The sequence below is a fragment of the Cololabis saira genome, chromosome 17 (assembly GCF_033807715.1).
Source record: "Cololabis saira isolate AMF1-May2022 chromosome 17, fColSai1.1, whole genome shotgun sequence".
Taxonomy (NCBI): Eukaryota; Metazoa; Chordata; class Actinopteri; order Beloniformes; family Belonidae; genus Cololabis; species Cololabis saira.
The window spans coordinates 4070160-4214338 of NC_084603.1; the positions used below are offsets into that span (position 1 = coordinate 4070160).

The window sequence follows — 144179 nt, forward strand, 5'->3', positions numbered from 1 at the left end:
GTCGAAGCTAAGGTATGGCAAGGTTACAAGTAGGGTTGCCACCGTTTTATAATAGATCCATGGTTGCCACCCGTCCCGTAAAATACAGAATTGTCCTTTATTTGAGAAAAAAATGTTGCGTCCCGTATTGAACTAATACGGGACACGATTTGTACCGTATTTTCATGAACTTTTACACCATATTCTAGTTGAATTATTGAAATAAATTAACCTTTACACCATATTCTAGTTGAATTATTGAAATAAATTAACTTTTACACCATATTCTAGTTGAATTATTGAAATAAATTAACTTTTACACCATATTCTAGTTGAATTATTGAAATAAATTAACTTTTACACCATATTCTAGTTGAATTATTGAAATAAATTAACTTTTACACCATATTCTAGTTGAATTATTGAAATAAGTTAACTTTTACACTATATTCTAGTTGAATTATTGAAATAAATTAACTTTTACACCATATTCTAGTTGAATTATTGAAATAAATTAACTTTTACACCATATTCTAGTTGAATTATTGAAATAAATTAACTTTTACACCATATTCTTCACCTGTAGGCTATATTACATCTGGGCTGATATGGACATACGTAGCATAGGAGGATATTTCAGCTGCTATATGGTTGGCTGTCTGTACAGTTATGAAAGTTCAATGCTATTAAAGCACTTTAAACTTTAAATCAAAGCATTTTGTTTTTTATATAAAATAAACACATTTTTATTCAGTTTAGAAGTTTTGGGGCTTTTTTTTGGCTCCTGCGCTGCTGAAATCAGGGCATCCCTTATTTCTATTTCTGAAAGGTGGCAACTCTAGTTACAAGTCACAGAACTTAACTAGAGTATCAATCAACACGTCCAGCAAATACTCATCACACAAGTCTGCTATGTAGCTTATCTGTGTGGTCAAGAAAATTTCAACTTTTTCAAATGCAGTCTCGCTCACTGCAAAAACTCAAAATCTTACCAGGAATATTTGTCTTATTTCTAGTTAAAATGTCTCATTTTTAGTCAAAAAATCTCATTACACTTAAAACAAAAGTCATCCCCAGAAAAATAACTTGTTATTTGACAATTTTCAGCTGTTTCAAGTAAATTTTCACTTGAAATAAGTAGAAAAATCTGCCAGTGGAACAAGATTTATCTTCTCATTACAAGCAAAACAATCTTGTTCCACTGGCAGATTTTTCCACTTATTTTAAGTGAAAATCTACTTGAAACAGGTGAAAATGTTTTTTTTTTAGTCTTGTCTTAAATGTAATGAGATTTTTTTTTACTAAAAATTAGACATTTTAACTAGAAATAAGACAAATATTCTTGTTAAGATTTTCAGTTTTTGAAGTGTATAATAACTAGTGAAATCGATCATGTTGTTCTGATTTGCATTTGTAGTTATTCTATATGTATTAAGTAATAGAATAATCAATACAAATAGACACAGAGTAATTCCATAAATGTATTTAAAAAACAAACATTTACATTTCCCTTGAAGCCAAGGTGTGGCGGTTGCCATACCTTGCCATACCCAATTGACACCCCTGTGAAACATCAACATGAACTGTAGCCCAAGAACTTAACAAGGCTTCATTATTGCTTAAAACCAAGATTTGAATCGCCCCAAATCAAAGTGGTGTAGCCCATTAAATTTTTAACCAACAGGCGCCATACTTTGTAGATGAGCGTGTGTGTAAATTGTGGTGTAAATTAAGAGCTGCGAGAGTTTAACCTACGGAAATTTCACGTCTTGTTGTGGACACTTTATTATCTTCTTCCCAAATTTGCAGGTTTCAAAAGTCGGCAAAGACTGAAAACCTGAGTAAACCCAGAAGGTGATTCAAGACACAGTGATGCACGTGAAACCAGCAAGTGTAACTTCTAGTTCCTCACTCTCTTTCACGTTTAATGGTTTTAAACTAAGATTATAATCTATATCATTAATAATTTATATTGTGAGTTTGTTTATATTTGTTATATATTTGTTTATTATTTAAATCAGCTGTTTTTCAACCAGAGGTAGAGGAAGCCCAAGGTGAAAGGGGGACCGACTGTATGGATTTTTGCATCATATTCATATCAAACATCAATGGTAAAAATGTGTTTTTTACCAATTCTTTTTTTCCCAATACACCGTCTGCTTATTAGGCCATTTTCAGATTTAGATGTGTATTATCAAACGCCACAAGATGGCATTGTTTACCCACATGAGCTCCTTTTCTTTATTAGGCCTTCACCATTATCACAACACTCTGTCGCTATGTCAACACTCTTCTTAAATTAGATGGTCTTCTCCTACAAGTTCCAACTTGTTTTTATTCTGGTGATGCTGCAGAGCTGCTATTTGTTTTAATTTACTGCTGTGAAATGTATAATGATCTAAAAATCATAAGTAGTCCTAAGGTTTTATGGATTTGCCATTGATTTCTCTCTCCCAGGTCACCTGATCAAGTATGCCGATCGATTTTTCAGGTTTGCGGTGACAAATTTGAGGTTGAAAATGCTGTGAAAGTTTTACTTAATGTAATTATTCACTGTTACACACACTAAAACTACTGTTTCTTCTTATCAGTGGGCTAAAGTGATTCCATGAAGATAGTTCACCCACATCCATCAACCTGAGGCAGTGTTTTGGGTTTTTTCAGCAAATCATGAGATGCTGTCATTATCGTTACAATCAAACAGCTGCACAGAGACAAGGCAGAGGAACAACACTTCTTTGAGCTGTACTAAGAGGGCTCCATCCAACCAGTTAAACAACAGTTTTTCACTTCTGCTTCTCTGAGGAAGTGAGAAGGCACATGACCTGAACCAGCTGACATGAGTTATTCTGCTTGTTCAAAGTTCAGGCTTCTTGGGTAGATTAGTAAGAGGAGGGTGGTTTTACAGAAAGGTCTGCACAGTACGCAACAGTCATGCCTTAGCAGGTCCCTGCTTGTCTTTTCCTCCTGTCATGGGAACAGGGACAGACCGCTCACTCAGTTTGAATAACGCAGTACAGATGACAACATCCTCTTAGCTGAGAAACTCCCTGATGGCTCTCACGCAAGTGCAGGTAAGGATTTAACTTTCTAACACAAGCGATTTTTCCTTTGAAACCCACCTTACATGCAGGAGAAGTATTGCAGCTGCAGTTGTCATTCAAGCATTTTGCTTTTTGATGTGCATTTTTCTCTTTGAGGTGCTATATGTGAGTAAAAAACGAATGGCATGGTTGTTGCTGTCACAACAGTGAAGCAACGGGGGTGCTTGTGTGCTCGCTGTTAGTCTTCCATTCTTCACATCAAAGTGGAGCAACTTCAGAGAATTATTACATTTCTCTGGAATGTGAGCCGCCTTGCCCTTTACATAGCTGCGAAGCTGAATTTAGTGGCTCGAGCTTACGAATTAAGCAGTTATGTCTAACTTTTTCCCACATTGAAGATCAGGAGTTTGTTTCCCAAAATAGAACGTGTGAGAAATAATATGTGTGCAATGAGGAAGCAATGCTTTAGTTACTGTAAACCAGTATTATACCTGTTGGGCAGCAATACTCTTCACATTCTCGCCATGAAACAAACAGAAGTGTAACACAGACTTAAATAAATTATTGCACAGTAATCCCATTGTGGAAAATGTTAAAAGGGCTTGGCATCCCAGGATTTTATGAGAGGGTGCGTCATTTGATATTGTCAGTAGAAATGTCCTGATACTCCTTGTTTTGCTAGTTATCTTTCCATTTGACTCGTTTTTATAAGAAATATTTACACACAGTTATAGTAGTGACTAAACAGGATGTTTTATGGCCATTTATATAAAGGTCTGCGTTCAAATTGCCTAGAAAGTGGATTAAAAAGAGCTACTATTTGTGATGTTTAATGGTGTTTTATGATCTGTAAATACTATAAGTTAAACATTGAATACAGCATGCTGAATCATCACAGTGGCTCATATCCAGTGAATCAGACTGGCACATGACTGCCGGTGGTCATTTGTGTTGCTCTTTCTCAATGCAGGCAGTGTGCTCAGATGCAGAGGAGGGTAGAGGGACTAGTTTAGGTCAAATTTAACTGAGGAAATGACACAGACCAAGGAAATGTGATTAAACAACATCATGAAGATTATGAAACATTCGGGTTTCTAAAAAAGGAAAGGAGTCTGGTGATTTCTTTCTTGTTTCCTCTGCAGAACCAGACAGTAAAAGCAGAGAGGATCAATAAAGAAACAGGGGAGCTGAGTGCTTCTGGGGAGTTATCTGTCTCACTGGAGTTGAAGACTGAGAAAGTGGAGGGCTCTTGTGGGAACCCTGAACTCCTAGAGGTGCTCAGAGAACAGCTGCGGGAGCTGGGGATTCACACGTGGTCGAGCCATGACGCCAGGCCCGACAGCGTTCCTCTGGAGCAGCGAGAGGAGCTCCTGGTTAAAGTCTTGCCTCTCTACATACAGGTATGCACCAGTTCATATGTCACTTAATCTTTTTCCCTTCTGGATCACTTTACATTTTCAAGTGCAGAACCACAGCTAGATTGTGCCAGAATAAAGTAAAGCAGCACCACAATCTCAACCGATAATACATTTTAAAATTTAAAGGTGAATGTCGCCCGCAGAACCACACGAATGAACCGTTTGAACCGCATCAGGCAGCAGTCAGATGTTTGGCCTTCAGCTGATCCCTGTGCTGAACCTGTACATTGTCTTGCAGTAAATGTACGACTTTGTGCAACTGTCACATGCAATAGGAAAGTGTGTCAGATCCATATCTTCAGGTCTCTCTCGGATTCATTGGAAAATAAGGGATCTCTCATTGTCCATGCCTAAATTGTTAAATTTTTGAGGAAACCTCATATCTCATGTGTAACATCGCTGACCAGACGTAAAGTTGCATACCTAATCGTGGTTTTGTCTCTGTGCAAATCTGTGACTCTGGGTCACATGACCAGATATTTGACAGTAACCTTTTTATGGAACTATAGAGAGTGTATACCATGTATTGACCACTGTTATTTAAAATCCATCCGTCCATCTCTACCCACATATTCCGATTCAGTCATTGGGATCTGCTAGAGCCTATTCCAGCTCTCTGCAGAGAGAGGTTGCTACTGTAGGGCTGCATGTAAAAAATAATTTATTTTAAACCTAACATACATGTTTTTGGAAGAAGCCTGAGTACCCGGAGAAAACCCACCCAACCAGGTGGAGATGCTGACTCCACACAGAAGGACTGCTGCCTAAATTTGAACATCAAGAAATGTGCAGATGAGCATAGTTTTGGACTTATTAAAACAAACAAATTAATATTTTTTTGTTATTAATTTTATAATAGTTTTACTTTATACTCACATACCAGATTAGTATTTATGCTTATTGAAAGCTGTTAGTAATTTCTTTCTCCAAAGTTTTCCCACGTTTTCATTATGCGTTTCCTGCTGTGCAACGGGTGCAGCTGTAAAAATTGTGTGCAGTTCATGTCAAATAAAAAAAAGGAATACAATGTGTGTGTGTGTGTATATATATATATATATATATATATATATATATATATATATATATATATATATATATATATGTATATGTGTGTATATGTAAAACAGTAGCATTACACATTTCATAACCAGAGCTTTTTGCATGTTTCTCAACATGATATCCTCTGTCTTCCTGATGGCAGGTCTGTGAGGACGGCGGTGGACTTGAAGGTGTGGATATAAAGGGGCTTGCAGCTCTCACTGCTGACACTGTCATCCACAGTATCCACAGCAGACTGGCGGAGAGGCCCGCAGGTATTAACTACTGCTCACGTCAGCATATGGGGCACTTTTAAATCAAGGCAGATGGTCTAATTTTTACCTCCTCTGTCCACATTTGCTTTTTCTTTGTCTGGTTCTTACTGTCGGGATTTTATTTCTCCAAGTGTGAATATTTACCGTGTTGTTGAAAATGTAAAGTACGAACTGTGGAAACGTGGAAATGATTAGTTTCTGTTGCTTCTGTTTTACAATTTATATGGTCCATGTTATTATTTTTTTTTCAAGTTTTCTTTCCTTTGTAAGAAAGAAAAAAAAACTATTTAGGGAAGTAGATACTTCTGTTTTTGTTGGAATTTTAATAAGCTACATGTGCTATATACTGGAGATTATAACACGTGTAGGCCACTGTGTTAGATGATATGATGTATTGTAGCATCTTCTACAGACAGTATGTGTTTACTTTAATTTATAAGTATTTGAAACCACAAAAGTGTAGCTTATTAAGCCTGATTTTCAGCCAAATCTTAGCTTGTCTTTTCAAATACGCACTTCTGTCATACTTGAATAACTCACTAAAAACTATTTTGGATCAGCTCGTGAATACATTTTCCATTTGCTGTCTAAACATTGAAAATTGGAAATTTTCCCCTTGGAAATTCCTTTTTGCGAAACAGTTATGCTTCTTAGATTCAGACTGTAGTTATTTTTTCAGTGACAGTGAGAAACAGTGGCCCTTTGTAGAGCTGCTTACAAGCCGTTCCTCAATTTTGTTGCTTCTTCTTTACGGCCCTTTTACTTTACTGGGGTCATGCATCACTACAAAACATTTACATTTTCAGAAAAGGCTCGTGAAGAGGTCGTGTGTTTCCTGAAGAGGCCAGATGAGAATGTCAGGTGTGAAAAAGACGCAGGTCACGGGTGGCTGCTGCTGAAGGCCCTTTTGCTGCTCACATCTGACAAATCAGTGAGTGTAATATAAATTACTACTCATAATAATAATAAGACATTTTAATAAATCATAACATTGCTTTTTGTGAATTTTTAGGATGTATTATCCTGTATAAGCCCAGGATTACCCGCTGCTTTGGTAAAATGCCTGTACCTGCTAGTGTGCCTTCCAGCCAAGAAGGAAAACAGCGCAATAGAAAATCGCTTTCAGGAACTTCTGACGCAGGTCACAACTATATCCTTCCTTTTAGACTATGGCTTTTATTTCATTGATGATTTGCTTACTCCTGATTCCTCTGCTCTTTCTTTTTCAGATTTTTCTTCAACTCTGTGGGCAGCCAAGCAATGTGGAGCGGCTGGTTGAGACTCAGGAACTGCAGTGTCTTATCATTGGACTCACGTCGCTGTGGGATCAAACCAGTGCAAACTGGAGGCACCAGGCCTCCCGCATCCTCAAAGCCGTCTCCGCTGTGCCGACGAGAAGCATTGTCTCAAGCTTGTTAGGTGAGGAAATGCAGAACTAAGCAGTATTCATCTCATCATTTTCTTGTGATTTAGCTGTATTAAGCAGTTGTTAAGTAATGCATAAAAAAGAGCATCTGAGAAGCTGACCTTTGTAAAAGTTAAGATGGGGAGAAGTTCCTCTGACCTATATACTGTAAGAGAGCAAAAGTTCAACAATTATGAAATTATATTTTTGATTTTATTTACAAACAATTATTTTTCCCACGGTACATAATGATTTTAAGGGTCCAGACAATCTGAGTAATTCCTTGCATGCAACTGACGAGGCTGAAAAACATACTAAATTACTTTATTTTGTCAAGCTGCACTGAAAATAACAAAAAACAGGATGCTATGCATAAAGTTCTTGCATGGGCTTTCAAAAACCCTGGTGAATAAATGTTGTTATATAAACTATAAAAAACTTGTAAAAGGAAAAACACATACCACTGCAAGATTCAGTTTAATACCTCCTTCCAAGCTCATCAAAGACAAACCCAAGCGAAATGGCAAACAGTCCTACAGTATGAGGAATCAAAATGTGTGATTATTTTTTGGAAATAGAACAGAAAGTGAGAACAAACTGATGGTTAAAGGGTGTATTACTGCACACGGATGGATAACTCTAGAGGGACCATTCGTGCTGAACTGCACAGAATCTATAATGTACATACATAATGTCTCTAGTCTAAATATAAAATTTTTCTTGACATTTGTTTCAAAATCAATGTTTTTTTTTAAGAGATATTTAACCATAGGGTTCACAGTTTAACTTAATTTTCATCAAAATTGGTGGATGTCATATATTGTATAGAGCTCCCAAACTGTTTTGGGAAGCTTAGTCTTGTTCCATCTATGAGAATGAAACGCAACGTCAATCAATTGATAAATCGGATAACAGAATGATAAGAACGTGAATAATTGGATGCAATGAGGAATATTAGAGTTGTAAGTTGATTATTAAGGAATGCGTGACGGACATTCCACACTGACATACTGTAAGTTCCTTACATTTCACAGTGTCTCGTCAGCAGTTAATTCACTGAACTGTTTCAGTGCCCACAAGTTCACCAGAAAAACACTGTTTCAGCTTTTTTGCTAAATGATGTTTCATTAACTTAAAAGAGCAGCCTTTTTCTAGGGAATGTTCATATTGCAGCTATTTGTTTGGAAATGTTGAAGACAAATATATGGTGAAATATCGTGGACCTGGAAGCTTTGAGGACCCTATCTTACCGATATTACTTAAGTCAGTTCCTTTTTCTCCTTATCAGACAAGAACTGTATAAGAATCTGCATCCAGAATTTGCAGCACATCAGCGCTGATGTGTCAGGACCGTTGCTTGCTGAGGTGGCTGTGGCCGTGTTCGGCTTCATCAGAGACACCTATCATCTCAGCCCGGCCCTCTTCATCAAGTTTGACACCAACAACGGCTATGAGGCCCTTGAGGGTATCCTGAAACGGTAAGTTTAAACTCAACAAAGAGTATGTTTTAGAGAACACGGGTTTGTTTACAAAAATAAGATTTTCATTCTGTTGTTTTTATTTATTTTAATACTCTTGGAAAATAAGTGTATATTTGTGTTATACAGCCTCTACATCTGCTTTCTGTAAACTTATTTTTTTCCTTTTTTTATTTCACAATAATTTTCACAATTCACATTTTCACATGCATGATTTCTATTATACCCACATTCCTACCCTCCCCATAATTACCCTAGGGGAAAAAAAACAAAAAAAACATACATTAAGGGAGAACAAAATTAAATAAATATTTAAAAAAAAAAAAAAAAAAATATATATATATATATAATGGCAGCAACAGCGATATCAAACTATATATATATATCCATATATACATACAAACATACATACCTATAAGGCACAAGTTCGAAAAAAAAAATAAAGATACTCATTGGTCCCCTTTGGAAAAATTATCCAGTTTTGAGAGTAATGGGAACCAAAATTCTTGAAAAATATGAGCACGGTTGTATTTTTCTAAAGTTAATTTTTCCAATGGTAAAAAAACTGAAATTTGATCCAAAAAAAACTTGAAAGTTGGAGGGGAGTCATCTTTCCAAAGTAAAAGTATGCATTTCTTAGCGAAGTATGTGATCATAATTAATATCCTGCTTTTTTTCCGGTCTAACTGAAGATCCAGTGTGTCATTTAATATATATATTTAATACAAATTGGAGCTTAAATCAAAATTAATTTCTAATACTGATTGTGTGTTTTCCTTTTTTTTTTTTTTTTATTTCTTCTGGTATCATCTTTTATACGATTACAAGTTGTGAGGAGGGCGTGTCCTTGGACCAGTTTCAACCAGTGCAGGAGTTGCTGGCTCTCATTGCATCCTTCACTCTTCTCGGAAAAAACGAGCTAAAAATGGCTCTGTGTGTCTCCAACCCTCAGCCTCCAGGCTTTCAGTTTGACCCACCGCTCACCAAAGGTAGGTCAAGTCTTCACAAGACCTTCTGCACTGCTATTCTCTTGCTACCGCTCTCTTATTATCTCTGTTTGTACCATGAGGATAAACTATGAACAGCCCCTTGCAAATGCCCACTCCAAACCGTCTAATTAGTATCACTTGCATGGCTCAGCAAAGATGGACTCTGGGAGGAGAATGCCCACTCAAAAGGACCACACACTACATCCCTACTTTGCACTTTTGTCCTGGTATTACTACCTGAAAGTACACCACCCCCTTCCCCTGATTTCCCACAGACCCTGACTCTCTATTCCCTGTATTGCTGCCTTGCTGCAGTGCACAACACCCCTCAAGTTAACAGGAAACTGAAGTGATTATGTCTGGAATGATGAAGTGGAGGCTCTCCCTCTAACTCTGTTAAGATGCCCCACATCCATTCACCACTGGCCTACAGTAACCAGTCATCTATCATAGATGCAGACACACCTCTATCCGGCGCTCATGAATACACGTACATACACGGACACACGCAACACCTACACCCATCTATCACATCAAGAAGCAGATCTGTTTCCAGCCCAGAGACCGGGCACTGTTTTATTCTGACTTACCACCACCGGGATGCAATTTTAAGCGTGAAAATAAAACTTATTACTAACCACCTTTATGTGTGTTTACAGTAAACACAAGTTTGTTTTGGCACCCAAATATAAGACTTCCTCGAAACATTTTGACAATGCAGCGAGCGAACTCTATCAAGTCAAATTATACTCTTGCCCTTTGTTTTTATGCAAGTAAATCTGTTTGTTTTCATTCCATTTCTGAGCGGTTAACTCAATTGGCATTAGATATTCGGCACGGGCTGTATTGTAAAGGCTGTAATTTGTTTATTTTTTATGAGAACCACTGTTTGACCTTGTCAGACCTCCATCTGATAAATTATGTTTCAAATTAAAAATAACTTTTGTCTAAATTGATCTGAAGTTGATTCTGTTCGGCGTTTTTTTTTTTTTTGTCCGACTACCACAACAATGTAATATCTTCCACCACATCTTGACAACTATCCATTCAGAATGATCAGTTTAAAGGGCTGAAACTTGTTTCTGGGAAAGTTAAGTCTAGTGACTTCTTCTGCCGTCTGCAGGCTTAGCGGTGAAGAACCTGCCGGCGTTCCATCTGCTGCAGGCCTCTTTGCTGCGTTCCCATGATTCCCTCTTGTGCTGCCAGCTTCTTCAAACCCTAAAGACAATATGGGAGAAGGACCCGGCCAATTTCTTCCTGTTGGAGTGGACGGTCCAGTCGATGGCCCAGCTGGCTGCCTGCGTATGGCGTAAACCGCCGTCGGTTCAAACGCTCTTCTTTTCAATGCTGCATATGGTATGATCTCCACTGCTGAACAGAAAGTCATTGTGCACAACCTTTTCTTTGACAAAATCTCTTTTACATTCCAGCTCTTTGTTTTTTTCTCAAAAAGGTTTTTTTTAAATTTAACTACATCCCCCATGAGACCTTGCAAGCACTAACGGGTGTGCTGAAGAAGAGCTGGGCCGGAGCATTGGCCGGTGGAGTTGCTGGGATAGAATTTGGTGTGATGGCTCTCAAATGTTTTCACGAGTAAGATACTGACCGTATTTCTGCAACCTTTTGAGAAAATCCCTGCTTAAAATATTTGATAGAGATATATCCAGTACTGGAGTTGAGGGGGTATGAGGGGGGATGGCATCCCCCCTGAAATAAAAACGGTCCAAATCATCCCCCCTGTAAAACTTCCATCCCCCCTTTCCATCCCTTATGTAATTTCATCAATGAATGTGGTTTTACTGCTATTTCAACATTTAGAGTCATCACCAGAAAAATAACACCAGAAAAATAACTTATTTGACAATTTTCACCTGTTTCAAGTACATTTTCACTTGAAATAAGTAGAAAAATCTGCCAGTGGGACAAGATTTATCTTCTCATTACAAGCAAAAAATCTTGTTCCACTGGCAGATTTTTCTACTTATTTCAAGTGAAAATCTACTTGAAACAGGTGAAAATTGTTGTTTTTTCCAGTGATGAGTCTTGTTTTAAGTGTAATGAGATTTATTTTACTAAAATGAGACATTTTAACTAGAAATAAGACAAATATTCTTGTTAAGATTGTGAGTTTTTGCAGTGATCCATGTTACTTATCCTGTGAAGGACAGAGTCATATTGATAAGTTCAGAAAAGTGTTTTTTATTGTTGTGTTTTGATGTATTTGATGTAAGCCCAGTGGATATTTCAAGCTTACAGAAGGCTGCATTTAACTGCTGCTATGTCATTCCTGCAGTATTTCTGCAGGTGTTTTGGTCAGTGCTATTATTTGTAATATATTATATTATTTGTAATCAGCACAAATTATCTGTCCCCATATGATAAAATCCACCATCCCCCCCTGATTCTTTTTTACAACTCGAGTACTGGATATATCCACCAATTTATTCAGGATTTTCATGCTCTGACTCAACAGGATTACTTGTAAAACTTGTTTCATCTCCAGATGAAATGGCAATCTTTATTTCCTCTCACAAATTATAAAGTTGGTGGTTACTGTAGGAAAAGATATGCTTTGTTTTTCCCCTATTGTAGCCTTGCTATAAGCTTGGTAAAGGCTATCTCGTTGTTCTGCAGGATGACCGTGCACAGTGCAATGCTGGTAGAAGTACTAAGTGACTTGGGTTTGCTAGAGCTGCTGCTTGGAGAACTTCGTAGGAGAGCTAAGATCCTCAGGAAGGCTGGTGTCACATCTTCCTCTGAAAAAAGTAAGAAACAACATATTTTCTGTTTCTCCTCCTCTTTTCTTGAAATCCTCATTGTGTAATTACTATGTCGAGACAACAAGCGGTTGGTGGTCATAACATCATTGCACCCAGTTTGGGATTAGGCAACACACTTGCTCATTATTCACTCCTTTATATTTATAATAGTCATTGAGAAATAAAATGTATGTCAAACGTTGCACCTGCATATTGTTCGTGTGCCAGTGTAGCAGAATTGAACACACCCAAGATTTAATCACTGGCCCGTTAACTAACATTTTAAGTTCTGTTTTTTAGATTCTCAGGAGGCGCTACATGTTGAAGACAGCGAGAAATTGCTCACTACCTGCATGCTTCAAGTGGTTTCAACCTTTACTTTACGTTCCATCAAAAACACTGGTACATGCAGTTACTTCTCTTCAACAAAACTCCCTTTGTACATTTTTCATCTTGAGTTATTTTAAGTTTATTTCACTTTTCTTTCAATTTTTATCTGCATGTCTGTTTCAGTTTCGGTACGAGACCTGGGTATGGTTCCCTACATAAAGATCTTCTTGGATGAAGATCAGTATCGAGGTCCCACTCTGAGTATTTTGGAGCAGCTAGCTGAAATCAACCCGGATGAATACATGAGCACAGCTATCGGAGCCCTCTGCTCCTCCACGCAGCACGAACTCCGGCTGAAGCAGGACCTTTTGCAGGTACTTGGATTAGGCGTGTAGCTGCAGTCACAGACAGCTTACGACACTGAATCCTAACAAATTGTAATGCACTTAAAGCATAATAAGCTGGTGAATTTATTTTCTTAGCATGTGGGACTCTGATTTCATTATGGACAAATGCAGATTGATTCGCTAAAACTAGTTTAGCCGTTAACGGTGGGGCCTATTTGATTAGGCCGGGAGCCCTGTGCGATGGCGCTGCGAAGATTACCACCTCTATCAGATCACTGAATGGGACAGAGATCTGATTAAAGTCCTAAATAAGTTATACACCTACTGTATGTGTCCATTTTTATAGATGGCAGCAAGAAGAGCACTTACTTGCTGTTATTGTAAGCGCTCAGTGTGCAAGTGTCTACACTTGTGCTTGCATGCTTGCATGTAGGAGCGTGTGTGTGTGTGTGTGTGTGTGTGTGTGTGTGTGTGTGTGTGTGTGTGTGTGCGCATGCGCGTGTCTGCTCTTTGTACTAACATGGTTATAGCAGGTGGCAATCAGATTGGGTCCGACCTGAGTTGGCTAGTGTTGAGAGCCATTGTGATTACTCCAGTTTCAGCTAATCACATTTCCCTCTGCGTTCTGTCTCGCACATTACCTACCTGATGGATTAGCCCTCTAAATTTAATAAAGCTAATGTGATTTTTTTTCACAGACGAAAACTAGTTACCAGAAATGATTTATGATTAATCTATATATTTCATCTATTTTTCATGATAGTCTTTTAATTGAATATGAAGATTTTTTTTTTTAAGTCAAGGCTTTGAGCAGAGCTTAGTGTCTATCAAGATATGTTTCCTCTCATGAGTCTGCATGGTACCATGGCCTTGGGTCCATATGCTAACTGTCCCAACTCCGTCTGTCACCAGTCTGTGCTGCGGGTGCTGGAGAGCCCCAGCAGTTGGGACGCCTTCAGGAGAGCAGGAGGCTTCCCTGGACTGCTGTCTCTGGTGATCGACATGGAAGGAGCGCTGTCCGATCCTCCGGAGGGAGAAGTGTGGAGGACTCTGGGGCACCAACAGCTGCTGGAGCTCCTCCTCCTCACACTGCACATCCTGGCCCTGGCTGTGCATCTTCACACAGTGAACGCACACCATTGTGAAACCGGTGGCTTTTATGAAAGGCTGGCAGAGGCTCTGCTCCAGCTGGGCTGCTTCCACACGGAGGGCCCAGAGAAAGACACCTGGGATGCAGAGAAATGCTCCTGTCCCAAGACTGCAGAAGAGGACCAGTCTCCTGGAAAGAGCTTCTTGGAGTTTGTTGAGTCAGCACATGCTTCAGTAACTACATCTTCTTCTTCCACATCGCCCCAGGCCAGTCTGCCGCTCAGTCTTAGCACAAGTATAAGACTGCTCTCCTACCTCGACCAGTTTTCCACAGGGACCTTCTCTCCTCAGGAGTTAAAATTGGGGCAAGATCCTGATAATGGATGTGATGGAGATAAAAGGACACTGCTTGAACCAACGGGGTATGAAGGTGGGCTTTCAGAACCTTCCCTTTCCCTCTCAGAATCCGGCCCACAGTCCACGGAGGACAAACAGGGAAGTTCCAGAAGCACCAACTCCACCAGTTCCTCCATCTGTACCGAGACGCAGTACAGGTAATAGAGGACTGCATATTCCTAAAATATGAATACATCTCATATTTACAGCTTAATTGTTATGCTGAATGGTGACTTTTTTGATGTCATAAGTATTGACATTTATGTATCTTTGTGTTCTGTCACTTGGTTGTCTTATAGTAGGTTCACTTGTGATCAGACAATCCTTCATCCAGGAGCGATCAGAGTTATTATGACTCTCCTTCCAAATGTGTTTGCTCCCAAGGATCCGCAGGTACCTTGTTACACGGAAACAGATTGTTGGTTTGGTTCAGCAGCGCTTCATATTTAAAGGAGCATGAGGCAAGAATAAAAAAAACTAGAAAATTTCAGGAAATTTTGATATGGGCATGCCCTACCGCCCATTCGTCCCCTCTCGCTGCTTTGGTTTGGGGCTTTAGTGGTTGTGTTCGGGGTGGTTCTATGTCAGTTTGAGGTGTTTACGGTTGTATTGCATTCATTCCTGTGCTCCCAATAGTTATTAAATCACAGCTTCATGAAATTTGAATATGTTAAAGTCCACAGCGTGCCGAGTTGGGGAACATTTGTACCATGTCTCTACGATAACCTGTTGCCTAGCGACAAGCGTCCAAAGTCGATCGGGGAAAAAAAAAAAGAAAGAAAGGTCAATATCGCAAAAACTGTAATAATTGGCATAATGACGTTGTACGGTCTGTTAGTGCCAAATGGGCCGAGTGTTTGAAAGTTTGAACAATGTCTCTACGATAAAGTTCGGCCGAGCAATAAGCGTCCGAATTTTCGCCTTTTTTTTTGCTTTTTGGCAACTAGCGTTGCCACGGTAACCCCTATTACTGAGAAAAGTAATGCCCATCGAGGCACGATGGAGACGCATCCAACGATGTATGCCATGCCCGGGTGCACGTTGCGGTTTGGGCCGTATTAACGGACGAAAAAAAGTGCGGAATAATAAGAAAAGGGAAACCTTTTCTAGATACTATTTTATCGCCTTCATTTTCATGTTTTTTTCTCGTTTTTTCAGGCGTGTTTCATTTTTTGGAGATTTTTTGTTTCCACATCAGAGCAGGGTCATGCTGTACACCCGCTGGTGTGACGTGGGACTTTTGCGACTTTAGCTTGTTAGCGAAATGCTAGCAACATTGCTCTTTGGGCCATTCTGGACGATTGCAATATGGTCATGCCATTACTTGGCATGCCCATAATGAGACTCATTAGCGCCACGACGACCGTCGGGGTTACTGCAGCCAACAGCGAAGCCGTCACGGGAGCGCGTGTGTAATCTTATGTGATTTTCAAATCAAGCTCTAAATATGACTTACAATGTTATCTTACCTGGTCAGTAGGAAATGAGCCATGTCAGCATCTGTTTTCAGTCCCAATTCAATTTGAAGCTGCCTCCATGACTCAAACACGTATCCAATGTTTACTCGTGCGCCGCCGAGAACGCGCATGCAGGGTCATTTGACGTCACATCCGCAGGACAGCGCGGGAAATTCCGGCCCGGAATTGCAGCACATTTTGCAGCACACAGCCTGTTCAAGGCAACGGAGAGATACACTAGAGGGCTCATTCTTTTTGATTTGGAACGCTTCATCTGACATTATTACTAGAAAACTTAAAACGTATACGAATTTTTTTCATAAATCCTGCCTCATGCTCCTTTAAGTTTTAAAGAAGTGAACCTAACCTACTGCTTCATTTCCTGGCCTGCAGTCCAGTGGTGAAAAGCGTCCACCATAACATATATTTCTCCTACTCGCTCCCAGCTTTCTATGGAGGTGCAGTTCTCACTGGCACACCACATCCAGGCGATGGTCAAATCTGAGCGAAACCGGCAGATCATGTGCGAGGGCGGACTGGTTTCCACTCTCCTGGCACACTGCCGGAGCGTATTCCTGGCTCCCCACCACCCGCTACATCTACCTGTGACGCGCATTTTGGAGAAGCTCTCCTCTCAGGCCATAACACATTCTGACTTCAGGTCACACATACTCAACATTCCACATTTATGTTCAATGTTTGTTCTTCTGTTGTCTGCCTTTGACATGCACTTATCACTTTTTTCCATGTAGAAAGTTCCTGTGTTTAGGGGACCCGCTCATGTGCTTCAGGGATAAAACAACCAGGCCGGGGCAGAAAGGCTTTAACCCACCAGTTACAACTTCTTGCTCAAATGGTAGAGACTTTTTTTTTCTAGTTAATGTTTTTGTTGTATAATTTTCTTCTTCAACACAGACCTGACGCAGCTTGTTCATTAGATGTCGTTTGTTTCTTTTAAATCAGATCAGAACCCAAAGGAAGATGCGGAATCTGCAGTAAAGAAGCTGAGGCGAACTTTCAGCTTGTTACAGCCCACGACCGCGTGCGGGTCAGCGATCCCGATACACCAGATCGTTAGCTTGGTGTCAATAACAGCACCACGCACATTTAGACCACACAAAGTCTCCTCATCACCAGCCTTTGTAGAGTTTGACATGAGTGAGAGTGGATATGGGTGAGTGCTTGAGTGTAGTTTGTTGTTTTTTTTTATTCCTGCAGTAGGAATTGAATGATAAATAGATCATATAATTGCAGCATCAAGTGCCATCGAATGATAGGAAAGCTTGAAACAGCTTACTATTTTGAAAATAAGAGGCCGAAAACATTCTAGTTTAGTTTAGTTTATTTTCAGTCATGACACAAAAAAAAACAAGAGTAAAACTGACAACAAGAAAACGTTCAATTGTTCAAAGATAACATAACAAAAAAGTTTCCAGTATACAAATAAACAAATAACATCTAGACCGAAAAAGGGGTAGGCTGAAGCAAAGCTTATTATTTGCCTACCCTCAAAAATATTAATTAAATTAATAAAATAAAAGCAAAAAGTAAGAGAAAGACTGCCCGTAAAACAAATTGCCTCTGTAGGGATAACAAACATTCCTCAAAAAATGAAAGATTTTTAAAATAAAGGTGTAGTCTACATGTTACCTTCATCCTTAAAAAATCAAAGCAAATCACCAATTAAATAAATAAATACCCAAATCAACATCAAGCCACTCATTAATTTAATATAAGGAAATCATCCTTCTTTTCAATGTTTTTTTAAATAAAGTTAAAGTTCTACATAATTTAAAATCTATATCTAATTTATTCCATACATCCACCGCTGCCACTGTAGCATCTTAGTTTGGTGTTGGTTCTGATTGTTGATTTTCTGTATATACTTTCCCCTCTGAGGTTGTAATGGCTTTGTCTTAAATTGAACATATTTTGGATACAGTCTGGCAGCATGTTATTGTTGATTTTGAACATGAGCTGTGCAGTTTTGAAGTCCACCAGTTCATTGAATTTAAGCTCATTTGAATCTATAAATAATTGATTGGTTGGGTGCTTGTATCCAACTTTGTTTATGAGTCGCATTGCTTTTTTTTGAAGTAAGAATATTGGTTTCGTGATTGTCTTGAATGTGTATCCCCATACTTCTATACAGTATGTTATATATGGTTTTATCAAAGATTGATACAGGAGTTTTAATGCGTTTAATGTTAGAATTCTACATGTGCATGATGATCTGTCCTTGAAAAAAGATTGTACAAGCGTCACATGATTACATTACAAAGTTGCACAATTATTATGCCAAAAAGTGCAATTCTTTACTTATTTCTTGAATGCGTGCCTGCAGCTGTCTTCTCCTGCCTTCTCTGGCCACAGTGAAAGGTGTAACTGCCGATTCGACCTCGACTGGTGGAATTGGACGAGGTAAGTTATAGGTCCAACCATTTAATGTTCCTGCCGTATTTCTGAATGAAATGTCCTAACGCCTCACTCGTGTTTTAGACTGCCGAAGTTTCCCACCTACGGCCGGCCTGACGTTTTCCTGCTGGTTCCAGATCAACAGGTTCAGTTCGGCCTGCGATTCCCACCCGATCCGTCTACTGACGGTGGTCCGCCACATGTCCCGAACTGAACAGCAGTACATCTGTTTATCCATCTCTTTCTCAGCCTGTGACGGCTGTCTGGTCATCTCCACTGAGGAGGAAGCATTCACGTACCTTGGTAGGCGTGGTGATAGCTGGTCACTTGAGAGCTTAATGTGACATACAATATATTTATTGAAAAGAAGGTAAAAACCTTTGGTAAGCTCTGTTGTCAGAAGTGTCTACATTTTATTTATTGTACTGAAGTGGAGCTATGCTAAGCCATACACTGTATGGTCATTTCATATCACAGTGCGCCATGTGGTTGCAGTTAAACGTTTGTGGTCTGCAGACGGGGAAAGAGCAGATTTAGAAGGAAGGATGTTTTTTAATAGAACTTAGAAAACAAAAGTGCTGCAGAGAAGGAAAGCCACAGTAATCTCAAATTAGTATTCATTGTGAATCCAAACTGAGAGCTGATGAGTAGAAAATAAATAGTAAGGACGACAGAGATCTGATAAGGAACAAAGAAATATGAAAAGTACATAGACACAGGTAGAAATTAAAAAAAATTAAAAATAAAATAAATTAAAACTTTGTGCATCTGAACAAGTTATGGCTGATTAAATATTTCAGTTTATCTGTTCTGTGAAATGAAGAAATAGTAAAAACAGAACATTAGAAGGGGTAGGACTAGAAAAGTTTTTTGAAACTTCATCCTACACCCTTTCAAACAGGAAATATTTATTTACATATAGATTTGTCTCTTTAATTTCCTTTGTTTTGCTTATGTTTTTTTTTTCTTTTTTTTTTTCGGTATATACATTTTATGTATTCTGATAATTTTTTTTTGTTTCCGTTTTAACCTGTTTGAATAAATAATTCAACGAAACGAAACAAAATGACAACTAAATAAGTGCAGGTGTAAAGTAATCATTTAAGAGAAACCAAGTGTGAAGTAAGGACATTAAGCAAAATCCTGCTGCAGAGAACAAAAGGAAGTAAAGCCTTTAAAAAAGGCAGAAGTTGAAAGCGTAAATCCCCCATTAAAGCATGAAGAAAACAACCTAAACCACAAACCGTGATACACAGGCTGTCTTTCTCCTCATCTATGTGACAGATATGATGGAGCCAGAAGTTTCCACCCCAACTTCTTTGCGTACATCACTCAGGTTCCGCTGCTCCAGCATGCTGGTTCCAGGCCAGTGGCACCATCTGGCTGTCGTCATGGCCAAAGACGTCAAGAAGAGCTGTCTGTCTTCAGCCTACTTCAACGGAAAGGCGGTGGGGGCAGGAAAGGTATATAGATACCGGGAGAGAAATTTGAAGCCCTTAATTGGAAAAAATTTGAACTTATTCATGCATCGTAGCGTCTCGTTTTCTCTTAGATGAAGTACATTCAGCCGTTTCCCGGCCAGCACGTCTCCATGGACCCCACCGCTGTGACGGATGTGTATGGACTGATAGGGACACCGGCTCCCTGGAAGGATCATGCAGCTCTAGTTTGGCGAGCTGGCCCTTCATACCTCTTTGAAGAGCCTCTGAGCTCTGAGGCTGTCGGCGTTTTACACTCACAAGGCACTGCATACCTGGGCAACTTTCTGGCTCTGCGTAACCATGGTGAGTCACCAGATCTTGTGAGACAGTTGTCTGAAAATATGCCCTTGGTTTATTAAATTAATCTTTTTGGTTGTTCAGATGCATTCTGAATATCATGTGATATCAGGAAAGATAACTTTCTCCCCATTTTTTCTGGTAGATATATATTTAACCCTTTAAAGCCTGACATGAAATAATAAAAAATAATAATAAAACATGTAAAAATCATTATCATAATGAATACATTGGGTCAATTTATGAAAATCTACGTTTTCTTTTTGGTAGAAGATGCTACAAAGCTCTCAGAAACTCATGTATCAAATATGATGCATCTGGCATTATAGGGTTAATTACTTACCTTCTTCGTTATCTGTTCAGTGAGATGATCCATCACTGTAGGAGCACTTTATACTGAAAAGAACAATTACAGCCATGGAATGCCTAATCTTCATTATTTTATAACATATGTATCATCTGGAACCATATTGACATTATATTTTCTAATTATATGCAATTGCACACCTCATTGGTTGTACCCCGGCTGTGATCCAAATACAGAGTCTCCCCCTATTAGACTGGTTCCTGAGGAGAGGATCTCATTTGGCATCAACCCAGCAGTCTGCACCCTAACAACTGTGGTGCAGATCAGAGAGGAATACAATGAGGTGGATTGCAGACTTATTGCCAAAGAGGTAAGAGTAAGATATGTCCTTTCTGAATGGATCTTGCTGTTGTTTCTGACACAAAGTACCACTAATCATGTATAATTGCAGATGGGGATCACATCTCGGGATCACTCCACACCTGTTTTCCTTGCTCAAAACATCAGCCAACACCTGAGTGGTACAGCTCGCACCATTGGAGCTGCCTTGATTGGACATTTTGGTGAATTTTGGTTATTATTGAACCTTTGAAAAGCTTATTTTATTTATTTATTTTATTTTAATGTTTATTTAACAGGGACGATACATACAACATTGTCACAAAGAATGAAAAATGTGATGCATACAAGACGTCTAGCTTCAGCTAATTTGCAGTCTTTGTCCCTGGTCAGGCAAAAGAAGGATAATAGATACTGAATACAAAATACAATAATACAAATACAGTGAATAATGCAGTGAACAGATATAAACAAATAAACACAGCTCCAAAATTTAGATTAAAAATTGCACAAGTTAAATAAATTAAACATTAGTAAAATACTGTACTGACAGTGACTTGAGAGAAGTTAATGTTCGCATTTCTGCTGCTGCTTAAGCCAATGTTTAGCTTTGGCACTAAACATCCTTAATTCTGTTTGGGATTTTATTTCTGGTGGTAAAGAATTCCATAGGTATGTACCCAGCACTGAAAGGGATGACTGACCAAATGTTGTCCTGCATCTTCTAATTTTACAATTTTGGTTGCTCATGCTCCTTGTCATTGTCCCACAGTTGTCTGCTTTAATAAAGATCTGTGACATTGCTTGTGTTTGCTTGTGCTTGTGTTTGCTTCATAATTGGCTCTTACATGCACATTTGATAAGCACCAGTGCCTCTCTCTCGTAGGTGTTCGAACTTTCAAGCCCAGCTCTGCTTCCAATGGTTTTCTGTATGTCGGTGGGCCTGCGGTGGCTCTCAGCCTCGTTGCCATGGCGCCAGATGATAGCTCTTTGTATGCGGCTGTTAAAGTTCTTCTGAATGTGTTGGAGACCAACTCCGCCATGCAGGAGGAAATGACCCGCATCAATGGATATAAGGTGCGTTGAGTATTCTTTCCTAAAAAAGTTTGTGTAAATGCAGAAATCAGAAGCCGAATTTTCTCTGCTCGTAGCTGCTAGCTTTCCTGTTGAAAACGAAGAGCAGTCTGGTCAGCCACCGGACCTTTCAGCTGGCTCTGTGCCTCTCCAGCTCAGTGGAGCTGAGCTATGGCTCTGGTTTCCTGCAAAACACACCTGCTTTCCAGGCTCTGCTGTCTGACTTGGAGGTAAGAATCCAATTTTAAACTTAAACATGAACGGATGAGGGAACAAAATAGAGTTTTCACTCTCAGTATGTTGGAAATGTAGCTGTAAGATAAATGAGAAACATCTGTTGCTCTCTTTTTGTGCCATATGTTCAGGTGTGGCAGAACACTTCAGATAACCTGGACCTCTCAGTTCTGAACTACTTTTCTAAGATCCTGAAATCAGCAAGGTAATTTTCACTCATCAATTCATCATAAACTCCCTTTACCAGCAGGTTACGCAGCAAAATAAAAGAGGCTCTTGTTCTGGATTGACGACAACCTCTATTGGCTGGTCTGTCAACATCCACGGCAGCCTGTCATCAATATTACAGACTGCAAGCACAGAAATAGTCAAGGGAATGTTCAACAGAATCAGTTAGAGACACTGAAGAGCAAGCTAAATTAGATTTTCTGTCTGTGGGAACAGATTGTGATTGATATCAATGCCGTTTCTGTTTCTTCCATCGTGTCCTCAGCGACGACGGCAGGAATGCTGCGGTCATGCACAGTGTGGGCCTGATACCAAAACTGTTGTTTGAGTTGTCTGATCCCACCGTGACCGTTCAGAAGGTTACGATTATTTCTTGCATCTTCACATCCCTCCTGACGGCACACTTGACCCCTCTCGACATAAGCAGGTAAAGTTCTAGAGAATATCAGCTGTAGCAGTGTTTTCATACTTTTAAAATACTTTTTCATTTATTTATACATCTTATTATCTGATCAGACTTGGGCTTTTCCTGGTCTACACGCTCCCTCCTTCCAGTAATGAGACAGAAAGCAGTATGATCTCTGATAAGGACCTTTACCAGGAAATGCCAGGTACACAGTATACGCCACACTCATGTCACACATTACATGTCGCACATTTGTCACAGGTTGTTACTAACCCTGGCTTATTATTTTCACTGTAGCTCAGAGTTCTGGTCCAGCTAGTCTCATCTGGATCCGCAACCAGATGTTACTTGTGCTTTGTGAAGTCCTCAGCTCGGACAGCTCTCTGATCAAAGAGTGAGGCTCCTCTTGCTTTTTAGTTACACCAAAACACCAACCTGAGAGCAAAACTATATTTTATCAGCATCTCACATGTCATAATCCCATTGGAGAAACATTTAACTGATTCTTTTTTTTTGTCTTCTGTTTTTTAATCGTCTCTCTACTAGTCAACAGAAAGCAGTGTTTGAATGCCTTGGCTGTGATTGGTTCCTGCTCTTCCTTCATGCCCATCTTCACCCGTCCACATCCAAACTGGGTCTCGTTCTACTCACGCAGTTCTTGTCGAGTCCCAGCCAGCAGAGGAGCTTCAGAGAGGGCGTGCTCCCAGGAACGCTCATAGAAGGCACAGAGGAGCCGTTTGCTTTCATGGGTGCATACAGTTTATTTCCCACAGTGATGCAAGGAAATATGCAATAGTTAACTCATGCAGATTTTGATTAAAAACATTCGGGTGAGAGTAGATGAAATATGTTCTACTCATGTTGCACCTCGAGCACCATGCAGTATAAATTTTTATTTTTTTTATTTTTATTTAACCTTTATTTAACCAGGAGAAAGTCTCGTTGAGATTAATAATCTCTTTTACAAGAGAGTCCTGGCCAAGACAGGCAGCAACATGGTTACAAAAACAAATAACAGAAGAACAATTTATAACAATTAAAACAGTTTTAACAAAACAGTAAACAGATCGCAAAAAATAGTCAAAATCAACAACAATCAAAGCACCTACAGCTAAATGTACTTGCTTCCAAGTCTTTCAGGAGAACTTTAAAAGCATCAAGTGAGACCAGATCTCTTAATTTTAAAATTTTCTGCAACTCATTCCATGCATAAGGAGCAGCATAGCTGAAGGCTATGCTGAATGCTAATTATCATGATTTTTTTGTTAAAAATAAACTTTGTGACTTGAAGGAAAATCCAGACTTAGATGATATGATATTGTTTTTAAATTTAGCATCTAATCCAAAATCAATATCTGGCATTGATGTCTTGATATCCTTGTTCCCAGACAATCTTCGAGCCCATCCTTGGTCTCATGAGTGCCAGAGCGCCACATGTCCAGGCTTTGATGTTCTCCGGGAGTTATTGATCAAGCAGCATCACGTGCCTCAGGTGTATGCTGCTGTGGCTGCTGTGCTGCTGGGGAAGCACATGAGTCAAACTGCAGAGGGAACGGTGGGTGACGTTCCTGTCGTGAATCTTCCTCTTCCTCGGCTTTGTCAACATGCTTTTATTGTTTATCGCATGCAGGTTCAGTTAGATGACGTCCTACAGTCGCTGATTGACAACAAATCTCCTGCTCAGCAGCTCTGTGTGGAGGCTGCTACAATACTACTGGAATTAGTCAAAGTCAACATCACTCAGGTTGGAAAAATATAATAAGCTCTGATCTTCTCAGTTATTTCCACCAGAAATTGATCAGGAATGTGTTTTTTGTTTTCCAAAGACTGTTTTTCCAGCTAAGCACTTCTCTGGCACTGATGCATCATGGGAGCTACGGTTTCCAGCAAGTGTGATGCAGTTCCTCTGTCTTCTCCACAACCTCCGGCCTAGAGACCCACTGTGGGCGTCGCCTACCTTCCTGCATGGACTTGCAGCTGTTGTGTACCCCATGCAGGTTTCAGACCTTTCTTGGATTTTACAAATCAGTCTTTCGTGTTTTCATCTATATGATCTTATTTACTCTATCTTTTCACTTCCCTCAGACTGAGCCTAGTCTGATGAATGAAACTGAGGACACGGTCAGCAGTCATGCGACCAGGAAGCCGGTGCTTGACTTCATGCGTATCCTGCTGATGGACAGTCTTCTAAACGTGCCGGCCAGCGCCACCACACATCCTATGATTTTGCTGCTGGAGGTGAATTAACAGCAGCCGTTTTTTTTTTTTTTTACAGCAATCTTAAAAGGGTTGCTATAGTAGGAATATCCACATACACAGACAATACATATTACAATTTTCAAACTGTATTTTCACAGAAAAAGCATGATCAGCATGATCTCAGTCTGCAAAACTGTTGTTTCTCCAGAAGGTGCCACTCTATGCTCAGTTACAACACACAGCAGCATAAAAGTACTGTTGGTAAAATGATTCACCACTAGGAGGGAGGAAGCACTAAGAGGCTAAGGATAGCATGTTTCCATACATGTACAAGCAGACATGCTTGCACACCCATGCACGTGGGTCAACAGTAGACAATGAGTCATATGGGAAGAAAGAGCTGTCAAATGTCTAAGAGTTCAATCATGTTTCCTATTAGCTGGTGGAGTCTTTTTTTTTTTTTTTTTAATTGCTGACCGGTTTAAATGTTTCAGTTTTCCCCTGATGGCACCACGCTGCAACAAAGACAGAGTTTTCAGTCTGAACTGGTGGAGCTGATCATGAACATCATCCACATGCTCAGCCATGAAGAAGACAACAACACTCACCTGAGCTCACAAGGTAGTTGCTGTGTACTTTCCTTGTAGTTTCATCTGAGTGACACATCCATGTAAGAAACAGAGGAAGAAACATAAAAACTATCTGAAATCATTGGTTTCTGTTTCATTGATCAGATTGCAAAAATCAAATGCCTGATGGACAGATGGGCACACTGATGGAGAATGTGGTGCTTTTCAGTAAGACATTGCTGCAAAAGCTCTGTGATGGAACCCTCATCGGAAACGCTCAGATTGTGCTCGACTTCCTTGCCGATCAGATTGTGGCGGTGAGACAAAAGAAAAGGGAAGCTCGCATTTCAAACTGAAAGATGCATCAAACATAAATATGGTTTCACAGCCAGATGTAAAGTCCTTACTCCCAGTTTAGAACAAAACATTGAGAGATGTGAATTGTTGAAGTAAAGAATATGGCCCAATGACTCATTTGACTTTTCTACATACTGATGCCACTCGTCTTTATTTTTCTAGGCTCTGGAGAAAGGTCAGCCTCAGAAAGAGAAGGTTGTTTCGGCCCTCTACTCATGCACCAACAGAGTCCTGCTTCATTTCTTGTCTCAACCCCGGCATTCCCAAGAAGAAAAGGAATCCATCATCAGGGCATTGCAGACTTTCATGGAACGCTGGGATGTTGTCATGGCAACCTACAATGCAAATGTGAACTTCATTACTTGCCTTCTTCATTGTCTATTGCTGATTTGCTCTGGCAGGTAATGATAACATTAAATTTACATGCATTTAAGGGCTATTATGCGTAGCTGGAACTAGGATTTACTGGCGATTCACATAATTGAATTCTCATGCAGCTACCCTGAAGGTTTTGGGAGTGTGACACAAAAAATGCGCAAGAGGAAAACTTCATCCTGTCCTTCCAAAACCAGTCATCCTGAAAGCATCGACAGTGAAGCAGTCATCATGACAGGTGTGAGACCCACTATGAGGGGGTTCACTTATGTTCATGCACTAAATTCAGAACAATGTGTGTTTTGTTTTGTTTTTTTGTTCCAGATGACAAACAACTCGTGTCCTTAGCAGAGACCTGCTGGTCAAAGGTCATTTCAGAGCGGCAACACATGCTAGAAGAAAGCTATAAGATTGAGATCTCAGCGAGGCCCACAGCAGAGACGAGGCCCGTCAGCATGAGTGATGTCAGCCCTCTGTGGGAGGAGATGGCACATAAAGCCTGGCTGCTACACACAGGTTAGCCCTTACTAATGTAATAAAAGCAGAGTCTGACACTGCCCTGTTAGTGTCGTGGTGCTGACATCTTTTATGCCTTCTTAGAGTCTCAGAAGAAGACGACGGCTAGCAGCTCTCAGAAGACGTTTGATATGATCGGCAATGCTTTTCGCTCCATTCTGAATAAAGACCCCAAGTGTATGAAGACAGGGGTATGTTCCTACTCAAGTTTCCTCAAAGTGTTTGTTTTTTCTTTGCATATGGGAAAGAGTTGTATCTACTTGAATCTCCCTGTCACCTTTGAGGAATGTGTTTTGAAATTCTCCCAGGCACCTCTGCATCCCACAACACTGCACTAAACACTCAAACCAAAGTCACAACTGTGCTTGTGCTGTGGGCTGTCCCGCCCTGCGGGGGGGGGTTGATCATTTCTTTAAATAGATTTGGATTATCACAGCTGATTGCCCCTGAGTGGGCTTTGTAATTGATATCTTTTAGGCCTATCCATGGGAACACTCGCCACAACACACTGTTTGCTGCTGAAGGTTAAAGACACGTTTATTGTTGTTTTTCCCCCCGAAACACGTGGCCCACATCATTAGTTCCCCCACAACGCTTAAGACGTCGAGCCATCTGGAGCAGGGTGCAGGGACATATTACTCAGGCACACAGGCATGAAATTACCGCGTCTGTGTGTCTGTTTCAGAGCCTCAAAAGTGTATGTGTGTTCTTGTTTGTGCATGTCCCTTGCCCACAGAAATCATGTTGGCAATTACAGTGGTACCAATCTGATGAAAACATTATTCATTTGATGTTATTCTTTATCATATCAGTCTTTGACAGGCTATCAGAGAGGGTGATGAATTGTTTTTCCATCTGAGATGCAGGGAAGAGGAGAGAGGGATGTTTTCTTTTTTCCCGTCTGCAGTGTGTTGCTGTGAAAGGTTGCAGCCTGCAGGGAGTGTTGGAAAAAAGATATTCAAATAATCATCAGTTATGGTCAGCCAAGTCTGCTCCTTTTTTCATCCATCCTCATGAAGAACCTACTGAGTCATTAATTAATATTCTGGATCATCAACCTTTATATGGGATGTTTTGTGCTTATAGGGACTCTCTTTTCAGTAACTAGATTCATAGTCTCTTGGTCTCATACGTATATATTGTGTCAAACAAAAAAACATAGTTCTGCCGTAGTTAATGCGACTGATAGGCAGACTGTGTCCTCAGTTAAGCTTCAGTGCAGTCCTTCCAGAGATTTATTTCATCAGCGAATGCAGTTTTCATAATCATATCTGTGTCCTCATATTAGAAAGATAATTAACAGCACTAATGATCATGTTAAGTTCATTACACATTCACTGCCAGCTCAGAATGAAGTTGACATTATGTTGCCTTATCATCAAAGGTGGCGTATTGTTGGGAAGTCATTAAAATGGAAATGAGTGTGATGTTCTGATGTTAATTGCAGTGGGAAGAGATGAGTTATGTATTTAATGCAGCATTTAAAAAGCCAATGAGGTTCCTATCTGCTAAATGGGGTAATTAATGCTATATATTACTTAGGTTTTAGCAAATGAAGGAATAAAATTAGAGATGATGACGCTGACTTGCTGTTTATCCGTCAAAATGCGGCTCTAGCTTGCAAACTTCATTATTACTCTCTTTTCTCTCTGTGATATTTCTATAATCTCCCCTCAAATTACTCTTTCAGTTTTTTTTCTCCGCACAATTTCTCATTTGGATAGACAGTCAGTCATTCAGTCAGTCATTTTTATTCTCCCGAGGGCTGTAAAAGTTTGTTTTCAACTTTTATGCATGGATTTTCTCAGTAAATAATCTAGATTTTTTTGCATCTCTCATCATGAATACCCGTTCGTTTTATTGTACTGGAAATCCATGATGCTTGTTGATATTGGACAATTAGCATCTGTGAATAAAATGTGATATTAAGAGTTACAGCATGTTCACCAAGTCAATTAAAAGCCTTTCCTGGGTCAGCTTTTGAAGATGGGCACATGTTGTTTCACTAGTCTCTCAGCGAGCACTGCTGTGATGATAGGCTTAATGAAACAGTTAACAGTCAGAATATGATCCCTGGGAGTCTGCTGAACATCAGCATCCTGCAGTGTCGACGCGACACTGTTTTGTTTTTCATTACTTCTCTTTTTTAATCCACAAAACACAGACTAACAGACAATAAAGGTGCACGCACACAGGTAGCCTGCCCTTGACTGTGGTGGGGCTCGGTGATATTAATGTTTATGTTAATTACATCACACCGACAAATTATTACATTTGCAGAAGGTTATTGTTGGACTGTAGCCTTTAGCTTGTTTTGCCCACTGAATGCAATTTAGAACAGATGTAATTTTATGAATGCACTGTAATTGCATGAGCAAACAGCAGTAACATCATACATATACAATTTTTTTGTCCAATGTGTGCATGTGTGTAGGTGTGTTTACAACACGAGTTGGAAAAGAGCGATTGTGCTGTCTTTCATTCCATTATTGGCTATATTCACTCTTTTTTTTGTTGTTTATTTTATTTATTTGCAGGAGTTTCTGTTAAACATGGAGTCCCATCGGCAGAGAGGCCAAAGCATGTTTGAGAATATTAGGAAAAACCACCTACAGGTTTGACTACGAAAATAAATTTAATTCATTAGTGAAAATGAGATTTTCTTTAATATCTGCGTCCGTCTTATCTGCTCCATCTGTCTCGGTCTCTGTCCACATCCCAGTTACGAGCCACCGAGTGGGATCGTGTGAGCTCTCAGTGGCTCTGCGTGGAGGCCGAGCTGCTGAGGGAGAGAGCTGTATTTGGACCAGGACCTGGGGTGCTGTTGGGCCAAAACTGGGTGCAAGACTCTGCAGAAGGACCCAACAGGACCAGATTACGCATCCGCAGAAAAGCCCTGAGACGATCCAAACCGGTAAAGAATGTTTCACTGCAACATGTAAAAAAAAATAGCCCAGTCTCAAAAGGAATCTTGGATTCTGAACATTTATCCCCATATCCAAAATATAGTAGTGTTAAAATGAAGGCAAAGAAACTGTGAGATGCCTTTTGTTTTGTATAGGACACTTTTCATGCACAGTGTTCCATCCTGTAACCATGAACAGGAACTATTATAAGCCAACCAACCATACTCATAGCAAAGTTGAATGTGAAAAGTACTTGGACAATATTTGGTCATATGGGGTTTAACAATACTATCCTGTATGAACCGTCTACATTGTTTTATTTAAGACTCCCTTCTACACTGCAAAAAAACTGCCCCTTTAGAAATAAGCCTAACATTCTGAAACTGCTCAAATTTTCTCATATTAAGCAAAAATATGTTCTTGACTTGAATCCCTAAAGCTAGAGAAATAGTTCAGCCACTAGACAAAAAGTAAGTCTAATTTTCTTAAAACAAAGCTTTTGTTTACTTTCTTAGGAATACGTTTTTGCAGTGTACCTGCTTCGAAGCATTTTTGAACTAATTACAGTATAAAAAACCTGGTAATTTTTTGTTTTCCAGGAAAGTTTCATGTAAGTGGTTAGAGAAAAAGCAGAAAAACTTTGTATTTTCTGACCTTAAATTGTGAAGATGCTATATTTTCTGCTTCGGGTATACTGTCTGTATAGGTGCCTTGCTGAAAAAAGACTGTACAAAGACACCTTGACATCGCCTGTTAGTTTCTGCAACTTCTGTTTTGACCCCTACCAAAGTAAAAAGAGAGTACCTTTTGTTTCTCATACACATCTAGAAAGTTGGACTCAGTCCAGTGAATCACCTCCTGGTGGCAATAAAGCAGAATGCAGGCTTAGTGATGCGCTTCCCTTGTTTTTGAAACCCACAATGTTTGAGTTTAAATGTATATATTTTTAGTTAGTTTCTGTGAAGTACTTATGAGCAGTTAGTGTCTACCTGTGCTAGACAAAAGTCAGGAAGGGGCTCTGAGGAGGAGGCTTGGCTATTGGCTACTTTGACTTCAGGCCTTAAAGTAGCCAATTTCAACATTTAATCAACTCAAAGCTTAAATTTTATTATGATTCAAGAAATTCCCTTCCACTGTCTGATGCTAAAGTGGCTCTCAGCCTGTCAGGCTAGCTCCCCATCGGGAATCTGCCTTGGTTTTTCAAACTGAGAGCACCATGACTGATGTCTTCTGTAGGTAAGACACTAACTACTTCTAAGTACTATACGCAGCAATGATAATTAATCTCAATTGTAAATGTAATTAATATAAAATGTACACGATCCAATACAGTCTAAGCCCTTTTAAATACAGAGCTTGTGTCATATGAATGCAATTCCCTTTGGTATTTCACGCAGACTGCCACATCAGTGTGTGATTACGGATGGCACGCCGGCAACGCATATTTATCTCAGTGAGCGGAGTACTGTTGGTAAAAACAGCGTGTTCTGCGATGCTGGCTTGCCCTCGCACACAGAGCTCATCTCCCCTTCCCTTTCTCTACCTCCCAAAGTGTAACGGGGGTGCAACATAATGTTTTACTGCTATGCCTAAGGCTCGTTCACCCTAGAAATCTGGATTATCTTACCCTGCACATGGACTATCACTTATGCAGAGCTTTTGTAACCTCATCCAGGTTCTACAAAGCACTAAACCATGTGTTTCTCATTTTCCCCATTAACACAAACACACACTACCACTTCTTAGAATAGGAGTGAATATTGGCACAGTAGTCCCACCTTATCAGTGCTGTGTATAAAGGGCTAATCAGTCTGTTAGCACACAGTCTAACGGTTCCTTATGTGTTTTTACAACAGGTGCTAGGAACGTTGTGTCTGGGTTTAAGGTCCGAGGGTAACAGAGGTAGAGTGGAGGCTGACACAGGTAAACAAAATATGTTGTCTGCTGAATAGGGATGGGTGGTATGGACAAAAAAATGTATCACGATAATTTCTGGCATTTAACCCAATAACGATAAAAAAAATACCAATACAAAAAGTGTCATCAACGGGAATATTTCTTTCTTTCAGGCTCATTTCTTTCTTTCTTTCTTTCTTTCTTTCTTTCTTTCTTTCTTTCTTTCTTTCTTTCAGGCTCATTTCTTTCTTCTTTCTTTCTTTCAGACTCATTTCTTTCTTCTTTCTTTCTTTCATGCTCATTTCTTTCTTCTTTCTTTCTTTCAGACTCATTTCTTTCTTCTTTCTTTCTTTCATGCTCATTTCTTTCTTCTTTCTTTCTTTCAGACTCATTTCTTTCTTCTTTCTTTCTTTCAGGCTAATTTCTTTCTTTCTTTCTTTCATGCTCATTTCTTTCTTCTTTCTTTCATGCTCATTTCTTTCTTCTTTCTTTCTTTCAGACTCATTTCTTTCTTCTTTCTTTCTTTCAGGCTCATTTCTTTCTTCTTTCTTTCAGGCTCATTTCTTTCTTTCTTTCTTTCATGCTCATTTCTTTCTTCTTTCTTTCTTTCAGACTCATTTCTTTCTTCTTTCTTTCTTTCATGCTCATTTCTTTCTTCTTTCTTTCTTTCAGACTCATTTCTTTCTTCTTTCTTTCTTTCAGGCTAATTTCTTTCTTTCTTTCTTTCATGCTCATTTCTTTCTTCTTTCTTTCAGGTTCATTTCTTTCTTTCTTTCATGCTCATTTCTTTCTTCTTTCTTTCTTTCTTTCTTTCATGCTCATTTCTTTCTTCTTTCTTTCTTTCTTTCAGGCTCATTTCTTTCTTTCTTTTTCTTTCTTTCTTTCTTTCTTTCTTTCTTTCTTTCTTTCTTTCTTTCTTTCTTTCTTTCTTCTTTCTTTCTTTCTTTCTTTCAGGCTCATTTCTTTCTTTCTTTCTTTCTTTCAAGCTCATTTCTTTCTTTCTTTCTTTCTTTCTTTCTTTCTTTCTTTCTTTCTTTCAGGCTCATTTCCTCAATTTATCGTTTTTACCGTGAGATACAAATTCTTACCGTGGGGAATTTTTCTGACGGGTTATCGTGAATGGCAAAATATCGCCCATTCCTACTGCTGAATTTAGAATCACTTGAAAGTTTAAAATGTGGCTTATGGGTCATCAAATTCAATTGTCTTAACAGAACCCAAAATCTTGTGTGAAGTTGGCACAGAGGCAAAAGACGAGGAATCAGAGGGAGGAGACTGTTGTGAACGTTTGACATTCTTCCCTGCTCTGAATGAGACAGCTTTAGCCACTGAGGGCGTACCTGACCCCTCCACCCCTGAGCCGTGCTCCCACACTGAAGACTGCCCAGATATACGCACCATCCTGCTGGAGCTCCAACCCGGGGAGAAGGTACGAGATGATGCGTTTAAATGCTGAGCTTAAAGCATCATCCTAGAACACAAGTGGATCTCTATCCTGCCGTGCTAATATTCACATTCATAATTATCTTGTGCCGACTAAGGGATTTCAGTAGCCCAGCGCTGCTATCAGAATTGCATCTTTTCTCATTAGTTTAATATTTTAATGTTGAGGCCCAGCACAGCTCCGCTCATTCTTCCAGTGAGATAAAAACCGGTGAACGCTGCATGTTGACGAGGACTCTCACCGCCCCGGCAACCAGCGGCGGCATTTAATGTTTCTGACAGAAGTATTAATAAAAGCAGTAGGAGGTGATGCAAGCTGTCTTACATCCTCTTAGTAAGTGTGGGATGTGTGCAAGTGTGTCCTGTTGTCTTGCCGTGGTTCAGTGCATGACTCCTGCTGAGCTTCCTGTCAAATGAACACAGTCATTAACTCTGAAAAATGCACACACACTTACACACTACCACTCACACAAAGGGAGAAGCGCTCATAATTAGCTTGCCAGTGCCAATAGTGTGATTATGACAGTAATGTGTGTGGGGAGAAATCAATGGTCTGACATTGGCTCTCAGTCAATAAAAGTCCCCCTTTTCGCTCCTCCTTGCTACCATCAGCTAAATCACCCACGGACCGATAAGACAGATCTGTCTGGACCACATTAAGGAGATCAAAAAACACATTTGTTGTTACGTATTTAATTTTTTGAACAATAATTCAGCTAGTTAAATTTAGGTATTGATGGCAGCAGTTTGGACTTGCTGACCAGCACTTCAAACCATCATCAGCTTTATAGCTGATGTAATCCAGACTCACTCACCTTGACTTTTCTCAAACACTTCCACATGACGTGCTTATATCCATCATCACGAATCTCTGTGCATGCACTGAGACAAGAGGTTCTGATCACTTATCAGGTTTCCTATTGTGCGTGTGGCAGTGATTAATTCTCCTAATAACGGCCAGGCAGGGCCCCCTTCTCATCCACCAAGTGCGTGACTGCATGTCTGGGAGTAGAGAGCTTGATTTGATTAGTATAAATTGTGAGGGGCCTGCGGGTACGTTCTGACCCCATATGGTTTTTGTGTGCTGTGTCCCGGAGGGCCTGCAGAGGGGCCAGCACAGGGAGACGGCCAGGTGCGTGCACTCGTTGTGAAATGAGGGGAGACAATGGAATTATCCACGCATTATCGCAATGCAGTTAACATTAGCTAAAACCAACGCTGAAAGCAGCATGTGGATTGGCTTGGGTGCGGGATGAAACGCCGTAGCGCGGCTTGAAAGGGGGCCTGGCCTTCTCCTCCCCATCAATCACCTCTGATAATGAAGTGTTCAGATGTGTCTTTTTAATAATGATTAAAATACTTGATTAAAATGATCAATCAAGTTAAGCCTGAAGTGCTTGTGTATCTGCCATGTCATGTACTGAGACAGAAATGTGCTGACGTGCATTGCGCCTCTCACTTGGGGTTCGATGTATCTCTCTTTCTCTATAGGTGAAGGCAAGGATGTGTGTAGTGATGGTGAGTGGCTTGAGAGTCACAGAGGGCTTGCTGCTGTTTGGGGACGAGAGCCTGCTCTTGTGTGAGGGATTCACTCTCAGCTCGACTGGAGACGTTTGTTGCAGGAGACACTACCCCAGCAGGTAAAGCTGCGGGCGCAGGACAGGTGTTTCCTATCAATACAAAGCATGTAATTTGGATTAATGCTCACTAAACAATCCTCATCTTGGTCCCTTTCCTTTCTGTTAGTGTGAGAGATTCCTTTATTTCCACCATGCTGAGTAAAGAGCTGCCAACAGCCAACTGCAGACGCTGGCTCTACGGGGATATCAAAGAGGCCCGCTTCATGCGGTTCCTTCTAGAGGTCAGACATCCGAATGATCGCACAGATGACATAAGTTAAAGTTGATGTTATTTTCAGACCGTGCCCACAGTCCAGCTAGCTGGAATGCGGTTGGATTTGAAAAAGCTTTACTCTGGAGCAGAGGCTAAAATCTATTTTCCTTATACTCTAGGCAAGAATTTAACAATACATTTATGTTTCCTGTTGGAAATTTAGAAATGTTTAATATATAAAATAAATATATGTCAATAATCAATTTTGGATTAATTGTCAAAGCTATTAGTTTCAAATGTATGTATCTCATTACATTACAAAAATGCTCCATGCTTTATTGTTTTCCCATAGTTTCAACCAGAAATTATTAATCAATCTTTCCAGTAGTTTGTTACCCACATTCAGAGAGATTTAGAGTTTTTAAACATTTTATTCCTGAAAACATGACAAAAAACAAATTGTTTTTTCTGGGTTATTTTTTTGCTGTTTTTTTTCTTGGCTCTTATTTATCAGATTTGTATTTATTTATTTATTTTTGGATGGTTAAAAAGAGATCCATAACCTCCATATAGTTTCAAATGTTGAAGCTATAAAATAAATTAGATATTTATTTGATTATTTTTTTACCTTGAAACACAAAAACTGTATATACAAAACAATATCTTCCAGAAAATAATCACCTGAAGAAGTTTTATAGTATCACGTGTTTATTTGTGAGTACATTTACTGGACATGCTCCATTAAACACTAGGAGCCTCTACATGTGGGTTAAAAAATCAGTAAAACTATACATTAAAAGTTTGTTTAAACAGAATCTATAAGCAAAAAAAAGAAAAAAAACAACATATGGAGACAATTACTTTAACTGTGTAAAAAGCCACTGTGTCTCCCCACTGCAACAGGACAATGCTATTGAAATCTTCATGAAAAACGGACACTCTGCTTTCCTGGTTTTCCTAAATAAAGACCACGTCTCTGCATACAAAAGGTACTTTATTTGATATAGCTATAAAAACTAAAAATTGTTGTGGTTTCCACTCTGATCTTTATCTGTTTCTCTCCCTTCAGATTGAGTACAGTCGTGCCAGCGTTAAAAGGCAGAGCAGTTGCTGATGTCATTGCTAATGCCAAGTAAGTACCTTCTATGACATGTGTATGTCATCTAACTGTAATATGTCATTTACAGCTTTACTTTGAGAGTTACTCAATTTTGAAATACACGAGTACATGTACATGCTGTACTGTTTGCATGGCTACCTTAAACTTGCATCCATTCAATTCGTTTTTGGTATGATATTAAATATCACATATCCGTAAGTGATATGATATCAGCATGTGGTCAGTCATTGGTTAAGTTGCTTATTTTCCACCTTTTCTTTTAATTCTCCACATATCCTGATTGACTATGGCCACTGAGTTTGGTGTCATCAGTCCAGAATATGTCCTACTCTTCCTCTCCTCTAACATATCACCGCCACCTTCTCGTCCTCCTCCTCCTCTCATAAGCCTTTCCCCCTGAGTTTTACATTTATGAAAGCATGAGCTACACAGACTGATCTCATGGACCACGTACACATCTCCTTTTTGCAGTGACACTTTCTTCTTCGTCACTTCACCACATCCCTGAGCATATGTCAGAGGATTTCGTAGCCAATTCACCTTGAGATCAGGACGATCGAATTCCAAAAAACTTGGTAGCTTGGTGAAGCGGTTATCGAACAGGCCTAACTCCTGGAGGCTGTCTAAGCGCCCCAGGGTGGAAGGCAGGTCGTCCAGCCAGTTCAATCCCAGATTGAGACTCTTCAGGTTGGTGAGGGAACCAAGTGAGGAGGGTAAACTGGCCGAAGTTAGTCTGTTGTTAGCCAGGTTGAGGTGAGTCAGTCCCACCAGGTTGCCTATGGACTCTGGCACAGATTCCAGCTTGTTACCGTGAAGATCCAGCCGTCTGAGTGACGTCAGCTTCCCGAGGTTATCTGGGAGTGTCTGTAGGAAGTTGCGGCTGAGGTCCAACTCATCTATATTACTGAGCTTGAAGACACTCTTTGGGAAGTCTCTTATTCCCATGTTGTTGAGGACGAGCCGGCGTTTTCCCTCTGGGGTGATCCGTATGGCCTTTTTGGCGATCTTGAGTGTCACGTTTGCTCCTTTGCCTCCCTTTTTTTTGGGCATTGTACTGCAAGGCACAGAGAATTACAGAACATTTCAGTTGAAGATTTTAGCATCGCCTTAGTGAGAATTGCACCAAAACACATACCATATTTTCTGGACTATAAGCCGCACCTGTATATAAGCCGCATCCGCTCTATTTAAAAAAAAGATATGCAAGCCGCAAATATTTATGTTGTTAGATTAGATATTTACTACATGTACAGAACCATTTTGAAGTGTAAATGATGTACATGTTTGTACCTAAATAGATCCTTTCCTAACAGTGTCTTTTAACACGGCAGCAACTTTGCTGATTAAAACGGGACAGAACCAAGAGAAAATAACCGGTATTTATTCATCTATTTATCTGTTTGAAATCTGCTTCTACCTACTTCTATCTGCTAAAGAAGAAGTAGTGTATTCTTCTTTGCATTTATTTTGTCTTAGGGTGCTTTCACACCTGTACCGTTTCAAGCAGTTGTTCCGGTACAGGGAACGCTTCCCCCTCAAGATCGGAACGTTTTGGTATATGTGAACACAGCAATCGCGCTCTGAAACGGTACAAAACAAGCGTTCCGAGATCGCCTAGAAGAGGTGGTCTCGGAACGATTCCAATCGAGACCTAAAACGGTTCATTTTTTTTATTTGGAGTGAGAACATGATCCACACAGCAACCGAGACAACTCCATTCATTGTGTGTGTGCTGCCGCGGCGCAAGGAGAGCAGTCGGTCCTCCACCAACTCCTCTCCTATTGGACGTGCGAGATGTCTTCCCAGCACGGCACAAATTAAACTTTGTTTGAAATTAAACAATGTTCAATTCGGGCAGGGTTTGCGCAGCCCAAACCCGGCTGCAGCAGGCGCCCTCTCGTCCGCTGCCGGGCTCCACTCTGCGCCGAGCGCACATAAATGAATGGGTAAAGCCTGATTTATGGTTCCGCGTTAAATCGACGCAGAGCCTACGCCGTACTCTACGCCGTAGGCTCTGCGTTGGTGTAACGCGGTACCATAAATCAGCCAAAGCCGCGGCTGCGGTCTGCGCTGCGCTGAAAGGGGCGTGTCGTTTATCCCGGGGTGCGGAAGGTGAAACTCCTTCCGCGTTCATTTGACCAATCAGAGAGCAGCTGTTTCGCGCATGGAATTTGTTAACAGCTTTGAAACGGTACAGACGTTTGCCTTGTGAACACAAACCCCACGAACGAGAAACGGAACAACTGTATCGGTTCAGCCCCTGAATCGGAACAAAACAAACGGGCCACAGGTGTGAAAGCACCCTTAGTTTTGATTCTAATTCCGGTTAGAGCGCCCGAGCGGTGGAAGAAAAATCCACAGAATAGCTGCACCTTTGTATAAGCCGCACGGTTCAAAACCTATGAAAAAAGTAGCGGCTTATAGTCCAGAAAATACGGTACTTTTAAGAATGTATCTAATATCTACCATAATACAGTACTCTGGGGGATACATTCTTCTGTGTATGTTTATGTGCAAGTATGTGTGTAAGGTTGATGAGATCCATTCAGAGGGCTTATGTATGGCCTCGGGCAGCGGGGAGAGCATGCACTCTGAGGGATGAGAACTTGAGCGGTGCGTGTGTGTGTGTGTATGTGTGTGTGTGTGTGTGTGTGTGTGTGTGTGTGTGTGTGTGTGTGTGTGTGTGTGTGTATATGCTGCAGCATTGTGTCTGCATTAGTGTGTGCTCATCCCTTGTTGCCCATGGGTGTATTTAAGAGCACAAGTCTCTAATTAAGGCTAATGCAGGGGAACAATGGAAAAGAGGCGACATTGGGTAATACTGCAAAAACAAATGAGTGCTGATGCTCCCTCGCCATTCAATGGATTGACTTGTTTGGCTTTTTTCCGGCAAGAAAAGGTGTGTGCTTCTAAGACGTCTATATGCAACTGTGCTGACCAACGTAGATGCACTTCTGTATATTACTGTTATGTGTTTACGTGTGCGCACAAAGAGTCAAATAAGGACTTTGATAAATGATAGTTGGGGAGTGCTGGGAGTGTAATGAGAGCTTTGCTTTTCTTCCCTCCCTGTCTAAAACAGTGAGGTGTGTGTCTGTTTGTGTCTGTGTTACACCCCAAGGCCCTCTCTCGCCTCATTCATCATCCTCAGGATGAGAGAGGTTATCCACTGGTGCTTGTTCCCATTATAACCTGCTATTGGAAACTATTGCAAGAAATTATTGCCTGCAATTAGATAACATATACTGAGCCAAATGCAATGATTGATTTAGTGCAGTTTTACAAAATAATTCGGTCGGTACTGTATTGACGTTAGAAAGTGGACACACCTAAGGTGGGCTCTTATTGTTTAAACCTTTTCATTAAAAACATGCTTATTTCATCTTTTGCCTTGAATAGTTAAAAGCTTTGATCTACATTTGCAAGATGAATTAAAATTAATACTCACCCTATTTTATGTACGTTTTTTCCCCATAGACCAGTGTTGATCAAATTGTCTTCAGTTTGGAAACACGCCGACGGCTGTTAATCCTTGTGTACTATTTAAAAAAAACACACACAGTCATTACTTCGTTAATATAGAAAACTACAATTAAAATTTGGTCAGCATGTAGACATTGATAGAATAATAATTGTAATTCTGTACAGAAGGAGAGATGATCAGAGATCCTGTGCTTTTTAAGTCTCCCGTCCCTGAACAGAGCAAATCCAGGTTGCTCTTGTTTATTACTGTTACTTAGCAACTGGGCGCTTGGCGGCAGGACTTTATGGCCATATTACTGGCCCTCAGAGGGAGAGGAGATTTCAGGAGGAGCTGATCACTTTTCCAATTTAGATTATACATGTTTGGATCAGTGCTTCTCAAGTAATGAAATGTCCTCAAGTGTTGTAATTTTGCATGTTTTGTATAAACAGAAAAAAAGAAGCTTCTTTTTTCCCTTGTTTTTTTTTGATTGAGCAGTTTTTGCAACCACTAGTTTGAGGAGCAACTTTCATTTTTGTTATCCTCTTTTTTTTTTTTTCTTATCCAAAGGTCTTTTTATTGTTTTTTTTTTCAAATTTCACAGAATAATTACATACATACAAGATAATTAAAATTAACATAGTAAATATGATAAGCACCTATAACCCCCACATGTCTTGCTCCAACGGAGCCCCATCCCTACAACTAAATTATTGTACCATTCAGAGATAAAAATAAAGACAATAAAGTTAAAAAAATAAGTAAATAAAAACATACAAATAAATAAAAAAATAAAATAAATAAATAAAAATAAAAATAAACATTAGAAATAACAAGTAAGTAAATTATAGTTATCCTCTTTTTGACTGAATTTTTATTAAAACATTTCTGTTTAAGAGTCTTTGAAAATGTGATCCCAAAAATATGAAAAAAAAGAAGAAAAACAGGTAATGCTGGATTTGATGGTAAATTATTCTTTAGTCTGCTGTGAAGGAGGAACTGTTTACAGAAAGGTGTTTTTCCTGTTACATGTGTAATCTTTAACCACTGTTTGGCCTTTCAGGACATCACCAGAGGAAAAAAAAATGTGTTCTCTCTTTCATTACACCAACTGTACATTTGTTTATATAGACCATTCAAATATCTTACATTCTTTAGCAACTTAAAGACAAGTAACTCACAGCTCTGAGAGCTCCAGTCCTCCACATCCTTACTTCCTATTTTTTCTACATATTATCGCTCACCTCAGTCCCGTAACTGCTCCTACAGCTGCGTACACACAGTTTCCCGGCTCTCACGTCCAATCTGCTGCTTGGGATCTTTGGGCTGTGTTACTTTTAAACTCTGGTTGCCAGGCAACAGCACAAGCAAAGAAACTTTGTGTTGGTGGGCAGTGTTCAGCCTCGGTTGCTAATTCAAAGGAATTTGCTGTTTTTCTGCTTCAGAAAGACTCCTGTGATTGAAAAGACAGCGCTTATTAAATGGCAGGTAATGCTATAAACACATTTTATCAAACGTTTTTTGTTTTTATTCAGTTGAATCCTTCCTTAAACATCAGTTATGGTGAATTGAAATGATTATAATCTAATATTCTAAATATTACTGTGTTTTGAGTTTTACACTTTTCTTTTCTGTCCTCTAGAAAGGGGAGATGAGTAACTTTGAGTATTTGATGCATCTGAACACCATCGCTGGAAGGACATACAATGACTTGATGCAGTATCCAGTTTTCCCCTGGGTTCTTGCTGACTATCACTCAGAGGTAGACGCTCACACACGACATATTCGTCTTGAAATGCATATTTTCTTAAGTGTTAGAAAGGTCTGATCTACTACAATGTACTACATTGAAAAAGATGTGCATTTCAGTGTATGGTATAACACTCTGGAACAATCTTGAAAATGAAAGTGTGAAGGTCTGCAAGAACATCAGGCTATTCAAACGCTGCTATAAGCAGAATCTCATACTGAACTACCAACATTTGATGTTATAATGACCATGATTTTTTATTTTATTTTTTTTTCATTGTTTTTTTTTCTTCTGTGCATGATGCTTTTCTTTCTTTTTAGCTACTTTTATTATGGTGATTGTTTTTTTCATTGACTTTTTTTTCTTCTCTACTGTGCTTGATGCCTTTTGTTTTAGCTACTTTTATTATTGACTCACTTGTCTTTTAATTACTTTTATATTGATATACTTTTATATGTCAAGAAGAAGGGTATATACTGTATATACGTATTATTGTTGTTATTAGTATTATTATTGTTATTGCTACTATTATTCTTTTATCTATCGGATATTCTTATATTGCAAGAAGGGGCCGGACTAGATAAGCATTTGCTTCTTCCTGTCCCTTCTTGAACAAAACTGGTTGTGCTTTATTATTGTTGTTGATGCATGGTGTGTTTTTTTTTATTGTTTTGTTCAAGATGAATAAAGATCAAATCAAATCAAAAGATGTGTTCCTGTCCTTGACAGATGCTTGATCTGACAAATGTTGCAACGTTCCGCGATTTGTCAAAGCCAATGGGAGCTCAAACGGAGAGAAGGAAACAGATGTTTATTCAGAGATATGACGAGCTGGAGAACAACGAGGGTGAAGGTATCTCCTTTTAGTTTCTGTTCTTCTCATCTTTTCAATTCACAAAATCACTTCATTGTTTGTCCTAACATAGTTTTTCCCCTCTGTAACAGACTTGTCAGCACGATGCCACTACTGTACCCACTACTCCTCTGCCATCATTGTGGCTTCCTACCTTGTCAGGATGGAGCCGTTTTCACACACTTTCCAGACGCTGCAGGTGAGACCACTGACACAAGGGAACATGAAGAAAAAACACTAGTATATAACATTTGTAAACTGGCATAAGATAACAGAGTAGCTTCCCAGTCATGTTAACTTGCCACTAGGAATGGGCGATATTTTACCATCCGCGATAAACCGTCAAAAAAAATCCCCACGGTAAGAATTTGTCATCTCATGATAAAAACGATAAATTGAGGAAATGAGCCTGAAAGAAAGAAAGAAAGAAAGAAAGAAAGAAAGAAAGAAAGAAAGAAAGAAAGAAAGAAAGAAAGAAAGAAAGAAAGAAAGAAAGAAAGAAAGAAAGAAAGAAAGAAAGAAAGAAAGAAAGAAAGAAAGAAAGAAAGAAAGAAAGAAAGAAAGAAAGAAAGAAAGAAATGAGCATGAAAGAAAGAAAGAAAGAAAGAAAGAAAGAAAGAAAGAAAGAAAGAAATGAGCATGAAAGAAAGAAAGAAAGAAAGAAATGAGCCTGAAAGAAAGAAGAAAGAAATGAACAAGAAAGAAAGAAAGAAAGAAATGAGCCTGAAAGAAAAAAATGAGCCTGAAAGAAAGAAAGAAAGAAAGAAAGAAAGAAAGAAAGAAAGAAAGAAAGAAAGAAAGAAAGAAAGAAATGAGCATGAAAGAAAGAAAGAAAGAAAGAAAGGAGCATGAAAGAAATGAGCATGAAAGAAAGAAAGAAAGAAAGAAATGAGCATGAAAGAAATGAGCATGAAAGAAAGAAAGAAAGAAAGAAAGAAAGAAAGAAAGAAAGAAAGAAAGAAAGAAAGAAAGAAAGAAAGAAAGAAAGGAGCATGAAAGAAAGAAAGAAAGGAGCATGAAAGAAAGAAAGAAAGAAATGAGCATGAAAGAAAGAAAGAAAGAAATGAGCATGAAAGAAAGAAAGAAGAAAGAAAGAAAGAAAGAAAGAAAGAAAGAAAGAAAGAAAGAAAGAAAGAAAGAAAGAAATGAGCATGAAAGAAAGAGGGAAGAAAGAAAGAAAGAAAGAAAGAAAGAAAGAAAGAAAGAAAGAAAGAAAGAAAGAAAGAAAGAAAGAAAGAAAGAAAGAAAGAAAGAAAGAAAGAAAGAAATGAGCATGAAAGAAAGAGGGAAGAAAGAAATGAGTCTGAAAGAAAGAAAGAAAGAAAGAAAGAAAGAAAGAAAGAAAGAAAGAAAGAAAGAAAGAAAGAAAGAAATGAGCCTGAAAGAAAGAAAGAAAGAAAGAAAGAAAGAAAGAAAGAAAGAAAGAAAGAAAGAAAGAAAGAAAGAAAGAAAGAAATATTCCCGTTGATGACACTTTTTGTATTGGTATTTGTTTTATCTTTATTGGGTTAAATGCCAGAAATTATCGTGATACATTTTTTTGTCCATACCGCCCATCCCTACTTCCCAGTCATGTTAACTTGCCACTGACTTATATCTGCATGGATAGAGTGATGAATGAATGTGTCAGTGTGACCCCACCTGATGTCTAAGTGATCTACTACCAAGCAGACATGTTCCATTAAACAGACATGCACCTGCCAATTAGGCTGCGTAACTTGACATCATAATGAAACAAAACATTTCGTACTTGGGCGTCAACAACTTTAGAGCCAGGAAGATGAATGCGTCAAGTTTCTTGATGACATAAGGAAACTGAATAAACTGCCTCTAACAGAAGTTAAGTAAACCGATATAAATTAAGATTGAATGAAAAGATATAAAGAACAATAGATCATGTACTGCATTTTTTTTTTTACGTTATTTTATCTCAAGATGTAAAGAAAGTTTGTTTTGTAGTCCGTATTCACTAACTCGCACACCCTCCTGCAGAACCAGCCCCTGTTTCTCATTGGCATTCATCTTTTTTTTTCCTATTATTATTTTCAGACATAATCTCACTAATAATATGAATCTAATATGAACTATTTTCAAGGCTTCCACATGCTGTTTTTGGTATGAAAGTAGATTGTAGGGAGGTTTTAATATATATGCAAATAATTACAGAAAGTATCTGAAAGAAGCCAATACAAATAGCCTCAGCTGTTATAATTTACAATACAGCAACCAGCTGATTATAATGAAAAGGCATGCATATTTGATAGTCAGAATAAAGTAATAAAGATGTTCATCTGGTGAATTGGGAGGGCTTTTTGTCTTCTGAAACACATAACGTGTGTGTAGTAATATCTGTAACTGAATTTACATCTCTAACCAAGTTTACCACTGTATATGCTATTTTCATTCATTGAGGTAATTGTTTTACTCTAAATTACATTCTCTCTCATGAGATTTCCATCAAAATTATGTTTTTTTTAGAAGAGCTCCTTTCTAATAGCTGCACATATTCCATGCTTACATAACTGAACAATGTAAAATATGGCTCATTGCACCGAATCAAGCAGATACTCTATTAACATGGCCGATGCAAAGTTTGGTATGCTGCAGGTCTGATAGTGTTGTTTCTGGTGTGTCCACAGGGAGGGCTTGATATCGCAGAACGGATGTTTTACAGCATAAAGAAAGAGTGGGAGTCAGCCTCCAGGGACAACATGGGAGACGTCAGGGAGCTGACCCCGGAGTTCTTCTACCTGCCCGACTTCCTGCTCAACTCCAACAACATCCATCTGGGTCAGCCACAAAACCCTGCTGTGTATCTAGATTATTTACTGAAAGTAAAACTATAGTAGTAGTAGTACTCTATATTTTCATTGTTGCCTATAAATCACACAAAAAGTACTCAGAGTCAGAAATCAATATTTAGCACAGGGAGGTGGAACCACCTGCTTGGCATCTGTGCCTGGCGCACCCGTCTGCCAGCTACAGGGTAGCCACCTTTCACCAGTGTTTCACTCCTTTGACCGCAGAACAACTCAAATCACAAATTCAAGATCAATGCAATCTCAAAAGGCTTTACAAAGAAAGTAAGGACGTTCAGTTAGTTACTACGACGGAGTATTAGGGCCAAACTAAGACAAAAGAAAATTGGAAATTAAGTCATAATATAATGAGAATAAAGTCGTAAAATTACGAGAATAAAGTCATAATAGAATAAAGTCGTAATATTATGAGAATAAAGTCGTAAAATTACGAGAATAAAGTCATAATAGAATAAAGTCGTAATATTATGAGAATAAATACGTAATTTTACAAGAATAAAGTCGTAATATTACGAGAAAAAAGTCGTAACATTACGAGAATAAAGTCGTAACACAAGAATAAAGTGGTAATTTATGAGAATAAAGTGTTAATTTATGAGAATAAAGTCGTAATATTACGAGAATAAAGTGGTAATTTATGAGAACTCTAACAGGAAGAGCATCTTCTCCCTGTGTTAAAATGAGGAATATTGAGCATCTTGTGAAGTTATATTTATATATTTATAATATATTTAATATTACGACTTTATTCTCGTAATATTACGACTTTATTCTCGTAATATTACGACTTTATTCTCGTAATATTACGACTTTATTCTCGTAATATTACGACTTTAATCTCACAACATTATGACTTTATTCTGGTAATTTTACGACTTTATTCTCATATTATTATGACTTTATTTTCGTAATTTTTTTTTTTTTTTTGTCTTAGTTTGGCCCTAATACTCCGTCATATGTTACAGATGAATTGAATGCATTTGTTTAGTCATTCATTCATGCTTTATACCTACTAACCCTTTCTGTCTTTAGTTAGTTATAAAAACCACAATCAAGCAGCTTATTGAAGTCCACAACTAATAAGTGTATCCACTGGATGTTTTTTTAGAAAGACTGGAATGTAAGAAATAGGGAGTATGATCTTTCTGGCTGATCCAGTCTTGCACTGAATTTCTGATAAACAGAAACAAATGTTTACATTTGTTTTTTCTTTTGATGATGATTGTGTGTGTGTGTTGCGTGCGTGTGTGCGCACGTGTCCTCCCATTTTTGTCTGTCTGGGAAGCTGGAATCAAAGAGCGCCCCGCACAGACTCACCACTTCAGGAAACTCCTGACAAAACTAACAATAGTTGATTTAAATGAAGAGACGTCCACCCACTGCACGGCTTATTTCTCGCCTGAGATGTTTCCCGAAAGCCTGAAGTATTTCAGTTATATGAGAAAATGTTTCCAAACAATAGGAGCCAAACACACTCGGGTGGGAATGAACCATGAAAAGACACTGTTGATCTGTGTGCCCTTAAAAACATGTTTAATTCATTTTCCTCCTCATAAAAGACTTGCAAAGCCACTTGCATTTCCTCCATCCGCTAACATCTCTTTTTAGTTATATTATTTATTGCTTTTTCATGAACATGTATTCTTGTGCGTATGTTTTTGAAACATACAAATGGCAAGAGAAGGAGCCTCTCATCAAAGACATTCCTGCAAAGTTGCACGTTAATTTTTGCCATGTGGTTGCTCAGCTGTAAATCTGAATCAACAATACGCTTCCTCAAACACAATAATTTTCCTTTTTTTTCTTTTCAGTCCACGGCATATCTTTTGCGCAGTTTGCTATCAAGTTTACGCAGAGTAATGTAATATATCCATATCTCTTTAGGTCTTATGGAGGACGGTACTGCTCTGGGAGACGTGGAGCTGCCTCCGTGGGCTAAAGGAGACCCCCAGGAGTTCATTAGGATCCATCGCGAGGTCAGTGATGACGGACCTCAGTGGGCCTTTCAAGCCTTTACTAGACAAAGTTTCCCCATAAAACCTTATAGTGTTTGTCAATACTCTGATATATGTAGATAGAAGATGCCCTGTTTGCAGCCTCTAAATGTCCCCAGTATGTAGGGCATGGAGACAGCGCTGCAGTGTTGGTTGCTTTGCCCTCATTCTTCCTCCTATAGAGTACAAGACAGATGTCATTGATAGCAGGACGCTGACATTCGTTCAGTCTTTTTTTTGTTTTCAAATATAATTCTTTTTCTTATCAAGAAAGTCCATGAACTGTACAAATCTGCGGTTTAGATGACAGACACTGAAGGACAACAAGTCTATTTAGCATGGTTCTTGCAGGCATAAGACTTTCTCTTTTTTACAATGCTATTATTTCTGCCAGTATTTAATGGGTTGAATATGCTCTCTGTGCTTTTGTCAGCTCCTTCTTCTCTTCCTTGTGTGGTTATTGTGGGTCTATGTTGGTCTGATTTCTTTAGCATGACCTCTCTTTTTCCTTTCCTAAGGCATCTATGATGGTTATCACTCTGTAATCTACTGAACTGCTCATATTCCTGCCATTCTCATAAAATTTGTGATTTTAGAAGATTGTTTTTTTTCCCCTTCCACCGACAAATTAACTCAGGACAATATATCCTTGTTATAAGGTTTTATTATTGTTGTTGTTGTGGTTTTAGCATCCTCTTCTTTCAGGATGGGTTCATTATAGTGAGGATATACCTGGTCATAATGCCCACTTTCTCATATTAACTCTTCAAAACCAATCTCTGGCTAATTCTACACAAATCATTCTTTAATTTCAGGATGAGGATATGCTCATAACAGCTGTTCAGCCTCCTCCTGGCCGGGATTTCTAAATTGACTTTAGGAAGAAATCATTCTGTGCCTGAATAATTTCATTGGCTGTACAATCGTAGATTATTATTTTGTGTGTGTGTGTGTGTGTGTGTGTGTGTGTGTGTGTGTGTGTGTGTGTGTGTGTGTGTGTGTGTGTGTGTGTGTGTGTGTGTGTGTGTGTGTGTGTGTGTGTGTGTGTGTGTGTGTGTGTGTGTGTGTGTGTGCGTCTTACTCTCTTATTAACAATAAGAGTGATGGTCTTGGCACACAATAATAATAGTAATGAGTGCATCCCACCGCTGCGTTTTAAGACTGTACGATGCATATTTAGTGGTTTTGTAATGTTACCAGACGAGTTTGTGCAACAACTCCTGCTCTTGTTTCGTTAGGCCTTAGAAAGCGACTATGTCAATTCCCACCTCCACCTTTGGATCGACCTAATCTTTGGATACCGGCAGCAAGGTCCGGCTGCTGTAGAAACTGTCAACACATTCCATCCTTATTTCTATGCACAAAGAGGCCGACAAGATGCCAAGGATCCCCTCATCAAGAGCACCATCTTGGGATATGTCAGCAACTTTGGACAGGTTCCCAAACAGGTAAAACTCATTAACTTCTTGCACGCAATTTACAAGCATCATATTGTATTTGAAAATAAGCCTCCACTATTAATGTGTTTCTTTCCGATAGCTGTTCATCAAGCCCCATCCACCTCGCAGCGGCTCCAAGAAAGAGGGGTCGTCACCAGCCGGTCCAACTCCATTTTTTTTCAAACTGGATAAATTGAAGACTTCTGAACAACCATTCAGAGGTACAGATCACTAATATGTAGGCTGTTCCTAGAGATGCTTCCGTTTTCTCTTTTTGCATAGAAAGTGTACGAACAAGGCCATCTTTACCTTTAAGGCTTTTGAGGATCAGTTCATATTCCACCATATTCCAAACTTATGCACACCTTGCACCCTAAATCTCTATCTTAATCATAAAAGAAAACATTCGGTTGATGAACAATTTAGTTTCATTGCATGAAGTTAAATTAAAGATCATTAGAATTAAATACAGCAAAAGGCCTTCTTCTTCCCCTCAGAAAACTTTCTGGTCTGATTGAAGGAAAAAAACTAAACCCAAATACCTCCAATGTTTGTTTTTACACCTTGATTTTTTTCAATCAGCATAATGTGAATGCTCGTTTTTTTCCTACATTTGACAGAGTGAGGTGAACTGTTTCTCGTTTCAGATGTAAGCCAAGCTTTTTTACAGAAGGCCATTCCATCATCTTTATTGCCCTCACAAACAAAATGTTTCTTTTCTTTTTCCCTTCCTTCCAAACCGATGCATAAACATTACCGTTTTCTGCTGAGTATACTGGAGTTCATGTGTGTTTGGCGCTATTTTATGTTGTTCCCCTTTTAATTTACTTCATACCATTCGATGTCTGTTATTATACACAAGATGTGCTCTGGACTCAAGGGAATCATTGCAACACAGTGAGAATGTCCATAGATTAATTTATCCTACAGAAAGGTAGAAGAAGCTATCTACAGCTTTACAATATGGAGATGACTCTTCGGCTGAGCCCTACTTAATAATCTGAATATCCCTACAGGCCCACTGAGGGAGAGGAGATGAATCTGTGAATGCTCAGGGAGAAATTCCTGCATATTACATTTCATATTAAATCTTATAGTGTGTGATCTGATCAATAAGCAGATAGAGATGAATAGGAGGAGGAACATTAAGTCTGGTGTAGACAGAGTTTCTTTCTGGGGATTTTAGAAGCAGAACTGGCAGCAGGATGTAATGATTTCTGCCTGTTCCTGCACAAATAGGTCAATAACAGCCACAATTATGGCCTTGCTCACATTTTCTCACCCACATATGCTCAGATTTATACCGTCTAGGATACAGGTGTCCCCACAGGACCCAGCCTCGTTTCTCGCAACCAGGGAATAGCTGTTTTAATTGCCAATTTTTTCTCTGGTCAGTTTAATGAAATTCTTTACAAGTTTACTGAGATACCAAACTCTTTAATGTGATGCTTTTGAAGTGCCATTATCTTTATTTGGCCTGGTAAGTTTATTGAGGCACACAAAATGGAAAGTTAGGTCACTTTTTTTTTATATATATATATATATATATATATATATATATATATATATATATATATATATATATATATAAAGAAATAAAATAAGAGCATTTGAAAAATAAAATAAAATCTATTTTATTTTTAAGAGAAAAAAATATGTGTAATTCAAGTTACACATGTTAAGTGGCAAATATGTACTTTTTAAATATAACAGTCAGATGCAGATGTTGATACAACTATGAGGCTACTTGAACTTCTAAGTCACTTTTGTACAGACTCACCCGGCACTTTAAAACCTCATTTTGTACATTTCTGGTCTACATTTTATTTTACTGTTTATACTTTTTATTGTTTATACATTTCATTCTATTTTATTTTATCTCTTATATATTTGTTTTTATATTTGTATTGTGTTGCACCAATCCCCATAACAAATTCCTCGTGTGAAAACTTGGCAATAAACCCCTTTCTGATTCTGATTCTGAATATATATATATATATATATATATATTTATATATTTATTTCTTTTTTTCTTTTTTTACTGTACAGCATACCTTTATGTGTGTGTATATATACTGTATGGTATAAGTTTGTTATACCACCCTGTTCTTTCTTACTACAGAGCTGCCAAGAGGCCCAGTGGGTCAGATAATGTGTCTGGAAAAAGAAGTGTTGGTCCTGGAGAGGAACCGGCTCCTCTTGTCACCTCTGCTGGGCTGCTACTTCAGCTGGGGTTTCCCAGACAACAGCTGTGTCTTTGGAAACTGTGCCACAGATAAGGTATCTATACGAGGATATATTGTACAGTAGAAGAGTTTTTTATGTCAGCGAAGATTATCATCCCATTCCTATGTAGTTGTGTAAATCAGTTTTAGACAACGCAAACCCATATCAGTACAGTCCCTGTTTGTAAAATGCATAAAAAGAACGAAAAATGAATTAATCGTCTATGGTAATTTTTCATAGTGGAAGCTCAAATTAATTACTGAGAATTTGCGAATGCTGTGCAGTTCAATTAAGATTGCAACCAAATCATTATGGTCAGCTAATCACACATTTTTCAGTTAGTTCAACAGCTTTCTTGGTTATTTCAGTCAGACAACTCACGCAGTAAGTTTGAAACACTTTGATTGTAACACATATTTGGCTTTGGCGTTTAGGCTCCATTCAGGCGTAGTTTATCAGGCTTCCACATACAGTAAATACAGGGGTGGAGGACTGACACGCCTGCAGAGATTGCCTGCCTGAAATAACTCCCAGGGTCGTATCATTTGTTTAGAATTTTCTGTAAGCTGCCAATACCACCTTTTGCTTCACACACTTTGGGCCTGATTTACTAAGATCCTAAATAAAGTGTACTAAATTGCGTGTGCACTGAAAAAGTTTGCACGTGCTGTTGTTGTGTGTTTTGCGCGTGATCAACTAAGATTGCGTGCGCAATTGATAACAGGTGCAAACAGCAGTATTTAAATGAGGTGTTGCGTGTCTTACGGTTTGCGGCGCAAACTTTGCGCCATGGAGTCTGGATGGAAAGCAGGATATAGTCGCAAGCGCAAAATGAAATTTGACGAGTTGGAGTTAGAGATATTAGTGGAAGAGGCAAATAAACACATTCATGAACTACAGCAAAGAAATTTAAACATTACCAAAAGAAACGCAATATGGGAGAAAATCTGCGATAGAATAAATGCAGTTGGTAAGACAAAAAGAACGGCAGATGAGGTTAAAAGAAGGTGGCAAGATATAAGGCGAAGAACTAAAGAAAAAGTGGCCTTTAATAAAACTTCGGCAAACAAGACAGGTGGAGGGCCTGCGGAAGAGATGCCTCTAACCAGCATTGAGCAGCAGGTGCAGCTCACCTTCTGCGAGGAGCAGATAACTGGGATACCGGGCTATGACACGCTAGAGCCAAATGCAGAACAAGGTATAGGCGCACAATAAGAAACACTTTTTTCTCCATGAAAACACGTGGTTTATTCATTATCACAAATAAAAAAATGAATGTGACTCCGGTGGCAACCTTTTGCTGAATAATACTCGATTTAACATTCAAATAAAACCCAGCAACTGCATAAAATCTGTGTTTGACATCATTCAGTGCGTCCCGAGTGGATGGGAACCGTATGTGCCTGTCCATCCTGCGTAACAGAGCGTTGAGGACAGTGGACAGCACACCTGAAAAACTGCTTTGGGAGAGCCCAGCAGAAATGGCTACAGTGCGCTGGAATGACCCTGATGCGAGGAGTTGAGAGTTGAGAGCAGTTTCGGCAAGGCAGATATGGCGTTAGTCCTGCTTGTGATCGGCTCCAAATTAGCCCTTAACTCATTCAACAGCTCCAAGATGGAAGCGCTAGATAGTCGATATGTTTCAACTATCTGGTTTTCATTCATTCCAAACAAATTTACACGAGTCCGAAAGACTCTCTCTCTCTGCGTATTCTTTGATTTTGGATGTCGCCTCCTTGCCACAATAACAGCAGCCATCGGTGCGTAATGCTGGGCAGATTAGCAACTTCCTTTCGAACGTATTAAATACAGACGCAATCACAATCCCCGAAATAACTTTCAGGCTTGGTAAATCTCATTGCGTTTGGTAAATGAACATATTTGCATTTTCCCCTCCCAGTATTTAGCGCGTTCTGGCGGGTACGCCCCATATTGATTATTCATCAGGGCAAAAGTACTAAATGAACAGCGTGTGCTATTTTGCGCATTTGAGAGGCGCAGTCCTCTTTGCACGCTGTTAGTAGATCAGCTTGCACATTGGTTTGCGGGTGATGTCAAGTTTGCACACGTTTTTACGCACGCAAACCTTTAGTAAATCAGGCCCTTTGTGTATATTTTATTTCTTTTTAATCCAATTTCAAATATTCTGCCATAATTATATGGTAACTGCAACCAGCTCATGAATGATTGCTATTACACAACGAATCGTTTAGATGCTGTTTAGTTCTGTTAATTAATTAATCAAGTCATTAGTTTTTGTTTTTGCATGAAAAGCACCTGATAAGTGGACGATCACAAAAGGAACACAACATAAAATGATTGGTCTACTCTGTGTTCATCACCAGAACTTTGCAGTGAGCGAGAGTCCCTGTGACTGGGGCGAGACATTGTGCGCCACTTGCCCCAACCTGACAACGGTCATCACTGCAGGAACCAGCTCCGTAGTGTGTGTGTGGGATGTGGCTGTCAGCAAGGACAAACTCTCTCACATGAGGCTCAGAGAGGTCGGTTTGTGTGCACGTTTGTAAGAGGAAATACTTCTGATGCACATGCACGCATATAGACCCACTCTGACACCAGCTCTGCTGTTCTTCACAGCCGTTGTACGGTCACACAGATGCAGTGACGTGCCTGGCTTCGTCTGAAATCCACAGTTTGATAGTTAGTGGCTCCCGTGACCTCACGTGCATCCTGTGGGACTTGGAGGAGCTAAGCTACATCACCCAGTTAGCAGGACACACAACCAGCATCTCAGCTTTGGCTATCAATGAACTCACGGTGAGTCCTCCGTCATGTTGTTTCCCTGCTGCTCAGTTCAGTGTCAGGAAGGGAGGACTCCCTCTTTTGCTGGCACACATTTCCTCTCTACGTGTGTTTTGTTCGTTATCTAACCATACGTTTGAGCGTCAACACCTTGCTACTCTGTCCAAGGGGGAGATTGTGTCGTGCGCAGGACTGTCGCTCTACCTGTGGACCATGAAGGGCCAGTTGTTGACCTGCACTGATACTTCCTGCGGGCCTCAGGCAGACATCCTGTGTGTCAGCTTCACACAGCGACACGAGTGGGATGCCAGGAATGTCATTGTCACAGGCTGTGCAGATGGCATCGTACGGGTGAGTTCCTTGTACACAGGTATCCAGTAATTTGATGGCAGCTCTTTGCACAGATAAGTTGGGGAGTTTTGCATAGTTTTTATACAGTGAACTGTACAGTATTCTACTATGGTAGTCATTACTTCGATATTAGCCTCACAGGTACCAGCCTGAACGTCCATTGAAGGTATTAATAAAAGCATATGAGTTGTGTGTGTGTGTGTTGTCTGTTTTTGCGCAAGGTTAATATAAGCATATACAGCCTCTCTGCAATCAAAGCTGCAAACTCTAAATTGTGCTTCCGTTGGGAGTGGGTGCCCACATGAACAACACGCTCGCACAATCGCTATCATTACTTTATCATTGCAACGATTGTGTGCAGCGTGTGCGCGCCTGTGCGTGTGTGAGTGTGCTTGTTATTATGTTGAATTATGTCGGTGATTTTGCTACTCGTTATGTGTCTTTCATACAGATATGGAGGACAGAGTACACCAGAACACAATTACCTGGCCCTCCAGAAGAACCTGTGTCCCCAGGGCTCGACCAAACGGAGAGAGACGGTAATGTTGCTGGCACTAGGATAAGATATGTATGTGGGTGATATATTTGTAACACAGAAAACGAGCGACTGACAGTAAGAAAACGTTGAAACGAACTGAAAGGTAACTCCGCAAAAAGACACTTTCCTTGTTTATATTGTTAAAACAATGCTGCTATCTAATTAGATAAATCCTTAAGTGTGAGATTATGTTTAACCGCTCATCTCAGAGCTAGACAGCTTTGTTTCCAGAAGAGGGCTTGTAATGCCCACCCTATCCCTCACAAGCATTAGAGCTAGCAGGAATTATGTTGTTATAAAGTTATTAAACATAGAGGCAGTAAACACTGATGAGGAGTTTTGCTGATGTGTGTGTGTGTGTGTGTGCTTGTGTATGTTTTTATGTGTGTGTGTGTATAATTTAGAAAGCAATAATACCCAGATCCAATTTGGCATACATTGGTTACAGCCTCGCGTCACCTCATAGGAGTATTATGCTTTCCAATTACATCGAGACAAGTCTTTACGTAACCCTGAAGCGTTTATATTTGAGGGATTTTTCTGCCTTTTACAGCCTGCTGACTGCAGATGGACACTGCAGTAATGTATAAGTTCATTACTTTTTTAGGACCGTTGCGTCAGGGCTTCACACCTGACGCCGCGGTTACGGACTTCCGTGTTATTTAATGGTAAACAGATGTATTGTCATGGTATATCCACAGTGGGCAGCTCATGCCAGGTTAAAGGCTGGAAGAGGCGTCTGATGTTGTGTCAAGAGCTGAACAGAGGTCAGGCTGCGTCGCAGCGCCGCTACAAAAACAGTCCAGCCATCACAGCGTTGGCAATGTCCAGGTAAACCAAATATCATGCACCCACTTGAAGCAAAGAGAAATGGAGGTTAATTTATATTTAATTGCTTTAGACCAGGGGTCGGCAACCCAAAATGTTGAAAGAGCCATATTGGACCAAAAACACAAAAAACAAATACGTCTGGAGCCGCAAAACATGAAAAGTCTTGTATAAGCCTTAGAATGAAGGCAACAAATGCTGCATGTTTCTATATTAGTTATAACTGGGGGAAGATTTTTTTTTCATTATGCACTTCGAGAAAAAGTCGAAATTTTGAGAAAAAAAAGTTGAAATGTCGAGATTAATGTTGAAGTACAATTTCGAGAAAAAAGTCAAAATGTCGAGGAAATAGTCAAAATTTCATGAAAAAAGTCAAAATGTCGAGAAAAAAGTCGAAGTGTTGAGATTTAAAAGGAAAGGAAAAGGGAAGAAAAAAAGAGAAAAGAAGGAAAAAAAGAAGAAAAAGAGAAAAAATAAATAAAAAAAGAGAAAAAAGTTTAAAAAAAAGAGGAAAAAAAATAAGAAAAAAAGGAAAAAAAAGGTCAAACATTTTTGAAAAAGCTCCAGGGAGCCACTAGGGCGGCGCTAAAGAGCCGCATGCGGCTCTGGAGCCGCGGGTTGCCGACCCCTGCTTTAGACTTTATCAAATATGATAATTTACTTATTTATCCTTTTTTTCAAGTATTATCATACGAATATATTACACTTCATTTCAACTAAATCTCAACTGAATTTGACATCTTTTCAAACTTTTCTTAAGGCTACATGCATGATGTGTAGATTACTGCATCATTAACAACAAAATTGCTCTTTTCTTGTGCAGGACTCATGCCACTCTGTTGACAGGCGATGCCTGGGGCAGAGTTTTCACCTGGACCTGTGAGTGAGAGCTGCCAGCGTTTACTGTCTTACCAAAATAACAAACAGTGTACAGGTCTAACACCAACGGAAGCGCAAGGGATGCGTTATGCCAACGGTATTGTGTGTGCATTCAAAGACAATGAAATCACAATGGATTTCATCGTTCCGATGGAAGAATAATACCTCCAATGTGAATATTTGATTCTGTAATTATCTGTGTAAATAGAGATTTTTAGTGAATTTGAATACAATTAATGCCAGGCATTTTTCCAGGTCCTTTTGTGTCTTTGGTAGACATGAAGGAATATAGGCATTTTATTTTATTTACAGGGGCTCCTTAAAGAGAAACTGGAAGGGCTCTGGCTCTTGCAGACCTGTTGAAACAATCAGAATAGATTGTTAAAAGAAAAGAAAGAAATTAACTGTTGCCTCTTCAGCCGAGCTCACTCGCAGCAACAATGGAAGCCCACGTTTGAAGTCGCCCACTTTAAATTGAAGGAGAGAGAAATTAATCAAATACTAAACAAATGCACATGTACGTCATTGTTCAAGTGAAGGACAACGTTTTAGTAGTGTTGGCACTTGAGCAGTTAATTTCTCGGGAACCACATGTTGAACAAGCACAAAAGTACGGCATGCACAAAGTCAGCGATTTACACTACCAGAGTTTGACTGTTTTGCGACGGTAAAAGCTTTGTGGCATGAATAATTCAGGATGTTTGCATGTGAATACTTTACTGGCCTTTGTTTTTCACAATGTGTTTGTAATTTATGAGCATTTAACTGCTTCTTTTGAACCATAATTCTCTATGGTTATGTATGTGTGATGTGGGTGATTTGAAGTGTCGCCGGCTGTTGTTGAGATATGCTTGATGAATGTCACAGCTTTGTGAGTGATTATAGTTACTCAAGGACAGATGCCTCTTTTTACACCCAGCTCTGTGGGGCTTCACTGACATCCTGCTTAAATTTGAGTATTTTAAGGAGAGAGCGTGTGAAACCTAACGCTGTCTTAACTACGCAGCTCCGATTATCAGTCCATATGCTGTATATGTGAATAAACAAGCAATTATGTTGAACTGTTGAGACCGTGCAGGCTTGTTTGTGCTCTGCTTCCTGCTGACACTCGTGCACACGCATCGCTCCTCTGTATCATAAAGGAAGGGGTCTCTCTCTTTAACCTTTGTGTGTGTGGCTAATTGTGCTAAGTGGAGTAGCTTAATAGAGTGGAAAATAGTCCTCATAATTTTCCCAAAGAGCGAACAATGACCTTCTCAAAAGACAACAGCCATCTCCATTCTCTCTAGATGGCTGGTTTTATGATATGAGATGTCAAAGCACTTGGTTCCTCAGAATAATTAAATCAAATAAATTATTGCACCTAGGCAGAACCATCTTGTAGTCTAACCCAATTATAATGCACTGTAAAGCTAATTATTAACCATGATTACAATTAGTCTAATTTGAATAAATGTAGTCATTAGTGGGTTCATCCCAGTCAGTGAATATGAACTGTGGGGGATGATGGTCTTTCAGACTGCCCCACTCACTAAGGGAAGAGCGTGGATGTGCATCACTCTCTTTCTCCTTGCACCTCCGTCTTCATCCATCTATCACTCTGACCTTCACGAAATGGCCTACACTCTTCACCTTGTGTGTTGCAGCGTCTGCTGCTTCCAGGATTTATACTTGATGTTAACTGCCGGGTCACAGTGATCAGACGTTGCAATCAGAAACTCATCTCTGGCCAAGGTTTCTGTCCCTTCAGGTATTTTTAATAGAGACTTTTACTAGAAACTACTTTATTGGCAGATGATGGACATGCTTCATTTGTCATTTTGTGCTGTTTTGTATCGTTTGGACCAAAAATATTTCATTTCTGAAGCAGAGACATGTCTTACACTTTGAGGAGAAAAATAAAAATTGCACTTACATAAATCAAAGACTGCGGACTCCTGTGTATTTATTAACATTATGTATTAATACATTAAGGATAAAAGCACTCAAAGAGCTGAGTGTTTCAGTGTCTAATGGTGCTGTAGTAAGAGAGTCAGGACAACAGTTTCTTCTCACACAGTTTCCTGAGTTTATGCAGAAAAGTTAATGGTAAGAGTGAAATTGTAAACATGTGGCTCACAGGCCAGTGATGCCAACAAACAACAGAATTATAAGCCCCGAAAGCTGTTGTGCTGGACAGGAACTGCACAAGCAAAAGCCCTCCCTTACTAATAGATTTGGCGTACATACTTACGTAAAACAAAGCAAAACATCATACTCATAGTTCATAAATATAGTCCTTTGGATGCCACTGGATTCAGTTCAGCCTGGAAAAGCTGTGTATCTGTGCCCTCACCAGGAGGTGCCGAGCTGCCACGTCTACAACTGTTTCTCCTGGAAGAGGATCTGAGCGTACACGACGTCGGGGCTGGAGGGTGTGGGGTCAGGACTGGAGGAGGCTGGCGGCTCCTGCCTGGGTCTGACTAACTCCAACTCTGCATATGTCAGGCTATCTTCTTGAGAGACTCGGGGCTAGAGGAGGGAGGCAGCTGGTTAGAAGAACTTAAAGGAATTTCACTTTCAGATGAAGGGAAAAGTTGTTTAGTGAACGTACAGAAAGTATCCAGACTTCAAAAATGATGCATTGTGTATTTGTCAACGCATAGTTTTGTTCCTCTTTTCCAAGTAAACATCTCCTTAGTGTTTCTTAGCATGAAACTATGTGTTTACTGGGGTTGCAGGAGCTCTTGGAACATTCAGTTTACTTGGAAAACATTTGGTACAATAGGAGTCCTATCCAACATCCTCAGATCTGCCTAATTGCGCTAATCCAATCCATATGTGCATGCAAATAAAACGCTCGCATCTCCAGAGCTTCATTTCACTACATAATCTCAAGAACAGGAAAAAGTACTGATGCTCTTCAGTTTGAGTAGTTTTCCTCTGCATATACTTGATACTTTTATTATAGATATAAAACCAATGAAGCTCTCTAAATAAATAATTGTATTTCAGAAGCAATAAAACTAAATAGAATTATCAAGCTCATAACGGAATGAAGGGATGGCAATAAACTCCACTAGACAATCATGCAGTCGTACAACAAATTCCCCTCTGTATGTATCTCAATAACAACTGTACAATTGAATAAATGAAATACCTTCTCAAAACATAAATAAATGCATTATGAAACATGGTTTGATAAATGTCAATGATTTTCCCTGTTGTCATGGACAAAAAGCTTGTCATGTGTTTGAGGGAGGAGACTCACGTTGAGATTTCTCCTTTGCTGAGCCTTCAGCCTCCTGGGTTTCTGAGGTCTCTTTGCAGCAACAGGCACTGGAAAGCAGAGATTTTTTTAATTTACTCGACAGCAGCAGGGGGAATGAAACAACTAAGGTGGCTACGTTAGTCGGGGCTGATTTTGCCTCTGATAATACATCAAAGAATCAATTACAATTCTTTAGCCACTAACTGCCTTTGGAAAATGTTGTTTTCTTATCCCCCTGTAACTCTACTACACTGGTGTTTGAGACTTTGACTTAAAACTTCACAAGGAGACAAAAGAAAGTGAACCAGACTGCTTTGCGCTGTGACGTGGCAGTCGTCACTGCTGAGTGACTGTGGCGCCTCAGGCTAAAGGGATAATACTGTAAACATCTTTTGGAAATTCACAGTCAGTTTTTCTAGAAGGATTCTACACAGGTTATGAATCATGTCCGCATTCGGGTCATAACCTTTCACAAGGAGCTGCAAACAAGAGAGACTGATTGCAAGACGCCAGGTTGTCCTTTGGGAAATAGAAAGCACAATACCCAGTTCTCAGGATTTACCTTTGGCTGGTATGTGAAGTGGTCGTTGTCTGGGTGGTTTTGGGGGTGACACCGTCACTTCTCTGTCAGTTTTGTGTCCCATTTCTTTCTTCGGTGTCCTTGGAGAGGAACTGGAGCAGCTGCTTGAGCTGGTTACAGTCTCTCCTGAGCTGCATGGGGTGCAGGAGATTGCATTTATGTTAGAGATGTTGTAAAGAAAACAACTGTAAACAACTGTCACATGTGTGTGTGTGATTACATGGCCCATATTTAAAAAAGTATTCCCTTGAAACAAACTGTATTCTTGCATTAATTTACCTTACAATGTGGCCTGATCTGCAATTAAGTCACAATGACAAAGTGCTCAATCTATAATATGCAAACAATAACAATTCGTCATGTCTCCATTGAACACATCTATTAAAAACTTACAGTCCTTTAGGAAAAAGTGTTCAATTAAGACACAGGAAATATAAGCTTGAGCACGTTGTTTGTCAGTTTGATGAAGATCACATTTTATGGCAAATTAGTGCAGAAAATTGGGCACTTCCAAGAGCTTACTCTTATTTTCTTGCTATTGTAAATGCAGCTTTTTTGGTGACATGTATAAACTGGCTTCACAGATCCGCCCCGTTATCCGACAGTATTTTCAAGGCAACATACCTGCTTTCTGGACATTTGACTAGAAGGTAACTGGCTGTGGAGAAGGCAGAAGAAAACAAAAAAGGAAACATGAAATACACGGTATGTGTTATGTTATTTAAATGCTCACACAAACAATAAACCAACAAAAACCGGGGTTTAACCTTTAAGCCTGCGTCTTCTTTGGAAGTACTGGCAGGTTAGAACGAGGGTGAAGAGGAAGATGGACAGTAGGCCCAGAGAGCAGATCAGCACAACGAACAGGTACACGTCTGAAAATAGAAACAGAAAAAAAATCTTCTGAAAAGTGAAACCAATGTAAACCGATGTAGAAAAAGAGCAAGAGAGGAAGCATTACCTGCAAATAAATTGAACAGCCCTTCACTCCTCTCATCCTCATGGGTAAAGTGCACTATAGAAACAATTGTTACAAAAAGTCAGCAAAAACAGCCCATAAAGAATAGAAAACTGTGGGCAGACTAAGTGTCTTTGTAAAATGCTGATGTCTGTGGGCACCAACTCAATGCAGCAGACAACCTCAGTGGTTTCCAGAAATATCCAAACCCATGTGACAAGCAGAGTCTGCTGAAGCACCAGCCAAAGCCGCCACAGACACACGCACACAGAAGCTCGGAGGACGGGGGTTCTCTGAGAGTTTCAGGAGGGGGGTCCTCAGTGCAACTTCCTTTTTGTTTGTCACTGAAAAGTTGTTTTTAATTTGCAGAAAAGGAAAGCATGCACGATGTTGTGGCTTGGGAGCGGGTCAGGGGTATTTAACAGGAGGCTGAGGAGAGATTACAGAGGCTAAATTATTTTGTCTTTGCTCCTGGTAATGAAATACTAATAAGCCTCTTACACACACAGGTTATCATAGATATTAATAAGAAATGATAACATATTAACTCTAATTGACTTCTAGCTTGCCTCCACACATAATTAATGTGATGACAGTAACAAAATTACTTTACAATCATGTCAAAAAATAAAAAATCAATGTGACTGTATCAGTTTAAATAGCTCAGTATGATCAAATATTCAAAAATCAAAGAAACAAGCAATAATGACACATAATTTATGACACACATAATGTGTTTAAATTATCATCCTGTTGATAATGAAGCCACTGACAGGGTGATCTATCATGTTTTAGGACTGTATTGACTGTTTTGCTTTTTTCCATCCTTTGTTATAAACAAATACAGTGTTAATAGTCCAAGACAATGTGTGTGGTAGGTTTTTAATGATCTGATATGCTCTAATGTCAGCTACAACCAACGATGCTCTCGGCAATGTTTACATTTAGACAAATGTAATTAAACCACATGTCTAGCCAGACTCATTCTGTGGTTAACCAGAGCTGAGCCTCACATGTGATGAGTGCAAGCAGTGTGAGGTCAGTAGGTTGGCTGTCAAGGCACCGTACCTACACATGTCTCACAGATGTGTCTACACAGTACCAACGATATACCAATGCTGCCACGTTTATGCAAAAAAAAAACATACGGGCACAGATGTTGACCTATCTACAGTCACAAAAATGTGGAAAAACAAACCAGAGTAAGCTTACACTTAGTTGAAAGGTCTGAAAAGATTTAGAGATGTGGAAGATGACAAATCATCTTCTCAATCAAACACTTTTGAATCAAAGTAATCCGTTGATGTTGATGGAATTAGCGTAACATACTCAGATCTGCAGCTTGAGGGCTTCCCTGGGTCGCAACTTTTTTTTCCTCTTTGTTTACCTTCATAATGTCTGCGCTTGTGTTTCTGGTCCTGTGGTCAATGCATGTCGGAGATGCCTGAGGTTGTGTGGCTTCCTTACCAGGCCTGAATATAGGGCAGGGCGTTGTCAAATGGCGCTATGTGACTCAAGTCTCAGTGCCTTTCTGGCCTAAAACCAGGGAAAGGTAAAATGGTTTCACTTGGCCACCATAATACGGTGGCCCTGAGGTGAAAAACACCACAACAAAACCAAAAACACAATGGGATTTCAGGAAATACAGCAACAAAACAGAAAGCAAGAAAGCATTATCTCAAGTTTCATTTAATAAAGAGCAACTGCGTTTCATGAGACAGGTTCTTTCTGTTGTTGTGCTCTTGGTTTTGTTGTTATTTTGTCCAGTTACATCGTGCTTTGCACTAGTAGTGTAGCAATACCATTAATCTCTTTATCCATTTCATCCTGCTAATCAGTCAAAAAGATCAAACTGAATGAGAAGCATAAGACATTTGAATGAGATCTTAATTGTATTTCTTCATTTATCTGCTGGTATTTTCTATGGGAATCTTGGCATAGTCGAAACGAGTTTCAATTGAATTCTCCAGGAAATGTTCTTCTGAGGATAACACAAAAACACAGAGAACCACCAACACTGACGTCACGTACTTCAGAGTTTAAGGATGTGGCAGCACAGCAACTTTTCTTCTCCTCATGCTCGCACACAGACTGAATTTGTTGGGTGTGTGAGATCATTGTTTTAGGATGGAAATGCCAGAGGACTGCGGTCATACCAAAACATATAGGTACTACTAAAACCCTCAGCCCTGGTTTCTGCAGTTGTTTTCATACTTAGATAACATGAGGTGGGAGTCAGATGAATGAATGTGACTGTGAGGGAATTCCTAGAAGAGCAGATTTTCTTAGAAAACCTTTTCAGAGTAATCAAACAAGAATTTGTCTCTGGGTTTGACTCTGACTTATCTGAGAAACATAAAAACATAAAATGTCTGGCATACTTGGCGTTTTTTCTGATCTGAACTAGAGTTCAACTGGTGTTATTTACTCTTTGGCATTTATTTCTGACAAAATGCAAAGAAGTTACTTAAACTTGGCTTAAAAAGTGAAAAGCTTGAATTGTTCTGATTAATCCTGTTTCTTTCTTCATTTTACCTTTAACAGTTTGCACAATCAAATACAGTCCCTCAGACAAAGCAGATCCAGGTTTAGAAAGTGTCTCATACCCATAGCAGACTACCTTCAGTGAACCTTTCATCACATCCATTCAATTGTTCTTTCCTTTTTTTCTTTCCTAACACTTTTCAGGGAAGTGTCAGGGAAGTGAATATTATTTCATAAAGCTGGTGACCACTGATCATAATATTGTTAAAGGCTTCCTAATCCTGCATTACCAACCCCCCAAACTGCAACATTACTTTGTTCCAGATCTTAGAGTAAACTTAAACTTAAACTTTATTTATTTGTATAGCGCCAAATCATACAATATAAAATGCAACACATGGTGCTTTACATGCAGAATAAAATAACAATAAAAAACACAATTTAAAACATTCCATACGACCCCACCCCCCTCGCGTACACACACACACTCACTCACACTCATATACATGTGCACACACTCACACGCCCACACCCACACACACACACACAATAAGTGGACTGGTGACATGGCTTAGCACTAACGATCCAGGTGAGGAAAACACTACCTATGGGTGGCCGTCCACACTGAGAAGCTCCACCGACCACGACCACCAGAAGCATCCCCACAGAAACCCCCCCAACCCGGACAGACCGGGGCAGACCCCACACAGAAGGTGGAGCCCTCCCCCAGCTACCCAGGCCTGAGGGACCCCCATGACGACACCCCCATGGGCGGAGCAGGCACACCTCCCAGTGTGGACGACCCCCCTGAGGAAACACTGGAGCTAAAAACTAAAAGATTAAAAGAAAGTAAAAAATGCCTAAAAGTGTAAAATTTTAGAGAAATATATATAAAACTTAAGATGAATAATAAATAACATAAAGTAAAAAGTCACTAAAATGGATTAAAGTTTTAGAGATGATAAAAGAGCTAAAGAAGTAGACACAATACATAGCTAAAAACAATAGGTAAATGAGATCAGATAAAAGCCAAACTAAAAAGGTGTGTCTTGAGCCTCCTTTTAAAAATATCAACATTCTCTGCGGCCCTGAGGTTCTCTGGCAGGCTGTTCCATAAAGAGGGGCCATAATGGCTGAATGCAGCCTCACCGTGGGTTTTGGTCGTGGTTCGGGGAATGGTTAAAAGGCCGGTGCCAGAGGACCTCAGGGTCCGTGAGGGTTGATACAGTAAAAGCAGATCAGATAAATAAGATGGCCCAAGACCGTTAAGACACTTAAAAACCAGTAAAAGAACCTTAAAATCAATCCTGAAACGGACGGGGAGCCAATGCAGCGATTTTAAAACAGGTGTAATGTGCTCCCGCCCTCTGGTCCTCGTCAGCACGCGAGCGGCTGAGTTCTGTAATAGCTGTAGGTTATTAATACTCTTTTTAGGAAGACCAGAGAGCAGGGCATTACAATAATCTAAACGACTAGAGATAAAAGCATGCATCAGCACCTCCGTGCTGGCCTGAGAGAGAAACGGGTACTGCAATCCGGGAACCTAGGGGCTGATTCACCAACTCTTGTATGTAAGCATGGGGTCACAAGTCATATCTAGTGTTGATGGGAGTGTCCAAACCAGACCTGACATCTTAAAACTGTAAAAGTACAGTGGTGGAGTAGTTTCCATGATGAACAAAACGAAAATGCATTTTATGAAGGAAGAAATTTAGATTACACTTGATTACCTGTCAGCTTGGTGGTGCTGGTGCCGTTGGAGGAGGCTCTCCATGTGTTCTTGTGTTTTCGGATCTCCTGAACTTTACAGGTGTAAAAGCCTTGATCCATCCCGGTCACCCCGAGGATCATCAGTCGGTAGGCATCTCCCCCGTCTTCATCGTGCAGATGAAACTTTGGCTCGGGGAAGCGACGGGTGTAGTTTCCGTACAGCTTCAGTTTCTTGATGCCCATCCTCACGATCAGAAACTGAGATGGACTGAGTTCAGGAGGAGATGTGGGAGGAACAGAGGAAGGAGGCACAAGTGTTGCGGTGGTAAGAGGAGTAAAGAACCAGCGAAGAATGAGGACACTGCTGCTCCTCTTCCTCTGAGACACCAGACAGGACAGCGTCAGGTTGTCTCTCTCTGTTACCAAGACGACAGGCCCAGGAGTGACCGTCACATTCAGAGCGTGACATACCTCTGTTGGCACAAAAAATACAAGCATTAGCAATTATGAAAGCACTTTCATTTATATATATATATATATATATATATTATTTTTTTCTTACACATGTAAGAAAAATGTCTGTTTATAATCTCTAATCTGTTTCAATCTAGTTGTGCACAACAATATTTTAAGTCTAAACTATAAAACATTTTCTTTTGCAAACATATTTGTTGTCACAGAACGAAGTGTTAGCTTGTATGTCTCCTGCCTGCTTTTTTACTTTGTAAATAACTAGTTTTGGTAATATGCCCCGCGAGGAAAAGTCTGAGTCCATTTATACGAGATTTTATTTCCTGCCAATTACACATAATTGTAGCATTTAGACAAACAACGTTAACAGGTAGGCTTTTTGCTGTTTGGGTTAAAACTACCACTGGTTCTGCTTACGTGTTTCATTTCATCACCAGATGGGAATTCAGCTTTTAAAGCTAAACAGCACAAGACATCTACGGGAAACTAAACCAATCATACTCTGCGCTCTCCACTTTTGTTTCAGTGGATGTAGTTGGGTTTTATTTTAATACCCACAAAGTAGACAAAGGGAGACTGGACACAATATGTGTGAGAAGAAAAAAGGCAACGAGATGCTACAGGTGGGAACATCCATTCTCAGTACAGTACAACCCGATACACGCCAGATAACAGGGACCATCTGGTCTCCCATGGTGACTTGCTCTAGTCTAGAGTGTGTGTGTGTGTGTGTGTTTGAGTGTATGCTAATTGGGACTCTCCCTCAGGGACTTCAGGTTCTGTCCTAGACTGTTTACTGTGACAACAAAAGAAGCAAATAATGACTCAGAAAGAAACAATGTACCACTGAACACAACACAAAGATGATTGTGCAAAAACAATTTTAGTTCATGGCAATCCATAGCACACAATTATGATTCTAACATTTTCACAGATGCAAGAGAAAAACTTAAGTCTTAACTTCACAACTGGTTTCATTTTAAACCAAACATACAAATGAGTTATTTTTCTACATCAAAGCTGCAAATAGTTTAATGATTGTAAAAACATTTTCAAGTTTCGCTCATTCTTGAGATACTAAGAATGATGTCAGATAGTTTTCAAACCAAAGTTCTGTAACTAAATATACATTTGTTTAAAGATGTTTAAATGCAAAGATCATTACAACTCTGAACATTTCTTTCTCCTCCCACCTGCTTGCTCCCTTTTTTAACCAGTATATGTTGCTGTAAACAAGGTAAACTTACCTGTAAACAGAGCCTTAGTCAGGACAAGGACCACTATAGAGAAGTACATTTTCCACAGTCAGTGAATCCATAAACCCAGACAACTGCACAGCACTTACACAAGCAGCTACATTCAAAACAGAGCCTGACTGCTCAACCCACCAGAGCCCTTACCCAACATTAACTCTTCTCCTCTTTTCTCTGTAATATGAAACAGTAGAGGCTCTGTTCCCACTTAGAAACTCCCACTCTCTCCCTAACTCTCCCTCTAACTGTCTCCCTCAACGTCTCTCTGTCTTTCCCTGCGTGTCCTGCAAAACGTAGGAAATGTCATTTCCTGTGTTCCTGTGTGTGGGTCTTGGACGGTGGCCCAACACCCCAGAACTCTGAAATGATGGTCATATCTCAGGTTTGCGCTTGCGCCTGTCAAACTGTGCACTTTTGAAAACCATATTTCCATATCCCAACAGGCAGTTTGGGATAATGGTCATCTTGTATGTCCCAGTTAAGCCTACAACGAGTGAATGTTGATATTTATATGTGCAAGCTGTGCATTTGCCTGTCTCTGTCTGTTCATGAATTTATGTGCATATGCGTGTGTGTGTGTGTGTGTGTGTGTGTGTGTGTGTGTGTGTGTGTGTGCGTGTTGTGGGACCTTTCCCTGCCTAGCTGCTGGACAGAGTCGCATGGGCTTGTCTCTGGCTGTGGTTGTCAGACTGTCCCAGTGGTATAAAGCCTGCTGCTTTATTGGGCAGGCTAAACTGCTGAGGCAGGGCTTCTGCTGGCGCTTTGAGCTCTGCCAAACCAACTGGAATCACACAACACATTTAACCCCTTCAAGTTGTATGTGGGATTTTCTTGAAAAGCATGGACTTAGTGGAAAATATACCAGCTGGTTCCTGAGGTGGTGTAATCTTTTCCACCTTAAAGAAAAGAGAAACCTTTTAATCCCCCAAAATACAGGAAATAATATATACCATTTTTAAGATTAAGCAGCAGCACAGGCTTTCATGAGTTAAGGATCATGTGTAAATTTGCTAAAGTAACACTTCTTCTCTGTGTGAAGAAATTCAATGTTTTCCAAACAACCTTTTTGTATTTGGGGTTTCCCCAAAGTTGTCTTTCCTTCTCTCTAGATCCAAGCGTTTGCTCCAGTGAAGGAATCACTCTCCTCTGCCCCACAGTGGTCAAAGCAGGATACTGATTCTCAGGGAACAAAACCAACCCTGAAGGTATGATGGAACAGAGGATGTGTGCACAGCTGAAATGAGTTGGTGAATCAGTTAAAAACAAAGAAAATACATTTTCACACTGTATGATTTGTATTATTGGTTTCCACTGGCATAGCAGGCAAAGACTTAAATATTCCAATGTTTCATAAAGCAGAAAATAACACAACCCTCACCACCAAACATTATTTTCTCTTTTTTTGCTTTCTTTCTGTTAGTGCCTTCTTAATTATACCTTCAAATGTTCTTATGCTAGCCATAAAAATGCTCTTAATTTTGATTGTTTTTAACAAAAAAAGTACATTTCAAAAGTCAAAAGATGAGGCCAGTGATGACCTGACTGTGTCAAGCTAAAGGTTAGGACACTGTTTTTCCTAAATAAATTATTTCATAAATAAATGATTTGGAAATCTTTAAACATTTAAAATTATTTTTGTAATTAAAACCTTTTCTTCATCTTTTATCTTCACTTGAGAGCCTTTCGAAACTGTAGTTTTTACTGTTACACCAATTGTAAATTATTCCAAATCACATTTAGTATTAGATGTTCATAACATATGCTCAATTACAGGCAAGGCAAGTTTATTCATATAGCACAATTCAACAACAGGGTGATTTACAGTGCTTTACAAAGACATCAAAACATAAAAAAAGCTCGATTTAAAGTTGAAACAAATAATAATAATTAACACCTGCTGACATCATCATTGCATCATCATAATCACTTCAGCAATAAAACGTCGACATAAACAGTAGTATTTTGTCATGATTTCATATCTAGGTGGCAGCATGATTATAAATGACTCACATGCATATGATAAATATGATATGGTATAGATCCTTTGTTGTGCGTTTTTTCCATCACATGTTGAGTCAGTCCAAAATGATCAAGAGCACAACATAATTCCTTTGCCCATATGTCCTCAGGGTTGTCAACATGGATGTTAAAATCTCCAGCAACAATTATACAATCAAAATTAACACAGGATAACAGACAGCAGTCCAGTAATATTGCCAAAGAAGGTTGCATGGCACTTAGGTGGTCTGTAGACATTGAGAAACAAACATCAATGTTCAGAAAAATCAATAACATTTGATTTAGGTATAATAAATTATAACTAATTAATATTTGTCATATTTATTGTTACATTTATTTTGGAAAAGAGTGGCATCTTTTTATTTTAAAGTTTAAGCTGTAATATGAAATCAGTTTTCTGCATTTTTCTTGATCAATAACTTTCAATTGTAGTAATTGCTCGGGGGTCATGTTCTAGGTCTCTGGAAAGCGCCCAGAGACAACTTCTGTTGTGATAAATACTATTTAAATAAAATTCAATTAATTCAATTGAAATTCACAAAGTAATATGGCAAACAGTCACAGTGATGAGAAATTCATTGAATGAGGCGTTTTTTTATTTCTGAATATGTCCAAGTCATACTACTGTGTCTCACAGCAATGCAGAAACAATCACACAAACATCCAACTTAAAAAATGGACTATACTGTATTAAATAAATCCTTAGAAACAGCAACAATCACGTGTATTAATTTGTTGCTGTTGCTGAATGCACAAAATGTACTTTACACTGCTTGAAAAACTTTGACACTTTATGTTTAATATTCCATGCATCATATATTGCTAAAAGAAAGCTTCCACTAGAAAGAAGGGGAACATAACCAGGCCCATCAGAGTTCACAGCAAAAACAACATTTTTTTTTGTCATTCTCAAAGGTTCTTTTGATGTGTGATTACTATTTCTCTATACAGATGATAATATTTCACAGGGACATATCTTTTCTCTAACATTCAAAAGTCAAATGGAATGGTGACCTCAAAATAAAACAAAAAACATTCAATAGAACAGTGAATCTCTAAAAACAGCAGCAGCAATTTAAAGTCATGTTAAATCGACTTTTTAAAACTATAGTCCAAAAACAACAGTTATCTTCTGAAATAATGAAAGTCATTATCTACACAGGATGTGCTTTCCAGTATCTTCGTTTCATAAAGTACTTTATCCCCATCTTTGTCACCAATCAGACACCTCCATAAAGTCCTCTAGTTCACTTATAGTTATTATGTCACGGGGCTGATATAGTGAACAAGCTAAGTTATCATTTTCACAAACTGAACTTCCTGTAAGCTGGCTGTTTGTTTCACACTCTGACAATGATTCACATGAGTTCTGTGTGCTGCTTACTGGGTTGTATGATTTGTCTGTGTCATTAACTGTGTCCATGTATGGTGTCTTCTCTGGACTGTAGCAATGACCCTGAGAGTTATGTTCGCCTTCAACAGATGAAGTTCTGTAGCTGTGACTCTCCCTTGAAGGTTGTTGGTCATTGTGTAAAGTTCCAGGGGCAGAAGACCTGTTGGGGTCCATAGAGTTGATAGCTGCTGGTGGATAGCTTTGGGGATAACTGTGGTAGCCATGATAAAAAACAATAGGCTTCCCAGCTATAGGGGACTGGGGGATGAGCTGTTGTTGGGGCTTGTTCTGCGTTTTGGGCTGGGGCTGAGGTTGAGAGATGTTTTGACCAGACTCTCGCACATTAAGCTGAACATATTTTCCTGTCTCTGGGTCAAAGAAAGTCTTTGTTTTCACTTGAACAGGCACATCCACTACAAAATACTGACCAGAACCAAGATCTTGCAGAACCTTGCGCTGGGTCAGTGGGAAGGACTGAGGAAAGCGGCTTGACTCAACATGGTACTGTGTCACTGGAGTTGGTTGGTTGGCATGATGGAGAGTGGGAGAAGAGGGTACATGAGCAACTATTTTAGGAGCAGCAGGTTGGGAAGCAGGGGCAGAAGCATGAGGAGACAAAGCAGGGAGGGTGGAGGTAGCATGAGGTGAGGAAAAGGGGAGGGAAATTGGGCCAGTGGCATGGGGGGAAGCACGGGAAGAGTGGTGGATAGATTGGTGCTCTGAAGAGGAAGGGGGCAAGCTAGATTCCAATGCTGGTGCATGAGCAAGGGAGACAGGTAGGGAAAAATGAGGCGAAGCCACAGCATGGTAATTTGAAGAGCATACCTCAGTGGAGGAGGAAGGAATAGTGGAGACCTCCTTCTCAACTCTGACCGGGGTTCCTGCTGTTGCTTTGGACTGATCTTTCTTCATTCTTCGAGATGTTAACCTCTGAGCCCTGCGCAAAGCTTTCTCACTCTTTGGTGGGACAGTGGGAGGTTTACCCATAGAGCGAGAAACGTCACTGCTAAAGCTACAGGCTGAATCTGGTCTATCACAGTCAAGCAGCCCTCGTATATCTGCCAGGTCTGCCATACTGGTGGCCACGCTCTCTACATCTTCCGACATGTTGCTGATAACAGAGCGGCAGTCGTCTTCATCCAAAACAATACTTCTCCTTGAATAGGGCCTGTGATGAGAGATGGAGTAGTCCTTTAGTAAAGAAGTTGAAGGGGGAGCTGAAGATTCATTTATAGCAGCTAATCTGTTTAATCCCATGTCCGGATGGACAGGAGTTCCGGCACTATGCCTCATGATCTCCTGCTCATCCTCTCCTCTGTCTGATGCCCTGTCCAAGGGTGAAATATCTCCAAAGCTCCTGTGGAACCTCGGTTTGACTGACTTGGTAAAAAACGAACCTCTGATGGTGTTATCCTTCACTCTGAACATTAAGGGCTTTGCCCCTAGTGCAGGAGAGGAAGTGTTGGAACGGGGCAGGGATGGAGCTGGAGATGCAGGTGCATGTGGTCTGTAGTGCCTTGAATTGTATATTGACTCATCAGCTGATTCAAGCCTCAATGGGTTGTTTCTATGTTGTGAAGGTAGAGGGGAGGATTGCTGTCTTTCTGTGGATTTCCTCTCTGTGCTACTTGAAGTAATGGCATAGTACTGGAGAGCATCCATCTTCTGTGCTGCTCTTCTTTGCTTCTCCATCTGAGCAGCTTTTGCCTTTTCTCTTTGAGTTACTAAGTTGATGTCTTCTTCTCTCGGCTTGGTTTGGATCAAACTTTCTCTTTCAACTAGCAATTCCTCTGCTACCCTTTTCTCTTCAAGAGATCTTGCACTCTCATTTTTGGCTTGCTGTTCTTCACTTTCTTTCATGATCTTCTCTTTTTTAGCCGCTCTCTTCAATTCATCCACCTCGTGTTTTTGGACTCTTATAAATTCTCCCATTTCTATTCTTTGCTTTTCAATCTGCTGCTGCACTTTCATCTGTTCCTGGAGCACTACAATCCTTTCCTCTGGAGTACAGTTGCCTTTGACCTCTCTTTCTTTTCTTTTGTTTTCCTCCAGTATTTTTTCTTTCATCTTTTTAGCTTGCCTTTGCTCCTCAGTCAGGGCCACTGTCTTTTGCTGTTCCTCTTCTGCACCTCTCCTTTGCTGCTCATCTGCTGCTCTCCACTGTTGATCTTTTTGTATAGCTCTTCTCTGATGCTCCTCTTGGGTAGCTGTCCTTTGCTGCTCCCCTGGTTCTCTTTTCAGGTGCCCCTGAGCAGCTCTCCAATGTTTTTCTTCTTCTGCAAGCCTCCTTTGTCGCTCCTCCTCTGCTGCCCTTCTCTCTTTCTCATCTTGCACAGCTCTACTCTGAAGCTCCTCTATTTCTTTTCTCTTCTGCTCTTGTAGCACAGCTCTTCTCTGTTGCTCCTTTAGGACAGCTTTCCATTGCGCCTCTTCTGCTACTCTTCTCTGCTGCTCCTCTAGGGCAACTCTCTTCTGCTGCTCCTCTAGGGCAGCTTTCTTCTTCTGCTCCTCTAGGGCAGCTTTCCTCTGCTGCTCCTCTAGGGCAGCTTTCTTCTTCTGCTCCTCTAGGGCAGCTTTCTTCTTCTGCTGTTCCTCTAGGGCAACTCTCTTCTGCTGCTCCTCTAGGGCAGCTTTCCTCTGCTGCTCCTCTAGGGCAGCCTTCTTCTGCTGCTCCTCTAGGGCAGCTTTCTTCTGCTGCTCCTCTAGGGCAGCTCTCTTCTGCTGATCCTCTAGGGCAGCTTTCTTCTGCTGCTCCTCTAGGGCAGCTCTCTTCTGCTGATCCTCTAGGGCAGCTCTCTTTTGCTGCTCCTCTAGGGCAACTCTCTTCTGCTGCTCCTCTAGGACAGCTTTCCTCTGCTGCTCCTCTAGGGCAGCTTTCCTCTGCTGCTCCTCTAGGGCAGCTTTCTTCTGCTGCTCCTCTAGGGCAGCTTTCTTATGCTGCTCCTCTAGGGCAGCTTTCTTCTGCTGCTCCTCTAGGGCAGCTTTCCTCTGTTGCTCCTCTAGGGCAGCTTTCCTCTGCTGCTCCTCTAGGGCAGCTTTCCTCTGCTGCTCCTCTAGGGCAGCTCTTTTCTGCTCATCTAAGGCATGTCTCTTCTGCTGCTCCTCTAGGGCAACTCTCTTCTGCTGCTCCTCTAGGGCAGCTTTCTTCTGCTGTTCCTCTAGGGCAGCTTTCTTCTGCTGCTCCTCTAGGGCAACTCTCTTCTTCTGCTCCTCTAGGGCAGCTCTCTTCTTCTGCTCCTCTAGGGCAGCTCTCTTCTGCTGCTCCTCTAGGGCAGCTTTCTTCTGCGCCTCCTCTGTTACTCTTCTCTGCTGCTCCTCTGCTGCTCTTCTTTGCTGCTCCTCTAGGGCAGCTTTTCTCTGCTGCTCCTCTAGAGCAGCTCTCTTTTGCTGCTCCTCTGCTGCTCTTCTTTGCTGCTCCTCTAGAGCAGCTCTCTTTTGCTGCTCCTCTGCTGCTCGTCTTTGCTGCTCCTCTAGAGCAGCTCTCCTTTTCTGTTCATCTGCTGCTCGTCTTTGCTGCTCCTCTAGTGCAGCTCTCCTTTTCTGTTCATCTGTTGCCAATCTCTGTTCATTTTCAGCAGCTATCCTCTGTTTCTCTTCTTTGGCTCTTCTCTGTTGCTCCAATAGAGATGCATCCCTCTGTTGCTCCTCTTCTGCTCCTCTATTTTGTTCCTCTTGAACAGCATTCAGTTGTTGTTGCTCTGCTGCTTCATGCCGTTGCTTCTCTTGGGCAGGTCTCCTTTTTTGCCCATCTGTTGCTCTTCTCTGATCCTCTTCCCAAGCCTGTTCCTGAGTCACAATTTGCCATCTTTCTTCTTGTGCAAATCTTTGTTGCTCATCTTCTGATTTTTTCTGCTTGTTTTGAACAGCTCTCTTTTGTTGCCCCCATACTGCTCTTTCCTGTTGGTCATCATGAGTAGCTTTTCTCTTTTGCTCCTCCTGTGGCTGTATTCTCTTCTCACCCTTTTCAACAATTCTCATTTCTTCTTGCATTTGTTTTGCTTTTATCTCCTTTTCCTTTAGAGCAGTTCCCTCCTCATCTTTCTCCTTTCCATCTCTTTCCTCCTCTGCTCTGCCCTCTGCTTTTCTTTGCTTTTTCTGTCTCTCCTTGATCATAATAGCTACGGCCTCACGGTCTCTCGCCCTCTTTGCTTCTTCTCTTTGATTCACTCTTCTCTGTTCTTCAGCCAGAGAAGCCCTACTTTTTTCTATTATCTGTTTTAGTCTCATTTCCTCTTCTCTTTTTGCCTTTTCACTCCGAGACACTCTCTCTTCCACCAATTGCCTTCTCCTATCTTGCCGCTCTATTTTGGGTTCTTCATGCTGAGTTGCAAGTATTTTTAGTTGATCTGTCCCACCATCCTCCGCCTTAGCCCCTGTATCTTTTACTTGTTTTTCACTCCTGTTATCACTCATGTTATCTTTTCTGTGATTCATTTGTTCCAAATTTGGATCTGGGGGTAAATTTCTATCTAAATAAGTAAATTCTTCTGAGTTGTTTTTTGGCATGTTGGCTGCAAAAAGTGAGGTTGTTGATTGCAAAGGAAGATTGTTTAGATCACCAGGACTTTGATTTACTCTTTGGCATCCAGCTCCAGTCATGTGTTGTGTATGAGCTGTTGGTGACTTCTCTGTCTCTTTGAGATCTACTGCAGGCTCCACTATACCTGTAATCATTTTGGAATCAATATGCATCTTCTCTTGTGTGTCTTTGTCACCAAGTTTGAACATTCCTGTTCTTTGGTGCTCCCTTTCCTTAATTGGAAATACTAATGATTTGGGCTCTTTATTCACTTTGGATTTCATCTCCGTCTTTTTAGAAAAGCTTTTCTCTTCCACAGAAAGGTCTTGTAGGTCATCAGTGAACACAGGGCGTCTGCTGTGACGAGATTGTATTAGTGGAAAGAACCCTTCCTTTTTGTTGGGTGGGAATTCCTGAATTGTATTCCCCTCCTCGTCCTCTGGGACAATTACCTTTAATCTGGCATAATCTGCAAGTGCTGAGATCTCAGGTATTGTGGCAACCTTTTCCTTTGGTTTAACTTCCAGTTTTTCTGCAGCTGTGTTTTGATTTGTTGGTGGGGAATTTCCTGAACTATGTTTGTCCACTGCTGATAAACTAGACTGGCTCTCTCTGTGATGCTGCTTTCTAATATGATTAGCTTGATCTGCCTTGTTTTTCTCATTATTACTCCATCTTTCCATGGAACCATAAGTCTGTTCTGAAGCCTTGATGTCTTCTGTTTCAATTTTGTTCCTGTTCCTGTTCTTGCTTCCTGAAGTCAAATCATCTGCTTTCCATTCACCTGGGTCCATGCTGAAAAGAAAAGCTGCACCTTTTCCTTCCTCCTGTGGTTCCTTGCTGATGGCTGTCTTGTTTGGTTGTAACCCTGGATGTTCCCTTTCCTCTGATGTATCTCCAACGGTTAAATTATGTGGGTCATTGCTTGTTTCTGTTAGCCCTTGAACTTGAAAGTAGTCTTCCTCCACTGGTTGGGTATTGGATTCAGGCTTTCCGTTTTGAACTTCACTATTCTCATTGGCTGCAATTGTGCAGCTCAGTTTATTGCTGATCTTCATTGTGTCAGACAGTTTTCCTACACTAGGTACCACCTGTTGTACTGCTAATTTTTCCTCCAAACTTTCTTTCCTTTCCTGCTCACTGCTTGCTGGTGTGAAGTCTTTTGAACAGTGTTCATTGTTTGGATTGTTAACTTGTTTTTCACAACTAGATGATGAAGTTTGCTGTTTTCTATTAGCAGGTTCAACATCAGAGGAAATGGCTAAAGTGTGATCATTTCCTACTATTTTCACATTGTCCTCCACAATGTCTTTCTCAGTTACCGCCTGCACAACTCTGATGGCAATGCTATCAATATGTACATCATCCTCTTGACTGTTGTCTGTCATTTGGGTTTCATCACATTGCAGTTTTTGAGTTACATGTCTCATTTCATTCTCAGCTGAATTGTTTGAAGTTCTGGTTTTGGTGAAAGCTTTGGATGAAGAAGAGTCATGGCTGTTTCCCTCCATCTCAGATGGGTTGTGCCCATTTACGTTGGAGCTTTTGGAGTCTTTTAAAACAGTTGTCGTATGCTCTTTCACAGTTAGCTTTTGTGATACAGTTTCAGCATCATTGCTGCTGCCTTGATTGTCGACCACACTGAGAATAAGACTCTCATTAGTTTGAGTTGTTTCTTTTTGCTGTTTATCTTTTTCATCCTCTGTCATCATTTGTCCAGGGCTTTCTGCCAAGTTCTCCTTCAGTGTTTTGTTTGTGTTGTCCTTTAGTTCTTCAGTTGTTTCATACTGTTGATAGACAATGGCTTGAGTTTCAACCATTACTTTATCTTTTGCAGATCCAGTGGCAGCAAAGGGTACACTTTTATCAGTCACTTGCTCCAGTTGCATGCCCCTTTGGGGTTTTGCATTTGTTGTAGAACTCTCTTGCTGGAGATTTGTCCTCGTCACCATGGCATTTCCTGTCATATTGCTTTCCCTTGCCTCCAAGGTTGAAGTTTCTTGCACAATTTCAGAATGAATATTATCACTATGATTATCTTTTAGTTTAGAGAGAGTTTTCTGCACATCATTTGCTTTCACCAGGTTTACTTCATCTGAAGGGGTGTTTTCCTCCATGTCTGAGCTGGGTTGTCTCTTATCTAGCTCACATTTATTATTTTCTTTCTCATTCTTTTTCTGTTCAATACTGTTAGTCTCTAGACCAGAGTCCACAGGTGGTTTTCCATCCCGTACAGTTACCATAATTCCCATGATCTGTAGGTTGTCATCAGCTACAGAAGCTTCTGTCGGACCAAGTGCAATATTTAGTGACGTTGAATCAACGCAAGCTGTTTCTTTACTTTCAGCATTTTTTGTGGACAAAGGATTGGGGTTTGCAGTATTGACAGATGTAGCTTGTTTTGAACCCTCACTTCTTTTGTTGATCATTTCAGTGTTAATTGCTTGTTTATCACAAAGTTCCTCTTTGTGTTTTGCATCATGATTTACTAGCCGTTTTCCTTGAGCAATCTCAGGTGCCTGCTCTTTATTTGACACTGGTGACCAGACCCCAAGTTGTTTCTGTCCAAGGCCCACCGGTGCAGTTGCAACACTACTTGCTGTCTGGTTTGTTTGTCTGGGTTTTTCTACATGGGCTGCTAACTGGCTGGTGGCCGTTGCAGATGTAACAGGTGTTGTAGCAGAGTTCAGAGGTAAAACATACTTGGCTGGCTCTATCTGAACTTCTGAAGAATCCATCACGTGTTTTGCTGACATAATGCTGGTCTCTGTGCTGTCATGCCTTTTAGACACCTCCCGTGCTGATGGCCTCTGACGAATATGACTACTTGGTAGCTGCAGAGCAAAGCCCTTTTCTTTAATGGCTGAAATCTCTTTTTCAGCATGAGCTTTTATTTTGGAAGTCAGGATTTCCTGCTTGGTCTGAGCTTTGTCTTTATGGGACAAAGCCCTTGGAGGGGTACCATGCAGATCCTTACTGGGGCCTACGCTGTGCTCAACTGTCTTGGGTTTTCTTTCAGGGAGTCGCAGTTTAGACAAATCAGAATCTCTTTGCTGTAAAATAGTTTCTTTCACAGAGCCACATTTTCCCAAGTTTTCAAAATTGTTACTCTTCAAATTGTCACTAACAATGTCAACATTTGCTCTTTTATGTTCATGAGTAGGAAAGGAATAAGCACCGGACAGTTTCAGTTTTTTGGACTCATCGTCAACATACTGATTTTCTTTGACCTCATCGTGTTTAAGGGCAAGTTCTCCCTTATTTTCCATGTTAGCTGACATAAATGTGCTTGTTGGACTACGTCCACCTTGTAATTTGTCTTTATCTCCTGCATCAACTTTATCAAGAGACAAACCTTTTGTTTCATCTGTATCTTTTGAGGGTACACTTTCTGTAGTTGAACCTTTATTTCTGATTGGTGATATTGAATGAATAAAACCATATTTCTCTCTGAGACTGTTATAATCATCTGGCCCTCTATCAGTTTGCATTTGTAGTACTTTATCCTGGTTTTTGTTGTCCTGATTTTTAGTGATATTTAAAGGTACACCCTCTTTTAAAATAACACTGCTTAATTTCTCTTTTTGTTCACCTCTCATTTTCTCCTTGATTTTGGCTAACTCGGCTTTGGCTTTCGCAAGCTCTGTCTTCACTTGCTTAACTCTGTCCGGCTCACTTCTGGCGTGTTGTGGTGCAGCCAGCTTGGACGCAAGTTCTGCTGACCTTTCAAGTGGGTTTTCTGTTTTTTGTAGCTCTGTTTTAGTTTGGTTGAGTTTGGTTTCCTCCAACTTTGTTTGTGTTGTTTTTCTCTCTTCAAGTTTAGTGTCTTTAGCTGTCAAGATAGGCTTTGGAGGTTTCTCTGCATTTATACGTTCAAGATTAACTGAATCTTTGTTGTTTCTAGTTTGTCTGGTATCCTCGACTCTAATGTTGTCTGCTTTGACCTCTCCTACCTCAGCTTCCTTTGTTTTCATTTGTTTTGTTTTACTTCGTGGCTCTTTTATTTGCTCCGTTTGTTCTGCTTTTCTATGTTCGGTTCCAGTGGGTTTTGCATGAACCTTTTCTGTCTTGATTTGTTCGGCCTCCATATGCTCTCTTTCAGCTAGTTTGGAGCTCAGCTGTTCTTCTTTAAGTTGCTCTGTAGTTGCCCCTGTGGTTTTTTCAGTTTCAGCTTGCTGTGATTTTGCTGGCCCAGTCTGCTCAGTGTTTGTCAGTTCAGTTTTTCTTTGTTGTTCTTGCGGCTTCTCCTTTTCAGCTTGTTCTGATTTGACTTCCTTCCCCTGCTTCTCTCTCATGTGCTTGTTGCTGGATTTCTGCGTAACATTTTTTGGCTCATCTGTTAACTTCTGAACTTGGGTTTGCTTGGCCTCTGTCTGTTCCTCTCGGGTCAGCTCTGGTTGTTGTCGTCTGGACTGTTTTGCCTGTTCTAGTTTCTTCTCATCTTTAATATGTTCTTCTTTGGTTTGCATAACACTCTCAGGCTTCATTGGTTCCGGCTTAAACTCTTCTGCTTTGACTTTCTCAGAGCCAGTCTGCTGGACTAAAATTAACCCAGCTGATTCTGCTGTTGGCTGCTGTACTTGAGCCCTCTGCTGAACCTTTGCCAGCTCTGCTTGGGTGTGTTTCTCTGTCCTGCGTTCTGCCATGACCTGTTCACCCCTGACATCAAAAAACGGTCTATCTTTCATCAGGTTTGTCTTTGCAGGGTCAGATGCATTGCTAGAGTCAGGTGAGGATTTTTTCAGATTATTATTTTCAAACTGGAGGTTAGGTACTTGCTGTATTGTTTGTTTTTCCTCTCCCTCCAGAAGTGGCGTGCCAATTTTCATCTGGCCTGTTTTTTGCATCATCGTAGGTTTGTTTACTTTAGGATCAAGCTTGTGTTCGTTATTGTATTCTTGATCAGTAAATCTGTGATAACCCTGTGTAAAACGACTGTCTTTCCTTTCATTTTCCAATTGCCCTCGCTGCTCCTGCAACTTCTTAGAAATATTAGTACTGACCAAACCATCATTTTTATGAGATGATATTACAAAACCAAAGCTGTCCTTCAATTCCACTTTTTCAAGATCTTTAATTCTACCCTGTGGATTTTCTTGTCTTTCCAGGGCTGTCTCTTGTTTCTGTGGAGAGATAGCTGCTTTCAGGTTGAGCTTTTCTGCGTCTGTGTTGTTTGTATGTCTCATCTCATCCTTGGAGGTCACATTATTATAATCATATCTCCTACTTTTCATCTGATCATATCTTTCCCCCCTTGTCAGCATCCTTTCTGCTGTTTCGTTAAAAGCTTGACCACTATTTGCCGTGCTTATTAAATGTTGTCTGTTTTGATTGTTGTCAGTATTTAGCCTTGATGTGTCCATATCCATGTCCGTGTAAGACTGTTTAAGTCCTTCCGAAGTTCCAATATGATGCATCCCACCTTGCCCATAGGGAGTAAATGATGCTAAATACTCATCGGGATTCTGTCCATTAGTCAACTGATTGCTAGTGTAATTTTCAGGTATGAAGCCACTGAACCCAGCGTGACGAACCATCTGACCTTGCATCTGAGCCGTGTGGTAATCAGCTGAAGTGTTTCCTGGATATTGGCCTGTATTTTCCTTTGTAGGTTGAGTTGTTAGTGTCAGTCCGGGGCTGTGATACTGGTTTACAGCAGCATTTGTCCTTGTAGATTCCTCCAGCTGGAAGGATTGCATGTCTGAATCAAGAGCTTCAGGTACATCTATCACAGTCTCTCTTTGCTCCTGGTCAAACGGCTGTTTGTTTTTCTGCTGTGTATCCAAGCCTTTAAATTTGGTAGGACTGTAGGTGCTTTTTACCCTTTTCCTGTTGTCTTTGAGATTGAAGAGCAGGCTTGTGGCTCGGGACTTGTAGGTGGACATCCTGACTTCAGGAGTGGCTCCCCTGCTTTCAGCCCGGACTGGAGGATGTTCCACTGGTTGAGGAGGAAATTCGTACTGCTGGAAACCTGACGTGTCTGCTTCCTGATGTGCATGGACTGAAGGTCTGAGCATCTGGCTCACATTGGAAGGAGTTGTACTTGTGTTACTGCTAACAACATCTGGTTGAAGTGTTGGTACACTATGGCCAGAGTGAATTAAATGATCATTCCTATTCAATACTCCATGTTGATCTGCTAACACCCCTGTTGTAATATTTTGCTGAGTCATTATTTGTATTTTTTGTTGGAGAGCTTTCACAGAACTGATGGTGTCTCTGACACGTCGCGACATCTCGATAGTAGGTGAGGCAGTTGATGGGCGTTGGGATGGTAGCTTATTAGTTCCCAGGCTTTGAGTCCGCCTCCTGTGAGGGTAATTACTAGCCAACTCTGACTCACAGCGTTTCTCCACCGCTGAAGCTTTGTGCCACACAGAAGATGCTGCAGTGTTGTACGAGGGAACAGGAAGTCCCATGGGTGCCAGGCTGTTCCTATGGTGTCTGATCCCCCTATAAGGACCCTGTGGTTGATTGTCAAGTGAAAGCTCTTTGTACATTGGTGTCTCATACCATTTAGGAAACTCTGAGGCATGCATAAACCCGGAGACTTCCCCTTGCTGGAAAGGAAACCTGTTATGATCCCTCCACACCTTGAAGGGACTAAACTCACTGTGTATGAAGAAGTTGGAGTTACAGTTGACCTGTGCAGACATGCCATGGGTACTGTGTGATGATCTCATAAAAGACGATACAGAATTGTGAGACATATGAGCCATGGATGCCACTTCAGAGGAATAGAAGTTTGTTTCTCTGGAGGAAAATGGGCTTGCAGAGGCGTAATGGCCACTGTCGAAATTCTGCTGGTAGGACGTAGAAAATTCAGAAAGTTCCCTCTGGATACTCATCAGAGCTGATTTGTCCCAGCTTGGCTCATTATCACTCATTCCTGCTCCATCTCTATGTCCCTCAGAGTTAAAGGCTCTTATGAGAGACGAAACTCTGGAGCGGCTTCTGCGTCGTTGTGAACTTAACTCTGTGGCTCCATTGCTGAAGGAGGAAAGCTCCTCCTCGTTCAAAGACTTTCCCAGATGAGAAGTTTCCACAAAAGAGTGCTGGAATGTGGCAGAAACCCTCCCTTGTGTCCGTTGCCCGTAACCCCCCCACTGTTGATCGCTCTGGACCTCAGCTCCATACATTCCTCCATGGATCCAGGCCTCTCCAAACTGCTGCATCCGGAGGTCGAAGTTCTCATGAGCAGTTCTCTTTAGCTCCTCCACCTCCCTTGCTTCTGTGCCTATGTCACGGCCGCTCTGGCTAAATGCCAGCTGTCTGTCTCTTTGGGTGCTTGGTGAAGACAAACTGAGGTCAGAGTCATTATAAACAGCTTCATCTCCAATGCAGAGACTCCTGAAAGCTCTGTCGGTCAGACTGCTGACCTCACGGTCGTTCTCGTCCAGGAAGGAGCCACCGCTGGAGGCGTCGCTAAAGCCTCCATCGCTGTGCTTTCTGTGCTTGCCGCTTTTCCGGCTTGAGCGGCGCTTCTCGACTGAGGTCATGATGCGGAGTCAGTAACAAAAAACTTTGTCCTCAGTTGTTCTGTCATTCATGCAAATATAGACCCCAAAATTATACACTGTGCCTGCTGGTGGAGCTGCAGTGCCCAGAGTGCGGGGCCCCGGTCCAGGAGTTGCCCAGAAGTCATTGTGCTTTTTAGATGACCTCAGTATAACCAATCCTGTAATTTGTTAGTTTCCTAAAAGAAAAAAAAGGAAGAATCAGTCTTTGCCTTAAAATTTGTTGACAACATTTTTAAAGAAACAGGAATAGCATTTTGAACTGATAAATATGTGCAAAGCCTAAACGTTGAATTATGCTTTTCCCAATCAGAGACCCTTCTAAAAATTGCAACTCCCTCGCTGCAGTGCTGGTTTGATAATAGCTGGCCTTTTTTCCTTTGCATTAAGTAGCGATGTTCTGTATGTGGTCTGAAAACAGCTCTGTAAATCCTCTCACTCAATTTCTGTGACCTTCAAAAGCATGTTGTGAATAAAACCCACACTGTTGCTAGGCTCAGTAAAGACAGACTCACGTGAGTTATTTTGGGTCATCAAGATGCGTTAGTGAAGTTAGTTGATCAGACACACACTGTCTCTGTTACACACGCGCACACACACACATCTCACAACTGAAACAAAATGTAAAATGTTGTTATTGTGCATGTACTTTTTGAATGGAGAGAGGTGAGTGTAAGCTGTTTGAAAAGTGACACAAGCAGAATGAACTTGATTCTCAGACTCTCTTTGTGGTCCAACAGTACACATGAGTGGGATCAGTCAAGTATGACTTATGCAAACTAATCTTTTAAAAGTCCTTCAGTTTATAGGAGAGGGGGAGAAAGAGCTGGCAAGAGGGAGAGTGAGAGAAAGAGAGCAAGAGGGAGAGTGAGAGAAAGAGAAAGAGAGCAAGCAAGAGGGAGAGAGAGGGAGAGAAAGAGAGAGAGAGCAAGCAAGAGGGAGAGTGAGAGAAAAAGAAAGAGAGCAAGCAAGAGGCGGAGAGACAGTGCGAGAGAGAGAGAGAGAGAGAGAGAGAGAGAGAGAGCAAGAGGGAGAGTGAGAGTGAGAGAGAGAGAGCAAGCAAGAGGCGGAGAGAAAGAGAGAGAGAGAGAGAGAGAGAGAGACAGCGAGCAAGAGGGAGAGAGAGAGAGAGAGAGAGAGAGAGAGCAGGTGGAAAGGAGGTTAGATTATGTGGAGGTCCTTCTAATTTTAGGTTTTAAAGATAAAATGAAAGTTTATTACAGGTGAAGTTCATATTTCATTCACCTATTTCATAATTAGCTCCATTTCAATTACCCATTTTGTTGTTTTTTTTTATAGAAAATATTTGTTTCTGTCAAATTCACAATGGCTTTTCTTTTATTCTTATCTCAGTTTTCACCAGCCAGCTGCCAGCCGATTTAAAAGATCTAGTAACATGCAATATTTTTCCAAATTATTATGATAATACTGATAATCATATACAACATCTTTTGTGCTGTATTTTAAATAAAATGTTTGGAGATTAAGAGGCAGCTCAGTGACATCATGATCTGTCTTAATCCGTGCTGCTGTCAAGTAGCCATCACCTTTCTCAGAATATCCAGCGCTTCATTAATATCTTCTGACCTGGAGGCTATTCTTCTCATCAGCATCGTCACGGCAACAAGTCCCTGCTCGGCTGTGCTGACCAGTTAATTCAGCATCAAACACATGTGAAAATAATGTAAAGTGCCTTGCAACACTCTTCTTAAGTAGACAAAAACATAGAGCATATACAGTCTTTTCTGTATATTTTCTTCCACTCCATATACACATCGTTTTTCATGTTGTTAGACCTGCTTTTCAGAAAGTATAATTTAGGTGACATGTCTCTACATCCAAACAGCTCATACAGGTCAATGGAAACTGAAGAATATGGAATTTTTCATAAAGATGAATTAAGAAACAAGCACACTTATGACAGGTTTACCTAATTTGACTTCCTTTAATGCAATAACAATCTGTTCTCCAACTGTCCGGATGATTTCTGCTCATTCTTGCATGTGACAGGTTTATTTTTGTCCAGTGATGGACCTCCAGTTCTAAAACCTGACACCAAAGAGTAGTCGTTTTCATCTCTGGTCTGAGGGAAGATTGAACAGCTACATGGTGTACCGGTTACTTTTCAGAGCAGAGAAGGTTGGAGTTTATTAGTGTCAGGCAGTCCGTGGGGTTTAACACTGCACGCTGAGATTTTTCTTTTAAACTTTTGCAGACACATACCAAAGAATTCGGGTATATCTTTTTAATAGTTTAAAAAAGGTTTATTAAGGTTTATTATTTCTATTAAACCCCCCACCTGTTGTTTTAACATTTCACAGTTGCTTTAATATATTGTCCCTCTTTCAGTATGAAAAAGAAAGCACAGTTTATATCTTACCTTCTGGTTTTTTAATCCATAGTTTGGGGCCTGATTGTTAACTCCATACTGGTCTGTTCCAGCACTGTCACCTCACACAGCCTCCTCTCTGCAACTCCTGTGTCTTTTTTATTGATAACAGTCCAAAGCAAAAACCTCAAAGTGGTCCACTGTGAGGTCTCTGAGCATCTGACCGGCGGCGGGTGGCAGGACTCGGGGCAGGAGACCAGACGGAAATAGAGGAGTCGCCCCAGAGAGCGCGTCCACCATGGGGGCTCAGCGCGAAGGCTTGAGCTAGCAAGCGGGTCTGCGAGATCCTTCGGTGTCAAGTGTCAGATGGATGAAACAAACAGACCCTCAACTATTTTTAAATCTGGACATCTCCTCTTGGCCATGGCGAGGGTGAGCTAACTGTCAGTGAGGTGGAAGCATATTGCAACTCGCTCAGAAAGGTGGTCCGTCCAAATTAAGACGCAAAACTAATTTTCTGTAAAGCTGTTGCTACTGTGGGTGCTGGGGTAGTAAGTGGGGAGGGGTGGAGGAAGGGGTGTAGTACGGGAGATATAAATAGCTCGGAGGACCATGTTTTTCAATGAGCAGATCTGACAGGCGAGGGTCAACATGTGGCTCTTTACTATCACTTACCATAACACAACAGCTGAACATGGTTACGCAGCAATGCCAGGTGCTGCCACCAGCTTTCTTCAATGACACATATCCCAGAGGCTTGTCTTAACAGGAATTCTGCTGGTTTTGTGGAGTTCTTTATTTATTGATGTTTAATCTCCTGGAATACACCTTCACTCACCCCAGCAGAAAAGGCCATACGGTAAAGGAAGGGGAGGAACTGTGCCTCCCCCTCTGACCCCCTCTCCTCCTACAGCCCGCTGCTATAATAGGAGATTGCTGTAGCAGATAGCTCTCTGGGATTCTTGGCAGGTGCAGTGCTGGCTTGGTAGGATGATGGACACACACACATGGGCCTTAATGGAGTTGCAATCCTCCACATATGCATGCACATAAAAAAGAAAAAAACATGTGTAGGCTGCACATGAGCTTCACTAAGCTTTGCAGAAGGTTGAAGGGGTTTCTTTTTAACTTACCTCCGTCCTCTTGTCAAAGTACTATTCACTACTACTGTCACTGATGTCATGTAATTCATCAATCTGCTTCACAAACCTCAAAAACTCCCGAATCAATCCAGAATCTGCAGCTTGTTGCTGTATGGTTTTTGAATACAAAGCACCTGTGGAAAAAAACGGATGAGGGAAATTCAAAAACTACCCTTAGAAAAAAATTATCACACGTGTGTTCTTCCCCCCAGTGCTCAAATCTCACACCAAGTTTTGAAATTAAATGTGTGGCGTGTCTGCCGAGGCTTCCTGCTCATAACTCCCTCTAGTGGACAAACTAAGATACTTGTCCAGGTCTATTTTCTGTGTAGAGTAATGTGGACTTTTGACACACAGCTCTCTGGTTTTTGCACATTGCAACTTTCCAACTTTGCTTCAACATAGTTGTATTAGGAAGCCACTGAGGGCTGTAAGCATTGATCACAAACGCTGATGATGCTTTTCCCTTTGCTGAGTAAGGGGGAGGAGAGATGCGGTTATGTGGCAGGCAGCAGACAAGCACATTACTCGCTGCATTAAGATATGCTTTGTTTGTATAATCTCCATTCAGAGATGAGCTTAACTGATTCTAATTGATTGGGGTATTGATCAGCTCTGCTGCAGGAATTAAAAACAGAGACGTCACTTTTAATGGGGTGTTTTGGCCTTTCAGCGGCTCAAACCTGAATGCACTTTGGTAACCAAGTCTGAAAATAGTTCAATTTGGGTGATGCATCTTATGTAGAGCAAAATAGCTTGAGTTTTTACCATTTTCAGCCTGTGTGTGTGTGTGTTAAATTGTCTGAGTGTCTGTGGGTGAGCGGGTGTGCAAATGACATATTTCACACACACATCTCTGTCCAAGAAATATTTCATTATTGCAACAAAAGAAGTCCATTAGCTGCAATGTAAGAACAGAGTTTAACCGTTGTCCCCCACATTCACCATGTTTGTCTGCTTTTCTGGCCGCTCTCCAGCTAATTTGATATAACAATGCTCCACAAAACTGCCTCAGGACTTTTTTTAGGTGACAGAAAAATTATCAATGATGCCACATGCGCAGCTGAATGTCAACACCAACTTGACTTGTTTATGAAATATTAAAGCAGTGAATTATGGGCACCATGCAGAACTAAATGATGATCGGAGTCATTATAACTTCAGCATCCTTTGTTTAGGCGAATGATTAAATTCCACAGCTACTGTATTCAATTTTGGAGAGAGTGAATGTTTTTCACATCTTTTGTGCGAGGTGGATGGATTCTGCCGTCCACATTGCTATATTTTGGAACATGACCCGATTTGTGTTGGGATATTTTGTTATCATTAGCTGCCATGTCACTTGGATTAACGTATTTGTTCTGCTATTTACTTAAATTAAAATCATTATATTAGGAAATGAGGTTTTTGTTCAAATTATTTTGAGCATCTGTGTCATGATAGACCCCAAATAGATAAAGATAAGCATCTTTCTTTTTCAAACTTAGTGCAAAACTAAAAATGAGGGTATGAAATCTTAAATGAGCCTTTAGGTCTCGGTCTGTAAACGCATCACTTTATTGGTATTATGAGATATTTACATCATGCACACACAATAGCATTAAAAAAAGAAGAAGGAAAAAAAAGAGAGAGCGTGAGTGCTGTGAGTACAACCTGGCACGACTTCTGACATTATCTCCCTCTTCCATGTCACCAGGGTGTCGCCTCATCAATTATTGAACCAGTACTTCATGGTAATACATAATTTCTCATCAATTATTCATGATAATGTGTGTGTAGTTTACTTAATTGTGTTATTGACTATCAAAAGTAATTTCCTGAAAATCCTCAAGGACGCAAATTGAATCAGCCAAACTACTGGTTGTGCGCTCTGCGGTTTAGTTTTCTCAATCTGATCAGCTGATCTTTTATTCAAGAGTCATTCTAATGTGGAGAGATATTTAGGAATAATGAATCAGCAACTGGATCGCCTGTGATAATCTACGATGTGAAAATCCCTGAGGTGACAGGAAATTATGGTTTTTAAAAATCAAAATTCAAGATTGATAAATAGCATATATATTATGTTTAATGGAGTTTTTATGTTCAGAAACAGGAAGAGACTATTCCTAAAAGTAAATAAATAATAAGAGTCACAATTGCTCTCCACTCTTGGCTTCAGGAGAAGCTGATAAATAATGTATCAGAACAGATGGCTGGAGCGAGAGGTAACAGGAGAGGTACACGAGCGACTACATCTTTAATTGTTTTAAAGAACATGTCACAACAGGACTGGTGTGTTGACTGTTTGCTGGCGCTACAGATGTGCTAACAGAGTACGGGGGACAACTGCTGCTCCGCCACTGACTGTGCTTCAGTCCGGCTCGGGTTTGCACACCAATGCTTACGCTTAAAATGGCTGATTAATATTAAAGTGCACTTTCACTTCAAAAATGAGAGATGGCCCAAGTGTTGTCAAAGTCCTGCAAAATTGTCAGTCCTGCCACTAGTTCGACAGTCACAGTTTTCATGCATTAACGTTCACAATGTAAGCAAATGTCCTCTTAGGGAAAGCAAGAGGTATCAGAACTACTTGAATTCACATTATCAAATAGGCCTTTGTTGCACACATGTAGCGTCTATGCCAGTCCATCTAACAGAGTCCAAGAGTGCATGTAGACAGTTATAGATCCAAAACCACAGTTGTGCTTTTATGAGGATAGCAAAACTCCAACTATTCAGCATTTTTCATGATAAAAATTTACAGTCAAATAAATATTTTAATGTTAGCATCCATACAATGTAATCTCATTCTGTCCCAGAATGTTTCTGGAGCCAGCTGTCCATGTGCTCAGTTGCTCATCAGAGCAGAGAAGGGAAGGAATAACAGGCACGGCCACACAGATTATCAGTACATCCACATCAGTGTCCAGCGCCTCACTTTTTCTCCAGCTGCTCTTTGGGGCAGTGAGGGTGTTTGTCAGGACTGCCACCCAGGATGGGGACTTTTGTGCCTGCACTGGGACTGGAGCTGTCTCCCCGTCGGACGCCAGCGCCGGATGTCTCCATGGCAGGACCTGCGGCCGGCCTCACCACCCCGGCAGTGCTGACGCCGACTCCAGACAGAACCCCAACGCCGGCTCCGGGTCCAGCTGCTGCACCCAGCAAGTTGGCAGACTGCAGCACAGCCTCCGAGTGCTCACGGGCCTTCATGCGCAGGGCGGCCACACTGGCTGTGCGGTTGCCCTGACAACCATATGGCGGCAGGAAGGACAAGCCCATGGGGTCAGAAACACAGCAGGAGCACAAACCGTTGCCTGAAAAAAAAAAAAAAAAAAAAAAACAATAAAACTTTGATTCATGGTGCAGTTTGTTCAAAAGAAAAAAAAAATCATCTTTATTATGAGCCAGTTCTTGAGAATTGTATTTACCTTTCAGAGTGGCGACTTGTGAGAGGGCCTGGGCATAGGTGGCAGAGTTAAGGAGTGTTCCTGGTAAACAAGATGGAAAGAACGGACCACCGGGACCGACCGTCCTGTTGATACTGAAAAAACAATCAGAGATAATTTTAATACACCAACTTATTTTGAAGGATATATACATTATTTTCTAAATTTCTAATTTTCTAAATATTTGAATTGAAGAAGTTGTTAAGGATACAGTGTAAACTATCAAAATTATAGTGGCTTTTATAGATTATGTTTCTTATTTCAGTCTGTTACTGCTTCAGAGCAGTCATCTGTCCGTCTTCTCTCACCTCTGCTGCATCTCCAGCGTTTCTTTCTGTTTTCTGCTCTGGTCCGCTGGGGACTGAGGGTTGAGGCTGCGAGATGGAGGAGTGCCCTCACTCATCTGCTCCTTCCCTCCTTCAGGGTCTGAGCTCCCTCTCTCTGTCTTCCTCCACTTTGCTCTGCGGTTCTGAAACCAAACCTGCAAAACAATTGAATTTATGTGTGAGTTTACAAGTTACAATACCACTGACACATAAACAGTTTCAGGGGTTTTATGTGAATTTACTCAGTTTAATTCTAAATCCAGGCCATTAGGTTCTCATAAAGCTTGATTTATCTCATATTATTTTCATATATCCCAAGAAACAAATACAAACTTGTGTAAGTATGTATCATATTCTGTCCAAAGTTTGCTTTGTTCTATTTTGTATATCAAGCTGTTTGAATCTTTCCCATCAGTGCTAGAAGTTCCCACAGTCCCGGATTTATCCCCAAAACTTCACCATCCACAGCTGAGAACATATAGTCAAGTTCTGCTATCTTAATCGAATGAAGGTCACTGCCTATAACAACATTTAATTGAGCAATTTTTCATTATCATATTTTAATGACTTCCCACTGACAGTTGTGCTGCCCGAGAGAGAGGCAGCTATGATGAAGTCGTTTATTTCCCTATTTAGTGATTGTTTGACAACATCAGATTCGATTAGGACTTGGTTCTAGCAGGCATTAATCATGATGTGTGAATAGAGGTTAGAGCCGGTGTGCATGTGCTCCGCATCCATCCTATTGTACCAGGGGTGTAAATGATGTCAACAGCCAAACAAAACAGATGCATTCATTCGGCATAAAGAAAGGACAACATTTTGGTGGCAGGACAACAATACAGCCAATAGACTTATCTCACCCCTGCACCTTCCAGCTAGAAGTCGCGCCCCCCCCTCACACGCCCATCTCTGAATGGGCTATAATTGCTCCATTAATCTCAATTTGCTGCGTGCTCTTAATGCGGGGGAAGCCCATTGACACTTTACAAAAAAAAAAAAAAAAAAAGGAGTGGGGCAACAACAGTACAACAGAAAGGAAATTTATTTTCTAATAATAATGTAAGTTTAATATCCCTGCATACTGCGGTGGATTCATGTTCAGATTTAATAATAGGAATGTGGTAATCGGATTAGGAGGGGAATAATTTGTTTACAATCCCTAATTTACAGCACTGGATTCCATTATCAACCCCGCCATTGGTTTTAAGCGATAGTAAGATGACCCTGGGGAACAAAAGGCAAACTATTATATTTCCCACAATTAGATCTGCGCACACAACCAAACCCAAAAGCAAATCTAGAATGCAGGAAATTACATACAGGATACATAACTGAATTACATCTGGCCAAGTTTATAAACGCGCATATGTGCCGGGCAGGAGCGGAATATAAATTGCTAAATCCAAGATGTAGGCCTGAGTGTGTTTATGTTTTTAAGTGTGTGTGTGCAGAGCCGCCTTAACCTAATGATAGGCCCTGGGGCTAACAGGTTTTGTAGGCCCCCCAGCCCCTCGACTTACATAGTCTTATTATAAAAAAATAACATTTTGAATAACGTATCACTGAGCCCACTTGAGTATAAACACAAAATACACTTTTTATAACAGCCACACACAGCAAACCAAGATGTGTGAAAGTTTACATATAATATAATTAACACACAGTAAAGCTGTATTTTTGGGATCACTTCCACTTTTTATCAGAACTGTAAAATACAGACTGCTGCTGAACTGACAGCTGGACTGGACACAGAAATAATGTTGAACTAAACTTGCACAGTAAGGTCTGTGATGCAAATAAAGTTCCATGTTCAGGTTTAACCATTGACTGTAAAAAAACATATAACATATATATAACAACATATATATTAACATATAACAGCCCCGCCCCCCCCCCCCCCCCCCCCCCCCCCCCCCCTGGCCTCGTCGGGCCTTGCGAACCAATCACATGCACCTGCACAGACACATGCACGCTCCATTCAGCACCATGGATAGCAACATGGCTTAATGCCAGCCAGATACCAATAGATGAAACATTATGGAAGATTTTGAGTATAATGACAAACATCTAAGCAAATACGGTATGCATTTCACTGCACAATCACAACAATTTAAAACCTGCACCAGCTAGCAATTAATACAGCACTTTCCTACCTTTTTAGAAGTGCTTCCGCCTGGTTGAAGGAAAGGCCTTGATAATATCCTTAAAATACAAATCAGGCAGGATGTCATGCTCAATCAGTGTGAGATGACTGACTGACTCCAGTCTATTTTTCACCAAGCCCAGTTTGGAGAATTTACTGAGTTTGCGTTTGAAATGAGAAAACTCTTCTCTGCTGCTTATATTGGCGTTCCGATGCTGATTTGTCCGCATCTTTATTTTGACAGGACTCCGGTCCCATTTTCACCCAGTAGGCGCGCACATTCACGTTAACGCTGTTTCCCCAGCGGCCCGGGGCGCTGTTATAAGGGTCATTGACTCGGCTGGTCTGCAGCCTGGTACTCTCTCTGGGGTTCGTGTGACCCGGGGCCCCCCCTCCTCCTCCTCCCCTCCACTGCGGGCGGGAGACCGCTCCTCTCCCGCATCCATTGGTGCGGCCGCCGGCCCCGGCGCCGGCGCCTTCTCGTTTCATCCAGTGCGGGTTGAGCTTCCCCCGCTGCCGCTTGGGTTGGTCCATCACCAGCAACGGGTTTAAAAAATCCCGTTAATTTGGGAATGCTTTTAAGCAACTCTTTTTCCCGAATCTCCTTTTCTACCGTCTTTTTTATTTTCTGGGCTCCGCTCTCAAACTTCTTCCCCGACATTTTGCAACTGTCAATCAATCATAGCGGGACGCACCCCAACACACTCTGATTGGTCAACCATGGCCTAAGGCCCGCCCACAGGCTGCGGGCCCCACGTGGGTCACTTGTAATTTGGATCAATCAGCAGCCCGTAACGTGTGTATAGAGTGATTGACAGGAAACCTGACAAATTACAAAACAATATGACTTTTTCAGCTCATCATGACCCAAAATGATAGGCCCCTGAAGTTGGCAGGCCCCTGGGCTTCAGCCCAGGTAAGCCCGTGCATTAAGGCGGCCTTGTGTGTGTGTGTGTGTGTGGACCGAGTCTGGGAGTTTGTCGGCTTCTGACTTTTACCTTCTTGAAATAAAAAAAACACACAAAAAAAACACGCCGTTTGTTTTCCCGGTCCGCTACAGGAAAAGGGGATCAGCGCGGATGATGTATGTATTCTTGCCTCTGAAGGCTGATTTATGGTTCCGCGTTACACCAACGCAGAACCTACGCAGTACCCTACGGCGTAGACTCTGCGTCGATTTAACGCAGAACCATAATTCAGGTTTGAGACGCAGACAAATTAGAGAAGAACATTATCGCTGCTTAATTATGAATGACCGATTAATCAAGCTAATCTAATATTCACTATTATGTTGATGTTATTATATGACTGAGTGGCTTCATTTGGCCTGTGTTCCCGCTTGTACCTGCACCCTGGCCTCCGTCAGGTTGATCTTCATGGCCAGCTCCTCGCGGGTGAACACGTCCGGGTAGTGAGTCTGGGCGAACACCGACTCCAGAGCCTCCAGCTGCACAAAACACCCCAACATTAACTGTCTGTCTGTCTTTCTTTCTTTCTTTCTTTCTTTCTTTCTTTCTTTCTTTCTTTCTTTCTTTCTTTCTTTCTTTCTTTCTTTCTTTCTTTCTTTCTTTCTTTCTTTCTTTAAATAATCTGACACATTTGGCATACCCAAACAGAGTTGCCAATAAACTATTTCTAAATGACAATAAATTGAACGAGGTTCCAGTATTTCTTTTTTCTTTTCTTTTTTTTTGTCTTTTTTAGGTTGTAATAACAACAAAAAGCTTTATTCATAATAGCTCATGTGTAAACTCTACCCAAATCTTTCATCTAAAAAACACAAACGTACCCAACTTGTTCCTGATTTCATCTAGAGTTGTAGGCTACAGTGTGTCTGTGTGTGTGTTTTTTTTTCTTTCATTGAACTGAACTTTTGAGCTGCTCATAATTTGATCAAGAACAATAAATACCTGTTGCAAAGTAAATGTTGTTCGGTTCCGTCGCTGTTTCCTGCGTAAAAATCCATCATCAAAATCAGCCGGGGTGTGGTTACCGAACCCGCTAGAATTTACTGGGAAAGAACACATAAATGCATATACGTAAATAAATAGAAATTAAAAGCATCAATGAAAAAAACACTAACTAATCCTTAGATTGAGTGATTGTAATTCATTTTGCAATATATATTACATTTAAGCGCACTGTAAAAAACTAAAGCTGAAATGGAAATGCATCAAATAGGACGACAGAGGAAACAGTTTTTGCGATTCCATTAGTTGCATGAAACATTGATGTTGGGAGTCTAAAGGGAACCATGACGGTCTAAGAGCCATGACACCCAACATCTGTGCCCGGGACAAAACGCCCCCTCTGCCCCGGGGCCAAAGCACCAGCAGCAGCTGACTGACACCGCAGGGCTCGCACTTAACCCATCCACCTCTGAACTGGTGGGAAACGCTTTATACAGTGTGTCTAACGGAATATTAGACACTGATGTTTTTGGACATTTTTAAAACAAACAAACACTTTAAGTTCAAATTCCATCTTATGTAGATCAACCCAAATAATGAAACATGTATCTTACTGCAACATAAATACGGCAATTTTATAGGTCTGTGTTCTTGAAAAATAGTGAAAATATATTTAAACAAAAGAAAAAGAAGAAAAAAAACATATGACCTCTTCTCGGGTTTCAAGAAAACATCCAATATTTAACAGCTAGTGCGGCAAACCAAACTTTGCAGGAACTATATTAAAAAAAGACTCTAAAAATGATATGCATTTGTAAGAAATTAAATCAAAATAAGGTCAAAACAGAAGCTGGAAACTCACATGTGTTGGACCGACAGCACTCTCCGTCCAGCTGAGGCGGACAGTGGAAGTAAAACATCCCGCCGCGTCTCTGAGCCGAAAAACTGCAGCTGAACCTGGAACACAGACAAAAGTTTCACCCCGCAGCCTCCGATCGGGGGAAGTTTCTACGGTGTCATCCTTGTCGGTGGTGGAAGAAACCAACATATCACATCGTCCTGAGAGGAGGTGGAGCCATGAGGGACTTCGGGAGATTCAAAGTTGGTGTGTGTGTGTGTGAGAGTGTGTGTGAGTGGGAGAGAGAGAGAGCATCCTACCTGAAAGGGAGAAGATGCTGATGAGAGTGAGTTCGCGCTCTGGAGACAAGCGGCTGCTGCACTTATGACTCTCTGTTTGGGAGTGTCCACATCTCTCTTGCTCTCCCCCTCTCTCTTTCTCCAGCACTAGGGATGGGCGGTATGGACAAAAAAATGTATCACGATAATTTCTGGCATTTAACCCTGGGTTAAATGCCAGAAATTATCGTGATCGTTATTGCAATAACGATAAAAAAAATACCAATACCAAGTGTCATCAACGGGAATATTTCTTTCTTTCAGACTCATTTCTTTCTTTCTTTCTTTCTTTCTTTCTTTCTTTCTTTCTTTCTTTCTTTCTTTCTTTCTTTCTTTCTTTCTTTCTTTCTTTCTTTCTTTCTTTCTTTCAGGCTCATTTCTTTCTTCTTTCTTTCTTTCATGCTCATTTCTTTCTTTCTTTCTTTCTTTCTTTCTTTCTTTCTTTCTTTCTTTCTTTCTTTCTTTCTTTCTTTCTTTCTTTCTTTCTTTCTTTCTTTCTTTCTTTCTTTCAGGCTCATTTCTTTCTTTCTATCTTTCTTTCAGGCTCATTTCTTTCTTCTTTCTTTCAGGCTCATTTCTTTCTTTCTTTCATGCTCATTTCTTTCTTTCTTTCTTTCTTTCTTTCTTTCTTTCTTTCTTTCTTCTTCTTTCTTTCTTTCTTCTTTCTTTCTTTCTTTCTTTCTTTCTTTCTTTCTTTCTTTCAGGCTCATTTCTTTCTTTCTTTCTTTCTTTCTTTCTTTCTTTCTTCTTCTTTCTTTCTTTCTTTCTTTCTTTCTTTCTTTCTTTCTTTCTTTCTTTCTTTCTTTCTTTCTTTCTTTCTTTCTTTCTTTCTTTCTTTCTTTCTTTCTTTTCTTTCTTTCTTTCTTTCTTTCTTTCTTTCAGGCTCATTTCTTTCTTTCTTTCTTTCAGGCTCATTTCCTCAATTTATCGTTTTTACCGTGAGATGACAAATTCTTACAGTGGGGAATTTTTTTTACGGTTTATCGTGAATGGTAAAATATCGCCCATTCCTATCCAGCGCACACACACACACACACACACACACACACACACACACACACACACACACACACACACACACACACACACACTGCTGACATCTCTCTCCCTGGGAGTGTCCAGATGTCTCTATAACTGTATAACTGTCTACAGAGTGTTAAGGCTTTCAGCTATAGTGTCACAGAATCTCACGCCTAATTGGTCCTAATCGGATTATCACTGCTTTGTCTCCATCACCCCCAACCCCCGGTGTGTGCGCGGGGTTGTGTGTGTCAGAGAAAGACAGGAATAAAGAAAGAGGGGCATGTGGAGACGACAGCTCTGCTCCAGTAACCCCCATCAAAAAAAAAAAAAAAAAAAAGAGAAAGAAAATTCATCACAATTGATTGTTATTCCAGAGTCAAGCATATTCCCTAACCATAAACATGCACACATACACGCTTCACTTTTTATTTGGTTCTTTCATATATTAAAAAAAGGGAGATGGTTTCTTTTGGGTTTTAGATTGACTGTCGGGCGGGTTAATTGCTCGTCAGGGTGTGTTAGGGGGTCCACTTTACAAGGGTTTGCGCGTGTAGAACACTCACAAGGCCAAATTTTTGATTTTGTTCACAGCAAGGGGTCCTGCGATTTATTTCGCTTCCTCAGATAAATGATCTGCTGCGGGACCCTTTCAATTAGTTTTAAAGCGCATCTGGACGGCAGAGCGCAGACGCCATGCGTCTCGGAGGTGGAAGCAAAATGAGGCTTCGAGAAGCAGCAGAAATTTAGAAGAGGAGTGCGGGATTGGACCAAACCACATAAAGTGCAGAAAATCCCTTCTAATGGCGCGTAATTGGTTCTGTAATATCATTACAGGCGGATAATGGCCAGTTACAGGGCCCCGCGCTATTAAGGGCTTCCCTGGCGTGCAGCGTTTATGTTATTAAAGGGGGAATATAATGATATTTTAGTTATTAAATGCGCGTAATTAATTTATGCACCGCTGAAAATAAACTTGTTATTATGACCTCGGCGAAGTGCGGAGAAAATTGAAATCAAATAACGGTTGATAACTTTATCCCAATATTTGCTGTGGAAAACTCTTGCAGAAGTGTAGGCCTGAAGTGTGTGTTTCCTGTCAGCGCCTTTTCCTCCGTCCCCTGATGATTGCTTAAGCGACTAAATGAAATTATACACTCATCTCTGCTGGTAAAGACGATTCTACAAATAAAGCTTTATCTGGGTTTTATTTCGTTGTCCATGTTTGGGCCGAGTCTGTTCTAGACCAGAGCACATTTTAGGAGTCACTAGCCTTACTATTATTATTAATACATTAGTTTAAATGTTATAGTTAAAAATGTCCATACTTAAGCAGAGTTCTTATGGGCTTAATATAGAAAAACTAAATTGGATGTAAACTGTAATATAGTTCAGTCATCCTTATTTACAGGCATTTAATCTACAGTAGGGGAATGTAAATATATTTGTTAACATTAAAAGTATCATCCTTTACTTATGTCTGTTAAAATGGAAAACATACAGTTCTAAGGGGCGCAATGCACAAAATATAGTCAAGAAAATACATTGTATTTATTAATTATAAAACATGACATTTAAGATTTCTCCTTAACAGTTTTAAAAAAAGAAAAGAAAATGAAGGTGGGTTATTTCAATTTATTTCACATTAACCCTCTCCCCATCCCTACTATCATGCACTGGAAACATAGTGCTGATTTAAAAGACAACAGTACAGTGAAATAGTGAATGAGACATTGCTTACTACAATTTTAAAGAAAGAAAGAAAAAAACCAACAACCTTGCCATTAATCCTTTTTGAAGCACACATTTGGTAAGCAGTGATCCTGCATTCCCAGTAAAACACTTCACATTTTAAGGCAAATGGAAACCGCTGAATTCAGATACAATAAGGTTTTCAATTGAAAAAGAAAAAAACATTGAAAAAGCATAAAAGCAGATGGTCATACAAGTGGAGACCTGAAACCACCTAGAATACACTAGGAAAACAAAACAAAAAACTTTTGCTTCAAGAGTCATTAGAAAGTTAAGTGTACCTATGGTCCTTCCACAATAAACTGTCATTAAGTATTCCTTTGTTCAATAACTTAAATTATTTTGGTCTGTCGTGTATTATACATCTCAGTGAAGTAAACAGACAAATATAGAAAAAGACATTACAGAATTTATCTAAAACATTTAATGAGGTATTCAAATATGAATCACATCCGATGGCTTTCTTCTGTTTTTTATTGCCATTTTCATCAACGATAGGACTGTTTCAGTCTCCAGGTGCCCTCTTGACCAGAGGTCCTATGAAAATCACAGATGGTTCTAAGTAGCTCTCTGAAGACAGGCGCCTGTTCCTGTGTCAGTCTTGGTTTGAAATACTCCAGGACTTCCTGGGTGGTGGCCTGCCCATCAACACTCGCCTGGAAGGCTACGAAGTTGCGCAGATCCACTAACAGCTCATCATGCACAGTGGCTGGAGGAGGAGAGGTTGTTCTTGCAGCTGGAGATCCATCCTCCTCCTCCGCCTCATCTTCTCTCTGGGTAGAGGGCTTGCTGAGGTGATTACGGGCTCTCATTTTGGCCAGCAGAGACGAGGATGACAGTGAGGCAGAGTTAGATTCAGTGTCTGGCACTTCCCCACTGAAATGAGCTCCAGCTCCAGGTTTCTTTGACACAGACTTCTTTACAATTGCAATATCCTGTAAAGATAAATTTATTAACATAATATAAATCATGGAATTAAAAATATAAAACAAGCATAGTGTAGTCATTTTAGGACAACACTGCTGTTACCTTGCATTTGATCGGAGTGGGGGCAGACTGACCAGCAGGTTGAACCAAGATGGAATTCTTCTTTTGTCCAAATCGTTTCCTGATGGGGCAAGAAAAGGAAAAACTGAGATGCTCGTTTTAAATGAGACTTTGAATCTACAGAAACCGACTACTTCTGTGTGAGGTAACGTCAGAGGTGGGTAGTAACGAGTTACATTTACTCCGTTACATTTACTTGAGTAAGTTTTGGGAAATGTTGTACTTTTAGGAGTAGTTTTGAATCACTGTACTTTTTACTTTTACTTGAGTAGATTTGTGAAGAAGAAACTGTTCCTCTTACTCCGCTACATTAGGCTACGTTGAGCGGTTACTTTTCTTTTATCCCTTTTATCCTCGTATGCGTCAGTCTCATGACATCACTGAGTGATTCTTTGGGAAAAATGTTTGTTTTTGCATGTTTTGCCACATTTACAGACTCAAACACACACAGAGTTTCTATGAGTTCATGGGCTTGTTCTAGTTCTGCTGGTTAAAAAAGAAAAGTACAAAGGCTTGACATTTTGTGCTACTTGTGCTTAATTAATTTTTTTATTCTGTTATTTTATTTATTTTATTATTTATTAAAGTACTTGAATTTACTTTAAGATTATTTTAATTTAAGCTATATTTTTTTTATTAATTTTAATTTATTTTATTGATTTAATTTGCCTGAAGATGATTATTTTGTACTTTTGTCTGTTTGAATGCTTGTGTTAAAAAAATTAATCAGACGTTACTCAACAGTTACTCAGTACTTGAGTAGTTTTTTCACCAAGTACTTTTTTACTTTTACTCAAGTAATTATTTGGATGACTACTTTTTACTTCTACTTGAGTCATAATATTCTGAAGTAACAGTACTTTTACTTGAGTACAGTTTTTGGCTACTCTACCCACCACTGGGTAACGTACCTTGCAGGTGGAGGAACTGTACTATTATAGGGCAGTCTGCACTGCTGCCGAGAAATCTTAAGAGCTTTAAGGGCATCCCTAGCCACCCTGTTGGCCTCTGCTTCCACAAGAACATAGTCAGGGTTGGAGGACTCCATGATGGTATCATGTTGCATCACACTGTGGATACCTGGAGAAAGTCAAGGGAGATGGGGAACAAAACACAAATCAGCAAAGAAGTTAACAGCTTTGAGACATGAAAAAGAAAATGTTGAAAATAGCATTGAATTATATGAATACCAGATTTTTTGAAGAGCTTTGCCAATACATAGTCGTCTGATTTTTTCTGATCCTCTGCTGCAGTTTCTTCACTCTCAGTCTTCCTGCCAGTTCTTTTCTTTACCAAATAAGAGATGCGGTGGCCTTCCAATCGAGCGCCTCGGGAGTGTTTGCATCTTTTATGTTTGTGTTTCTCCATGTCAGCAGAGTCACAGTGCTTCCTCTTCTCCCTGTGTTTCTGTGGGCTAGTGAGGGTAGGGTCTTTGTCTCTGTGGTGGTGATAGCCAGGTGACTGCACGTTTTTGACAACTGGCATGGCTGTATCTGAGTCTTTGTTATTTTGTCCTGGAGGTAGTGTATTTGCTGAAATATTTGGCACAACAATCATATCATCTTGGTTGGTGCTTTCACGGTCCATCAATACATTTGATTTAACCTGAGTATTTGTATTGGATGAAGAAGTGCTGCAATCTCCTAGTGTCCTTATGTCTTCTGAGGAAGAGTGTCTTCTGTCTGCACCAGTTTCAACCCGACTTGGTGAAGAGGGTTTCTGCACGTGGCTGCCTTTGAGGTTTACAGTGTATGATGGCCTTGGTCTCTCCGATTTCTTGGGTACTTTAACATCAGATCCTGTACCTGTTTGAAGGTAAATAACTTGTTAAGTGAATTCTGACAGTAATGTTTATGGAATAGGATTCCTTACAGTGCACAATGAAAAATGTATCTGATAAGAACAGACCTGCAAATAGGGCACTAGTTTCTGTTCCTTGACCTCCACCTGGGTCAGCCAGAGTAAAGAGCTCGTAAACGTCGTTAGACTTGAAGAACCGTCTCTGTTTGGGGTCCTTCAGAACACGATTTGTAAGAAACTGCTTGAAGATTTGCCTGGATTAAAACAGATACAATACAGAATAAGATATCTGTATCTAGTTATTTTTTTCCCACAGCTGGCAATGCTGATCTTGCCATCACAAAGTAGTTTGGCTGCACGATGAGAAAATGTGTTATTTTCACTGCTTACTGCAGTGAAAATAACAGATTTGCTGCAGTTCTTTTTGAAAGCACTTCACAGTCAAACCAAACAGAGCAACAGTTTAGAAGTCCTCAGCTGGCTAATTAATAACACAGGAAAGCTTTTTAATAACCGAGAAGTGGGAGAATACTTGTAGTAATACAGCCGTGATGTAACTAATCAGTCATACACAATATTCATAAGTGTGAGAGTTCAGTGGAAAGACAACTCAAGTTCTGAGACTAAATATAATGCATACACAAGCATAAATAAAAAAAAAGAAGCTGCATTACCGGTGGTAGATTTTCTCTTCTATGGTTCCTGCAGTCAGCAGCCTATAGATTGTTACTTGCTGCTTTTGCCCGATCCTCCATGCTCTTTCCCGTGCCTGAGAACAACAATACATTCAAGTGGACAGTCGGTTTATTCCAAACAAAAAGAGGATGCCTTCTGTTAGTGTTAGAAAGGCCATTATTCAACTGAAATACTTTTGTTTTAATGCTTTTAAGTTAATTTAGGTCAAATAGATGGTACAACAAAGGTGAAGATGGGCAAAACAGTCATCCACTGAACAGCTCCCAGAACAGTATGATCAACCATTAAGTAACTTCCTTAGCATGCCCGTTAATAAAAAATAAATACAACAAATGGGACAAAGGAACTTAAGGTTATTGATGAGGCTATTTAAATTTAAAAAAAAGAAAGAAAAACAATGTATTTGGTGATGTCAATTGATTCATTGTTGAGTCTATCACGAGTAAAGATGGGCTCAGGTTCTCTTCGTTATCAACAGATATGTGAAAAAAATTGACATTTGCAAAACCAATATTCCAAGAAAGACTAGGAATCATTTGAATATTTACCCTTAAAGAGTCCATAATAATAATATTGAACAATTTAAATCAATCTGAAGAATTTCACTGCATAAGGGTCAAGCCCACAAATGCAAGACAGACTCAGATCCCTCAGTCAGCACTGCATCCAGAACAGTCATCAATACATCATCATTCATTCATCAATAGCTCCAACCAGAGCAACCAGAGCGTATCTGGGCTCAGAGGCAAGGATCATCACAAAGTGTAAACGTCTATTATGATCACAAAAATCTGTATTGCATAGTTTTTTTTTGTAAGAGATGTGCTCTTGACCAAATAGGAAAAAAAACATCCATTACCAGCAACAACTCCTAAAGGCAGATTCTGTGATGGTATGGGGTTTATTAGTGCCTCTGGCAACATTTATTTCTGCATTAACACTGAGATGCCAGTAAGTATTTTGAGACTGCAGTATAACATATGCTGCCTGTAAGATCACTTCTCTTCCAGGGTGCATGTCTCAACTAGACAATGCAGACATTCTGCACACACATTATGAAGGAATGAGCAAGGTGTACAGGTGCTGTACTGACATGACTGCAGTGCTGTCCTGTCAACCAATAGAGAATGTGTTGAGAACTTTTAAATGGAAAATGCAAGACTGACGACACCATACTGTAGCACACCTCAAGTGGTGTCTGCAGGAAGAATGGGCCTAAAATAATAACTGAAACACCCAATGGTTTGGTATCCTCAATGCCATAACACAAACTTAGCCAGAAAAAAAAAAATGGCATTATGAAGTGGTAACAGCTTTGCTTTCCCAACATTTTGGGAACATGTTTAAGGTCTGAAATGGAAAACTTTAAACAAACATACAGAAAAATGAAATTTTAAATATTCACTCACTCATTTGTTGATAAATTAAAGAGATTGCCTGGCCATCTTTGATGATCAGTTTTTCATGAATTCTGCTATTGTACCTAATCGTGTACCAAATATATTTGACATCTTCTTATGACAGTACATATTTAAAATTATATTCTTTATGATTAATGCATTCATTCCTCAATTCCAACCCAAAATTCTTACCACCCCAATTTTTTTGTACGTGTTGAATAACTGAAAGGATAAAATAAAATGGACAAGAAAGAAAATCTCAGGTTCCTATTGTCTGCAATAGTATAAAAGTCAAAATACATTTTGAGAATTAAAACATTTATTTCTTTTTAAACTGCCATTATGTCCCAACTTTTTATGATTTAATCTGACAATTCAAGCTACAAAACTACATAAAAGATTCACATGAGAAATGATGGACCAGGTAAAGGTAGTTGAACCACTTTATGCGTACTGGCTCTGTGGCATTCTGAGATTCTTGGATGAAGAGTGCCTTACAAATAGAATGCATCATTATCATTATTATTATTATTATTATTATTATTATGAGAGAGTCTTACCTGTGTGTCTGTACTAGGGTTCCAATCTGGATCATAAATGATGACTCTGTTGGCCCCGGTCAGATTGACTCCCAGTCCTCCAACTTTAGTGGTCAACAAGAAAATAAAAATAGATTTGTCCTATAACGGAGAAAAGTCAGGCAAAACGTGATTACAAAAACAACATGAATTAATTCACTTGAATATCTATTGGTCAAATAAAACAGTTTTTCACATTAAGCCAAATATATATAAAATCAAAACAGCTGTCTTTTTTGACAAAGTTAAATTATAAATATAACAAAGTATTGAAATAGAAACAATTATAAAAAGGAATATTAAAGCTTTAAAATTGTACATTTACTTTCTCAATACTTGTTACTTAGTGACATTTTATTTATGAGATAAACAACAAAGAAAGACCAACCACTTTGAACAACAGATTGTCATCAATTAGTGTCTCCACCTCAGGCTAAGCAGGGTTCCACTGAACCATTCTGTCCCAGAGGACGGGATTTTCATGAGAAATACTCAGAACCATTAGGGAAAGCTAATCCTTACCTCATTGTAGCGAGCGATGAGAGGCTGTCTGGAACCGATTGGGGTTGTGCCATCCATTTTCATGTATGAGTAGTTATTTTCTCTTACAAACACCTCCAAGATGTGCAGCATCTAGAAAATGAGAAGACAACAGAGACCCATGGAGGAAAATGAAGATGTGGAGAGGAGGCAAAGATGGAGAGAGGGGGCTGAGACTTGGATTAGCTCTAAAAGGATTAGAGCAGATTAATATTACATGGACAGAGATGCCGACAGGGAGAGTCTCAGGTTCCCTCTGAGGTATAATCTCATTGGTATTGACTGCAACAGCTGGGGCCTCTATCACATATACACACTTCCTCTGTCTCTCACGCTGACACATGAAAAATTATGGCCACATGGGTTGTGTGTAGCCAGAAGACAATAGAGACGTGACATCACAATTTAAGTTTCACAACTGAAGATGAGTGGAAATTGCAGGATAGAACTGCACAAAAATAAAAGAGCATGAATGACAACAAGCATTCTAAAAACCAACACTCTAATTTAGAAAGTCACCAGAAAGTCAGAGCATCATGTTCCTGACCTGTCTAGATTGAGTGAAGAGCAAGATCCTGTGGCCCTGTTTGAACCAAAGACGCAGCAGTGACTCCACCACCATCAGCTTTCCCGAGCGTTTCCAAAAGCCAAATTGTTCCTCCTCAGTTAGCTGCTCCTCAGGGATTCCTCTCAGTATCCGTGGGCCACCTGAGAAAAGGTCCGGGTGGTTACAAATCTTCCGCAGTGCAATCAACCCTGAGAATACCTAAAGCAGAAAGACAAAGTAAAAAATAAAGAGAGAGGTTGTCATAAAGTCCATTTCCTTTATACGTACAAAACACAAGACACAACTGATATAAAACACTGGTTGATTCCTGTGAATTTTAAGGAAATGCACCTTTAAACAAAGCACATTTACTTTAGTCCACAGGAATGAATTACATAATTTATTTACGGACAATGCTTCTTGATGAGGACCCAGTGGTCACTGCATTAGTAATGGTGGTTAATGGACTGAGAGTGACCACTGAATACATCTATAAGAGCCGGTGTGTGTATGCACTCTGGTCACCCCTGGCTCTTCCACCATGCATATTTGCCCAGCAGTGATAAATGGTAGTCTCTCTCTCGCTCTCTCTCATGGGCCAGGCTAATATGAGGAAAAACAATGGTACGAACTTCTTAGATTGAGCATCAAAAGTATTGAAATTAAGCTGCTAGGGCTTTAACAGCATTTTAAATGGGCAAATGATTTCTTGAATGCTGCTTCAAGGTGGTTATGCATAATCACAAAAAAGTTAATATAAATATAAATGAATGCCTGTGAATAGGACGGAAGTGAAATTCATCAAATTAATGTCCTTTTTCATCATTTAATCAATCTCGTTGGAGGAAGTCTTTGTGGACAATGATTTTCTTTAACTTTTTAAGAATAAAATGTGTGTTATAAATCCAAAAACAAACATGTTTAAACCATGAACATTAAACTTGCCTGCATATCACCATTTAGTATTTGGTAGACCTCTTTGGAATCCAAGAAACTCTGATACACCTGCCGCTGATCCTCTGTTAATCTGCAAAACAGCACCTACGCAAGTGCACACACATGGGGAAAGTGTAAAAGTTTGTAATGTGCAGTGAAAATACACATTAGAGCCTCTTGATGAAGTAATGTGAGTGAGAAGAGAACAAAAAGACTTAGTGGTCAGCATTGTTCTCTTTTTTTGTATCAAACACTGTCCCGAGGGACTAATTTAATGATCTGAAGTGGACAGGACAGTCTACCAGCATCAGTCCCAAGGAGAGACCAGACACTAATGAATACCAACTCCTCTTACTTTACTAGTAACTTTATCAACTGGGTTCTCCTGACAAGGGCAGACACATTCATCAAATACTCCGTAGATGAGGCATACAGTCTTATCAAATCAAACGAGCATCTCCAAAGCTGTAAAGATTGGAAGAATACTGACTGAGGACATTAAATATTTACACCAAGTAGGGTCAAAGGTCTTAAGAGTATGCATACCTGTTCATTTTTATCAGGCAAAGAGAGGTTGGCCTTGACGTCTGCCTTCATTCTTCTGAGCAGATAAGGATTGATGGTGTCCCTCAGCACACATGCACACTTAAAGGCCGTCTGGACCTACATATTGACAACAATTAAACCTTTGAGGGTAAACAAACACATAAGCACAGACACCTGTCTCAGTGTTCCTGATTCTTGAGCCCTGACTCTCACCACCTCCCTTGTATTGCAGTCCCCTCTCAGTGGTACGAGCCATTTAACATTGATTATAGTGTTGTTGGCCTCAAGGGGCAGAGCCCCTCTTCTTTCATCAAAACTACTGACCAGCTCAATTGGAAAGAGAGGAGGAGTTTGAGAAACACTTGGTCCCACCCAGCACTAGAAGCCCCACTGTAAATTGCCTGCTACACTTTATCTAGAGCCAGTGCTAAAAGCCAGCTCTTCTTTCAAACATTAACTTGTCGGGGGTCCACAGGGGGGATCAAAGAGACCACTGGCAATGCTGGAAGGGGCAATAAAATGGTGAGATATAGGACTAAATAGAGGTCAGAGGGGGCAAAAAGAAGATAATTGTAGTAGATTATCTAGCTATTTTAGTAGAGGATTTATTTTAGTGCGCAAATGTAAATTTCAGTAATAGATCTAATATACACAAGCTCATAAATCCTATACTATACCAGCAACACACATATATTTGTACATGGTCTGAAACACTGGCTGAATTATGGATCATTGGCAGGTCCGTAGTGCTGCTCTGAATACATCGAGAACAAGATAAGGCAGCAGAGCTCTGCCCTCTCTGACCATTTAATAACATTAATAATTAGTAAAGGTTTTTATTATCGACAGCGGAAGAAGCATCAATAGCCGGCTTAAATAATTAAATCTATACAGTCATCGGGTTAATAACGATTAGACACTAATGACAAAGAGCTACAATTTAGCTCACTGGCTCTTTACTTTAGCCTCTTCCTCTCTCGCGCATTAGCAATGAACTCAAGTTCCTTTACATGGACCCACATTATCCAGCGCTTCACTTAATGGCTCTGCTGCTCCACTATCTCTGCCTCCAACCTGCTTCATTCTGAGGATCCAAAACTGTGCATGCATAAATGTGTATGAGTCATGTTTTAAAACATTTCAGCTCTTTATCGCTCTTTTTCTTTCCTACAATCACAGATTTAACTGCCCCACTCTTGAAATATTATTACTAATTTCACTTCAAAAACAAAAACAAGGATTAGAACTGAAGTAAACGCCAACTGCACATGAGTCTGCGCGGAGGTTTGTGTACCTGTACAGGCGATGCATTGCTGTATCCTCCCATAGTAATTGGCACAGAGAACTGCTCCATGAAGACAGGCAATGTCCCCAGTTTACCAGGGAAGGTAAAGTCAAACAGAGACCACAGCTCCTTCAAATTGTTCTGCATAGGGGAACCTGACAGGATGAACCTGTGAGGAGTGCGAAACTAGAAGCAAAAGAAGCAAAAACTTAAAAAACGTACCCCCATTCATACATTCTCGCAGGAAATAATTGATATCTATGTACATGCTCTGCACATGATTGTGCTGCAACCACCAAAAAGAACGGCATTTAAGAGGAAATGTAATGACCACGACATGAACTCTGTCTATGAGTGGACTTGTGTGCCTGTGAGTTGTACCTGTTTGCAGGCCTTGGTAACTCCAGCATTTGGGTTTCTAATCTTATGACCTTCATCCAGTATAATGTAGTGCCAGTCATAGCGCTGCAGGACGTCTTGCAAATTTCTCACAGCTGAATATGAAGTGATCAGAATACCATGGCATGATGCTATTTCTGGAATCAGCTTTTCCTGCAACACAGGAAACCAAGACACAAGCATTAATATAACAAGTATTTTTTCTCTCTCTTTAAGTGCAGATAAATAGTTTATATTCTATACTTTAAAGAGGATACAAGCAGAGCAAGTCTCACAACAAAATAAAGAAAAGAAGATCCTCAAAAGAAACACAGTACCTTGTTGCTGCTGAATGAGCCCGTTTCATGTAGAACTGCCACTCTGAAGGGAGGCCACCAGGTGTGAAACTCTTTCACCCACTGGTGCATGACCGTAGCAGGGCAGACAATAACTGTTGGACCCAAACCAACATACCTACAAAAAAAAAAAAATCATATATATATATATATATATATATATATATATATATATATATATATATATATATATATATATATATATATATATATATATATATACATACAAATATATATAAATAAAAAACAAATATTTTTATAAACAAACTTGTACATATGCACATTGAATAAGTATGCAAAATGACACTGATCTAATTAAACTACACATTCCTCTCTTCTCATGCCGTCTTTGTGTGAAACATGAATCAAAGACAGTACAGGGACATAACATCAGTTTCCCCGTGAAGATTTGTAAGAACTTTGTCAAACAACTACACACAAATACACAGAAAGATGCACTAATGGGCTGATATGAGCCTCCTCCTGGTGGAAGCTATTGATACTGGACCATAATTGAGTTTGCAAACAATCAATTTGTGGGCGTCTATAGCAGACAGAGTATTGACCATGAGGGAGGCTCCACCTACTGAAAACGCAAGTGTTGTGCATGCAGTCAAACCAGATCATCACCACCACTCCCTCATGTTTTCTGTGGCTGATGTGTCCCACACCTGCTCCACCCCCACTTCATGAGTACTGAATTTCATTTGAAATGCCAATAAAAGATAATAATAAAGTCTCTCTCAAACAAACACGCATAAATGCACACATACACTGTCAATGTTTTCTCTGCTGTCTGCAGTAAGAAAGTGAAGAGTCTGATAATTGAAACGTTTAATAATTCAGATGAACACTCTCAAAAAGAAATCCCCCTAATTAAATATTCATACTATACAGACACACAGTCTCTGGACACAGCTTGTATGTGCATGTATTAGCGTGTGTATACCTGTAGTTGGACCCCCTTGTCCTAACTTTGCTGTAGCTTAGCCCAGCCAGAAAACAGATGACCTGGATGGTTTTACCCAATCCCATCTCATCTCCCAGGATGCCACCGGCCTGCTGACAGTGGAGTTCCCACATCCATCGCACACCTGTCTGCTGGTATCTGAAAACATGATGGGTGTATTCATATAGTCACACCTCCATGTGACGTGACGACCCGCTCCCCCCACCAGCACCCACACACGCAAAAAAACAAATAAGTACAAGAAGGTGGCATGGGAAATATACATTATATATGTATCCCATAATTTTATCTCTGCTTCAATTATTTTCATCAGCAGATATTCACAATACTTAAGTTTCATAGTAAACTACATAATCCCTATTAACCAAAGGAATGAAGAATGATGATTCTAACATGAATTTTCATACAGTAATTATACCAGCACAACAATATTATTAATTTCATGCAGAAAAACACAAGAGTATTGTGACTAATGTGGGCTAAGCAATGTCAGGGTTTTTATTTCTTTTAAATATTGATCAATAATGAAGTACATCAACAGCAAAGAAATTAAGTTTATCTCACTGATCAAATATGTCTTTGTAAATCAATTTAATTTTAGGGCAGATGTCTTTAATAGGAGTGTAAGAACATTTCATTACGTGGATATGAAACCTTTTTTTTTTTTTTTTAAGTTAGTGACAACTTACTTGAAAAGTTTTTTCCAGAGGAAACCAGGAACTTTGAAGCCTGCATCAAATTCAACATCACTGTCATCTGTAAGCTCCTCATCTCTTTCTCTCTTCTCCTCCCGTTCCCGAAGTCGCTGCCGTTTCCATTTCCTAGAGATAATATGGTTGCTTGATTGATTTCATACTTTCAAGGCTAAATAAACTTTTCAAGTTTAGAAATAAAATCAGGAGAGAAGTGAACAAAAGCACGTGCTCATTCATGTAAAGGGTTTTCTAAATAAAATGAGACTTGTCTGCACAGGTGTGCAGATTTTAGATGTTTTAATTTGAGGTTATTTCATTTATGAAGAGGTGCATCCATAGCATTAAGGTAAATGTAAAGAGAGCAGTTTTAATAGTAAGGAGAGAGGGCAGATAGAGGCATAGTCGTTGCACAGCAAATGAAGATTGATACAGACAATTAGTAGAGTGAGTTCCCCAGAAAGGTGTGAGGTGCAGAGGATAAGAATCCATCTTCATTTGGGCCTGGTCCTGTCACCCTGCCATGAAACTGGTCCTTTAGCTGGGCCTGTGAGACCACACTCACTAATTAAGTCAAGACTAAGCGCTGGTTCAGTTAATTACACTTTTCTGCCCCCACTCCATCCCCAAACCCAACTAGAATTCCAGCTTTCTCTGATAATACAATTCTTCACATAAGCTAGCCTCACCATCCATGGCATGTCTATGCTGTAGAATTGACATTCAGTCACTACAGTGTAGAAAAAGGACACATGCCAACACAATTTATTTGACAGCTATAAATATGAAATCTCATTAGGGTTGCTCTTCCATTAATTTAAGCATTAGAGTGAGTGAGTGTGTAAAACCATGTGCAGGAGGATAATTAGGCCAGTGCGAGAGCAGAGAGAAGACGAACACGGAGTGAATATGCTTAGTCAAGAAACAGCTGCCAATCTCATCTGGGATTAACTCTCTTTCTGCACTATGGAGCCAGCAAAAACTAACCGCTTTTCTCCTTAAGTAAAGCAAAGAACAATAGCCCATTTGCACAACTACTATGACAAATGTGATGCAAAGTAGAGGCTCAGTCCAGTGTTTGTTGAGGGTTTACAGGCGATGTTTCTGCACACTCTTTAAAAGAAGACTTACTGAAAACTTTCTACACCTTTGCATCCAGCCTTAAATCTAAATAAGTTATTGGCATGCACATCAATCATACCTTATTCGTTGCCTGTAGTACTCCACATCTCCATCATCTTTGCATTTTTTGGCTTTACTTTCAGCATCATCATCTTCTTCATCTGAACTTTCAGGGCTGTATTCTTCGTCACTTTGTTCTTTCTTAATCTTCTCCCTCCTTCTGTGCCCAGGTTTTTTCTTGTATGGTTTCAATTCATATTCGCTATCATCATTCATCTCCCCCAAACCCTCTTCCATGGCTTCTCTCTCCTCTTGGTCAAAATCTATTCCTTCATCACTGGGCAGGTACTCTGACCCCTCACTGCCTGTCTCCTCTCCCTCAGTGTGCCTCTTCCTCCTTGGTTTAGGGAGCTTTGGCTCAGTCTTAGGTCGAGCCTTGGGATGGGCCTTCAGAGCAGTTATCTGCAGCTTTCTCGAACGTTTCTTCAGCTTTCCGTCCGTAGATGAGAGATGTTTTTTTTTTGTTTTACTGCTAGCTTCTTCATTAGGGCTACGAGCAGAACTTCTTTTCTTGTTCTGAAGTAATCCTTTCTTCCTATCAGTGGCAATCTTGGCCTGGTCCGCCAAGTACATGTCGAAGGCAGAATTCTCAGCCAGCATCAGCTTTCGGGGTTCTTTCTTTACCTCCTTCTGCTGGATTTGGGTTCCAAAAGGAGTCATGTGACCTTTCCGAATAAGCTCCTCCCATTCAGTCTCCTGAACAGGCATGAGCATGCTGCCAAGCGTGGATGGTCCCGGTTCTGGTGTGTACACACACACACACACACACACACACACACACACACACACACACACACACACACACACACACACACACACACACACACACACAAGTTAAATAACCTGCTCAAGGTCAATAATTCAAAAATGTCCTGTAGCACTTTCTTAACAGCCAGTAGCAACATGTCATGTTATTTTTAACAACAGATACCTGATTGGTTTGCATCTTAATTCAGACACAGCAAATGTTTCCCCAAACATAAGTGAATAATATGTTGAGTCAGTACATTGAAAGAAGAATGAAAACTTAAAATTGAAGACACACCTTCCTCTCCATCATCTTCTGCCAAAAGTTCAGCTTCCACTCTTTGAGTGTCCTCTCCTCCCAAGATGGCCTGAAGTCGCTTCTGTTTTGCTCTCACTTTCTTCAGCTGCTTTTCCTGAATGACATTTCCCAACGACCACCACTGTCACTACCTTTATTGTGTCTTTGCCATGTAAACCACATATTATTTTAAAGATTTGTCATATAGTATTTTACCTTATTTTCTTTCTGTCGTTTGACAGATTCGATCTTCCTACTGATATCTTTGCTGGAGCCTGCATAGGGAGACAGCTGCTCAATAATCTTGTTGATATGTTTCAGAGATGTTGTGACAGACCTGAAACATAAAATGATAAAGCAAAATGTCAGCCCTTTCTAGTTGGATGTAATTTTAAAATAAAGATTTTTTTCAATTATATGATAAAAGGGGAGATATATACTGCATTAATAACAACATTATACATTAAAGGTAATAATTTACCTTAGCTAAGTGTAGTTTGTGATAGACCTGTCACTAAAGACATAACTCTCAAGCACAGATGCATTTCATTTATTCAATTTTTATTACTAAGATTTTTAAAATAGCTACGCTTGGAAAATAAAAGACTCTCTGAAACACTTCGACGCAGCATAAACATGTTGCAAAGAACATAGCTGAGTTATGTACAGAAGTTTCTTTTTACCTCACATCATCCAGCACAGACTCGTACTCCTTCTCAGCTTCTGCTTTTGCAGCAGCCTGACTAGCCCCCTGGATGGCTTCGTCTACTTGCTGCAGAACACCCTGCTCGAGGACGTCCTGGTCGTACACAGCCACACCAAGGCCCTGGAGTTCATCAGCTCCAGAACTGGCAGACGCAGCTTGGATGCGCTGTCGGTCGATCTGCAGCAACGCTCCAGACCTCTTGCCAGCTGAAAGTACCAGACATGCCACTGCATTAAGTGACTGTGGGATCTAAGTGAGAGTCATGATAAGAGTCGGCTAAATTCTCTAAAATGGTAGGGAAAAGACCTTCTATGCGGTCTGCATTACCATTAGTAGGAAATCGGAGTACAGAACACTGGAACATAATTTATGAAAGGAAAAAGGTAATTCTGTCTCATAATTTCCAGCAGTTGCATTATAAAAATAAACAAAAACAATGCTCAAATCGTACGCACGATCGAGTAAAATATGGTCGCAGGAGGATGAGTATGAACAGTCAAGTTAAGCAGTGCATGCCAACAACTTTCAACATTTGTGGCTTTTTCTTTACTTTTCTGACTGATCTATAAAATTAACAATTAAATAGTTAAGCATATTATCATAATTTTGTTTTTATAAAGTGTTAAGCAACAACGTATTAGCAGAAGCACTTAATGCACTTCTTGTGGAGTTTTTTTTCTTCGATAACTGTAGTTTCAGAACTGCAGATCATAAAGAAATTAGAGTAAATGTGCTCTCATTACAGTAATCTTTTCCAAAAAATCTTTACAAATTTCAGTGACCATTTTTCCTTGACCTCATTCCCAATAAAAAACTTGACATTTCCACTAAGAGTCCAAGAAAGGTACAGGAGTTTTTTTTTCTTGTCATTCTAAGTTTTGTGGACCTGTTGCCCGGCTCACCATTGTTGCTGTCCTCGGGCCCGGTGTTGCCAGGATAGGCTGCAGCTGCCTCGGAGTCCTGGCCGTTTTCAGGGAAGGAGCAGACTGCTGTGCCCCGGGCGGCAGCTCCGTCCTCCTCGGACCCTCCAGGGGTGAGAGCAGCGCTGGCCGGGCTGGAGAGCGCCGAGGACGCCTCGAGCTCCGGACCTTCGACAGGCATGATGAAGCAGCTCTCACGGGGCCATAGAGATGTCAATCAGCCCCGCAGTCACTCTTACCACCGCCTATAAACAGAGGTGGAAAAAGTACAAAAATATTGTACTTAAGTAAAAGTACAGATTTTCTGCTTGAAAATTACTTAAGTAAAAGTATAAAAGTATCTCAAATTAAAAATAATAAAGTACCATAAGTACATGGTGTAAAATGTACTTAAGTACAAAAGTAGAAAGTACAATGTACAAAATTATTTTCAAAAGGATTGCGAAGAAATGAAGTCCCAACATTGTCATGCTGTCGAAAGTGGATTTATTCCAAGAATTTGCTTACAACTCTAAATAATGGTGATATTATTCTGACCCCTTTAGCGTTTGTCTCCATTACCCTATTTTAATTTCTCCCTTTGCTCATCACTGCTGCTGTACCCCCTTGGCCCCGCTGACAGGTTCACCCCCAGCCTGTAGTATGCAGTGACAACATTAAGCAACCCCAGCTGAAGGAGGATGAAGGAGACTCTTGAACTGATTGAACTTTTAAATGCCAAAACCACCTTAGAAAGGGTGGAATGAAAGAATGGTGCCCATGGACACTCCCTGGGATGATGATGGTGGAATAGGTGGAAAAACACAAAAAAACACTACAATTTTTACATATGGCTGTTGAAGAAAACAACTGGGAACCCATACTGTAACTATAGGAAATAAAGTTTTAAACCAACTCTTTTTAAACCAAATGACAATTTCCACAGAGTGCTATAATGAATTATGAATTATCTTAATCTTTTTTTATCCTTTTAAGCAAAATACAACCATTGTGAGTTTATAGCGCAATAACATTCTACCTGCTTGTTTGCACTTTTTTTTTTAAATGTACTGTATATACTGTTCATACTTTGTAATTATATATACTTTTTACCTTTTACTTTTTTTTTACCCCTCCCCTGCATGTGTGTGTTAAGTTACTGCTGCCAAGAAAAGTGAGTTTCCCCACTGAGGGAGAAAATAAAGGATTATCTTATCTTATCTTAAACAAGATAAAGAAAGTAGTTTTGAGGCGTATACTGATCGTGACATAACAGAAAGACACACCAATGAACAATCACTGTTGACTGAATAGAAGACAAAATAATAATATGAATACAATAATAATAATAATAATAATAATAATAATAATAATAATAATCACGTGTTAGCATGAACACTGAAAAAAGTACTCATAATACACTTGTATCAACCACGTACTGTAATACAACAGCAATACCATAGAAACTGGAGATAAAGTATTAAATGTTTTCAATGAGGTCTATTGTTTACGTGGCTGCGCTAGCCGGCAAAGCTAACACTGAAGACAATATCATTCAAACTGTTCAGGTTTAAAGACCACGGCTTCTACTCAACCAAGAATCATACAACAGACGGAAATATATTAACAAGTCGGGATGAATCTTTGTTTATATTATCGCATACCGAAACGAGACCAAGAGACCGTACTTACAAAATATGCAGTTATACAATATCAGTAGCCACCTGGTTATGTCATGTTGATAGGCTTCCTCATGGCTTCCGGTGCTGAAGCTGCTCCCCCACGCAGGAGCAACAGCGCCCCCTGGAGGCGCGTAGGTGCAAAGCTGCAGCTGCACCACATCTTTTTGACCTCTAAACGGCGCCATATTACCATTAATTAATATGAAAAACTGAAGTCAAACACTATGAACTGTAGTATAGTGCTCCAAAAATTTTTATAAAAAATTATTTAAAAAAAAGTTAAAGTTCTAGGATATGAATCTTACAGTGATTACAGAATTATTGTTTTGGTTTCAACTGACAGTGGAACAGGTGTTCCCTAAACTTGTTTGAGCAATTATATTCATCAACACCCCCTATTCATTTGTGTTATGCATAATCTGCCTTTTAACAAATTAGATAGTTGTGTTCACAAAACATTCCTGTAGACCTGAGGTCTGCTCAAACTGTCAGCTCCTTTAAATCAGAGCTAAAAACATTACTGTTTACTGAAGCGAACTCTTAAATTAAATACTTACCTGCTGTAATCTACTGCCCTTACTTTTTAACAACTTGCACTTTTTATTATTTTACCTATTTTCTTATCATTTTATTTGTTATTTACGGTTTAATGTATCTTGCTGCTTTTAATGTTGATGTAAAGCACTTTGAATTACCTTGTGTTGAATTGAGCTATACAAATAAACTTGCCTTGCCTTGCCTTGCCTTCATTTACACAAAGTACATACAGGAATTGCTTAATGATGCTGTAAGGGCTGTAAGCTACTCTATATTATATGGGAGGGAAAAAAAGGTTAAACTTGCATGTCATAAATACAAATATTGCCAAGTATTTACATCTCAGAGGATGTTTATTTCCACTGCCTTGCAATAATAAATGAAGGACTTAATTAAAGTTGCATTATGTTGCCTAAGCAAAAGAAAGTGATCTTTCCAAATTGCTTTATCTGTGTAAACAAACACATCTATATATAGATGAATATTACTGTCACCATTTGCTCATAAAGCACGTGAAGACTGACACATTTATCTACTAAATGCAATTGACTGTTAAATGCAGAGTTCTTTCATTGTTATATCTCCAGAGATTCTGGGAAGGTTGTTGAATAGAAAACAGTACTTAACCAATGAAAAGTGTCACAGTGAGGCCTTGTGGTTAAATTAACAGAAGACCTGCAGTTTCAAGAGCTCTGATCAGGTAACAAAAAGAGAAAGCTTTTCTTCTGATGGTTTTCTTCTGGTTAGTAGCCGCAGAGGGGAACATAAAGGAGTCCAAGCAGTTAAATAAACTATCACGCTCCTGATAAATCACATCTGATGGGAATTGATAAACAGATTCATTCAAACAATATTGTGACTGTAAGGTTGGGTTGAAGAGAGGAATGTATGTAAACTGTTTTTTATACATTTTGTTACTTGACAACATTCATCTCTGATGAGAAGATGATAACATTGCCTGCACTGTCTGTGTTATCTTCCCATAATAATTTAAGCAGAGTTCAATTAGTTAGAGTAAGCTGACAGATCACACCAAGCTCATAATATTTAATTATGGCAAAGCTGTTCCTCTTAAATTTATGTCTTCATTTGTTATCAACTCTTGCCTCTGTGTATCCAAGGGGTAAATAGATTTATAGGAGGGCAGAGGGGTAGGGTGAAAATCCCAGAGGGTGAGTGGTTTTCTGTTAACACTGCTGCTCCGTGTAGATTTGCATATTGACAGTACAATAATAAGCGCTGCAAGATTTAAAGAGAGAGTGCAGTAGGTTTAGGTTTTGCAATGCTTGGCTGGCTTGATATCAAGTTATGGCTCCAACAACATGCTAAATGTTAATGCATATATTATACATGGAAAGTGAGGCAAATACGTTGTGTAAATGCACTTGCATGACACTGTTCCCCTCAGTCATTCTTGTATGAAGTACCGCTGTAGTTGCTTCCTCCTGCACCATGGTCTTCCTCACTTCAGTATCATTGTTTTAGCATATGGCCTTCATCACTTGCCAGGGACCAAGCAAATGTCTAGAGGAGGAAATAATTCTTAATTTTTTGTGGGATATAGGAGGACATGAGGAGTATTTTATTTCATCCCTATGTCTTCCACTGGTTTTTTTTTTTACCAAATCTCAAATATACATAAGGCGTATGATTTTTCTTGTTGCTTCCTTTGTCAATAACTTTGAACAATCGTGTCTTTGGAGAGTCAAAAATAAATTAATCTTTGGAAACAAGAAAAATATATTTTGATCTGACAGATGTGCTGATGAAATGCAAATCATTGTAGTATCGCTTGCAATGAGGAAAACCTTCTTTATTTAAATGCTCTTTAAGTTTGTAGCTTTTACAACTGTAACAGAGTGACATATAATCATTTAAGGCGCAAATTTTCTTTCTCAAAACCAAAATGTACTATTTCAGCTTTTCCTTTAATTCCTGACATATTTGTCTGATTAGCCATTTTTGTCTCTGTAACTCATTGTTCCTCAATAAATGTTAGGAATCTGTTATGATAGTCCCGCTTTCTTCTCAGGGAGGTCAGATGAACTTTTCTCAATGTGATAATTAAATGGAAAAATACAATTGAAGAGAGCTGACTTTTTTATTTACTCATCTGATTAACCATATAACAGTTATGCATCAGCAATGATTCTGAAAAAAGATAATGAATTTTAAGAACAATGTTACAATACAATTACAATTAGTTACAATTACAATACTGTAAGCTTTTTATTTTTAAATATGTGGTCACAGTAAATAAACCCAACCCAGAGTGTGGCTTTTTTTCCACTTTATTTTGATATTTTCCCACAAAAGCACATTTCTTTTCCATCAGCAAATAATCTGCATCTAAATCACATCTATGTTGATGTATTTGCATCAACATAGACATGATTAAGAAACATGAACAATTTGTATTTATGTCTCTTTGTCTTCTCTCCATTTCATAACCAAATGCAGGGAAAACATTGCTGTAATTGGTTTTTGGCGTCATGGACCTGGTTCCTTATTCAGCCGTGCTCCTCAAGAAGGTGATGATAAACTACCCTGGTCACAACAAAACTGAGAGAAATGAAGGGCCAGATCAAAATGAAGCAAGGTTAGACCGAGATGAGTTAGCTCCAGCAGATCGCAGCAGGAAGAGAAACACAGTTAAAAAGAATCCCAAACAATATATGACATCATACACCATCTTTTTACTTGTCTCTTTCCTGCAGCTGCAATGAAATGTACCTGAACTTTAGCTTCTATCTGTACTGTTGCTGTTGGGTGGTGGCGGTCTGTTTTCCGGTAGTTTCAATGTTTTAACGTTTTTCAGCCTTAAAAAGTAAAACGGAAAGAGGCTGAAATCTTTAAATGAGCAGTTAAGGACAGTCTTTTAAAAAAAGAAAGATAAAACCTCCCACTAGTTCCACTTCTGCATTAACTACCAGATAGCAACTTTCAAGTGGTCTAATAGATGCTATGACTTCAGTCTCAGCTCGTCATCATGTCAGTGAGTATCAGATAGCTTTATTTGGCCTTATTGTAGTTTGAAAATGAATGAAGAGCTGAAGCTTGATATCATACCACAAAAGTTGCGAAACAGCTTCTAAGTTGAAAAGTCACCACAGCCGACATCAGTGAGCCACACTCTTCGTTCATGACAAAAGAATCCTACCAGGACATTTTTGCGGCCTGATGTCCCATTGAAAGAAGACCTTGGTGAGCAGTTCATCTGCTTCATTCAGCATCTGAACCATTACAGAGACAGAGTATACAACATCATTTCCCCTGATTACAGGCAGTTAAGGCCATGGGGAAAAAAATAAAATAAAAATTGCAACTGGTGCACAAAATGATTTGGATAGTACAAACAAGAGAAAAATCACTTGGAAACTTAGTTTCTGGCCTCACAGGTTTCCATCTGAAAGAAGGGTCCTTCATTTTTATTTAGCGGGTCATGGTTGCTCCTTTTCCCAGGTACAACTTTTGCTTTAACCTTGCTTTCATCAGTGGACTTGATGAGGACACTACAGCTAATCTATTTGCTAGGAGTCTCTTCATTATTAATGTCCCTCCTCTCTTTAAACTCTGGCATCTTGTAGCATGTTGCTGGACGTTTCAATGCAGTAAATTATGTTGTGACCACCCTGAATTCTTTTTCCTGGTGACCCTGGAACACCAGCGACCTGCGTTTTAGCATCTTTGAGTTTGTCCTTGTGGCACTTTTACCAAATGAGGAAAGTTCACTTTAACACTGATATTTTAGTGTAATTGAGTAATAATAGCACAGCAGCTTCATAAGTAAGCAGTGTGTTTTGATTAAGTACTCCAAAACACCATAGAGGTCTGCCAGCAATCTTTCAACTAGAATTTCCAACACAACTTGTGACTGACTTGAGCATTCAGTCACGCAGAACACGACGCAGAGAGTGTTATATATATACATAGTGTATAAGAGGAACTTTATTTTGGCTTGAGTGATTGCCTCAGGCCCAAAGTGGGAAGACACGAAGACCATGAAGCTCTTTGAAACCTCAAAATCATTGATAAATTAACGTGAGTAAAGCACCATCATGTCTGCAATATGTACATTCAAGCCACATTGTACTTAACACATGTGTGGCCATGTGTTAAGTACAAGGCTAATGTCTCCCATGTGTCTTTCTGTCTCACTTAATGCATGTCTGATTCTGTAATTACAGGGGTGGGTTGGGTTCTCATCCGGGTGCATCAGATCACTGTACACTGCTGTAGATCCCCAGTTCATCTGGTTGTGATTTTTCAGTAGCATGGGTGCATTTATGAGCCGAAACAACCAAACAAAAGCTCTACAATCCTGTGCTTTGATAAACTGAGGGGTGAACTATTCAAAATCTTGAGTCCAGCGCATCATCTTTATCTTCTAGTGAAAAGTCCTGAAGTGGCATTAAAGTGCACACAAGCAGCATACAGGCTGGTTCTGACATGTGCTCAGTCTGTCCATCTGATCTGGGTCAGCACAAGTCGACAAATTATTGGGTATTAACACACAACTGTTTATTTAGCAGACCTCAAAGACAGCTGGAACAGACCACACCGAGAGGAGTCAGAATGAAGCCTAAATGGAGCTGTGACACATCACATGAAACCAGAAAAACCATATCTGATGTGGTTTGGAGGACTTCAACCAGTGATAGCTGTGGACCACAGCAGTGCAGTCAGGGTTGTTTTAATGGGACTACAGTGGCAGCAGTGCCCCTTCACTGCATTAGTCCAAAACAGAATCTGACAGCCAGGCAACGTTTAAGAACACATTTTTATTTCCAAATGCAGCCTGAATGCTGGGCAACACACGTAGAAATGGCCATACTGATGACTGATCTCAGGCAGATTTGACTTTTCACTGCCTGAATTCAAGGTTTTGGTTAGCAAGTTGTTGAAATATGTATTCATAGTTGTCGAACTGATAAACTGCACCATATCTGTCAAGTCCTGGTCCAGATAGGGAGGTAGATCAAGGGATATGTGGCTAAGCATAAACTTCCATCAACAGGAAACCTTCCAATCAACCAAGTTGTGTTTGTTCTCTACATGGTTTAATCTGAGGTATGGCTGTCTCGTGTATTGGTGCCTCACAAGGAGAGGAAACGTCAGCTCATACCAACATACCGGTACATATTTAACATGTTAGTCAGTAGTGAGTAATTAAATCTGTTTGTGCCTCAAACACTTTCCTGATACTGTGCATGAGTGTGGAAGTATGCTTTGTTTTTTTAGATCTACATCGCTGCACATCTGCAGACCTCTGTCTGTCATTAAACTTGCTGAAAACTTTATCCACACAATAAATTTAAGTAATATGTTTCAAGACTGGAGTTAAATCAATTGTGACAAATTTTATGGACCATGCTTGAACATATTAATATTCATTTACAATGTCATGTATAAAAACGCTTCCAAGACTCCAAATGAAAAGGCATCAGGTCTTTTAAGCCTAATTCAACTTGTTGCAGGGATTTTTCCACAGACTGGGCCAAAATCCTCATATTTTCTCTGTCTACCCTGTGAAACTCAAGGTTTGACGCTATTGTGCCCACACAGGATACTTGTTTGGAGAACATTTGAACAGTATTGTTTACTGTGCATTTGTTCTTTCGTCCAATCAAAAACATGTGTACTGTCATCATAAATGTGTGCTCTGCATACATTTATGATGAGCGACTGGAAGACCTATGCACGGCAGAGACATCACCCACTGGGAAATTCACGAGCAATATAAGAGTTTTTCTGCTAACTCAAGTGGTTGAGCACAACAACAGGAATCAGTGGTGATTATACCCTCCACCAAGTTGTACACTGCTGAAGTAATCACTCTAAGGTTCACAAGGGGACATGATATAATGCAGGGGAGTGAACCTTTTATTATTTAATATTTAGAGTGTCTATGCTTGTTTCTGAGAAAAATGGACAGCGGATCAAAGTTGGTATGAAAAGGGAAAGACCTAGAGAAGCGCTGAGGGAGATTGGATGACAGGGTCGGGTCGAGCTCCAAGTTCAAAGCTTTTTCTTCCTGTCACTGTATTGAGACATAATGTAGATGTTATGGGAACAGGAAACAACTCAACAAGTTCTTGCCAATTCTAGACTTTTATTATGAACTTGAACTATAGAAATGTTTAATGATTTGTCACACAGGTTAGATCAGAAAAAAAAGATTTTATCTGCAAGATCAATCATTTTCGGTTGTCACACAGGAATTTGTTGTTCTGCTGCTGATACATTTTGACAAACCACTGGAAAAACCTTTTCCCCATGCTATGCTTAGGTAGTTTTAATGCATATTTTTTTTATGTTTGGTCACAGTTTCAGTCAATGGTGCTACAAAACAAGAATCTTTGTGTAATCTCAAACTAAAGAAGAACATAAAATCCATACATGAATAAATACAAACACATTATGAAACCCAATCAACAAAACAGTTCTGTGGAAAATGTAAAATGAAACAGAGATATTTTATTACCTTTTGAATATGCTGATTTTAAATTTGATTTCGGCAAATCATTTCAAAAGAGTGAGACAGAGAAACAGAAGACAAAAGAAAAATTATTATTGTTTGATATAAATAAGAACCTGCCACGGTAGCTTTCTGTTAATGACTTCTTGGGTATGGTACATATTATAATTTAAAGAGTCAGAAAATGTCATCAGTGTTATGTTTCTGTTAGTCTTGGTTTGCTTGTGCTTTTGTCTTTCAAGCTTCTGTTCTGTTTTTTGTTAAGTTACTGTTGGTTGTTTTGGTCTGCCTGGCTGCATCTCTCATTGTCTCCCACGATTATTGAGACCTGTGTCTCATTTAGCCACGTCTTCCCTGATTGTCCCACCCGTTTTTCCTCAGCCTCATGTGTAAATATAGCTCTTTGACCATTTTTGAAAGAAACCGCTGTGTACTGGTATGGCGGTCATTGGTCGATCATTGTCTGCTGCTGTAAAACAGATTAGGCTACATCCAGACGCCGGCCATGTGAGTTCAGTTTGTGGGCCTGTTGCATTATGGGATACAGTATGCAAAGTAGAGTGGTAAGTTGGACATTTTCCCAGAAGTAGCACACCATCTGGACATTTTTGGAGTACTGCTGATTGTCCAATTGTTCACATACTGCATGCCACATTTTGACAAAATGAAAATGCATATGTAATATAGGATGCGGTTTTCAAAATGACGTTTGCCTAATCTCCTTGTTGCCCGTTCATTCGTTAAATTTTTAGTTAAGCTTCCTCTATTGCCATTCCCAAGTTTACTGCCTGTTTTCCAGTGCATCCAGAGCTATTGGATTCCTTTTGGTTTTCCTGCTGTGGCAGTGTTTATGAGTTTTGTTGAATAAAGTGCATTCTTTGCTAGTTCTGTCGTCCGCGGTTTCCTAGATTTGGGGTCCTCTCATTACAAACTATCCTTGACAATTCATGGCTCAAGAACATTTGTGAAAATTGTGGTCAATGGACAAAATTTGCCTGAACGCAATGATTTGCAAATCTCATGAACCCATATTTTATCCCCAATGGAATATAAACAACATATCAGATGTTGAAACTGGGACATTTTGCCATTTCATGGAAAATATGTGCTCATTCTGAATTTGAATTAGTTTGAATTGGCAACACATCTCAAGAAAGTTGGAAAGGGGGCATTAAATGGCGTGCAAAAGTAATTTGGTTCAAATCAAAACCAACTGCAGAAGCATTTGACAACTAATTAGGGTAATTGACAACAGGGCAGTAACATGACCGGGTATAAAAGGAGCATTTCAGATGTGGTGGCCAGAGGTTCACCATTCAGTAGAAAACTGCATTAAAACAAATTGTAGAACTATCACAGATAAATGTTCCTCAATGAAAAAGTGCAGACACCGTGTTTTACAGCAACAAACAGTATGATACCATCATGACAAGGTCTCTTTCAGGGAATGCATTGCATATTTCTGCAAGACAGCTAAACTGCATCCATCACAACTGCATCGCTTTGCAGGATAAGAGTCCAGGAGTTGGTCTGAAGTCCAGACCATTCACCAACAGTAAACACTTGGCACATCATGAAATGAAAAGCACATTTAACAAAAGTTCGGGACTGTTGAACGGCTAGATTCTAGCCGCTAGAATCATCAGACAACAATAAGACAAAAGTCTTCTTCTAAAATTGCAACAATCGTTCTCCTCACTTCCAAGATGGTTAGAGACAGTTGTAAAAAGTAGAGAGGATGCTCCATAATAGTAAACATTGCCCCAACCTTTTTTAGATATATTTCTGCCATTAAATTCCAAATAAGTACATATTTCCATTCAATGGCAAAACGTATCAAATAACATTTGATAAGTTGTATATGGTCCTCCATGTGCACTAAAACTATGGGTTTATGACATTTTCAAATGTTTTACACTGCGTCCCAACTTTTTTCCAATGCAATATTTTTTTTTCCTTTTCATTATGTTTTCATTATGTAAAGCATCTTAAATTGCTTTGTTGCTGAAATATGCCATACATAGTATACCTGCCAGGCCTTGACATGCCTAAATACATACAATCCTGAGACATTGCCCTCATTCCTTTTCTGGACAGGCATACCCCTTCACTTCATAAAAATGTTCTTTCTAATGAAATCAGTCTGGTGCCCGACCCTCTCACAGCCATCTCTACTGGTGCAGAATGCACTGAACCAACCACTACAGGGTGTAAGTGGATTTTAAGCCACATTCAAGATCTACAATTTAGAATAAACAAGATATTTGCAGATTTCAGATCAACAAGTTTTTACCTCCAAACCAACCACAGTCATTCACCTACATTCTTACTTCACTGCACTTCATTTTCATCATCCTTCATACGGGTCTGGTTGTTGTTCTGTCTGCGTCACATGCTTTGTTTCTCTGATCGACTGCATGCCTATCCAATGGTGTCCAGAGGCAGTTTCTTCTGTGTCTGTAGGTAATTCTTTGTATCTAATAGTAAAAGTACTAGTATGGCTGGTCAAGCAACGTCTTCCCATGGACTTAAGTTCATTACAAGCTGAAGTGAAGAGAAAATCTCTTCTGTGATCTAAGGAATTAAAACTTGAAGTTATTTTTGTTTATTACAGAATCAACATCCTCGGCAACAAAATAGAGAGGGACCCCACGGGTAGTACAGATAGCATCGATAACTTGCCCATGTTTATCAAATAATTTATGCAGGGCCTGAAGTATCATAAACTGCTATGACAACCTGTTTTTAGGGTGCATATTTTTAAGGCCTTGCATATTATAGCCAAGTACGACTGCACCCAAAACTTGATGTCTGCAGTACAGGCCTGCCACCCCTTTAAAACATTTGATTATTTGTGAAACACAAATGCTGCAAAAGGAACTTCCATTTGACAGGATATTTATATCATGACAAAGAGAAATAGATTTTAATATTCACAACAAATGCTCTCCTCAGTTACCAAGTAACGAGTGTTGTTAAAAGAAAACATACTGCCATATTATTATAAATGGATCCCTTTCTCAGCCGTTTTGTGGAAACAGGGGCATTTACCAAACTAAGTAATGGTTACTTGGCATTTAAGAATATCATATCACATAATCGTTTCAGATAAAAGTGGTATTTTGAATATTTTGTCCAACTGTAAGATGGCCGCAGAATCTGCCCAAAAAATACTCCTCTATAGATACTGTAAGAGACAGAACGATCTAAGTCTCTCAGGAATGTAGCTTCAAGGAAGCCCTTTGTCCAAACTCACTATGTCGGACTGTCTTTCTCCATGATGTTCTACTGATTTACAACCGGCTCATGGCTTGGGGACAATACTAGGCTTCTTGGGGCAGTTTTTCTTACGTCATGGTTCAGAGTGGTTGATTTATTCCAGCATAGGCCAACAGGGTGTGGGGCAAAGACACCACTCTTGGCCGAGACCAGACCTAAACACCCCACCAATTTGCTCTGGGAGTCATAAATAAGTCAAAAGCTTTGTTATCCCCTAACTTTTCCGCCCCTTCCCTTCTGCCACACTTACCCTTTATCCCGACTAACTTGGCCCCTGTCCTCACTCAGCATGATTGGAAACATGCCCCAGGAGTCACAGGATATAGAGTGGTTACTCTCAGGACAAAAACCGAAAAGGCTAATTGCTATTTCTATCCATCCCCTCCAAAATTAAAAGCCTGTAGTTTTTTTGTTGTAGGTGTTAATATGTATAGATTTATTCTGTAATATGTTAAAACTCCCTTTCATAATCTGATTTTAGAACAATCTGGTAAGAAAAGCTCACCAATTAAACAACTGCATTGCATGTACAAGCTTATCCAATCTCTGTAGTGAACCAAATCAAATATACTGATGTCTTCCGAGACCCCCATTTCACTTATACACTCACAAGTGTTTCCAGCTGCGCAAAGATGCCACGTGTGTGGGACCAGTCTAGTAAAACAACTGTTTGCAACAACCTTGAAGAATATATGCAATGCAGCACTAAATCCTTCTTGCAGAACATCAACTCTGAGGTCAGAGGTGACTTATGTGGGGTGCTAATGAGTAATATCTGTCATCGTCTTATAAAGTACTTTTCCCTGCCAGTAAGTTCTGGTTTCTAGACTTTCAACAGAAAATGAAAAAATGTACTGAACATCAGGCACTGATTAAAAATATATCATGTGTCCTATCACTATGTAAAATAAAGGAAAAAAAGTTGGATTCACAAAAAGGTTTACTATGTAAAGGATCTGAGGTTACTGGCCCTAATGTAACCCCTCGCTGCAGGGTTTGAGACAACAGCACACCACTTGCCAGAAGTGAACAGAGCTGACATACAGTAGATTTTTGTATACACGAGAATCATCCAGATAAATTAGAAGTAGAACTGGGAAAGTGAAATTCAGACCCCTGGAATAGATAACGTGCCATGCTTGAGAGCCAAGACCCTATTAGCCGCTGTGCAACCGAATCTGAAACAAGCTCTCAGCCGAGGAGTCAGCAAAGGAGTCGTGTCAGAGAGGAAAAAATAAAGCTTTTGGATACAAGTCAGCAGGGAATGTTTAGTCTGTTTTACAAAAGAAAACAAAATAATCTGCAAATATAGAAATGTTAAATGAATGCCTTTCCTTTCCATTTATTGTGTCTTTGTGCATCCTCTGTTCTCTACCATATCCTCTCAACCACCAGTTCACACTTTACAACCAAAGGATCAAACCATGGAAAATACAATTCCTGGCTGCTGCCAACCATGTCCCTTTCCTCTTCTTACCCACCTCTTTCCTTCCTTCCTGACTCCTGTCACTCAACTCCGCTGGCTTCTTGTAACAAGAGTTGTTAATTGACAAAGTAGCAGATCCCTCTAAAAGTGAATAATTTTCATTCAGCTTAGCTGAGATCATGTTTTATTTTATCTAAGCAAGATAGTTGGTTTGTAGGTTTGGGTGCTTTTTAAGTTTAGTGTGTTGTTGTGTAACCATTTCTGAGGTTTACGCTTACTTCTTTATTTTAGCAGGTTCATAGTGATGCGATTTAAACTTTTATGTCGAGCTCAACACAAAAGAGGCTTATGCAAGTGTTTTTCCGAAGGTGAACTACTCAGCAATAACGCATTTGTGAAAGGGCCACCATGAGAGATCATATCTTGACCGTTCTAGCAGTCTTATAATACGTTCTGGACAATAAAACAATGATATGAGTTGACAAAAGGCCAAACTGTCACTTTAATTGATTAGACTTTATGTTGCAATGAGCCAGATGAAGCCTTTTCCTGTTTCCTAGTAAGAAGAGTCCCAGGGCTGCTTTTTTTTCTCTTTTTTTATTTTAGTATAACAAATCATTTTTATTTGTCCCGTACAGGAATTGACTTTATCTTTTTGTTTTTTTATACATAACTTTGCAAACCTTCTCATATAAGACCTCATGACTCCATTACCCATCCCCATTTGCTTGCTGTCTATATTTGGAAGTCATGCCATTTTATTTTGAGCCTTTATTACAAATTACTGTTTCCTCCATTTTTTTTTCTTTGTCCAGAACAAGTTTTTCCTCACTCTGCAACATCCTGGGGAGACCCTTGATCCTGGTTAATGGGGGTCATATTATATCACCACATGTATGTGATGACCTGGAGCTGGTTCAGAGTGGCTGTACAGGGCAAGTTCTTGAAAGAATGACGCAGCACATGGCAAAAACAGGAAAACTGTGACCATTGCAAGTTTGAAATCTATTTTTCTGTATTATAAGAGTCATTCTTGGGAAAATCTGACCCAATGTATGTTGTGTGCAAACATAGATCTACAGTTATCATTTGACTGCAGCTCCATTACCTTCCTCAGGCACTGAATTGATAACTGTGAAGATTTGGCCATGTTTTCAAAACTGGGCTGCCTTTCCATATGTATTTATTAATATTTAAGAAGTCTTGTCAGTGCAGATGTACCGTCTTAATGTCAGATGTACTGTGATGTACTGTGGTGTGGATCTTTGACTGTATGTATAAACATATAAACACATATACATATGCAGTGTACCTAATGAAGTGGCTGGTGAGTGTATAGTGTAAAAGTGGCTGGGATAATGTAGACTGAAAAACCTTCAGGAGAGTGACAAGAGGAAATGTAACCTATAATTACTGTCAGCAACGTCAGCATAATTTGTTACAAATGAATGGTTTGTTGCTTTTAAATTGCTCCCTTGGCATCACAGGTGGTTGAAAACGAGAGTGCCAACACTTCCACAGGAGGAAACGGGGAGTCACAACAACATTACAGTGAGGAGAGAGTCAGGAACTAAAATAGATTTAGAGAGGATTTTGGCACTGCCCTGAAGTCCTAATTTCAGTCTTAAAAGTTTAGAATTGTGCATGTGTTACTTGTTTGTATAATGGTTGCGATTAAATCTGAAAACCATAACACATAAACCATTTAAAAACCTACTACTAGAGGATAATTTTAAATTATTGTGCATCATTTCTCTTCTATAAATATGAAGTCAAATGTGACAGTCGACAAATCACGGATATTTCTTAAAAATAAAATAAATCTATATAAAAAGTACTTAAAAACAATATTGAGCTCACAGAGAAAAGCAGAGGTGTCACAGACAGAAATGAAGCGCAAAGAGGAAAGGTTGTGCAGGAAAGGTGGGTCGCTCTGTTAAAAAAAAAAAAAGAAAGTCTATGTCCTTCATGTTCTGTTAATTTAACACCATCAAGATCTCCAACAGTGAGCAGGGAATCTGGATGACATTTCCCTTGACATAGGCCAGTTCACACCAGAGCGTTTACACTGCACTGTTTGAAATTAGAAACTAATCAAATGCGTCTTGAGCAACTATGCACAGTAAAAAAAAAAAGGGGAACTATTCCAAAAAGTCTATGCTTGAAGAGAAAATAAAACTCTATTTATTATTATTATCTCTTCTCGTCCTGTTTTAGTCGCATTTCCGCTGCACCAAAATAACTGTGTGAGGTCTCACGCTGATCAGCTCCTAAACTCTTCATCACACAAATGTGTTTGACAGATAATCTGCAGTTAAAAACAGCTGATTTTACCTCACAAGCATTTGTTGTCCCGTTTGCAAAACATTTCCAGCTAAAGTGACCACTTCTCTGACTCTACGCGGATGATTCTTTACTTTCAGACGTAACACATCCGTCCGGCTCCGTTTGCTACTTGTGAACAAAATATTGAAATTGTTTTCAGAGTTTTGGCAAAGTCACGTTCCCATTGCTTCAGAGAGTTGGCAGACAGAGTGCACGACGTCTGAAAAGAGAATTATTGCTGCTCCAACTGTTTGATGTCCAACAATGTCACTTCCAAAAAATGAAAAACACAAAAGAAATCCACTTGGGCTACGTTGTGATGCGATCTGGGTTCATTTAGGTCATTTATAAATATAATCTGGAGGCCCCTGCCGATTGTTTTAGTAGTTTGACTGCAGTCTTTTCAAAAGTTAACCCACTCCACTGTGGGAGTCCCAACTTACATCAGGATATATGCTTATAGGCATACTGTAGCCTTATAATAAAAAACAAAGTTTCTATTCTATAAAAACAGATCATCAGTTTTCTGTTCTTCATTTCCGTGACATGGAATTTTATTTTCACTTTTATTATCAGCCTACAAGGTTGATCCTTACTCTGTTTCTGTCATAGTCAGGTAGTGTTAAAACAGTCTAATTTTAATGTGTTTTTTTTATATATCTCCGTTATTGTGAAAATGATAAAGAAAACTGTAGGAACTGTTGGCTTCCAGTCGCTGTTTCATATCAGTAGAGCCCCAGGTTGTTCGTTTTGGCCTTTCACTTTTGCTGCTGTTAGTGACTAAATATGGTGATGTTCTTCAGCTGGAGGTTTTTAAAAAAATACTCTATGTTACTGTTGTGAGCCTAGAAGTAGACTGACACATAACCCTTTGTACAGATGGTAAACTGTAGGTTTATTTTGTTTAAAATGGATGGAGCCAGCCTAGCCCGTTTCCCACTGATTCCAGCCTTTGTAAAAAGCGAGGCTAAATTACTTCAGCCAGCAGTCTGTATTTAACTGACAGATGGTATCAATCTTCTCATCTGATTCTCATCTAAGCAGACAGCAAATAATATTGTGGACTGCAAATTATTATGACCCTAACATTGCGATTTGTTTTTCTTTTTTAGTCCATCGCAAATAATTCAATTCAATCCTGATTTACTCTTAAATAGTTAAAACTGTCTTAACAACTAGCACTGTACTTTTGTGTGATTGTATGCACAAACTGTTTTAAATGAAACCTTCTGGTTCTCAACTCTGATGATTATATTTTCTAAATATTTGACTAAGATTATATGCACTCCCGACATGTCGTCGTCCAATCAGAGGGCCCCACAGAGACAAGCTATGCTCATGCTCACTCCTACAGTCAATCTAGAGTCTCCAATCGACAGGGAGTGGGGGGGTGAGGGGTGGGGATAATATATTAAATGATATCAGAGACAGCTACATTCCATTAATGCCTCCCGTCTAAGCACAAATCACTTCTAATGAGGCATAAAACACCCAAAGATTCCCGTTAATCTGTGATGAGAAGGAATCTTGACGCTTGTTTTCTTGTGGTTTGTTGTTGACTCAGCTGAGTTCAGTCAAGTGCTGCTGGTAGACAGAACCTCTCATTTGTCCTGCTGTTATCCACCAACAGCCCCTAAAACCTTTTAAGTTCTTCTCTGTTATCCTTTACACTCATTGAAGGCCACACTCTGCATTCCCCTGCTCCTCTGTGTGCCTTCTCCTCCACCTTGTTGTTTCTCCCGCTAGGCTCCCACCTTGCCCCTTCTTTGTACATTTATATGTATCTTTTTGCTCGAGTACATTATTGCCCTCCATGTTTTCAAAGTAACCCCTGAGAGGTTAGAGGTCATTGAGGGTTTGTGGTTCCTCAATGCCAATTACCCCAGAAAGGGTTTGGGGCTCCTGAGAGTAAACAGTGAAACATTGCTTCTAATGTAGGCAGCGTTACAGCCTCGAGGTTTAAGTGGCATGTTTGTATACATTTTTAACAAGCCACCTTCAGCAGACGCTGTGATGTAAGTTTATGATTATGGTTGTTCAGAGGTGTCAAGTAACGAAGTACAAATACTTTGTTACCTTACTTAAGTAGAAATTTTGGTTATCTATACTTCACTGGAGTAATTATTTTTCAGACGACTTTTTACTTTTACTCCTTACATTTTAAAAACAGCCTCGTTACTCTATTTCATTTCGGCCTTTAAATAAAAACTATCCAGTTAAATTGCGCCATCCGGATAGAGTGAATTTGGTTGTGGTTGTTTCAGATGTTCTTGTCCAGTTTTGTTCTTACATCCGTTCCCTCAGATTCCTGCAACTAAACTTGGATGTACATTCCAATAAAGGTTAGGATAAATGATAACATGCCTCTGAAGTATGTTTTTGCACCATTACAATACTTATAAGCAACTAGTCATCATATCTTCTGCTCTCTGAAACACACGTTAATGCTCAATAGTACACATATATGGTTCTTTAATATATTTGCATTTTACTAAGATGCATTAATTTTCAATGGCTTTTGTCTTTAATGGCTTTTTTCCCCCTTACGTTACTTTTACTTTTCGAGGGCCGAAGAACATAACCTCCTATCTGCAAAATTGTCTGACTGGTGTTTTTCACTTTAGATGACATCACAAGGTGGGCTGCACCTAATCAGCCTGTCTGTACGTTATTTCCACCCATATAGGTATCCTTAAAACAAAATAGCATTCTACAACACAGTTTTTTGTGTTTTCCCAAAAAAGTGAAATTTTCAGATAGGAGGTTATGTTCTTCGGCCCTCGTTTTATACTTTAAGTAGTTTTGAAACCAGTACTTTTATACTTTTACTTTTAGTAAAAAACTTGAGTTGATACTTCAACTTCTACAGGAGTATTTTTAAACTCTAGTATCTATACTTCTACCTGAGTAATGAATGTGAATACTTTCAACACCTCTGTGGTTGTTTAATATTATTCTAATAGTGGCTAAGCTCTGCATCACCCAGCAGGTTTTGTGATTGTGCTGTCTTTTTGTTAACAGAAGACTCCAAAACTAGTGCTGTAAAAAAGTAGTACTGAAATACTGTATGTTGACAAACTATAAAAACACCACCATATTGCAAATTGGCTCAAATTTGCAAACTGATCTTCAATGACAATCTCTGATTCCCATGGTTGACCTCCTGTTAGCTCTTGGGTGTTTCCTTGAATGTCTTAATGTCAGAACTGTTTTTATTTGCCATACCTGTATCAGCAAGGGTATTAATAACCATCTGCTGGTAATGTTTTATTGGATTATGATGTTCAGTGGCAAAGGGCAGCTGATGATTCCGTCAGACCTGATCTCTGGTGATAGATAATAGCCTCCGTCGGTAAAAGACAAATAAACGTCCACTCCTGCACCCCCATGGTTACATCTGAAAACAGATCCTCTCTCCCTCCTGGAGTTACAACAACAAACTCAAGATCTGTTTTAACAGATATGCCTCCCCAGAGAGCTCATTCTTCTGGAGCAACCGTGATTCCTGTTCCTGTGCTCCCCATGGTCAAAACTGCAAATGCCACAACACGAGGACCTAGCACAAAACGATACATGTGGACATTTGGTTCTGTAATGGGACTATAATGGGAGACAGCATGTTGCACTTTGAAGTGTGCAGGTCATCTCCCGTGCAGTAATACATATGCCTCAGTGGTCTATCACTGGTAATAATAGCACCTGATTTACATTTGGTTTTGAGACTTTGTACTAATGTGCGAGCGTGTTATTTAATACATGGATTATTTTTATGTGTTTTGGCAACAGGTTTAGGATCCTGAAAACTGACTGGAACGCTCCATGCTGTGAGTCTTTGAGAAAATCAGTTTTGATATGTAGACGAGGGAAACGCAACTCGGCTTGCAACATCAAAGTGTACACCGTCTTTATTTACAGGGGCCAGATACTCAAATGTAGTTGATGATATTAAGGATCTGGGACCTCAGGTGCATTTTATTTCAAATTGAGTGTTCTGCTTATGTGTAGTTCTCAGACTGAAAGTTAAATTGGAACCGAGTCAAATTTCTGACTGTCAGAGTCAAGTGCATAACACTATGGGCTCTATTGTTTGCAGCATATGCTGCTAACAGTTGCTAAAATGATCAGTGAGTGAAACCTATTCATTTTACAGTTTATACTGAAATTATATCAGCTCCAGGGTGGTGCCATTCCTAGCCAAACTCTTTTGATTCTTTTTTTTTTTTTAAACATGTTTCCAATCATCTGCAGATCACGTCAATCCTTGGTGTGCAATATTTCTCAACTACATACCATTTCCAGCTCCACGTTCCAACTTTCAAGGGAAAGGGAACATACCATTGTTATTGTAGGTTTGCCTGGGCTCAGTGGGGCCATAGGGTTTTCTTCCACTCTTGTTTCGGTCAGTGAATAAAGAAGGATTTTTGGGGGTTTTCTTTACCACTTGGTTCTGGTGCCAATGGTAGAAATTCTGCCCTATGCTTTATGACAGGAAATGCTCCAGTGTCATTCTTCTTTGATACAAGGGCTATGTAAGTGCGTCAGTGTGGCCCAAAACAAAAGTGAGAGAAATGTACTGCTGCTATTATGCCTAACCAAGACATTAGATTGGATGGATGTTACCACCAAAAGTAATTCGACCCATCCAAAATGTCACGGTGGCAGAATTTACACCATTGATTCAAAGGACAATACAAGGGATGTTTATCCAGTTAATCAGAATAATGCAGTCTTGGTCCATTACTTTGATTAAAGTCCCTGGCCATGACATTAAACCCATTTGGCCATTTGAAAAACCAATCCACTAGGGCCAGTTTTCTCATAGTCCCAAGCCCAGATAAATGAGGAAGATTATATTAGGAAGAGCAAGCAAAGAGCCAATTAAGTTGTTTTGTGCTTTCTTTTTAGCCAAAGCACTGACTGCCACAACAGAGCTGTCTTTTCTGTAAAATAAAGATGTTCCCTTGCTAAAACCTTTGGTCTGCCAGTTTGATCCTGTCATTAGATGCATATAAAATCATTGCTCTGTGCTGTTAAGTCATTAAAATGTCAGTGATGTATAATAGATTTGAATAGTTTATTAAAACTAAAAAAGTGTATTAAGATTTATGTTAAATAAATCTCTCAAAATGCCAGTTAGAAAAACTTTGTAATGTCGAAGCTTATGAGGAATAGGCTAAACATGCCAGCATGGGAGCACTTGGAAGTCTTGCTAACGTGTAATCAAATCTTTGTGTTCAGTAACAAAGAGACCAACAATAAAAAATAGTTGTAGAAACCAGAACATTGTTTTGACTTAAGGGAAATAATAGGCTTTAGCTAAACTTAAATAGCTTATTTGTGGGCTCGGCCTTAGAGTCTGTGGTTCATGTTGAGAATAACTTTGGTGTAAAATTAATGTAGTTGGCCTACGTTTTTCCCAGCAGATATCAAGAGCTGACAGATTGATGTTGCAGTTTTGCTGCTCTAATTTATATCAGCATCTCATAAACACAAATGACACTTATCTGAAAGTAACCCAACTATTCAAGACTTCTTAAAGCTGAGATGATAGTCTGCATGCATTAATTCTTCTAAATACGTCTTGCCCAACAAAGTGGAAGTAAGATTAATATGTTTTCTACCAAGTAGGTCCAAAAAATATTTAACATTTACCAGCTTTACTATTTTAATCATGTTGTTTGTAAAAATCTAAATGATCAGTACACCATAGCAAGCTGCTAGATCCACTTTAAAGAAGAAATATATTTTAGGTGGACTGTTGGGTTTGGGCAAAGAAAAAATAAATAAAAATAAATTCTAGCACTGGCATGGCAGCACCTGTGTCCAACTGGACTCATAGCAGTGTGACCAGCACTGATGCAGCTGTACCGTCCTATGTGAGTTTGTGCTTGTGTTGTTCTCTCAGATGTAAGTCACTTTGGATAAAAGCGTCTGCTAAATGATAGTAGTAGTAGTAGTAGTATTAGTAGTAGTAGTAGTAGTAGTAGTAGTATTAGTAGTAGTAGTAGTAGTAGTAGTATTAGTAGTAGTAGTAGTAGTAGTAGTAGTAGGTGGTGGAGGTTAAGGACCAGTCACACGGTACAAAATGTGATTTCACACATTTTCATATTTTGCTCGAAAATTAATTGTGTTCATTGAAAGATTAGAATTTGCGTAACCTTTTCTCAATTTTTGCTTTATTACTAATCATTTACATTTGTTTGTTGCCATGTTTTTTAATAAATTAAACCAGTACTGATTGAGAGGTGAGTTGCTCCATTCATAGACCATGAAGAGACTGTAGAGACTTACTAAAGTGATTGACTCAATCGTCACTGCTAGCAAAATTATTAAACATGTTAGCATACAATACTAAGATGATGAACATTAAAAAACACATGTGTTGGGATGTCGATTTTTAGTTTCAAAAATCTCACAGGCTGGATGGAGAAATTTTGGCCTTCTTCATGTAGTTCACATTTTAAAATGATGATTATTGTGTATTTTATCACTTGATCAACAATAATCCTCCCTAAGACGCAGCCAGAGAATGTCAATGCATCGTGGTCAGCTTCGTGGTTCAGTACTATATTGTGCTGAGAGAAAACATTCTTTGATTCTTTGCCTAAAACTACCATGGCTTTCACCATGAGTGTTTTGAGATGTACTAGCAAAACGTATCCATGAGGAGTTTACGTGAAGAACTTGCTGCTCTTGCTTCTGCAGTTTCATTTTCATATGGACATGGTATGTGAGACCACAAGTAATACGTTTGTAATAAATAACAATGAGAGCAATTTTAAGGTCCATTCCCTGAGGTTAGACTGGCAGGATAACATGGGTGTAACCATATGCATTGTCTGGACTTCAGAGTAATTATTAAAAGGGACTGCAATAACTGCTTCACTCTCTGGAGTGAAATTAACAGCAACAAGAATGTGTGAGGCACTTTCACTCTCTCTCTCTCACTCTTTTTCACACACACACACACACACACACACACACACACACACACACACACACACACACACACACACACACACACACACACACACACACACACACACACACACACACACAAAACTTTTTAATGCAAAACAATAAAAAAAATACTATTTGTATCAACCACTTTCCTTCTTTCAGCTATGATATTTATTGACAAGCAAAACTGGAACTACAAAAATGAAAGTTTCTTTGTGCCGTGCATCATGGGGTGTTAAGGCCAATTCATGGATTTTAGTTACGCTTGTCTGCAAGGAGCCAGTGTGACATAAAATTTCCCTATCTGCCCCAATCTGCAAGGGGCCCCTCGGTGGGCCTGCACATGCACCATAAAAGTGTGTAATACTGCAGACTGTACCTTTCACCAAACCCCTGACTACACATGTCATGCATCAATCTGCCAGTCAAAAGGTGGCTGACACACAACCACAAAGATAGCAACATGAAGAAGATGGACAACTGGAATATTTCGTTTTGGAAGAAGATTTGCCATTGTATCCTCTACTCAAAATAGCACATGCACTGTGGAGGAATTAATTCATTTATGTTCAAATTTGAGCTGTACTGGCTGAAGTTGTTTAAGTAGAACCTTATGCACTTATGCTAAGGCTCAGTCTGCTCCCATGCAGACAGACTAACTGTTGCTATAAGTTCTGGATACTTTCCAGTGAGATTCATATCAGAAAGTTTGTCATCAGCTGCTCTGTCGGCAGCTATTTCTTATGTTTGTGCTCACTTATCCATTGACTTGATTCATTAGGTTCATGCAAAGCATACCTTAATCTGTAGACACCAATCTTTTTTGCCATTACTGACATTGTATGTTGAAACGGTCATTTTCTGATTTCCTCCCTGATGACTGGATGCACATAATAAAAACTCAGCGAGGAGATCTTTGCTCAAAAGGACTTGTGTGTTGCGCTAACCATCAGAAGCAAGCGAATAACGAATGTCACAACAGCGCTTTTCACAAATGTGAAATAAATTCCTACAGCTAAGAGAGAACAGAAATATTTGTCCACGACTGTGAAAATGATATGCCCTTCTTGAAAGAAGGAGGGAGCTCTGTTAGCCAGCATGTGGGTAAGTGTGTTTATATCGGAGAAAGAGGCTGTTGTTGTCAACGTGATTGTTTCGGTAAGCACAGCCTTGAAAGGCACTTGGCAGTGAGTTTGTGAAAAATGAATATTGGCTAGCTGATAAAAAACAGAAGAATTACTGATTTAGTTCAACTAAAAATATGCTTTTTTTGGCATTTTCAAAATATGCTAAATCTTGTTAGATCACAACATCATTTGTTAAAAGAATGTTCATGCTATTATGGTTTATTGTAAATGGTTTGATGAGGAGAAGCGCACTTTGTTTCTGCATCATGATAAATGTTGACTTAGGCTTGCAGATTTTTGGAACAAATAGCACATTTACAGACATTGGTTCATTGTTCTCCGCTTAACTTTCAGTACGAAGTTCATCAGCCCAAGTACTGGAGTATTTCTTTTGGAAACTACTGTAACTTAAAGCAGCATGGCCGCTCAATACATTTCATAAACAAATACTTCTTTGTACAGTGTTGCAGAGACAGGGGGTATAAGTTGGATTTAAAGAAAAGTTTTAATTTCATTTTATTTTCCATTTTGCTGATCATTTAATTTGATTCACAGTCAATAGTTAATTGTTGGGCACATTTTTGACATTAGTGCCTTTCGGAAACAAACATTGTTTCTCTTGATTGTCTCAAATTTTTCTATGTAAGTGATGGAGAAAGCCAACCAGCACTATATTGGGCATTCATGCATGGCTGGAAAGTATATCCAATGAGACACATCGCTGAAGCCAAAGCGTCTTCTCACAACAATATGTCATCTCGTCATAACAATTCATATTAGAGTGCCAAGTTTGCAGTACTTGTGTAAACATATTGGTGGTTGGAGGGCACCAGCTGAAGATATCAGCTTTCTACATGTTTAATGTTATTAAACAGCAGGTGATGTACTCCAGGGTTTTCACACTAGTAACAAACATAGTTGTTGTCAACTCGAGAAAGAAGTAATCATTTGCGTCACATCCTGGAATGTCCACCAGGAGTTTCTCACATGAATAGCCACTGGCACGCACACATCTACATAACCTTCTAGAGTTGCAGGTTTCTCATAAAAACATGTTTTGCCATAAAAATGAATGTCAATCTAACACACAAAAATGTGATAAACAGAATGTATCAGTGTGGCGTCTAGGGTGATTGACGAGATGGATAAAGAAGTAGCCAGAGACCAGAATTTCAACTTCAGTATAAATTGTTTCCTTTTGTTCATTTGGCTCAGACCCTTGCATTCAGCTAAGAGTTGCAGTTAATTATTGCAGGTAAAAAGCTACGAGCACTTTTCCAACTATGTCAACTAAGCCTGTACCATAAAAGAAGGCTCAGCTATTAGATGCCACAGACTGCTTCCTTTCTTTCAGTTTGTGTCAGTCCTATTATAATCACTGCATTTGTGGTTTTGCATAGTCTCTGTGCCAGAATACACAGACTGGATGCATGAAAAAATAAATGGAAATGTTTATTTCTAGGGAAACAGCTTCATACTGTATATATAACGTCAGCCCCTACAAAAACTATGAACCGCTGCATCCTGATTTGTGAGCTAAAGGGGAAAAATACTCTTCTGCAGAAAGGGGCGACACCAGATCTGTCTTTGTTTTTGGCTTGTGCTGCCGTGTTGTAATACTTTAACTCCATTTCTTATAGTAACTCTGTTTGGAAACAATTTTTATGAACTGTGTCAACTGGACCAGCGAGAACAACTGGGCTGAACTTCAGCTTATAGACAAATGTACCTCTTAAATATTAATGTTATTAACAGATATGAGTCAAACCTCATTCTTCTTTGTTTTGACCAGCAATCTACACAATCTCCTTTATGCATCACGCAATTTTACCACATTGATGCATAATGGCATTCAGTCTGGTTATTGCAGATACTTTATTTTATATTATTTGTTGTTTTGAAATTAGCTGCAACAGACTGCTGGTGTGTTCATGACATTATCTGTACCTACCCCTCCATAAAGGCTTTGTTGAGTTGGCCAGAAGGATGAAAAACAAAATCAGCTGGCACAATCCTGCGAGGAAATGTCCCCGCTCATTGATGCAATTTCACAGTTTTCCCTCTCTTGTTTGTGTGCTTCCTGTGATTTCCTGAATGCTGAGTTTATGGCACCAGAGGGCAAGGCTGTGAAAGAGAGGTGGTGCCGTTGGCGCTACGATCTGTATGATGTGACGTCATATTTGGTTTGGATGTTGCTTTTTCAGCCAAAGCGGGTGAAGATCGTTTTATTTTGGCTGAACTACGGAAAAGGACTGGCCAAAGACATGAATGTAACTATAAATGCTGTGATAATACCACTTGGCAGAACTGTACTGTGAAAATTGATTTAAACCTAATTGGCTTTCAGTGAACGCTCTTTAATTCTCCTGATTAGATACACATTGTGTGAACTGTAAAACATCATTAAAGGATACCCTCTGCTCACATATGTGAACAATAATGATCATTGTTGTAGCTTATGTTCAAATTACTGATTAGCTGACAGTTAGCAGCTTTTGTGTCATTCGTTTATTGTGTAGGTAGAGATGTTTCAAAAACACTGAACAAACCTTTTAAAGCTGCGGTGGTGCTTAGTATAAACAGCTAAATCTGAAATCTCAAAATAAGCCTTTCCTTCATATCCAGAAATGTGTAAATTTTTTAAGAGAGCAAAATATATGTTTTTGGCAAACATTTGTTGTTCGTATGGTTTCGTTCTTTTAAGTAACCTGATTCAACTGACTCATCTATACTAACAAAGTAATGAATTCAAGACATTTTCAAATATTTGTGGGTTAACAGTTACATCAGTAAACTGTTCAGATGTGTTGCCGACAAAAATTATGTTTGTTCACATTGTATCATTTTTCAACAAAATGAAATTGTAACAGGGAGAACAATGATAGTAGATGATTTGATCGTCTGACTATCTTGTGTGTCTGTATGGAAACCATGCTCAGGCACTGAGTCACTCTGCAACCCAACAGAAAAGTCTTTATACTAATCACCCGCCAAAAAAAAACCCATCTCCGGGATAGATGAAGCAAGTACAGTATATGGGGTTCATTTAAAGATAATAGGATAATTGTTTCTTCTTTTTTTTTTACTGGTTTGTCACATCCTTTATGGTCCTCATTTTCCCTCTCTTTGGGTGTCACATGGGGCCCAGAGCTTCATACTAGCAGACCATTCATGGCGAGATCCGCCAATGATGATGTGGGTGATAATCCTGAAAGGAATGGAGAGGAAGGGAAGCCTAGTGTGTGATATGTGGGTTAAGTTTAAAGCCGGTGGTGTCTCAGGTTCGCCGGGCCCCACAAACTAAGGCCTCCTACTGTCTCCTGAGTGTGTGACTTCTTTGTGTTCATCCATACCTAACACTCAGTGATTACTGTTTTTTATTCTGGGTCTGAAAATAGTAGGAGTCAGAGTTTGGTGCATTGCGGATTTCATTATGTGAAGGGAAGGGCCCACGCTCACTCAGGCAAACATCTGTGTGGAGATGGATGGTGCTGGGACTTATAACCTTGGCAATATAAGCACATGAAAGGTATAGAGACTGCAGGAGGGCCATTTAGACTGCTCATAGGGCCCCTCTATTAGCCCCCCATTCATTCACAAACAGACATACACATGATGCTGTTACACACTGCATGTTGGTCACTTTCAACATTCGCAGCAGTTGTTCACTCCTTGAAGAAGTTAGGCTGAGTAATTTTGTCATAATTATGATTAATGTTCTGCCGGGTCACTGGGAGTGTGAACGCTTTTCACAACACTACGTGTACCCCCCCTTTTCACAATCAACAAGTAATTTACAAATCATTACTCCAGTGGTGGACATGTGCAACAAGTCAGAATACTTGAAACAGCTACAACTCCTCTAATGTTTCCCGTTGGGAGCGTGAGCCTGGTGCACACAGTGCCCCAGGACATTGGCCTGGCCTGGAGCAGGAGGGTAAATAATAAAAGAAGGAAGGAGCAGGAGGTTGGGGGAGAAAGAAGGAACTGTGGTCACAAACTTCCTGGCCTAGACAACAATCTTTCAGATGTCAAAGACTTTCCGTGCAGGAGTCACAGTCAGCATAACGTTAATTTCTGCTCTCCTGGAGAATGGGCAACATCTGCAAGTCTGCTCAGATGAGAAGTGAGGCAGTTCCAGTTAAATTGGATGTCCTATCAAAGAGAAAACTGTAGACAACCCTGTCTGTGTAAATATAGTGTTGTTGACTCATAAAGTTGTTGGAACAAAAGGCAATCATTTATGTGATTATAAGAGTCCTGGCATGTTTTTGTTCTCGTTAAATCAACTTCATATGGTTCAAATAATGCACACAAAGGAACACGGGTTTGTATTATAAACTTTCAATTACAACGCCATATTGTGATTCTGTTCAATTTCTTTGTACTGCATTGTTTCAGAGTCTAAAGCAGAGGACCAAGGACCTTAAAGACCATTTAGAAATCACAAATGACAACACTGAACAGGAAAAAGAAAAAAAACAAATACCAATCCCATATGACATCCAAGTGTTTGGCCCTCAGTAGCTGACCTGCGCTCTGGGCTAATTAGAGAAGAGGGGAAAGAGAAAATTGTCAAGTTGTCCTTTGGGAGATTAAAAGTTCGTAACCGCAAAATGATTCCTTTCTTCCTTATGAAAATGTTTACAAAACACTGCAAAGACAGGAGGATGTTGTCCACAACTGAAGCAACATAACATATTATTTCTGAATGTATTTATATTTAATATGACATAGTAGTAAAATAATAAAAAAAATCAAAACTAAAAAAGAAGAAAAGAGGAAAGAATACAAGATCAGGTAGAGAAATACAGTGCAACCAAACAATTTGGATCTTAAGTGGGAAACAAATTCATCAACGAGATCATACATAGGATCAAGAGATCTCACGGCTCTCACATCTGAATCTTATTAGTTCAAACGGTTCACAAGTTTAAGACCACAGCTGCTCAGTGATGCCCTGACAGTTATCTCCAAGACATTATAGAGGTCTGTTATTTAAAAATCCCATACACTCTGCAAAGTGTATGGGGTAATATCGTCACTTGATACTTCAAGTGGTGAACAAAACTAAGGGTTTTTAAATTGTTGCATCATGTACTAGTCAGAGATAAAGAGTTAAGAGTGAAGTCAATGTCTTGAGGCAGGACTGAGCAGTTCTCATTGATACAAATTTACGCTGAAAGATTCAAAGAAAAATGACCTTGATTAACTTTAGCACTTTTACATTTTCTATCAAAAATGGGTATGAACTGGGAAAACCATAGTTTGTGGAATCTTCTTGATGTGGTTTTATGTGACTTCCATAATCATCTCTCACATACATATGTGTATATACGCATGCACGCACACACACACATGCATTTCATATTTTTATGGTTTATATTCATGATGAACAACCGCTAAGCGGAGTTTCATTGGCTGCACATCTGAGAACCCGTGCAGCTAAAGATGGACACAAAATATGCACCTTAAGTCAAAACAAGCGCAGACAGTCAGCACATTTTGTTTTATGTGTCATCCTTCCACATCACATGGCAAATCTTTACTCAAATGTCAAAGTGTCAGTTTTCTTCCTGACGTTGTGGTTGAACTCCAAACCAAATCCAACAATTTTGAAGGCAACGATGAATATATACTTCATATGTCTTGTCTTGTACATTCCACAATCGCTGAGCAAACCAAGGAAGTTCTGGCTTATACCAAGATGATGAGTGTTTGTCTGGTCTTTTGTTTTTTGGAATTTGGTCAGATCATTTCCCATCTGTGTGTTGTCTTAGGACTTATCTTCAAAGGATATCACAGATCCTAATGTTTTGGATCTTCAGATGTAGTCTAGATAATTGATATCAAAGCAAAGACTGCAAATGTAGATACATTTTCAGATTGTTTCTGTCAGTCCACTAGGCCTCTTTTACTAACGTGTGACACTCTTTACTGCTTTGACTGCAGACCAAAAACAGTAGACGAAAAAACCTTATCCACTGCATATTTCCATGCAAATATGTGTTTATTATAATAGTATTTAAGTGGTCAAACATGGCCTTTATTTAAACAGTTACCCCCCTTTTATTTTTGAATCCTCAGACTTGTAACATTTCACAGCTGATTATATCAGCAGTGTGCTCTTGTTTCTCACGTTTGGTGATGAAGATGTGAAACATGCAGGCTGTGCAGATCTGCAGCTTGTTTACTTAGGCTCGGTGCCAGCTCGCCTCAAGTACCAACATGGCACCGAGGAGGATCAGCGATGTTGACCGGCCAATTAATCATATAAAGAAGTTGTTCTGTTCCACTTCAGTAAACTTGATGTACAGATACATCAGTCCCGTAAAATATCTCATTTGCTTTCCGTAGCTCCCTGTTTGATGACTGCTTTGGTATAGAAACCTATTCATATATTTGCTTTAGCTGTTGTTTCTCAGACACAACGCATTTCATAAGAGTGAGCGAACTTTAATAGCTCTGTGTTGAATTGTGAGGCATTTTTTTGTATTTTACAATCACATTTTTATGAAGCATGTGACTACTTGTGCACATAAAACATAAAATTCATCTTTTACTTCCCCCTTTTTACAAAAGCCCACGCTTCATGGCACCAGTCAAAACACCTGCATTGTTTAACTGGTGGGTGTTGGCATCAGCCCTGACAACACATTAGTCATTAGAAACTGCTGTGCACAACAGCTTTTTAATAAGTTTCTCGCTTGTGACGCAATGTGGTCCACAAAGATCAGTCAGCAGTCATGTAGGCACGTACAGCAATGTAAACATTGCTTCTATCCATTCTCTATACCCACTACCCACAAAGTCGCTTAATGGAGAGATCTGATTCATCGGATTATTTTCCGTTCCTGACTTTTACAGCAGCGCTACTGTCCCACTGGATGTGGCTTAAACTCATTTTTAAAGCTAATCACTTGCAAAATGGGCTGCCAGTCTCATCCATTTATCTCTCCCTGATGTTTCAATCAGCCCACCACTCACATCCCCGCTGCGCTCCGCCTCACATCATGGTCTTTAAAGAAAGTTAAAAGTTCATCCCTCTTAGATCTAATGTTTTCCTAATGGCAGCTTGTTGAGTTAATAGTTAAATAACAGTCAAGATCATTGTCCTTGCCTTTAATTTGCCTTTGTGAGTAAAGCCAAACACATGTTCGTTCATCAAAGTCTTACATTTACCCTCTGACCCGCTAGTACAGTAAGATACCCATAAACAGTTGTGTGTTGGGCCCCCATAAAGCTTGCTTTGCAGTTAGTATAGTCACTTAAATGAGCCTGTGTGTACGTGTGCATAAGTGTGTGATTATGTATGATAAAAAAAACGGCATAACAAGTACAGGAAAGCACACATTAAAACTATGACATTGTAAATGTTTCCGTGTCTTTTTACTCAACAGCTGTATACAAGTTTTACAATAATGCTAGATGGCTCAGTTGTGAGACTACAGTTCCTTCATATAAATGCTTGGATTTA

General features: G+C 39.7%; 7 protein-coding genes across 8 annotated transcripts in view; 1 reads left to right on the forward strand and 6 right to left on the reverse strand.

Moving 5' to 3' along the window:
• Positions 1-2829: 2829 nt before the first annotated feature.
• On the forward strand, positions 2830-57827 carry wdfy4 (WDFY family member 4). Of its 2 annotated transcripts, XM_061745871.1 has the most exons (65): positions 2833-3053; positions 4166-4423; positions 5643-5754; positions 6561-6685; positions 6767-6895; positions 6984-7173; positions 8448-8637; positions 9466-9626; positions 10750-10982; positions 11080-11219; positions 12261-12391; positions 12686-12787; positions 12899-13089; positions 13975-14705; positions 14850-14940; positions 16451-16665; positions 16757-16860; positions 16968-17178; positions 18349-18425; positions 18504-18722; positions 19704-19882; positions 19972-20203; positions 20741-20874; positions 20956-21067; positions 21730-21920; positions 21995-22147; positions 22283-22356; positions 22645-22806; positions 22896-22990; positions 23083-23179; positions 23332-23534; positions 24174-24340; positions 24416-24529; positions 24612-24782; positions 24871-25023; positions 25479-25605; positions 25719-25870; positions 26073-26311; positions 26408-26523; positions 26610-26801; positions 26886-26992; positions 29339-29416; positions 29524-29715; positions 31564-31630; positions 32818-33032; positions 34538-34686; positions 34793-34907; positions 35783-35868; positions 35949-36011; positions 40908-40950; positions 41105-41224; positions 41942-42065; positions 42158-42264; positions 44705-44855; positions 46769-46860; positions 48117-48326; positions 48418-48538; positions 50440-50597; positions 52889-53047; positions 53142-53321; positions 53475-53657; positions 54109-54196; positions 54897-55026; positions 55847-55902; positions 57549-57827. In XM_061745871.1, exons 1-65 carry the CDS (start codon positions 3033-3035, stop codon positions 57575-57577), a joined length of 9717 nt encoding a protein of 3238 aa, XP_061601855.1. In that variant the 5' UTR covers positions 2833-3032; the 3' UTR covers positions 57578-57827. The 2 variants fall into 2 exon arrangements, with proteins under 2 accessions (XP_061601856.1, XP_061601855.1); XM_061745872.1 differs by lacking the exons at positions 41942-42065; positions 42158-42264; positions 44705-44855; ... (9 more) ...; positions 55847-55902; positions 57549-57827 and having other exon boundaries at positions 2830-3053; positions 40912-40950; positions 41105-41212.
• Positions 35641-39490, reverse strand: lrrc18a (leucine rich repeat containing 18a). The gene is made up of 2 exons (XM_061745875.1): positions 39448-39490; positions 35641-37053 (listed from the first exon to the last, which is right to left on the reverse strand). The coding sequence occupies exon 2, from the start codon at positions 37047-37049 to the stop codon at positions 36240-36242; it is 810 nt and encodes a 269-aa protein (XP_061601859.1). The 5' UTR covers positions 37050-37053; positions 39448-39490; the 3' UTR covers positions 35641-36239.
• Positions 57681-66828, reverse strand: vstm4a (V-set and transmembrane domain containing 4a). Its single transcript, XM_061745873.1, has 8 exons — positions 66603-66828; positions 64905-65357; positions 60694-60747; positions 60500-60607; positions 60357-60390; positions 59715-59863; positions 59153-59220; positions 57681-58413 (listed from the first exon to the last, which is right to left on the reverse strand). Exons 1-8 carry the CDS (start codon positions 66649-66651, stop codon positions 58261-58263), a joined length of 1068 nt encoding a protein of 355 aa, XP_061601857.1. The 5' UTR covers positions 66652-66828; the 3' UTR covers positions 57681-58260.
• Positions 66829-69205: 2377 nt separating this feature from the next.
• LOC133464076 (golgin subfamily B member 1) lies at positions 69206-84920 on the reverse strand. The gene is made up of 2 exons (XM_061746051.1): positions 84437-84920; positions 69206-82235 (listed from the first exon to the last, which is right to left on the reverse strand). The coding sequence occupies exon 2, from the start codon at positions 82036-82038 to the stop codon at positions 69841-69843; it is 12198 nt and encodes a 4065-aa protein (XP_061602035.1). The 5' UTR covers positions 82039-82235; positions 84437-84920; the 3' UTR covers positions 69206-69840.
• Positions 84921-87071: 2151 nt separating this feature from the next.
• drgx (dorsal root ganglia homeobox) lies at positions 87072-94331 on the reverse strand. Its single transcript, XM_061745368.1, has 6 exons — positions 94200-94331; positions 93338-93438; positions 92773-92874; positions 89264-89436; positions 88938-89050; positions 87072-88823 (listed from the first exon to the last, which is right to left on the reverse strand). Exons 1-6 carry the CDS (start codon positions 94255-94257, stop codon positions 88444-88446), a joined length of 927 nt encoding a protein of 308 aa, XP_061601352.1. The 5' UTR covers positions 94258-94331; the 3' UTR covers positions 87072-88443.
• Positions 94332-97068: 2737 nt separating this feature from the next.
• On the reverse strand, positions 97069-114644 carry ercc6 (excision repair cross-complementation group 6). Its single transcript, XM_061745013.1, has 22 exons — positions 114581-114644; positions 112892-113154; positions 111967-112195; positions 111500-111620; positions 111284-111398; positions 110258-110978; positions 109054-109185; positions 108344-108502; positions 107377-107512; positions 107042-107212; positions 106670-106846; positions 105376-105492; positions 104839-104934; positions 103894-104112; positions 103329-103439; positions 102789-102908; positions 100807-100901; positions 100241-100386; positions 99523-100137; positions 99244-99412; positions 98315-98393; positions 97069-98220 (listed from the first exon to the last, which is right to left on the reverse strand). The coding sequence occupies exons 2-22, from the start codon at positions 113088-113090 to the stop codon at positions 97774-97776; spliced, it is 4374 nt and encodes a 1457-aa protein (XP_061600997.1). The 5' UTR covers positions 113091-113154; positions 114581-114644; the 3' UTR covers positions 97069-97773.
• A 29165-nt stretch (positions 114645-143809) lies between these two features.
• cxcl12a (chemokine (C-X-C motif) ligand 12a (stromal cell-derived factor 1)) overlaps positions 143810-144179 on the reverse strand; it is a 5706-nt gene continuing 5336 nt past the window's right edge. The window contains exon 4 of the mRNA XM_061745461.1: positions 143810-144179. This exon is cut by the window's right edge and continues 1318 nt beyond it. The gene's annotated coding sequence lies outside the window, so the exon portion shown is untranslated.

What these genes read in the sequence shown, in the direction of transcription:
- wdfy4 (XM_061745871.1), top strand. Translation starts at nt 3,033, where the DNA reads ATGGCTCTCACGCAAGTGCAG. An exon ending in TTCTGAACAACCATTCAGAG is followed by an intron (nt 48,539 to 50,439) that starts GTACAGATCACT and finishes TTCTTACTACAG; the next exon opens with AGCTGCCAAGAGGCCCAGTG. An exon ending in ACAGCGTTGGCAATGTCCAG is followed by an intron (nt 55,027 to 55,846) that starts GTAAACCAAATA and finishes TTTCTTGTGCAG; the next exon opens with GACTCATGCCACTCTGTTGA.
- lrrc18a (XM_061745875.1), bottom strand. Translation starts at nt 37,049, where the DNA reads ATGCCCAAAAAAAAGGGAGGCAAAGGAGCAAACGTGACACTCAAGATC.
- ercc6 (XM_061745013.1), bottom strand. Translation starts at nt 113,090, where the DNA reads ATGCCTGTCGAAGGTCCGGAGCTCGAGGCGTCCTCGGCGCTCTCCAGC. An exon ending in GCCCGAGGACAGCAACAATG is followed by an intron (nt 112,196 to 112,891) that starts GTGAGCCGGGCA and finishes TGGTACTTTCAG; the next exon opens with CTGGCAAGAGGTCTGGAGCG. An exon ending in TACTACAGGCAACGAATAAG is followed by an intron (nt 109,186 to 110,257) that starts GTATGATTGATG and finishes TATTATCTCTAG; the next exon opens with GAAATGGAAACGGCAGCGAC.
- vstm4a (XM_061745873.1), bottom strand. Translation starts at nt 66,651, where the DNA reads ATGTACTTCTCTATAGTGGTCCTTGTCCTGACTAAGGCTCTGTTTACA. An exon ending in CAGCACCACCAAGCTGACAG is followed by an intron (nt 60,748 to 64,904) that starts GTAATCAAGTGT and finishes TTGTTTCTATAG; the next exon opens with TGCACTTTACCCATGAGGAT. An exon ending in ACTTCACATACCAGCCAAAG is followed by an intron (nt 59,221 to 59,714) that starts GTAAATCCTGAG and finishes TCTGCTTTCCAG; the next exon opens with TGCCTGTTGCTGCAAAGAGA.
- drgx (XM_061745368.1), bottom strand. Translation starts at nt 94,257, where the DNA reads ATGTTTTACTTCCACTGTCCGCCTCAGCTGGACGGAGAGTGCTGTCGG. An exon ending in GTGCTGTCGGTCCAACACAT is followed by an intron (nt 93,439 to 94,199) that starts GTGAGTTTCCAG and finishes GTTCTTTCCCAG; the next exon opens with TAAATTCTAGCGGGTTCGGT. An exon ending in TGACGGAGGCCAGGGTGCAG is followed by an intron (nt 89,437 to 92,772) that starts GTACAAGCGGGA and finishes ATTGTTTTGCAG; the next exon opens with GTTTGGTTTCAGAACCGCAG.
- LOC133464076 (XM_061746051.1), bottom strand. Translation starts at nt 82,038, where the DNA reads ATGACCTCAGTCGAGAAGCGCCGCTCAAGCCGGAAAAGCGGCAAGCAC.